Source organism: Peromyscus californicus, unplaced genomic scaffold, assembly GCF_007827085.1.
Source record: "Peromyscus californicus insignis strain IS unplaced genomic scaffold, ASM782708v3 Scaffold_14__1_contigs__length_90479793_seg_2, whole genome shotgun sequence".
NCBI classification, from domain to species: Eukaryota; Metazoa; Chordata; class Mammalia; order Rodentia; family Cricetidae; genus Peromyscus; species Peromyscus californicus.
Genome location: NW_026294436.1, coordinates 58,628,722 through 58,772,900, shown reverse-complemented (window position 1 = coordinate 58,772,900; position 144,179 = coordinate 58,628,722). Strand labels below are relative to the sequence as shown.

The following is a 144,179-nucleotide window of genomic DNA, read 5'->3' as shown; positions in this document are numbered from 1 at the left end:
AACTGCTCTGACCTCATCTTTTTTTCTTTAAGGTTATCAGTGCCAAAGGAGAGGCACTCAATCCTGATTCAGTTATGAAAACCTCTCTAGAACAATACTTCTGACAATCTGGATGCCAAGGATACTGTTTACGGAGATAAGATCCAAGTCCAGAAGTTAAATGTATATATGACCTGTTGAAATACCGTACCTATGAAAGCCAGCTTTTGTTTGTTTGTTTGGTTGGTTGGTTGGTTGCTTGCTTTTTCAAGAGGGGATTTCTCTGTTTAGTCCTTGCTATCCTGGAAATCACTTTGTAGACCAAGCTGTCCTGGAACTTAGAGATCTGCTTGCCTCTGCCTTCCAAGCGCTGGGATGAAAGGTGTGTGCCACCACCGCCCTGCCTGCTATTATATCTAGGAAATGGTGCTTTCTTATATTCTTTATACATTTTTGTATTATCTAAATTCCATATTTTGTATCTAAACTTCTATAACTCTTAATCTATAAGTTTTATATATAAAACTTAAAAATTGTTTTTGATAAAGCAGTGATTCCTTGGGAATATCTTTAAACCATTTGAAGTTGCTCTAAAATAAACTATTAGTGATCTGCAGATAAAACTATGGAATACAGGCTTCAAGTGTGATGTTTAAGGACAAAGTTTGTTCAAGAACAAACAGACTGTGTCCTGCCCAGAAAAACCAAACATTAATAATACACAGGAGAAGGTTGAATTCAGCCTTGAGTGCAGTTTCCAAAAGTAGTGTGCTGAGGACCTGGCAAGTCTTCAGACGTTTTTCACTGAGTAATTATGACTGTATTATAGAGTTTAATATTTGAGCAAAGAATTAACAAATTATGGGTGTTAAGAGTGAGGAATTCGGAGACAGAGCCTGCCAGTGCCCAACTGGATTAAGATGTGAGTCTTTGTCTAGGTGGGGCCCAGGGGCACAACCCTGCACCACCACACCACCACCCATTGCAGTCACAGGCTCAAGCCAATAGGCAGGCCACCTGCAGACTGGTCAGACTACCACCGTCCCCCACCAAACCTTGTAACTCAAAAACCCCACCTCCCCCAAATCCTACCCACCCTCTGAGACTGCAACTGTTCCCTGAGACAGAGCCTGGCAGTGCCTGATTGAACTAAGAAGTGAGTCTTTATCCTCCTACCCCAACACACCAGCCCCTAGGCTTTGGGCCCAGGGGCACAGCCTTGCACCCCTACACCACCACCCATTGCAGTCCCAGTTTCAGGCCAGTTGGCAGGCAGACCTCCTGCAGACAGGTCACACTACCACCATCCCCCACCAGACCCTATAATCCATAAGCCCAACCCCTCCCAACCCACCCATCTGCTGAGATTGCCCTACTCCCTGAGACAGAGCTCACAAGTGCCAATTGGACTAAGAGCTGCTCCCTGAGACAATGAGTCAATCAGCACCTATTAGACCAAGAGGTCTCACTAACCAAGACTATCCATCAGACCAAGAGAGGCTCCCTCAGACACAGACACTGCTTGCACCAAGTGGAGAAAGAGATGGGTAGATACCAGTGCAAAAATAGTCAACAACATAAAAACCAGTATGGCTCCATCAAAACCTACATCAGCAAGACCTGAACATCCCAACACAGAAGAAACAGAAGAAATCCACCTTAAAAATGACCTTAAGAAGATGATAGAGATCTTTAAAGAGGAAATGAAAAATTATCTTAAAGAAATCGAGGAAAAGTCAAACAAAAATTGGGAAAAAAATCAGTAAATCCCTTAAAGAAAGCCAAGAGAAAGCAATTAAACAAGTGAGGGAAACAATTCAAGATTTGAAAACTGAAAGCGAGACAATAAAGAAGATACAAACTGAAGGAATGCTGGAAGTGGAAAATCTGAGTAAATGAACAGGAACTATAGATGCAAGCATAACCAACAGAATGCAAGAAATGAAAGACCAGATCTCCGGCGTTGAAGATACAATAGAGGAAATAGATTCATCAGTCAAAGAAAACACTAAACCCAACAAAGTTATGACCCAAAATGTCCAGGAAATTTGGGACACCATGAAAAGACCAAATCTAAGAATAATAGAGATAGAAGAAGGAGAAGAATACCAACTCAAAGGCATAGAAAATATATTCAACAAAATCATAGAAGAAAGCATTCTCAACCTAAAGAAGGAAATGCCTACAAAGATACAAGGTTACATAACACCAAATAGAGTGGGTCCAAAGATTAAGTCCCCTCACCACATAATAATCAAACCACTAAATATACAGAATAAAGAAGAAATATTAAGAGCTGTAAAGGAGAAAGGCCAAGGAACATATAAAGGCAGACCCATAAGAATAACACCTGATTTCTCAATGGAGACTCTAAAAGCCAGAAGGTCCTGGACAGACGTTAAGCAGACACTAAGAGATCATGGATGTCAACCCACTATTATGCCCAGCAAAACTATCATTCAACATAGACGGAGTAAACAAAGTATTCCATGATAAAACCAGATTTAAACAATATCTTTCAACAAATCTAGCCCTACAGAAAGCACTAGAGGGAAAATTCCAACCTAAGGAAGCTAGATACGCCCATTAAAACACAGGCAATAGATAGTCCCATACCAACAAATACCAAAGAAGGGAAACATACAATACTACCACCAAAAAAAAAAAAACAGGAACTAACAATCACTGGTCATTAATATCCATTAATATCAATGGTCTCAATTCACCTATAAAAAGACACAGGCTAACAGAACGGATACAAAAACAAGATCCATCCTGCTGCATACAAGAAACACACCTCAAGTTCAAAGACAGACACTACCTCAGAATAAAAAACTGGGAAAAGACTTTCCAATAAAATAGAATAAAGAAGCAAGCTTGTGTAGCTATCCTAATATCTAATAAAAATAGACTTCAAACTAAAATCAATTAAAAGAGATTGGGAAGGACATTTCATATTTATCACAGGGAAAATCTGACAAGATGAAGTCTCAATTCTGAATATTTATGCCTCAAATACAATGGCACTCACATTTGTAAAAGAAACATTACTAAAGCTTAAATCGCACATCAAACCCCATATACTAGTAGTGGACAGCTTCAACACCCCACTCTCACCAATGGACAGGTCTGCCAGACAGAAACTTAATAGAGAAATAAGGGACCTAACAGACATTATGACTCAAATGGACTTAATATATATCTACAGAACATTCCACCCTAATAAAAGAGAATATACCTTCTTCTCAGCACCCCATGGAACCTTCTCTAAAATCGACCACATACTATCTCACACCTGTCAGAATGGCTAAGATCAAAAACACTGAAGACAGCTTATGTTGGAGAGGATGTGGAGCAAGGGGAACACTCCTCCACTTTTGGTAGGAGTACAAAATTGTGGTAGTGTATGTGTACTTCTCTTCTTTGAGGTTTACTGCTGTGGTGTTATCTATTGCCTGTGTTTTAGTGGGTGTATCTAACTTCCTTAGGTTGGAATTTTCCTTCTAGTGCTTTCTGTAGGGCTGGGTTTGTGGATAAGTATTGTTTAAATCTGGTTTTGTCTTGGAATGTCTTGTTCACTCCGTCTATGATGATTGAAAGTTTTGCTGGGTATATTAGTCTAGGCTGGCATCCATGGTCTCTTAGCGTCTGCATTACATCTGTCCAGGTCCTTCTGGCTTTCAAAGTCTCCAATGAGAAATCAGGTATTATTCTGATGGGTTTACCTTTATAAGTCACTTGGCTTTTTTACTTTGCTGCTCTTAATATTTTTTCTTTATTCTGTACATTTAGCTGTTTAATTATTATGTGGTGAGGGGATTTTGGGGGGTCTAGTCTGTTTGGTGTTCTATAGGCTTCTTGTATCTTCATAGGCATTTCCTTCTTTAAGTTGGGAAAGTTTTCTTCTATGATCTTCTTGAATATATTTTCTGTGCTTTTGAGTTGGTATTCTTCTCCTTCCTCTATCCCTATTATTCGTAGGTTTGGTCTTTTCATGGTGTCCCAGATTTCTTGGACATTTTGTGTTATGACTTTTTTGGCATTGTTATTTTCTTTGACTGACAAATCCATTTCCTCTATTGTATCCTCTACACTAGAGATCCTCTCTTCCATCTCTTGTATTCTGTTGGTTATGCTTGCATCTGTGTTTCCTGTTCATTTACTCAGGTTTTCTATTTCCAGCATTCCCTCCATTTGTGTCTTCTTCATTGTTTCTATTTCCCTTTTCAGGTCTTGAACTGTTTCCCTCACCTGTTTCATTGCTTTTTCATGGTTTTCTTTAAGAGTTTTATTGTTTTCTTCTGCTTTTTTATTTGTCTTTTCCTCTAGTTCTTTATACATTTCTTCCCATTTTTTTTGACTTTTTCCTCATTTTCTTTATTGATTTCCTCCACTTCTTTGTTTATCTTTTCCTCAATTTCATTTTTTATTTTTTTCTTGAAAGGCCTCTAGCATCTTCTTGATGCTATTCTTAAGGTTGCTTTCTTCTGCTTCTTCCACCTTGTGATGTTCAGGTCTTGCTGTTGGGGGAGGGCTAGGTTCTGGTGATGCTGTATTGCTTTTTATGTTGTTATGTACTTCTGCCTTGACGTCTGCCCATCTCCTCGTCTAATAGGTATAAGAGGTGCCTGTGTCTGAGTGAGTTGCTGTTGGTCCACTGTGTGTTTGCTGTGTCTGTGTCTCAGGTGGCCATCTTAGCTCTTGATCTGATTGGAGCAGGCAGCTTCTGTGTCTCAGCGAGCTGCTCTTGGGTCAACTCAAGCTAGTTGATTCTGTGACTCGCAGATTTGTTCTTGGTCTTATCAGGGCTCTTGGTCCAGTCAGAGCAGACAGATTCAGCGTTTCAGGAAGCCTCTTTTGGTCCAATGAGAGGTGGCAGATTCTACTTCTCAGAAAACCACTCTTGGTCTAATCAGGGCTGGCAGATTCCCTGTCTCCTGAGTTTACTCTTGGTCCAATGATGGCTCTTTGTCCAATGAGAGCTCTCTCTTTCTCTGGGCCGTATGAGAGCTCTCTGAGCCAGATCGGAGCACTCTGGTTCAGATGGGAACTCTCTGGGCTGAATGGGAGCGCTCTGGGCTGGATGGGAGCTCTCTGGGCCAGATGGGAGCTCTGGGCCGGATGGGAGCTGGGGGCTGGTCTTCAAGTTTCAGGAAGTGGTTGACGTCTCGGGTAGATAAAACATTATTTTTAAAAGCCAATAAGTACCAAAAAGGGAAAAGAAAAAGGAATCAGGGAAGTAGCAGCATGACAGCAAAGGCACATGTGGCAGAGCAGCAGTGACATGTAGACATCAGAGGGCAAGATGAACCTGGCCAGGCTGCAGGCTTCCTGAGGGGCAGCTGAACAGTATAAGGACAGTGGTCTCAACCAGAAACAGCAGGATGGCAGAAGTGGAGAAGATGATTAAGTATCAAAGGCATAGGGAGCTAGAGGAGAGAAACCACAGGTTCTGGGCATAGAAAGACTTCCTGAAGGCTGCTGAGCTTTTGGAACCAAGGTTCTCAGTTATCCTAAACCTAGAATTGTTAACACTGGCTGCTATCAAAGACTGAAAACTCCCAAAATCTAATCTCTCCATGAAGCTATAATTCTAGGCCAAGTGAATGCTGAGTTCCTAAGCCTTCAAGAGTTGTAACAGTTGGAAGGCAAAGGGTATGAATGGCATAGATCTGTCTACACCAGAGCTATAGAGCCCTGATGGCCAAGACTTGTAAGCAAACTGCAGCATTAGAGGAAAAGATTTGTAGCTGCACCTGCCTGCCTGCTACATTCTCTCTGTCAAAATCAGAGGGCACAAGAGCTGCCAATGACCAGCTTTTTAAAACCTTCTTGAATGCCTATGTGCCCATTCAGATAAAGTGCTGAATAATAACACCCCAAGAACATGATCCTGCTTGCCGATCAGCTAGGGCAAGCTCACCACCATCCACTGTCTGGCACCATTTGTTCTGTGTCTCAAATTACATGAGATACTAGAGATTCCTCACTCTCCTTGATCCAAAAATACTATGATATAATGGTCATTTCAGGTCCCTGATGTTACTAACACCTTAGAGCTTTGCCACAGTTGTCAAGGCGTCCATGATGTTATTACATAGGCCCACTATACCTGCTGGGTTTATGCATAAATACCATATATAGTGCAAAAGTGCTAAGGAATCATTAACTTAATCACTAAAGGAAAGAAGTTTAGCTCTTGTCTAGAGGGCAGCTAATTCCTTCCCATTTACCCATCATGAAATTTGCAAGTGTGTGATGAAATCCTTCTCAGTTTCTTTTTTGGGGGGTGTGTGGCTGGGAGAACTATTAATAAATGAGAGAACACTTTAGTAAGTTCTTAAACCAAAAGTAACTGCACTACATATCTTCTTTTACCCAGGATTCACACATTCAGTTCTTGGTGGCAATAGACACCTGCTGAATTCTCCTCCTGCCACCTCTAATCTGAGTAGAGAAGAGGAGAATTGTCTGAGTGGCTCATACTTGACCTTTCAAATGATACCTTTATTCAGAGGAATGTGATTCTCAGTGATCCATGGATAAGGCTGTTGGACATGAAGGGCTAAGGTTGGAACATCCACCTATGAAGACATGTAAGAGAAATAACTGAGTACAGCAGACCTTTGACTTTCATGGTGAGTAAATTGTATACAGTTAGGACACAACCCAATCTTGCTAAATGGGGGAAATCGAAAGCTAAGAATAATGGGAGGAGGCCTCACTTTTGCAACCCTCCTCTCCAAGGAATAGGAGAGTGCAAGGCATCCAAGGTCGCTCAACTTCAAGAGACGTGAAATGACTCTAACTAAAGTCATTCTTCCCATCTTTAAAAATACTTCATGTTCCTTGCATTTCCTTTCAACATCCCTGTCCAATCGCTGAGAGATTTATCTTCTTACTCAAATAAAACTTCCCTGTTCCTAGCCTTGCAGATGAACTAGGATCTGGATACTGTTGAAGAAATCTCTAAGAAGATGAGTCCTGCCCCCTATGTGGAGTTGAGAGCTCTGTGGAATCCACCAGGGCACAGGGGAAACCAGTGCTGCTTCCTTCAGAGGAGAGTGGAGGGAGCAGGGCTGGTGCCAGCTGCTCTCAAGGCGGTGAGGCCCCAGCAGCTAGGTTCTGATGCTTCACTAGGGAAGATGGCAGACATCTTTATTTCACCCTTACTGGGGCAGGATGATCACTGCAGAAAGTAGAATACCTTTTTTGAGATTTATTTATTTTTATAGAAGTCTACTCTATTTGCATATAGACCTGTGTGCCAGAAGAGGGCCTCAGATCCCATTACAGATGATTGTGAGCCACCATGTGTTGCTGGCAATTGAACCAGGACCTCTGGAAGAACATCCCATGCTTTTCATCACTGAGCCATCTTCTCCAGGCTATAAAATAACTTTCTAAGCATAAATATTAGTAAATGGAAAGTGAGAAGAAGGCTTTTGTTTTCTTGGCTGGAGAGTGAGAAGGAACTCGTTGACTGTGGTGATTGATAGGGTAAATGATAGGATAGTGACATGAAAGAATTACCATGAAATAGTATTTAATGAAATATATATATCTAGACCTAGATTGCACTCTCTAGTATCCCAATATTACACAGCATGAGAGGTGATGTGTATGTGCAATATAAAATATCTCAGATCAGCAAATACATCTACTCAAACAAATAGTGTTTTAATGATTTTATAAGCACATTTAACAACCTGCTCTGCTCCCTTTTACTCCTGGTATAAAGCAGCATTTTGATCACTGCAAGAGAATTTTGTCAACTGGAAAGTTCACTGTTTTGGTTAGTTGTTAGTGTGTTTATTTTCTTACAGTAAGATATGGGGAAGAGTTGGCGTTAATTTCAAATAGATTTCTACTACCTACTTGTGAAATATTTTACAGGCTGCCTGTGTCCTCTGGTATAGCCCTCTGGTATAGCCTGTATACTTGAACAGAACATTTTAAATCCTGATTTGAGGGCTGTTACCATATTAAAGGAATCTTCCCAAGTTTATTAGTTAAATTGCAAAACTTCCTAAATCTTTGCAGCTGTTTTCACTTTGACCATTGAGAGGCACAATGCTAAATCAATCATGAATCAGTGTGTTTTTTCTTGTGTTTCTTTCGGAGTGCAGTTTGTATGTGCTCCCTCACACACAAATGGAATGTCCACAGTGCATATTTGTGAGTGGGTGTGTGTACATGCATGCACATATGTGAAAAATACAATCCAGGACACTATTTTTCAGTGGTGAATGAACATGAGCAGTAGGAAACACAATGCACTATTTTATTGAATAAATCTATAGGCCAAAATAGTGTCTTTTTTATATAAAGTGCAACTCTCATTTAATTTTGTGATAGGTTTATAAAAACTTTCCCTGAGTTCTATTTAACCACAACTGGCCTGGCTTTTCTTTAGTTACTGTGTAAAGTAATTTATTTTTAAATTATTCCAACATTAAGGAATGTTTTGCAAACAACACTTAAGTGCATGTCTTTGAAAGGTAATAAAAACTAAATTTTAAATTTTAGTGGCTGGCTAGTTCTTTCATGCATAGACTGAGAATACTGATTTGGGAGGTTTTGTTTAGTTTTCATTATGTCCCCTTCACCTTATGGTATTTCCTCGTTACATTTTAAGATAAATAAGTCAGTACATTCTATGTCCTCTCTCCTCTGTCTGTCAGCCACGTTGACATTCTTCCTGTTTCCCCTGCCTTTGACCAGGGCTGCACTTTTGAAGCAGAGGCACAGCTAACAAGGCTTGATTTTCAGTCTGCTCAACCTTCGGTTTGAAGTCCTTCTCAGCTTTACTCACTGCTTTCTTTCCTGTAGTTCCAGTGGCTGTTTCTATGTGGTTCTCACCATTAAAAACTACTGGGGATCTGAGTATCAGAATATTATGGAGGATTTCCTATGCAGTGCCACTTTTTCCCTAGGTGAAATAAACTAGATTTGAATCATGTTTAGCTCAGACACCTCTTTATATCAGTGGAGCTGAATAATCCAAAATTTGACAGCTCCACTCCTGTATATTCTGAATGCAATTATTATGCCAGGACCTAAAGCAATAGTATTTCTACAACAAAACATGGATGCTGAGGTGTAGGTCAGATTCATAAAATGTATATACAGTCTCTTGTCATCTCACATCCAATTATATTTTGGGTATTCTTGTGTTGTCAGAAGTCACAAAATAGGTCAAATCGTTCAAATTTTAAACCTGCTGTATTTTGCAATCGATATAGGACTTTAGCAGGGTTTAAGCATGACTTGTAGATAGAAAACTGTCTCTATGAACAAATAAAATCATCCAAGGAAATCAAGCCTGAAAGGAGGAAAAACAAATAACTATTGACATAATTCCACCTGGTAAATGTTGTGACTTGACGCTAGAAAATACACAGATGTTCAGCAAAGTGACAGCCATAGGGGCACAGAAGACACAGAGAACAGGGTGCAAATACTATGGCATGCAAGATTATAATGAGAACTGTTTAAGAACTAGGAAGAGAGCAAGGGCCATAGGGCTGCAGTCAACCATCGTTCCTATATGTGATGAGAAAATGCAGGCTCTTTGCACACAAGGCACTTCAGCCTTGGTACAGGAAGAGTCAAGCATACATGCAGCAGCAGGTGTCAGTACCAATAAGGAATAAAAGGAGGACCCAGGATTTTAACATCACAAGTCTGACGGCTGCAGTGAGTGCTGATTTCCACACTATTTTCCACCACAAACCATGACAGACTTAAGTCAGACATTAACAGGGAAGACTTTCTAGATTTGTTAATTAATTGATCAGTTCCACTTATTTTTCACAGCGCCGCATTTTGTACTTAACTCTCTTTTTCACTCTCTCTCTCTCTCTCTCTCTCTCTCTCTCTCTCTCTCTCTCTCTCTCTCTCTCTCACACACACACACACACACACACACACACACACACACACACACACAAACACACACTATGGAATGGGTCATTCACTCACACAGGAATATTCTATTTTTGGAGTTGTCTGTATATGTGTGTAATCCTGTATCCATTTTTTGTCTTTTAGGCCCATCCACAATTTGAGAGATAATGAGTGAATACAAGAAAATTGTTCTTCTAAAAGGACTAGAGGATGTGGATGACACAAGTTTAGGACAATCAAGGTCTTATTAAGAAAAGAGTTAAAACTAACTAAAACAATGCAAGACGATTATGACAGAATTCAGATGGCTGACCTGATGGAGGACATATTCCCAAAAGATGCTGGACTAAACAAACTGATAGAAGTGTGCCAATTCATTAAAAAACTTGAAGACCTTGCTAAAAACCTTAAAACAGAGAAGACAAAAGGTAACAGAAGAATATCCTGGGTGCCACCCCTTCTCAACCCTCCCCAGCAAGTTCATCCTCAAGAACTTCTTTCTTACAATAATTCTAATGGATTTAACATTGGTGTCTTCAGGAGGGTTGAAATTTTTTAAAGCAGAATCTGTTGAATGAGATTATAGATCCCAACGCAATAGACACATTGGAAAATGATAAAGTAAAATTAAAAACTTAATTGATCCAGAATGAATTACATACACATGTGAAGTTATCAAATAAGAAATTAATGTTGTGGGCTGAGGAGTTGGTTTAGTTATTAAGAGCACTTGTTCTTTCAAAGGACCCAGGTTTGATTCCCAGCACCCACATTGTGTTTCACCACCTCCTTAGGCCTCAGGCATGCATGTGATATACAGATATACATGCAGGCAAAACACTTATACACAGAAAATCATAAAAAGAAAATCTAAAAAAATTAAAGGTGGAAAATGAGAGGGAAAAGCAAATTAAAATAAATTAATGTTATATTAAATACTTAAAAATAAAAATTAATTTAGAGGCTGGGCGATGGTGGCGCATGCCTTTAATCCCAGCACCGGGAGGCAGAGGCAGGCGGATCTCTGTGAATTCGAGGCCAGCCTGGGCTACCAAGTGAGTTCCAGGAAAGGCACAAAACTACACAGAGAAACCCTGTCTCAAAAAACAAACAAAAAAAATTAATTTAGAGAACATTTCACTGAAAATTAAAGAAGTAATACTCATGCTTAATTAATATATTTGCTCCAATATTAATACTAACCCTGCTAATAAATGTGTGACAATATTTATTAATAAGAAGTAAACTTGTACCTCAGAGATATGACCAAGCTCCTTTTATAAAGTCAGTGAATATAAGAAACATGATAAAATTAAGCACAGTGGTACACACCTGTGGTACCTGCACTCGGGAGGCTAGAGCAGGGAGAGCTGCATTTTGAGACCAGCCTGGGCTACACAGACCCTGTACCAAAAAGCAAAAATGACAATAACAAAAAAGGTAAGAAGTCAAAGTCAAATATCACCACTTTGCCACATCACAAATTAAATCATAATTTCTTTCTCTGTTGCTGTAATTTGGAATGATCTTCTGCAGAAGAGGACATACCATTATCATCATAGAAACCTTAGAATCTTAAATGCAGAATGTACAATAAGAGGGTTGGAGCAAGGCTTGATGGATGTCCACAGAAATCCCCATGACAGGAAGGCTGTCCACGGTGCCTGGGAAAAGCAAAGACACTCCTGAGGCACTGCTTGTCCCTGGATTGGTACTTTTAGCCACCTTGTGGCTGTGTTGGGCTTCTGCAGCAGAGGTAGGCAAGTACACTGAGACACAAGGAGGAGTTGAGAGGAAACAGTAGAATCAACTTCCACTCTTCTAGTAACAGCTTCCTGGTTCACTGTGCTCTCTTTACTGTATCAGTTCAAAGGACAAAGAAAGGAAAACGAAATACTGCATGGGCCCAACAAAAGCCAGCTAAAGTCAGTACTTCCCAACCTATGACCTTCATGAATGAAGACCTGAAACCAGGATCAACCTCAGAGACCTGGTCATCACAGGTGAAATGGTCCAGCTTTCAAGGGAAAAGCTTCTTCTACTCTGGTTCTTCCTTTCCCTTTTGTCCTTTTTGAGAATAATTAGTGTTTTACCTAGTCCAAGGAACTAGTGGAAATGTGGTTTAGCATCAGCAAATTGATGATTTCTGGTTATCTGTTTTGTTTTAGAACTACTTCAGAGCAATGTAATTCCCAGTGGTGGAAACACAAAATGGTTGCATGTCTTTAAAAAGTACTTACTATGGTGATAATCAGTTCAATAACATGGCTTTCTAAAGTTGGTTAAAAGATTTAAACTTAAACTGAGCCTGGTCTACATAGCAAGTTCCAGGCCACCCAAGGCTACAGAGTAAGACCCTGTCTTAAAAATAAATAAATAAAAATAAAATTCTCCAAACTAGGACTTTCTAAATGTAGGCCTTTTGCTCTTCTGTCACCAAAGAGATGAACAGAGAGACATAAATGAAATGGCTCTGCTCCTGTATAAGGTGACCCTGAGCTCACCTCTGGCCGTCTTTTAAGAGGATTGAGTCCCAATGACATAAATATAACTTTAATATAATAAGAACAAGTGAGCTCTCTTGGTATTAAAAATATTGTGTTATCGAATATTTAAAAACTATACTAATGGTTGGGGGTGAAGCACGAAAGCACAGGGCCCTGAGTTCACCTCCAACAAACAAAAATGAAAATCAGCATTACTCAGAGAAAACAACAAACAAGTCTTTCAGAAATGGAGAAATGAGCTCGCAACACCTGGACGCTCCAAGAAAATGAAGCTTACCCAGGAGAAGCAGCTTACTATGAAACCTTCAGCCATCAAAAAGAAAGAGGAGGACTGTCCCCGGACTCCTTGTGAGATCCCACCACTCCCCAGTGGATCCTCTAAGGCACCATCCTCTTCCCAATGCTAGTGTTGCCCCAAAGCATATCGCCAGAATAACCATCACCTTGGAAGAGCTTTTTACTAATCCCTTGTTCCACCTTCTTCATCATAAGATTAAATCAATCATTAAGTTATTAAGTGCATGTACCAAGATCTTAGTGTATAGTACAGAGCGTTTGCTCTTAGGAGAGTATGCATTTAGGAGGTTGGTTTCTGACCTCACCAGTATTCTTTCTTGTTTTGACCCAGAGTAGGGTATGGCTGGAGTAGACAGGCAGAGATGAACAAGAGTGTGTCCATCCCTACTATCCGATTTCTTCTAAGCCCTTTTTCTGTTGCTTGTGATGAAGCTTATAAGGCTAGTTCCACTGTTTTATCGTCCTCTCAGCGCTGTCTTGGCACATGTTCTTCCCCTGTTTTCAAACTCATCACCCCTGCCACTTCACCAACCAACATATATACTCAACAGTGAGGCACCAGGCCGGCAGATCCTCAGGCTGATCCGCACTGAAACACCCTCCTGAGAAGAGCAGACAAGAGTCTAGTCTTTCATCACAGCATTTACCTTATTGTAATTAATTCAGGATTAGCTTTCTCCCTGCTAGACAGTAAGATCATATGAAAAGTGGGCTGCCCCAGGTGAGAAGAGAGGTAAATGAGCCAAGTCACACCTATAACCATCAACTCCTATCATAACCGCCCCCCTTTTTTATTCCTTTTCATCTCACCCTGTTTACTGTGTCCTGATATGATAATAGCTGTGGTTACCTGTAACCTGCAGCTTTGAAGCCGTTAACTGGGGTGATGAGCAAGAGAAAGCTTGTACAACTCTACAGAAGAGGATGTAGGAGTAGAGATTAAATCACTGCTGTCTGTGACTTCTAACTCAAGATCTGAGCTACACTCTTACCCAGAGTGTCCTCACCATCAGTGGGATAACAGGAGATGAAGTCTGAAGACAGAGTTCCTACAGAAAAGCACTGCCCGTTTTTAATTTTCCCATGGATGCTGTTGTTGATGTTAGTTCTAAGATTCTGTGTTTCTTCTAACCATCTCTCATAAAAGGTCAAAGAAACAGTTCTATCATTGCTGCGGATTTATGAGGCTAGAGAACACTTATCTGTAAACAAGTTGTACATTATCTTGATTAGAAAGAAACAATTTTAGTAAACTATAACCACAATATCCTAGAAGTTGTACATGATAGAGTTATCTGAAGTCAGTGTGCAACACCCATAGACCCCATTCTTTATCCCTAGACATGGAAGTGTTCTCTAGATTTTAACTGGTGATAGAGAAGTATGTGTGTGTGTGTGTGTGTGTGTGTGTGTGTGTGTGTGTGTGTGTGTGTTCATAAAACTAGAAAAGAGATCATGAAAGAGGAGGAAGAAATTTTAAGGAAGGGGATAACTAGAGATGTAATATATGTGTTAAGAAAGCAGAAGTGAGGGTAAGTTTGAGCAATGAAGGGAACCAGCCAGAGAAATACAGGAACAAGGAGAAGTCACTGGGGAAAGGACCAGGTGAGAGCACAATGTAATGACATAAGTATTTGAAAATGCCAAATGATGCCCATGGATGTGAAGTATGAAAACATAATTCTAATAAGTAGGTACATACTAAGGCTAGGGTAGCTGGAGGGTAAATGGTATGAGCATCTGAGACTATGCTGCCATCCAGAGAAAAAAGTAAAGATTCTCTACAAAAAGATAGAAAGGAAAAAGACATATTGTTCTGTGTGACTAAAAACCATAATCCAGACATAAGGTATTTAAGTCTTTTTTCATTCAGAAAAGAAAGAACTCAACCAAAAATTCTAGTGATAGTACTACAAACAGACAATTTGAGGTCATGAATGAGTTTTTAACCATATCAGATACCAGTACAGACCCCCCTGAAGCTCCAGCAAACCCTCCCAGCTATTCCCTCATCAAAAGCAACAACTTCCAGTTCCCACTCAGATGCCTTCTTAATAAACACGCAATAATCATAATCTTGAACAAAAGTCTTCTCATCTAAATTCTCATTTGTTAATTTAATTAATATGATGATTCATCAGGTATATATTTTGAGACACAGGCCACAGTTTGCAAAGTCTGGTTCTTTTATTGCATAATAACAATGTATCAGGACTCTCTAAGTGACCAACATGTAATGATTTTTAACAATTACAGTGGCATTATTTGGAATATGCAGCTCTTGGGCATATCTAACTACTTGTGTTCCTGAATAGTACTCCTAATATAATTATAAACATGCATAATCCTTGAAGAAAAGGATTATTATTATTAATAATAATGTTGCTTTGAATGACAGCAGTCTCGTAAGGCTATTTTCTAAGCTTTGTATTTTATCAGACTTGAACCACAAGGGATCATCAATATACAAAGAAGCCAGGAATTTGCAAGTGTTTTTTGAGTAACTTACCTGTTACTTTTGAAGCAAAATTTAGAATCTCAAATTTTTAACCTCTTGAACATTTAGAAAAGTATGTTTAGAAACCCTAAATATATTTGTCACTTTATATACAAATGTTTCTTGTTTGTGTGATAGTTTTATTTAGCCAGAATTATAACATGACAATTTAAAAGACTTGAACCTAGCTAGATGCATAAATGAGTCTTGATTGTTTTTTTTTTTAATATTACTCAAGCATTCTACCAATTGATCTAGATCCCTATTCCATGACACTCAGACTGTGCAGTCCATTCTTTCAGGGCACATTTAACTTACCCTCCTACCATACATTCCAGTGCCTCTAGCATCTTTCTGTTGTCTCCAGGATCTGCAAGTACTTCCAGCAACACCATACAAGTGACGATTTACTGGATGATATATATTCCTTTATTTAACTAAATCACTGATTTTGATTAAATGTATACTTTGAGATCATGCCCTCAGTTCATTTTAATTCTCGTGTACTAGAATCTGTGATTTCTTGAGCACCTAACCAACTCTGCTTTTCCAGGACTACAATTAGCCATTCATTTATCTCTCTTTTATTTTGGCTGTCATTTCTGTTTTTCCCTCCATGCACAAAGAAAGTGTTATCTTCAGGTAAAAGGGATGTAAAAAACACATGGCCAATCAGAATCAACCACCAATTATTTTTTCATTTATTTTGAATTGAGCTGATAACACCATCTTTTAAAATGTAAGGAAGTAGCCACATACAAAAAAAAAAAAAACTAAAATAAAACCTTTAAGGATATGAAATCTGTCTCAAATGCAGTATCTCTTCCTTTGAATTTTGTCTTTTGTTGCACATATACAGCATTTTCCTACAAGATTGAATCACATGATACATATCTATATGCTTTAAAAGTCATATAATGTATCTTGAATGGCCATTCAATCCACCAATATTCATTTAAATTATTTTATTATCTATGAAGCTTCGTGATTAGTTCATTCATTGTGAAGATAATCATATGCGATCTGGCTCTAAGCTCTTTTGAGTCTGTACTATACCAGCAGTGAATAGCAAGAATATCTGCTCCTAACAACTTCTTTCATTTCTCAAAAAAGTTCCGTCTCCCTAGTTCTAAGCACCATCATTCAGACATTCCCCACACAGGTACGCTTTCTGTACCTTCTTCCCACGCCCCAGCCCAATGAGAGCCTCCCACGCAACACTTGCCTTAGGAACTGTCCTATGGCTCAGTGGCACGCCCTGCTGCTCTAGCTGTACTCAAGCTGTGGAAGGGTGAATAGTTTCATAGTCCAAAGCAAGGGAAGAAAGCTGATCCCATGGGTAAAATCCAAGGAGATAGGCAAGAACAAGAAAAGAGACATAAATGAGTCCTGGTGACATCATGAATAAAGATGGACATTTATGGCCAACTACTTCACAACTTATCTAACTTTATCCTTTGTGTTTTTCTTCAGGATCATCAGGGCTGGTACTAGACACCTCAGCTATGATTCAGTTATGGAAACTTCACAAGAGTCCTCCTTCTGAAAACCTGGACACCACTGAAAGGATGTTCATAAAGACTTAAGTACAGGAAAAAGAAATCATATACATCATGTAGAAATAAAAGGCACATAAACCAGCTCTTAATTACAGGAAATGGCATCTTTACCTATGCTTTTTTATTGTTTTATTGTTTTGTGAATTCTATATGACTACTGTATTTTCATCACTTCCACCTAACACTTTCCTGCCTCTAACTCTTATGGTATCACCCCCCCAACACATGCGCACACACATACACATTCTCTGTTAATTTCATGGCATCTTTTTCTTTATTATTCTTTAAAATACTTTAAAGTCACTTAAAATTACTTTTAATTGAAAATACTTAAAATTACTTTTAAGTAATTCCCAAACAAAAATTGGGACATTTGAATATCTTCACAAATACAGCCCATTATTCCTCCTGACAGCACATTGCTTTCCCATCGGTCCTGTTGCTTGGCTTTGACTAAGGTTTTCCTGCTATTTGCAATCCATGTGAGCTTTTGCTTCATTTAATAAAGATGTCAACAACTTGAAAAACACTCTACCCAGCTCCCAACCATTGTTAACACATGTATACAGCAACAAAGCATCATCAAATGGTTTCCCAACCTCCAGAACTTTAAGAATAAATTTCTGTTTCTTGTCAACTATGCTGTCTGAGAATTTGTGGTATAAAAAACCAAAATAGACTAAGATACCAGAGATCTACGTCTTGTCCATAATGGTTAGGTACAGAGACCAGTAAGTGCAATAAACATGAATTTTCGTTTACTCACATATTCCCTGCATGCTATGCCATGAAGATTGAATAACAGTGCCAAATCTACCTGTATGTAGCAGGTAAGATCTGGTTTGTGTCACCCTAATGTTTACATAAAGTTATACTTTGCTCTCCAGTCCCAACCTATGCTTTATCATTATTCCACTCAAAGGCCGGTAGAATTCCTGTACAGTTTTTCCATTATTCATGCACTAAAACAACCAGTATAATAGTAACACAAATGTTATAGGGCTAATCAATGGCTTTTTGAAAGTATTTGAGTTCTGGTACACAGGAAGGAATCCATGCCTGGTACTATACACCGGTTCAAAACCCTTCTGTGGCTGGAGAGGGGATAGGCCCTGAAAGGGCACGACCTACTGCTGTAGTTTCTGCTGTTGTTGTTGTAAACAACCTGTTGTCAAGCTGCCTTCTGAATATTTGTGTTTTTATTCCTCAATATGTATTGCTGTTACCGTGGAAATCAGGGTTCTCTTTTGAGTTCTTAATCATGTCAGTGAAAGAATTTTGAAATGAACACTGAAGGAGGTTCAAGGACAATTTTATTACACTTTCAAAGAAAAATCATCAGGCATACAAGCTGTAAATCTCAATTTAAAAAAATCACAGTTTAAAAAAAGTGGGAAGATGAAGAGGGAGAGTCTTGTCTTTCTAAGTTAAGCTCCATGAAAGCAGGCATGTTTGCTAAGCACACTTAGGTATTGGACCAGCATCAGAAAGAAAATGACAGAAAGCAAGAAAAGGGGGAATGTGTGATTTTTAACATTAGAACTTGATCAGTCAGCCAGCTTAGCAGTGGTATGTGGGAGAAGCCCTGAAAGTGGCTTCCTGAGTGGAGGAACTTCTAGGATGAGTACGTTTGTTATTTCATTGAGGGATTATTATTCCTCCTTAGTCTGTCTTCAGCTGGAAGAATGGTCTTTAGGCCAGGAGATTGTAGTCTGAGATGAATTTTAAGGGAGGCAACAACAGTATGTAGTGCTCTGAACTGATTAGAATGTCAGTCTCCACCAAGGACCAGAGGTTGAAATCAGATTCCATTCTCTTGACCAGAAGAAAGTCATTTTTCCCTTAGTGATTACCTTTATCATTGGAAGGGGGCAACTTAATTACAGACAAGAGGAAGGCTGATTCCAAAGTGCTTTCTGCTTACTTGAGGTCGGAGTTGTAGGTTTGTAACAACATTATACTCTGGAAAGTTCAGGGTTTGAGAACTAATAAGTGAGTGAATGCTGCCTGAAGCGCATAAGCCCCAAGTGATTTCATCTCAGATTTTCTTTGAAACCCATTCAAGCACCACTGGCAACTAACACAGCCAAGTTCCCCTCCTGCTGTGGCCTTCATCCTGAGCAGGAAAGCAAGAAGTGGCCTGTGACTCAGCTTTTCCTTCTGAGGTCTCATCTCATGCAAAGGAATGTAGACTCCTAGCAAATCACTTGTGAGTTGGTTGGATATGGAGATTTTTTTTTTTTTTTTTTTTTTTTTTTTTTGGTTTTTTCGAGACAGGGTTTCTCTGTGTAGCTTTGCGCCTTTCCTGGGACTCACTTGGTAGCCCAGGCTGGCCTCGAACTCACAGAGATCCGCCTGGCTCTGCCTCCCGAGTGCTGGGATTAAAGGCGGATATGGAGCTTTTAAATTTGAATCTTGTACCTATAAGACTTGTAAGAAAAATAAAAAAAACAACCAAGAAGTGTAACTGTCTCTGACTTTTCACCATAATGAAAAGATACAGGAAAGAAACTGCTAAGTTTCAGTATCTGAGGAAATCGAAAGCTATGAAAGCTGCTGCTGGGAGGAGAGCTCGCTGTTTCTTCTCCTCTACCCACAAAACAACACAGGCTGAGGCACCCAGGAAGTCTCAGTCTATGAAGTAGTCTATCCTTTGAACTTCTATAGATTACATTCTCCAATACCAAGAGATTTATTAGCTTATATTCTTACACACACACACACACACACACACACACACACACGCACACACACACACACACCAACTGCCCCCTCAACACGCTCTACAAAGAGGAAGAAAAAGGAGAGGAGGAGGAGGAGGAGGAGGAGGAGGAGGGGAGAAGCCTTGCGTCCCACTCTGTAGAAGATCTCAGCATCCTGACACCTCTGAAGTAACTTCCAACAACGTGAGTTCTACCTGCTTTCTGTAGATACCTACCTCTGTGAAAACCACAAGAACAGAGGGAAAAACCTTGCTGGTTCTTCTGGGGGAGCGGAGGTAGAACTGGAGGCTGCTGCAGTCCGCAATGAACCCACAGTAGCTGGATTCGGATGGTTCACTCAGGAAGATGGCAGACATCTTTCTTCCTCCACCACAGTAGAATGAGCCAAGAAAAATACATTTTGCATATTTCAGAATGTTTAATAAACTTTCCAAGTGTAGCCCGAGTAAATGGGTAAGAGGGAGGCTGTAGTTATCTTGGATGGGGAGTCCACGGTTACCTGGTGGCTGTGGTGAGTGACTGGGGGAAAGTCAAGATAGTGACAGGAAAAATGACCATGAGTGAAAAATGCCTCTAGACATGGAATAGAATTTTTCAGTATCTCAGCACTATGCAGCATGACAACCAATGGGCATATGCAGTAGAAAGGTTGTCAGATTCATAATATGTAAACACATGCTGTTTTAACAATTTCGCAAGCCCATTCTATGTTCTCTTCACACTTTTCTGTCAGGTGGTAAAGGTGTTATTTCAGTTATTGTTAGTTTGCACCATCTTGAAGGTTAATTGTTTCAGCTGTTTTGTTTTTCTGATGGTAAGATGTAAGGGAATGATGGAAATTTAAGCAGCAATACATGTATATTGCATACTAATAGAATCTTTTGAAGAACCTATGTGCTATGGCAGAGTACTTCAGGTGTACTTGAATGGAAGCTCTTTTTTGTTTGTTTGTTTAATAAGTGCTTTATTTCAGCTACATATAAACATGAATTCATACATATAGATACATATACTAAGCCTGTGGACATTTCCTACAAAAATTTTAACATTAAATCCATTAAAATGTTTTATTAAACCATAGAGGGAAAACAACAAAACTTAGAAGCAAAACTTAACCATATATCATTTTTATGTGCAGCAATGAAATTTACATATTACAATGCAAACATTCTCAGTCACATGTTTTTTCCTCAGGAATCTCTCACAACTAAATAACTTAAGTAAGGATGGAGCCATGCAGGCACCCCGACTGATCTTAGCAATGCCAAGTTGGAGAGCAAGCTCTTCCAATCAGTTGTATTATCTGGACCTATTGTTATACTTAATCAAATTTCCACCCTAGCCTATCTACCTTCCCCTCCTCCACTCCCAGATGACCATCTTCTTTGCTGGTGTGCAGACATGATTCCCACTTTTCTCCCAATGAACTGAAATCTCTCTGGAGGCCTGAGCTCAACCCAGCTCATTACTGGAATCACAGCAAGAATTATTTTTTCTTTCATATCATATTTTTATTATTTAAAACAATTTAAAATTTAAATATATTTTGATCATTCTCCCCTTCCCCAAATCCTATCAGATGCTCTCCCTGTCCCTACCCACCTAACTTTAAGTTCTTTCTCAAAAAAAAAGCTCAACAAAACCCCAAAAACCAAGAAAACAAAATAAAATACCTAAAAATAAAGCAAACCATCAAACTGTAACCAAATAAAAGCACATACACACACACCAAAAAAAAAAAGCAAAACCAACCAAACAAACAAAAAACTGTAGAGTCCTTTATGTGTTAGTCAACTATTCCTGAATATGAGGCCTTCCCTGGAGAGACTGATATACCCGGTGTCGCTCCATTGATTTTCCATCTCCCAGCAGATATAAATGACAGTTCAGTTGCTAACTTTTACCTTACTGGCTAGGTTTTCATTCTTTTAAAAAAAAAATACAATAAAATAAAGTATAGTAAGGTAAAACAAAAACTATCACATCCAATTTGGACAAGACAAAGAAACAGAAGGAAAAGTCCAAGAGAAGGCACAAGAATCAGAGATCCATTCCTTTGCACACTTAAGAATCCCATAAAAACACTAAACAGGAATCCATAATGTAAACAAAGGACCTAATGTAGGCCTGTAGAGGCCCTGTGCATGTTGCTTCAGTCTCCGTGAGTTCATATGAGCTTTGCTTGGGTTGGTTTAGAGGATCTTGTTTTCTTGAAGGCCTCCATCCCCCATGGCTCTTAAAACTCTTTCTGAATCCTCCTCTTCCACAGGGTTCCCTGAGCTCTGAGGGGAGGGATCTGATGGAAACATCACATGGAGGACTGAGTGTTGTAATGTCTCGTATTCTCTGCATAATGTCTGGCTGTGGAGTGTCTATATGTGTTCCCATCTGCTACAGGAGGATGTTTCTCTGATGATGAGTATAGCAGATCTATGAGTATAGCAGAAAATCTTCAGGAGACAGTTCATCACTGCATTTCTTTTCTTTCTTTTCTTTTTTTTCTTTTTAGACATCTATTATTTGGCTTTCCTTTAGGTCCCTGTGCCATCTAGTCTTTGGTTCTTGGTCACCCAAGCAGTGTCAGGTATTGGTTTCATCTCATGGTGTGGACCTTATGTCAAATCAGTTATTGATTGGTTTCTCTCACAAGTTTTGTGCCACCATTGCCCTAGCAAATCTTTCACAAAGTACACCATTGTGGATCAAAGGGTTTGTAGCTGGGTTGATGTTTATATTTCTCTTTTGGTGGTGTGCAGACTACCTTTCTGTACCAAAGCTATTAGCAAGTAGGGTTAATGAGGGCACTAACTTGACATCTACATGTTCAACGAGTTGTGTAGGTGTTGTCTTCAGCAATGGAGCCCTGCTGTCAGTTTGTGGAGAGCAACAAACTGACAACAGTCTAGGTTGTTTGGGGATTTCTGTGGGGCCCCTTTGGACGACAACTCAATTGAATGTAAGCCAATCCCAATAGTGGAAGCTTCATTTGGTAACAGGCAATGGCTAGATGGGACTCTCTCTCCCCCATTATTTTGCAATTTCATTTAGATTGCCTTCATATATATGTATATATTTTAGATTTCTACTGCATTAGGTTTCCATACTACCCCTCAAATGGCTCTTAATTTTAGATGTCGCTCACCATATTCCCTTGCACAACTCCTTTCTCCCCTCCCCATTCTACCCTCCTATTTCAGCCTCCCATCCATCAATAATTATTCTATTACCCTTTCTTAAGGAGATCTGTCTCTTCACTCTAGTCCAGAGTTTCTCAATCTGTGGATAGGTCCTCTTGGGGGGTTTGAAAGATCCTTTCACAGATATCCTGCTTATCAGATATTTACATTATGATTCATAACAGTAGCAAAATTACAGTCATGAAGTAGCAATTAAAATAACTTTATGGTTGGGGTCACCACATAAAGAGCTATTAAAGGGTCACAGCATTACGAAGGTTGAGAACCAAAGCTCTAGTCCTTTACTCAACACCTACCCTTTGTGGTTCTACAGATTGTAGCTTGATTATCATTAATTTAACAATAGCTACATATCTTAAGTAAAAGTCAGCAAAAACTTTTACTTAACTGACTATGGCGTTTACATTCAGACCGATAATTAATACCTTCTTTTATTCCCTTGCTCTTGCTATAGTTATTTCATTTGTAATACTTCTATATTCTCCTACTTATCTTTTCTTTATAAGTTATGTCTTACAGTTTAAGATGAAACCATTAGTGAACCTTTGCGTCCTTTGCCTCCCTCCTGCAGCCGCACATCCTTCCTGTTTCTCCTCTCTTTGATCAGAGATTCCCTCGTAATGCAGAGGCAAGGCCAGCAAAGCTTGTGTTTCTGCTTAGTTTTCACTCTGTGGTAGTCTCGACTTTACTTACTGCTTTCTCACAGTTAATCATAATATCTTTTTCTATGTTTTTGGCTTTTGAAACCAGTAAGGTTTGTAGCGTCAGACAGTATATTTTGGTTATTATCATTTTATCTAGGTTAAGATACTAGCAGCAAGTTTTGTTTCTTTTTTGTTTTTAATTCATAGTAAGTTGAAGGCATCTCTTTAGACCAGTGAAAATAGATTTTCCTATCCAGAATATGGTATCTGCAGATGGAAATTAATGAATGCCTATTTCTTAAATACTATATTACTGGAAACTTCATTGAGATAGGGATCATTACCACCAGATCAAGACAGTACTTTAACAACAAAATATGATGATTCACATGTAAGTGGGTTGCACACAATGTACTCATATCTCCTGTCATCACACATCTTTTGGAGATATGTGTTTTGTCACAAATCATTAAACAAATCAAAACATATTTTTAAAGCTTTTTGGTTTATGACATCATGAAACAGTATATATAAATCCATACACTTTTGCTTAAGGCAACTTGCTGTTGATAATGAGTTCTAATTTTGTCCTTGAATCTTTGCAGGTGATCTGGCTGTGATAGCTAGTTTCATGTCAGCTTGACACAAACTAGAGTCATTTTGTAAAACAGAACTTTGATTGAGAAAATCAGACTGGCCCTTGGACATGCCTGTGGAGTATCTTCCTGATTGATGATTGCTGTGGAAGGCCCAGCTCACTGTGGGCAGTGCCATCCCTGGGCTGGTGGTCCTTGGGTGCTAAAGCAAAGCAGGCTGAACAAGCCACGGGGAACAAGCCAGTAAGCAGCACTCCTCTGTGACCTGAGGAAGGAAGAGTTTATGTTGGCTTAACTTCTACACCACAGTCTATCATTAAGTGAAATCGAGGCAGGATTTTAAGGCAAGACCTTGCAGGTTATAACCCTTTCTTCACCAGGTTGTTTTTGGTCATTGTTTTATCACAGCAATAGAAACCCTAAGATAATAGTCTCCATGTCTGAAGGTTTATAGAGCATTCTCTTTCTTTAATGTCTTTAATCATCTAAACTGTGATGTGTCAATAGATGAATTTTCCTTTCACTATCTGGGCCTTTTCAACCATGCTTAACTTTTCACAAAAGGAAAGTAGTGAACAGACCCAGAAAATGTAATATATAATTCCCATTATACAAAAGATATACAAAATATAACACAGATAACTTATAGATTTATGTTAACTTGGACTCCATCCATATGCTGAGTCATCAAGGAAGTACACAAAGGGCTTATCAGATCCAAACTCACAAGACTATGTTCTTTCAGGCATTCTGGAAGTTTGCAGAAGACAAGTCTCATTTCCCTTTCTTCTTAAAAGTCACCATGGGAAGGCAGACAACAAGAACTGCAAGGATGATAATGAAACCCTAATTAGCTACATCACAAAGCAGGACAAGTAAGGGAAGACTGTAACCCTAAAGCTTCTCACACTAGGTATAAAGAAACAAATGCAAAGGCACAGATCATTCAAGGCCTCCCAAGATGTTTTAAGGAGCAAGATTTTTTTTTAACAAATCGAGGAATGATTGGAGGATTAAAACTGAATTTAATCAAGACTTATATACAGAAAATAGACTCTATGAAGAAATAAAACTGACTCATGATATCAAAGCATAAAGGAGAAAAAACAAACAAGTATTGATATAATCCTATCCAATAAATTCTATGACCTGACTCTTGAAAGTATGTAGATGCTCAGCACAGTAACAGTCATATAGGCACAGAGGACCCTGAGACCAGGATTTAACACCATGGGAAGCAGAATGCCAGTGAGAGATGTTTCAAGCCAAGTGGGCAAGTGTCAGTGGCCCCAGAATGGGCCATTGTGTTGTAGCCAACCAATAGTTATGTATGCAGCTCCTTTGTACATAAGACACGTCAGTCAAGAGTGTGAGAAGAGTCAGGAACCCATGGGCAGACATCCAGCAATAGGCTCCAACATCAATGAATATTAGAAAGAAGATCCAGAATTTCAACACTTCTGGTGGTGTGAATGAGAATGGTCCCCATAGGCTCACAGATTTGAATGCCTGGTCACCATATAGTGGTGCTATTTGTAAGGATGAGAAGGTGTAACCTTGTTGGAATAGTTGTGGCCTTGTAGACAGTATGTCACTGGGGGTGGACTTTGAGGTTTCCAAAGCCCAAGCCAAGCCTGGTGGCTTTCTCTTCCTGATGCCTGTGAATGTAGAATGCTCAGCTGTTTCTCTGGTGCCATGTCTTTCTGCATGCTACCATGCTCTCCATCATGATGATGATGGACTAAGCCTCTGAAACTGTAAGACGGCCCCAATTAAATGTTTTCTTTATAAGAGTTGCCATAGTCATGTTGTCTCTTCACAGTAGTCGTAACACTAAGACAACACTCATAACCCATACTCTAAACAATTATTTATTTCCACTTTCTTCCACTACAAACCATGACAGACCTAAGTCAGATACTGTTGTTAACAGGGAAGAATTTTCTGGACTTGTTTATTAACAGATTAGGTCTATATTCCTTTTGCAAAGTGACACATCTGGGAATTAACTCTATCTCTCATAAATACAACTATGAGCACTGTGGAATGGGTCATTCGCTCACCTAGGTTTATCATGTTTTTGAAATTGTCTGTGAATGTGTGTAATTCTGTATGCTATTATTCTCATTTAGGTTCACCCATAATTTAAGAAATGGTGAATGAATACAAGAAAATTGTTCTTCTGGTAGGACTAATGGGTATCAGTGACGATGATTTTAGAATGGTTAAATCCTTGTTGAGCAAAGAACTAAAACTAAATAGAAAAATGCAAGATGATTATGACAGAATTAAGATTGCTGACATGATGGAGGACAAGTTCCCAAAAGATGCTGGAATGGACCAACTGATAGACCTGTATAAAGAGATGCCAGGACTTGGAGACCTTGCTGATAAACTCAAAAAAGAGAAGGCAAAAGGTAATAGGGGGGTATCCTGGATTCCCACCCTTTCTTTAATTTCTCCAACTGCATGCTAGCTCCATGCAGTGATCATAACTGACATGGCTTTCACAGTGTGTGCCTCAGGAGCTATAGAATGGCAGTATTTCAGATGTCAAAAATTGACAGCTTACAAAACTTACTTCTTACAAAGAATTCTACACTTGGGGATTGGATATCTTTGAGGGCATTGGGGCAAATAAAAATGCAGAAGCTGTTGAAAGAGATGAGACCTTCTATTACTGTATAAAGATGAGAAAATTATAAAATAAATATTAGAATAATTCTTATTTTAAGATATTTAAATCAATTAGTGTTAATGCTCCATTAAGACACTCAACATTATCTATTCTACAAAAGAAATAAAGTAGTCAATAATTAAGTAAAAGCCTACCTCCCAGAGATAGGAAGTAGTTCTATTTTATATAGTCACTGGGAAAAGAAAATATGACTAATTTGGAAATAGAGACTCCCATCTATGATCCTAGGAATAAAGAAGCTGGAACAAGGAAATATTCAGTTTAAAACCATCCTGGTCTTTGTAGCTAGACTTTGCATTAAAAGAAGCACACAAACAAGCAATTAACAAATTAAAAGATAAAACCAAACAGAAACAAAAGGTAAGAAGACAAAGTAAATGGCATAGTTTTGTCATATCACAAATCAGATCATTTCTTTCAATGATTCTCTAATCTGGAGTGATCATCTACAGAAGATGGTTTGTCAATGATTGTCATTATACAAGCATTTAGGGGTCAGAGGCCAACACTGTGTGTCTTCCTCCATTGCTCCTTGTGTTGTTTTTTGAGGAAAGTTCTCTTAATGAACATGAGGCTCTCATTTTCAGCTCAACAGGCAAGCTAGATGACTACATCTGCCTGCTCAGCCTGGGAGTTCTAGATGGGCACTTTTAAGTTGTCACCAGATATCTGAATTCAGGTCTTCATGCTTCAGAGCAAGGGCTTTACCCACTGAAACATCTCCCCAGACCTAAACTTTAAATTCTTAAAAAACAGACTGTATGATAAGAGGACTGGGGCAGGGCTTGACTGATGGACACAGAAGTCCCCAGGATGGGAAGACTGTGTCCACTGCAACTAGAGAGAACAAGGAAACCCTGAGACAGTCCTGTGCCTGACTTGGTAGCATATGACACCTCGTGGCCTCATCAAGTTTCTGAGACAGAGGTAGGCAAACACCATGAGACAAGCAGAACCTGAGAGCAAATAATACTAACTAAACTCGAGCTGTCTAAGAGTGATGTCCTTGAGTTTACTGTGTTTTCTCTCCTGCATCAGCTAAAAGGAAACAGATAGAAAGATGCAGAATTCCAACAAGAGGATGCAAGCGAGATGAAGCCAGTACTTCCCAACCTATGTCCACCACAAATGAAGATTCAGAACCAGAATTTGGCAGGAGTACATCCAACACACAGGTATGGTGGCTAAGCTCCCAATGGAAACTCTACTAAAGTTCCTCCCCTTTTTACCATTGAGTGAAGATTTAGCTGTCTGTCTAGTCATAGGATCTAGCAAAAATGGAGATTTGGAGTAACCAATTTCATACATACTGGTCATTCATGTGTCAGGACTACTGCATACTTTAACTTGTATCATGTAATTCTATACAATAGGAATAAAAAATCACTACTCAGGCAAGTGAGATGTCTCAACAGGTAAAGGTACTTCTTACTGCCTTCTAATGACCTGTGCTCAGTTACCAGATCCCACATGTCAGAATGAGAGAACTAACACCCATAAGATGTCTTATGGCCTTAGTGGCACATTCACTGAAACATGCACAATAAAGGTATATAAAATAGATTAAATCATTGTTCTTCTTTCAGACATTGATACAATAGCAGTCAGTTTAAGCACATAGCTTTCCAAAGCCTTTTAAAAGACATCAAACCTCAACTTGGGCTTTCTAAATATAGACTTGCTTACAGAGATGCATAGAAGAGTGATGGAAATGAAATGTTTGTTCCAATATGAGACAATCCTACCTCTGATTCTCTGTTCAGAGGATACTTTTCTCAGGGATGAAAGGTTGATTCTCTTGGTGTTAAAGTTATTGTGCTTCTTTTAACATTGAAAACCATGACTAGGGGTTCAGAATAAAGTACAATAGGAGAGGAGAGAATAGCTTGTCATGCATAATGCTTGGGGTTTAGTTTCCAACAGAAAAAGGAAAAGGGAAAATCAGCCATTATCAAGAGAAAAAAAGGTTGATCACTGAGAGAAGAGGAAACAAACCCACAAAACCTGAAGACTTTACAACTCTGTCATAAGATTAAACATTCATCATATTACCAAATGCTTATATCTAAACCTCAATTAAAATAAATCTTCTTCTTGGGGGAGGTTTACCATTATGAAATCATTTTGATCTCAACAGACTATGCAGTAGTTTAATTTAACTAGAGTAATTAGTGTTAGGGTCCTGGAGAAGTCCCACAAAAGGCCACCATCCATGTATGCAATTAACAAGAGCATTTATTGTCTTGAGAAAAGATCCCAGCATGCTGGGGCTGATCATCCCACACAAAGGCAAAATGGTGACAACCCCAAGAGGAACATGTGGGCTCCTTTTAAGCACAGCCAAGAGGAGTTTCTAGGGAAATTAGGTCATCTTAGATATGATTGGATTAAACAAGTGACAGTCATATTAGTACATTCTAATTGGCTAGGGCTAGTCAGGGCAAGGTTAAGGCTACAGCTTTTCCATTTTAGGGCAGGCCTGGACAAGTCCCAGTCTTTGTCCTTATTTGATTATCACCTTGAGTTGTTGTGGAGGCTGGATTGCCTAGTATGGGCTGATTGTGGGGGCTGGCTCAGTGACCCAGGCTGGGTACATCCTATCTCCCTCATCCCTGTTGTTCAGGGCACCAGTGATTAATTGCCCTTTGTTCATGGCTTCTCCCTCAGAAACTGCTTGCTCAGTCTCAGGAAACTGAAATTGAAGCCTGATCTCTGACAGAAGACTGAGCAGTCTGTTATGGTATCTGCTCAATCCTCTCTGTTAGATGGTCAGTTAAAAGACTTTAACCTAAATAGATACCTCCAGAAGTAAAGAACTGTTGTTGCAAGTGCCTCGGGTGTAGCTGGAAGCTTTCTCCAGTCCCACCAGGCCCCCACAGTCCTGTGGCCCACTTATAAAATTCAGAAGTTTATATTAATTATAATTGCTTGGCCATTAGCTCAGACTTATTACTGTCTAGCTCTTACATTTAAATTAACCCATAATTCTTACTTAGGTTTAGTCACGTGGCTTGATACCTTCTCTTAGTTCTGTTTTGTCATCTTGCTTCTTCCTTGTCTGGCTGGTGACTCCTGACTCAGCCCTTCCTATTCCCAGAATTCTCCTTGTCTGCTTGTGTTTTGATTAGACAGAAAAGGGGAAGTGCTGTGGGATGCCTTTCTGTATGCTGTGAATATGTGTTGTTCTGGTTGGTTGATAAATAAAGCTGTATTGGCCTATGGCAAGGCAGCTTAGAGGGAGGTGGGAAATGCAAGCAGATAGAGAAGAAGTAGAAAGGCAGAAGGAAGGAGACCACGAGCCAGCCGCCCAAGGAGCAACACGTAATGAAACACAGGTAAAGCCATGAAACATGTGGTAGTACATAGATTAATAGTTGTGGGTTAATTTGAGATATAAGAGCTAGCCAGCAAGAGGTCTGCCGTAGACTATACAGATTGTGAATAATGTAAGTCTCTGTGTTTACTTGGGTCTGAGAGGTTGCAAGACTGGGCAGGACACAGGAAATCTTCTGACTACACTCAGGAGCCTACTGCACCATCTTACATGTTTGCCAGACTCCTCAGGTATCTATAGCAATAGCCCCCAAGAGCCTTCTGACCTTTAAGGTGCTGCCTATTCCTTCCCATATTGTCCAGGCTCCTTGGTTATCTCTAGCAACTGCTTCTAACAGGGACCAAGCCACTCAAGTATCTCCAGTAACAGCATCCAGCAGTGTCCAGGTCCCTGAATTATCTCCAGAAACAGCATCCAGCAGTGCTCAGGCTGCTGGAGTGTCCCCAGCAATACCAGTCAAGGTAATTTTCTGTTTTCACAACATAATGGTGGTGGTTACTACAACCTTGGACTAGCTCATTAAACCCTGTCGTAGCTTTCTTTCTGTTGCCATGATGAAACATTCTAAACAAAAGCAACTTTGGAAGGAAAGAGTTTATTTCAGCTTAAGCTTCCATTATTGAGGGAAGCCGAGGCAGGAACCTGAAGGTAGGAACTGAAACAGAGACCATGAAGGAACACTGCTTACTGGCTTGACCCCCCCTAACTTGCTCAGCTTGTTTCTCATATAATACAGGAACACCTGTCCGAGGTGGCACCACCCACAGAGCTCTGGGCCTTCCCACATCAATCATTGATAACAAAAAAAAATGTCCTACAAACAGGGCCACAAGCCAATCTAATGGAGGAAATTTTTCAGTCTAGATTCCCTCTTTCTGGTAATTCTAGTTTGTGTCAAGTTGACAAAAACTAACAGCACACAAAGTAAACTCCAGACAGTGTAGCAATCATGTCTATAATCACAGTGTGCTCCTATGGGGGAGATCAGACACACAAGATTCCCCAGCAGCTCACGGGCCAACTCACCTGGCATACAACTGTGAACAGGAAAAGTCCTGTCTCAGACAGGCGAAAAGCAAAGACTATCACCATAGGAGGTCCTCCACTCTCCTTCGCTCACACACATGCCAACATTCTTAGACTCATACACATGGGGAAAAAACAATTTTTAAAATATTTAAAATAATGTAAGTTAATATATGTTGAACTGACAATCAAGTAACCAATTGTCAATGTAACTGATTTTATTATCTGAAACAATCCATGAGTAGTTTATAAAGATAATCCTGTGTGGCTCAGTTTTAGGTGGTTTCTAGTCTTTTCTGAAAACACTTGTAGCTAAACTTCCTTTATTTCTAAAGGAAGTGTGTGATAGCTGCTCCTCAAGTCCTGTGCACTTTTTGTCAAGTGTTGTCATACTGTGAGTTACTATTCAGGTTACCTTTGCTTCATTTGCCGACACTAGAGAAATGCACATATAATCCTCTTATCTACTAGGTATGATTGGCACCAACTGACATTATTACCTGTATCTCCATTTCTTCCACGAACTGTTATACCATGCAAGCTATTGCTCAGATTTTTCTTTCACTCTTCCTAATTAGCTGTCTTAATTGTGCCATTTTTGTTGTGTACATTCTATGCAGAAACCAAGAAGGAAGACTGTACCTAAGCAACCATCTAAGGAAGAGGGTCACCATCAAGGTCCCAAAAAAGTAATGGTGTTAAAAGCAACAGAACCATTCACATATGACATGTCACGGGAGAAAAGGATGTTCCATGCCACAGTGGCCACTAAGACTGAATTCTTCAGAGTGAAGGTGTTTGATATTGACCTGAAGGAGAAGTTCATTCCAAACAAGGTCATTACCATCTCAGATTATGTTGGCCGAAATGGGTTCATAAATATATTTAGTGCCTCTAGTGTGTCAGAGGTAAATGATAACCAATTAATGGATATCCCAACCACACTGAGGCAAAGAGCCAATGCAACACCTAAAATCAATGATCTTTACTCAAAAAGAAGAGGAATATTTGTGAATGGAGTGTTTATGGTGTCAAAGGTAAGCCACTGCATTATTTTGTAAAATTTCTTCTGCAATCTCAGATTTTCAGTCTTATCTTGACAGATTATCTTGGTTAACTTATTGCATGCCAAAATTCAAGGCCTCCTTGATCAGCGTCGGGAACTAGGGTTTCTTGTTTTTACATGTGAAAAACAGTCTCAATATACTTCTCAAGGTACCATGATGAAAACTGCTTTAGAAAGAAATTCGCCAAGAGACTCTGGCATTTTTTAAGCAACACCATCTATTTGTGCCATTCGTAGACATTTACATTAATACTCGTATCATTAAGATTTTGTTTCTTTGAGTCCTCCACCTCCTACATTATTAAGAACTTGATGGTGAATGAGACTTGACCTCCTAAAATGGGGTACAGGTTATAACAACCAGAATACAAACCAAAGCAAACTTTTCTGCCCCAAAATGCACTGAGTCAGGAATGCACTGGGTTCTATCTTTCTACAGTAAAGAAATATCTTAGGAGCAGAGTTGATGAAGTGGCCTGTGGTAGTGAGGACTAGCAGGTAAAAAGCAAAACTTGCTTCTTCCAGGTCCTTTTCTGTATGCTGCCATCAGGTGTGGCCTGGATTTATAATGGGTCTCCTGACCTCAAATGATCTGGAATTAGGATTAGTCTTCACACCTCAAATGATCCAGTCAAGAACAATCCCTCACCTATGTGTCCAGATGCTTGGGTTTTAATTGGTTCCAGATATGGTCAAACTGACAACCAAGATTAGCCACCCCAGTCTATACTAAAGTTTGAAAAAGGTTTATAAATCAGGATTTGCAACGCAGAATATCTGATGATGTTTTGCTCCCCCCAGGTCCCAACTTTTAGCTCTGTTTGTCCTGTCAAAGTCAAGATTCTGTGGGCACCCTTTACTTCTCATAGATGTGACAGTGTCTGGCCATTTCTCAGAAGATGAGTATTATTTTCTTTTTCAGAAAAATCAAAGGAAGGACTTCATTTACTATGAAATTCAAGATAATACAGGGGTGATGGAAGTGGTAGTCTATGGACGACTGACCAGTGTTGACTGTAATCCAGGAGATAAACTTAGACTCTTGTGCTTTGAATTGACATCAAACGAGGATAAAGTGCAGCTGAGATCTACAAGGCACAGTAACATGAAGGTGTGTGCTCTAGGGGAACATCCTCCTTCCTAAGAACTATGTTTTTAATATTATACTAAAATGACTGCTGATATTGCAAAGAAAATTCAACAGGTGGAAGGAAACAAGTTTTCCAGTTAATATATGTAAACTTTTCTTTCTGTCCTTTAAAATATGATCATTTTAATCATAGAGAAGAACAGAAATTCAGAAAGATTCTCAAAAGCTGTTATGTTATGGGCAGGGCATGGTGGCTCATACCTTTAATTCTACCACTCAGGAGACTGAGGCAGGTGGATCTCTGTGAGTTGGAGGCTAGCCTGGTCTACGTAGTGAGTTGTAAGCCAGCCCAGTTTCAAAACAGCCAGATATTTCATCCTAAATTAAGTAATGAAAGTATTGAATTTATTAAAGCATAGAGATTACCCAATATAAATGTTGCTTTGATTAAGAGATGTCTTTCAAATTCTGGCTCTGTAGTTTTTCAAGCTGACTAATGACATGAAGTAACTAAAGGTCCTCATCTACAACATAGGAATAATTTCCAGTGCTAAGGTTCATGAGCAGAACTCACAGCACATATATAAGGATACCTGGAGCAAATTAGACCACAAAAATACCAGAATCCCCCCTCTTGTCACACTGACACACGCATCCCTGCAGGATTCATTGCATATTAAAGCAAGTCTAAGATTGTAGTAGAAACAAATGAAATGTAGGGGCTGAGCTCCTGAGTCATACAGTAATGTTATAGAGACCCCCAGTTCTCAGGACCATTGTCAACATTCTAAACCCTCCTCATTGCAGCTGTACCAGGCATGCATTTTGCACATTCTTCCTGACCTTCTGTCCACTGAAAACCCTCCACTCAACCCTTGCCCTTAGGTATTGCACCTCCTTCTCTCCCACTGTTCCGTGACACCTCATGCTCTTTCACCTCCGGTCATGCTGGGTAGGAGTAAATAGCTCATTTTGTAGTCTCAAGTAAAGAGAAAAATCTGACTGCAGGGACAGAAAATCATTCAAAGAAGCAGGCAATGATGAAAAGCTAGGGGTGGCTCATAGAGACAAGGCAATGTGAGTAAAGGAGGAAGTGTGTGACCAGATCCATCAAAACTAATCTGATGTCATCACTTCCTTCTTCAAGGTCATCAAGGCTGGGAAAGGAGAAACAACCACTCAGTCCCGTTTCCTTTATGGAACTTCATGAATTCTCATTATGGAGACTTGGACACTTCTGATGTTTATAGAGATAAGATCCAGTTCCAACTACAGAAAATGATGATACTTATAACAGATAAAAGTCAATTCTTTGCTCCAAGAAATGGTGATTTTAATCTTATTCTTTTTACATTTTTTAATTACATAATTTGATTTTATAATGCTTATACTTTAAAAGGAAAAAAAAAACTTTTAATCTGAATCAAGTACTTCTACAAACTATTCCATTTGTTATTTGCTTTAAAATTGGGTCTGCACCTGATCCCTCCTGTTCCCATTCCCACCTCCCATTGAGACCCCCTCCCCCATCCACTAGCTCCACCAGAGATTTCTATTCTATTTTTCCCTTCACAATGAGATTCATGTGTTCCCCCCTTGAGCTTTCCTTGATACTTGGCTTCTCTGGGTCTGTGGATTATAAAATGGTTATCCTGTGCTTTATAGCTGGTAGGGTAATATCCACTTGTAAGTGAGAACATACTGTGTTTGTCTTTCTGAGTCTGGGTTATCTCACTCAGGTTGATCTTTTCTAATTCCACTCATTTGCTAAAAAATTTCATGATGTCATTGTTTTTAACAGCTGGGTAATACTCTATTATGTAAATGTACCATTCTTGTTTGGTTGAGGGACATCTAGGTTATTTCCAGTATCTGGCTATTATAAATAAAGGTGCAACGAACATAGTTGAGCAAGTGTCCTTGTGGTATAGTGGAGTGTCTTTTGGGTATATGTCCAAGTTGGGGGGAGGATGGAGGGAGAGACAACTAGAATTGGGGGACATATCTGGGAAGAGCTAGAAACCTAGCGTGATGGTTTGAAAGAAAATGGGCCCCAGAAGTGGTGACACCATTAGGAGGTGTGGCTTTGTTAGAGTAGGAGTGGCCTTGAAGGAGGAAGTGTGTCACCATGGGGTGGGCCTTGAGGTCCCCTTTGCTCAAGCTATGCTCAGTGTAACACACAATTCATTTCCTGTTGCCTTCTGATCAAGATGTAGAACACTCAGCTCCTTCTCCAGCACCATGTCTGCCTGCATACTGCCATGTATCACTATGATGATAATGGACTAAACCTCTGAAACTGTAAGCCACCCCAATTAAATGTTTTCCTTTATAAGAGTTTCCATGGCCATGATGTCTCTTCACAGCAATAGACACCCTAAGTAAGACACCTAGTGCAATGGAAACTCTCAGAAATCTATGAGGGTGACCCAGCTAAGACTTCTAGCAATGGGAGATATGAAGACTGAACTGGACATTTATAACCAAGCAAGACTTCCAGTGGATGGATTAGAACACCAACCCAGGCAAAAATTTTCAACCTACAATTTTTCCTGCCTACAAGATATGCTAAGGTAAGGGTGAAGCAGAAATTGTGGGAGTGGCAAACCAGTAACTAGTCCAGCTTGAGACCCATACCATGAGAGGGAGCTCACCCATTACACCGGCTGGAGGGCCAGAACCCAGGGGCAGGATAGCCCAAAGAACTAGGATAGAACCAAACATGACTGGAAAAGAAGTCAATGAGATGATTCCTAATGACATTCTGCTATACTCATAGATTTGGGCCAAACCCAATGATCGTAAGAGAGGCTTTACCCAGCAACTGATGAAAACAGATGCAGAGACCCACAGCCAAACATTAGGCAGAGCTCAGGGAATCCTGTGGAAGAAGGGGAAGAAGGATTGTAGGAACCAGAGGGGTCAAGGACACCTCAAGAAAACCCACAGAATCAACCAATCTTGGCTCATAGGAGCTCATAGAGACTGAACCAACAACCAGGGGTTCTCCATGGAACTGACTTAGGCCCTCTGCAAATATGTTACAGTTATGTAGCTTGGTCTTCTTTTGGGGCTCCTAACAGTGGAATCAGGGGCTGTCTCTGACTCTGTTGCCTGCTTTTGGGATCTTTTCCTTCTACCAGGTTGCCTCACCCAGCCTTAATAGAAGGGGAGATGCCTAGTATCACTGCAACTTGATATACCCTGGCTGGCTGATAACCATGGAATGCCTTCCCTTTTCTGAAGGAAAATGGAGGAGGAGTGGGTGGAAGGAAAGGTGAGGGAAGGGACTGGAAGAAGAGGAGGGAAGGGAAACTGCAGTCAGGATGTCAAAGCAAAAATAAACAAACAAATAAATAAATACAAAAAAACTGGGTCTGCAGATCAGGGTGGGGTAAATATGTTTCATAAAATACTTATGTTTTGGGTATAATATTTAAGGACAAAGCCTTGTTCATAAATGAACAGACTGTGTCATCCTCAGAGAGATTAAAGTATCAATAAAAAGTTACTGTGGGGTGTCTTTCTGTATGCTGTAAATATGTGTTGCTCCCATTGGCTAATAAATAAGCTGCTTTGACCTATGGCAAGGCAGCTTAGAGGCAGATGGGAAATCCAAGCAGAGATACAGGGAGGAGAAAGGTGGAGTCGGGGAGATGCCAGCCTGCTGCCCAAGGAACAAGATGCCAAGAGACTAGTAATAGCACAGCCATGTGGCAACATATAGATTATTAGAAATGGGTTAATTTAAGATGGAAGAGCTAGCTAATATAAGGCTGAGCCATAGGCCATACAGTTGGTAATTAATATAAGCCTCTATATGTTTACTTGGGACTGAGCGGGTATGGGACCTGGTGGGACACAGGAAAACTTCCAATTACAAAATACAAGTAGAGGCTGAAATCCAGCCCAGAATGCAATTGTCAAGACCAATGTCCTCAGGTAAGGTGCAGTCTTTTCTACGCTTTTTCCTGAGTCAATGTGAGTATATTATAGAGTTTAGTCATTTGAAATAAGAATTTCCAAAAGTGCCCCAGGTTTCAAACAGCCAACTCATGCAATGAGCACAGGACCCGGTCCCACTGCCTGGATGCCTCCCAAACAGATCAAGCCAATCTCGGCCTGGGAGGAGGGGACTGGACCTGCCTGGACTGAGTCTACCAGGTTGATCTCAGTCCGTGGGGGAGGCTTTGCCCTGGAGGAGGTGGGAATGGGGGGTGGGCTGGGGGTAAGGTGAGGGGGGTAGGAGGGGGGAGAATAAGGGAATCTGTGGCTGATATGTAGAACTGAATTGTATTGCAAAATAAAAAAAAAAAAAAAAAGAATTTCCAAAAGTGGATGATAAAGAGCACATAGTGCTGTTGGCAACAGTAAAGAAATGTCACCTCCAATTACAGGGTGACATAAGGTCAGGGAAATCTTGAGACCACAAGGGACATGTCCTAGAACAAAGGAAAGAAAATTAATTCAGAGACTAGGCCTTAGCCTCAGGGAAGGCTCCCTGCGGTGTTGGTTCTCTTTCTCATCCCTGTGACGTCATACTTAGCAGAATCAAGGGAAGGAAAGAAAGGCTGGCTTTCGCTTATAGTTTAACTGTAGAGGAGGGTGAGCTGGCTGATCACAATGAAAATAAGTTACTCTCTTAGCAATTCTTTAGTGATACATGTCCCAGAACATGCCCTGATACTAAAAGATATGGCCTAATCCAGCCTAGACTGGTTTTGGTTCATGTACAATGACACAAATTATGTCCTATTTAACATCTTATGCCTATATATAATTGAGTACACATGCAATTTTTATGAGATTTATCATGAGAAGGGACCTTTGCAGTGAACAAAATCTTATTGAACCAAGCCTGTCAATTAAAATAGTCACCTCTGCTGTGACCCTTGGACAACCAACCTCCTACTTCTCTTGAAGTCCATAACAGTAATTCCCAGACAATTGTTATGTTTGAGTATCTTCATTTATGTGGGCTGCTATTCCTCTTGACTTCATATTCCTTCCTAACCTTCAATATCTCTTATCTTTACATAAAGCTTCCCACCTAATTTGAAATCTGGATGAGCCTTCATTTCAATTCCTTGAATAAGAGGTCAAGAATCTGAACACACTAAGCTCTGATGACTTAGGGTTTCTATTGCTGTGATTAAACACCATGACCAAAGGCAAGTTGTGAGGAAAGGGTTTGTTTGGCTTACACTCCCATATCATTGTTAATCACTGAAGGAAGTAAGAACAATAACTCATACAGGACAGGAACCCGGAAGCAGAAGCTGATGCAGAAGCTATGGAGGGGTGCTGTTTACTGGCTTGCTCTTCATGGCTTTCTCAGTCTGTTTTCTTATAGAACCCAAGACCAATAGCCCAGGGATTGCACCACCCACAATGGGCTGGGACCTCCCCCATCAATCACTAATTAAGAAAATGCCTTACAGCTGGATCTTATGGAGGCATTTTCTCAATTGAAGGTCCCTTCTTTCAGATAACTCTAGCTTGTATCAAGTTGGCATAAAACTAACTATCCAGCACATCTGGTAACAAGGACTCAGCCAGAAATCTCAGTAAATTCCGAAGTCTTTATCTTTGGTTTCCCAGCTTCCAGAATATGAGAAATAAATATTTGCTTCTCACAATGCCATCTGTGACATTCTCTTATAAAAATACAAAGCAAAGAGAGTAGGAAAGAACATATTTTCCATAATAGGTATGGACAGATTACAACAGATTACAGTTTCTGATATTACAGTTCCTCAAGCCTTTAGAGCAACGGTTCCCAATCTTCCTGATGCTGTGACCATTTAATAGGGTTCCTCATGTTGTGGTGACCCCCAACCACAGCATTATTTTCTTGCTACTTCATAACTGTAATTTTGCTACTGTTATAAATCTTTATGTAAATATCTGATATACAACCTCTGTGAAAGCGCAGTTCGATTCCCAAGGACTCGTTACTCACAGGTTGAGAACAACTGCTTTAGAGTTAAAGGTGTCAGACCCCTCAGATCCAGGAACTTCAACACTAGACCCTATCAGGACTGAGGAATCCCAACACCTAGATTGCCTGAGGCTGTGATGCTAGGCTGTCTTCCCATCACTTCAAGAGTTTAACACTTGAAGAGCTAAGGTTACTAATGTCCTAGGTCTACACAGGAACTCTACCTTACACAGCTAAGTGCCCTGATACTGAAGATCACCAGGAACCAATACTTGCTACTGCTCCTCTGACCTGCTGCATGATTATTACTATCAAAGGCAAAAAGATCCAGAAGTGCCCAGGACTAGCACTTGGAAGGCAACTTGATGCCCATAATTTCTATCGAGGTGAATCAGCTGACCCCAAAGAGTAGACTGGTCACCCAGCCATGGCATCATCCTGTTTGCAGACCAGCTGGTAGGCTCCCATACCATCATCTACTGCTTGATGACATTTGTTCCATGTCTCAGGATCACAACAGTTCTGAATCCTTAAACTCTCCAAAGAAAAGCACAGCAGAACAAGCATTATTTCAATCCATGATCTTAACCAAAGCTCAAAGCTTTGCCACTGTTCTCAAGGCCCCAAGGCACCCTGTGCTTACCAATGAATAATAAAGAAACAGTGAGGAAGCATTAACTTTGTCATTGAAGGAGGGCAGCTTAACTTTACAATCAAGAGGGAGGATTGTAGCTGGAAGTTTCTTGGATCCTGCCTAGCCATGAGGTCCCTCGTTCCTCAGGTTCCACCAGGCCCCACAGTCCCTCCGCTGCTTATAAAATAATCATTCAGAGACTTATATTAATTATCAATTGTATGGCCTATGGCATGCTTCTTGCTAGCTAGCTCTTATAACTCAAACCATTCCTATTAATCTATAAGCTGCCACGTGGCCATGGCATTACTGGTCTGCTGGCATCTTGCTACTTGGGCAGCAGGCTGGCATCTCTCCTGCCTCAGCCTTTCTTCTCTCTGTCTCTGCTTGGATTTCCCACCTGCCTCTAAGCTGCCTTGCCATAGGCCAAATCAGTTTTATTTATTAGCCAATGGGAGCAACATGTATTCACAGCATCCAGAAAGACATTCCACAACAGAGGATAATGCCAATTCCTTTCTATTTATTCGAGGTTGGATGTGATGATATTGTGTTCCCCAAAGTATTGTGCACCCTAATAAACTTATCTGGAGTCAGAGAACAGAACAGCCTCTAGATATAGAGGCTAGAAAATGGTGGCACACACACCTTTAATTCTATCACTTGGGAGGCAGAGGTCCATCCCATCCGGATCTCTGTGAGTTTAAAGCCACACTGGAAACAGCCAGGCATGGTGACTCATGCCTTTAATCCCAGGAAGTGATGGTAGGAAGCAGAAAGGTATATCAGGCGTGAGGACCAGGAACTAGGCTGGTTAAGCTTTTAGGCTTTTGAGCAACAGTTCAGCTGAGATCCATTTGGATGAGGACTCAGAGGCTTCAAGTTTGAGGAAATGAGATCAGCTGAGGAACTGGCAAGGTGAGGTTAGCTGTGGTTTGTTCTGCTTCTCTGATCTTCCAGCATTCACCCCAATACCCGGCTTCAGGTTTGTTTTTATTAATAAGAACTTTTAAGATTCGTGCTACAGTTGGAGCTTGGAGTTGGAGGTTTGCAACATTAGGCTCTGCAAGTCCAGGCCTTGGGAACTAATGAATGAGTGAATGCTACAAGAACAACTTAATCCAAAAGCTATTTCGTCTCAGATCTTCTCTGAAACCCATTCAAGTGCAGCTGGTAACTGCCACAGCCAAGTTCTCCTGCTGCTGTCTGCATCCTGAGCAGTAAAGAAGTGGCTGGGTGACTTGGCCTTTCTGGTCTGTTTCACTTTCATTCAGAGGAGTGTAGATTCCTAGGGACTCACTTGTGAGTTTGTGGGACATGAAGACTTTAAATTTGAATCTTGTGCCTACGAGGATTTGAAAGGAAAATCCCTAGTGTAACTAACTCTCTTGACTTTTTTTTTTTAAGTAAGTGTTTACAGGAAGAAAACTCTTGAGTTTCACTATCTGAGGAAATGAAAAGCTGTGAACATGGTTAAGAGGCGATCTCACTGTTTTATCACTTCTCTTGCTGCAAAAAGCACAGGATAAGACACCCAGTACTGTTCTGTCTGTGCACTGACTCTGATCAATATCAGTTTTCTCATGCTCTCTGTGAATACTTCATTTCCTAAGAATTTCAGATTACAAACCCTCTAGTTCACTTTCCAAGAGATTTACTATTTTAACTTCTCTCTCTCTCTCTCTCTCTCTCTCTCTGTCTCTCTCTCTCTCTCTCTCTCTCTCTCTCTCTCACACACACACACACACACACACACACACACACACACACACACAGACACACACACACACACACACACACACACACACACACACACACACACACACAAGAATTGCTTCCTACCCTGCAAAACTGGACACCACTGAAGAAATGTCTAAAGAGGTGAGTCCTGCCCTACTTTCTATAGGGATTAGATAGTCCGTGAAATGAACAAGATTACACGTAAAATCCTTGTGGATCTTTTGGTTTTGAGATAAGGAAGCAGAGCTGGTGCCAGCTACTCTTAGCAATGAACCCACAGTAGCTGGATTTGGACCCTCCTCTCAGGAAGATGGCAGACATCTTCATTCCTCCACCAGAGACGACTGAGCCAAGAAAAACACATTTCACACATTTCAGATTATAAAATAAACTTTTTTTAAAAAGATTTATTTATTATGTATACAGCATGTGTGCCTGCAGGCCAGAAGAGGGCACCAGATTTCGTTACAGATGGTTGTGAGCCACCATGTGGTTGCTGGGAATTGAACTCAGGACCTCTGGAAGAGCAGTCAGTGCTCTTAACCTCTGAGCCATCTCTCCAGCCCCCTATAAAATAAACTTTTTAGAGGTGAGTCTGAACATGGTGGCTGTCCTGAGTGACAGGGGGGATGGCAAATTAGTGACATGAAAAATTACCATGAAATTATATTCAGGGAAAACTGCATCAGGCCATTAAGCTGCATTATCTAGTATTCCAATAGTAGACAGCATGAGGACCAGTGGGCACCTATGGTCGAAAAGGTCTCAGATTCATAGTTATTGCAAACACAGTGTTTTAATGATTTCATGGGCACATTTAATGTTCTTACTTCACTTCTACATCAGATAGAAATGGTAGGATTTCAGACATTGTTGGTTTGTGTCATTCTGATATTTAATTGTTTTGTTTGTTCTTTGGTTGTTTCTTCTTAGTTTTCTTTGTTTTTATTTTCTGATGGTGAGTCATAGGAAAGGGGTGGATAGTTAATTAGAAATACATGTATTCCACATACTTTTACAATATTCTGAAGACTGTCTACTGTGGTATGCCCATTGTGTATACTTGTAGAGAAGTTTTTAAATGTTTCAGAATTGTATGTATGTTAAATCAATATTGCTAAGTTTATCAATTATGTTGCTCAGACTTTCTAAGTCTTTACAAAGCTACAAACTTTTTCATTTAGTACTTGAGTACTCCTAAATCAATCATAAAAATTTAACTTTTACAGCAATTATTAGACAACCCTGTTATTAAAACTGTTATCTATTTCTAGGAGGTAAACTATAATCATTTTGTTGGTTTGTTATAAGAATTTTTATCTTTAGTTCTAATTAAGACAATGCTAATATAGAAAAATTGGCTTTTATTGCTTAATATGCAGAAGATTTATTTTAAAAATTCCACCTTTAATGAATGTCTTATTAACACACATTTAACTACATATGTTAAATAAAATTTGACAAAAAAATGTTAATTAACCACTTATGTTAGGCCCTTGTGGGTAGGCTGATAACACATTTTTCTGGCTTCTATTATGGCCATTTCTTTTATGGTATGTCTATACTGCCCTTCTTGCCTTCTCTTTATGACTTGTAACTAACAATTGAAGACAAAAACACTAGTGAGCTTAAATTCTTGCCTCCCTCAGTGACCCTGTTGATATATCTCCCCCACCCCAACCTCTTCTCTCTGCAAGGAGGATTTCACACCTGAAGCAGAGGCACACCCAGGCAACTTTGGTTTTCACTCAGCTTAGGTTTTACTCCAAGGCATTCTCAACTTTACATACCATTTTATCATCATACGTTCAATAATTGGTCCCCGGGCACTTTCTCATTTGAAACTACTGAACATCAGAGAACACTTTTGAGTCTTTCTTCTTTGAGTGTAAATTTGTCTAAGTTAAAATACTCATTCTCATTTTCTGTTTTACTCAGAGTAAGTTGAGGGCATCTGTTTGTGCCACTGGGGCTGGATATATTTTGATATCCAAGATTTGCTGGCTAAAGATGTGTTTTAATGCAAATATCCCAAATACTGTATTCTTGGACACTTTGTTGAGATTGTAATCACTACTCCAAAATCAAAAGAAATCACATTTCAACAGCAAAGCATGAGTGTTCACATGTAAGCATATGCATAAAATGTATCAAGATCTCCTGTCAGATCACATCAGCTTATATTTTGGAATAAGCTTGTTGTCAAAAATCACAAAATCGCCAGGTGGTGGTGGCACACACCTTTAATCCCAGCACTCGGGAGGCAGAGCCAGGCGGATCTCTGTGAGTTCGAGGCCAGCCTGGTCTCCAAAGTGAGTTCCAGGAAAGGCGCAAAGCTACACAGAGAAACCCTGTCTCGAAAACCCCCCAAAATAAATCACAAAATCAATCAAACCTTCATATTTTTAAAAACTCTTTGGTTTGTGACATGTTGGGCCATTAGTATGACATAAAGCCCATTCCACTAATTTGCCAAAAGCAGATTTCTCTTGAGAGTTAGTTTTAATCTGCTCCTTGAATCTTTGCAGATGATCTGATCTTTAGGTATAAAAGTTGGCATTAACTCACCCTCTTTAGTATTCTCTTCATAGTCACTGTCTTGTGTCTCTTTGTAGAACTGCCTGTCATATTCTGGGCTTTTTCAACAGCCTGAACATGAGTGGGGGTAGTGAAGGGCGAGGGTCGAGGGAAAGAGAGCTTGGGGGAGCGGGAGATCCCAGCTGGATCAACAACAGAGAGGGAGAACAAGGAATAGGAGACCATGGTAAATGAAGACCACATGAGAATAGGAAGAAGCAAAGTGCTAGAGAGGCCCACAGAAATCCACAAAGATACCCCCACAACAGACTGCTGGCAATGGTCGAGAGACAGCCAGAACTGACCTACTCTGGTGATGGGATGGCCAAACACCCTAATGGTCTTGCTAGAAACCTTATCCAACTACTGAGGGATCTGGATGCAGAGATCCATGACTAGGCCCCGGGTGGATCTCTGGGAGTCCAATTAGCGAGAATGAGGAGGGTTTATATGAGCAAGAATTGTTGAGACCAAGGTTGGATAAAGCACAGGGACAAATAGCCAAACGAATGGAAACACATGAACTATGAACCAATGGCTGAGGGGTCACCAACTAGATCAGGCCCTCTGAGTGGGTGAGACAGTTGATTGGCCTGATCTGTTTGGGAGGCATCCAGGCAGTGGGACCGGGTCCTGTGCTCATTGCATGAGTCGGCTGTTTGAAACCTGGGGCCTATGCAGGATTGTTTGGCTCGGCCTGGGAGGAGGGGACTGGACCTACCTGGACTGAGTCTACCAGGTTGATCTCAGTCCTCGGGGGAGGCTTTGCCCTGGAGGAGATGGGAATGGGGTGGGGAGCTGGGGGAAAGGTGAGGGGGGCGGGAGGGGGGAGAACAAGGGAATCCGTGGCTGATATGTAGAACTGAATTGTATTGCAAAATAATAATAATAATAATAAAAAAGTTGGCATTAACTCACCCTCTTTAGTATTCCCTTCATAGTCACTGTCTTGTGTCTCTTTGTAGAACTTCCTGTCATATTCTGGGCTTTTTCAACCTGACAATGCTGTTCAAAACAGAAGTTAATAGTCCTAGAATATTTAGCACTCTGATTAGAATATTTCACACACACACACACACACACACACACACACACACACACACACACACAAACCCATAAGTAAAATTATTTACAAATTTAAGCAGATATTGGAATCCATTCTCTAGAGTTATCAAGGATGTATAGAAATTCCTAACCATATCTACAAGAGGATATTTTGTCCATTGGGAGAATTTTAGGAGTTTCTAGAAGGCACGATCTCAGTTGATTCTTAAAGGTTATCATAGAAGGCATACAAAGAAGACAATGTGAGAGTGATATTGAAAAAGACAGCAGCTACTTCACAAAGCATGGCAAGGAAAGGGGTGCAGCGTATTCTGAAGTCTGTGGTGTCATGAATATAAAAGAAAAATACGTGAAAATGCAGATTACCCAAGGCTCTCCAAAATGTTTTAAGAAGCAAGGAATTTTTTTTAAGAAACTGATGAGCTATAAACTTATTTTAGCAGGGGTTATACATGGCTTATACAGAGAAAACTTGTACTATGAGCAGAGAAAACAAACTAAGAAAATCAAGCCTATAAGGAGGAAAACTAAGTAGCTACTGAAATAATTTCACCCAGTTAAATGCTGTCATCAGATAGTACTGTAAGCACCAAGACCCAGAGAGCAAGGTCTAACATCAGGCAAAACAGGATGCCAGTGGAAGCTGTTTAATGAAGAGCCAAGTGGACTAGGGCCAATGTCTCAGCAAAGGTCACCCTATTGCACTCAACACTCATTCCTGTACATGGAGAGAGGATGCAGCCCATCTACAAAAGGGTCGCTTAAGCATGGGCAAGTCAGGAGTTCACAATGGGACAGCCAGGAACAATTTCCAGCCCAATAAAGAGTGAAAACAGGAACAAAGGTCCAACATCAGTTATACATAATGGAAAAAGAACCCAGTTTTCAACCCCACAGCCCCTACTCTAAATGCTGATTTTCATGCTTTCGTCTATCACAGCCATCACCCATCTAAATCAGCTATCATCATCAACAGGGAAGAATTTCTTAGACTTAGTTATTAACTGAGAGATTCTATGCTCATTTCTCACAGTGGCACAATTAGTAATCAGTTCTCCTTTTCTCACATCCACAGCTCTGGGCAACACCATGGCATGGGTTGTTCACTCACCTAGGCACACCCTGTTTTTGAAATTACCTATTTATGTACGTGATTCTGTATACTGTTATTCTCTTGTAATCTGAGAGATGGTGAATGAAAACAAGAGAAATATTCTTCTGTCCAGATCAGAGTCTATCAGCGACTACAACTTTAGAGTAGTTAAGTCCTCAGTCCTCACTGATCCATTCCCATAACTAAGAAAATGCAAGACGATTATAACAGAATTAAGATTGCTGACTTAATGGAAGAAAAGTTCCAAAGGATGCTGGATTGAGTGAACTGATAGGACTGTGCCAAGATATTCCCGAACTTGGAGACCTTGTTGATACACTTAGGAAAAAAAATGGCGAAAGATAATAATAGGAGAGCATCCTGGATGTCCCTTCCCCAGTGTGTGTGTCGGGGCCTATAGAATGGCAGCACTTCAGATGTTAATAAGCTGTTAGAAACTTGGGCAACTCCTTTCCTACAGAGAATTCCAATGCATTTAGAGGTCTGCCTTTGGGGTGGGTGAAGGAAAGAAAAACAAAACAGAAGTTGCTCAGAGAAACAAGAGCTTCTAATACAGTGGAGTGGATAGAAAATTATAAAACAGGATTTTAATATCACACTTAAGAATACTTCAGTCAATCAACACAATTCCAAATTAAGATATACCATCATTAGCATATTTTCTGGCAAACAAGTGTGAGTCAATATTTAAGTAGAATCTTGACTCTAAGAGATTTGAAGAAGTTCCCATTTATAAAGTTACTGGGTTCAAAACACATGAAAAAACAAAGTGGGCGTATTGTCTCATGCCTGTGATCTTAGAACTCAATTGGTTGGAGCAGAAACATCTCCTGTTTAAGACTATCCTGGAGTTCATGCTGAGATCTTATCTCCAGAAAATAAAAGGAACCCAAAAGGTAAGCCATCCAAGTCTACTACTAATCCATTGTCAGCACTCAGACCAGGTCACAGTTTCCTCCTCTGTTCCTCTAATTTAGGCAACCTACAGAAGACAATCTGTCATATCATGATGCAAACTTTAGATTTTTTTCAAAATAAATTTATTTATTTATTTATTGTTTGTTTGTTTATTTTTACATCCCAGCCACAGTTTCTCCTCCCAGTTCCTATCCCCATCCCCTCTCTATTCCTATTCCTCAATTCACTCCTCCATTTCTGTCTAAGAAAGGGCAGGTCTCCCTTGAGTATCAAGAAAACATGGCAGCCGGGCGGTGGTGGCGCACGCCTTTAATCCCAGCACTCGGGAGGCAGAGCCAGGCGGATCTCTGTGAGTTCGAGGCCAGCCTGGGCTACCAAGTGAGTTCCAGGAGAGGCGCAAAGCTACACAGAGAAACCCTGTCTCGAAAAACCAAAAAAAAAAAAAAAAAAAAAAAAAAGAAAAGAAAACATGGCATGTCAAGTTTCAGTAAGTACCTCTGCATATAGTAAGGCTGGTCAAGGTGACCCAGTATGAGGAGTAAGGTCCCACATTTCAGTATAAGAGTCTGAGACAGCCTCTGTTCCCACTGTTAGGAGTCCCTCAAGAGGACCAAGCTACATACCACAACTTGTATGCAGAATGCCTAGGTCAGTCCCATGCAGACTCCCTGGTTGTCAGTTCAGTCTCTGTGAGCCCCTATGAGCCCTGTGAGTTAGTTGATTCTGTGAGTTTTCATATGGTGCCCTTGAACCCTCTGGCTCCTACAATCCTTTGTCTCCCTCTTCTGTAAGATTACCCAAACGCCACCTAATGTTTTGCTGTGGGTCTGCATCTGTTCTCATCAGTTGCTGGATGATGCCTCTCAGATGACAACTGGGCTAGGTTAGGCACCAATCTGGTCACAGGAGATGGCCAGTTCAGGCTACATATCTACTATTGCTAGGAGTCTTAGATAGGGTCGTCCTTGTAGATTCCTGGAAGATTCCCTTGTGCCAGGTTTCTACCTGACCCCTCAATGCCCCCCCCTTTCCAGTAGTCTCTTTCAGTACCCTCCCCCCCCTCCCCCCCAACCAAATCCTTCATGTTCCCATTCCCACCTGCCCTCAGTCCACTCACAAAATCTCTTCTATTTCCCTTTGTTAAGGAGATCTGGGTGTCCTTCCATGAGCCCTCATTGTTACCTAGTCTCTCTGGGTCTGTGGAATGTAGCATATTTAACCTTTTTTTTTTTTTTTACAGCAAATATCCACTTACGAATGAGTACACGCCATGTTTGTCTTTCTATTCTTAAAAGCAAACTATAGGAAAAGGGGCTGGGATGGGGCTTGACTGGCATGCATAAATATACCCACGGGGGAAGACTATGTCTTCCATTGCACCTGAGAAGAGCAGGGAAGCCCTGATGCAGTTGCTGTGTCTGTATTGTCTGTTGGTGGCAGAGGTAAACAGGAAGTATACTGAGACACAAGCAGGAGGCAAAATAGCTAAATGGACTTCAGCTGTCTTACAACAGTTTACTGTCTTTTCTCTATTTCATTATTAAAAACAACATCAAAAGCAAAGCCAAACGTGCTGCAAAAAGACCCAGACAGGATGAATCCAGCACTTCCCACCTTATCTCCAACACAAAGGAAGGTTTGGAACTAGAACCAACTATAAAGACACCTTCATCAGAGGTATGCTGTCTAAGATCTCGCTGAAAAAGCACCCACTCAGCTTGTTCTCCTCAGTATCTTTCTTTGAGTAGTTCCTCTAAGCCTTTTATCTGTGCTATGGACTTAGCAAAAATGAAGTGAAGGGTCAAATTCACGATTTCTGGTCACTCATTTTGTTAGGACTGCTGGACTGTGTACTTTAGTACGATGTAATTTCCTGTAACAAAAAAAAATAAAATAAAATCATTACTTACTTTGTACGTGTATTTATGGATTGCATACATGTGTGTGCATGCATTTGTTGATACCAAAGGAGGACTTCGAATACTCTGCTTAATCACTTTCTGCCTTTTTCCTTTGAGATAGAGTCTCTCTCTGAACCTGGGGCTATGCTGGTAGACAGCAAGTCTCAGAGACCATTTGGAAAAATAGCAGATATGACTTTCCAAAGCCTGTTAAAGGGCATTAAACATCAACTTGTACTTTCTAAATCTAAGCGTAGTGTTCTCCCATCATCAAATGTGAAGAGAGGATTGACATAAATGAAATGTTTCTATTCCTGCATGAGATGATCCTATGCTCTTCTCTGGCCATTTGTTCAGAATATTCAGTTCCCAGTGAATCAATAGAATCAGAATCCAATAATATGAAGTAAATTATCTCACACAAAACCCCAAGTTCAATCTCTAACACACAAAAGGGACAATCAGCCGTTATCAGTATAAGATGCATGCATTTTTTTTCCTTTGAGAAAAAATGGAAATAAAGCCATAAAAATTAAAGGCTATACAATTCTATCATAGGATTAAATCAGTCAGTGCTTCTATGAAGACCTCAGTGAGAAGCTTCTGTTCTTGACAAGGTATATGTTGTTATGAAATAATTTATGATCTCAATAGACTATATATAGTATTTTCATTTAACCAGAGTTATCACATGATTGATCATTTAAAACATTTTATCTTTACAGATATTTAAATGAATCCTGATTGGGCTTCCTGTATACTAAGCAAGCATTCTACCAATTGAGCCACGACATGATTACCAAAAATATTAACTCTATGGTCCATTCTTTCAAGATACTCCACACTTCTCCACAATGATAAAAATCTTGAAGAAACTTATCATCTAATCTTCTGCTAACTCATTTATTTACTGTAACCATTCATCCCTCTAGTGCACATTTTAAAACCTGACAGCCATTTACAAATGCTTAATTATTTTATTTCATTCTACCATTACACCAGGTTGTGTTACTTGGAGTGTTAAATAAATGTGCACATCTAATTATCTGTTTTCATCAATGATGATAATAAGATAATTAAAAACATACATGTTTGGAGAAAAGACCATTAATAATCATGTTTGTTTGTATGATATCAGCTTGAATAACATCATCTATTTTCTTTTTCTTTTTCTTTTTTTCATTCTCTTTTTTTGGGGGGAGCAAAGACTTTTTAATGAATATATTTTACAAATACACCAGAGTCATGTAGTGTTGCCTTCATTGGATGTGATTCTGGGCAGAAAGTCTGCACACTTCTTTGTAACTAGAACTGCAATAGCAGCACCTTTCATTTTGCCTTTACTGTTCATTATGACTCCTACATTATCTTCAAATTGGAGAAAGCCCCCATCTTTTCTCTGGTATGGCTTTCATTTTGAATTACCACTGCTGGATGGATCTTTTCTCTTTCTTCTGGTCTCAGAAGATTTACATCCCAAGGGATCAGAGACACAAAGAAAACAGTAATAATTGACATGACAGTTACATGAAAGTTTTTACATACTTTCACGTTTTTACTTTTTACCTTTGAAGCTAAATTTAAGATCTTTTAAGGCTTATGTCTCGTATAAGTTTAGTTAAATGTTTTAAAGGCGCTAAAATCTGTATAGCCTTATGTACAAATGTTTTATATGTACATGTATATGTTCATATATACAGCACTTTTGTTTAACCAATTATAAAAATAGTATTCAAAAAACCTTAACCTAAGCAGATATTTAAATGAGTTCTATCTGGTGCATCCTAGGCTAACACTACATTACCTGAGCTACATCCCATCTCCCAAAGTTTTAACTTTGTGGTCCATTATTTCAGGGTACTTGTTGCTCATTTATAATCAGATTACCTGAAAGGGTGGTGGCAGGGATTCCTGCGTGCCAAAAAAAGCAGACAATCTGGAGTGGTTTCATTGGAAAACTGAGGAAAGAAAACCCATAAGTGGAAGCCAATCTTGCTGTTAGCCCCATTGCCCAAACAACAAACCTGAGTTAAATTGAACCAAGTTATCTTTGGCCAGTTTTATAAGACATGCAGAGTCGGGATTCCAAGCAAAGCCAGTGAAATTTAGTGCCCAAGTTTCTAAGAGACATTATAATTAGGAAGGGAAGAGGCTAGATGTTAGGGGTCCCAATATGTGATCTATAATACCTCCCACAGCCTGGAAGGAAAACATACAGAACAGAAGTATTTTTAAAGGGGGAAAATGTGAAGATTATTTGACCTGATTTCTGAAAACCATTTATCAGAATACAAAGAATTTAAAAAATCAGTTTCCCCTCAGAAACATGAAGACACAATTACCAAATCACCTGACATCATGACAGCACAGTCATTCCAGGGAGAACATAAACTTCCAGAACTTTCAACAACCAACAGATGCCCAGCTGTAAGTGAACCACAGATGCCTCAGGGGCCTCCAACAACAATCTCCAGCAGCCTCCAAATTCCCCTGGAGCCCCCAGAAATATCATGCACCATATTGACAATATCTCAGGGTCCTTCAGCTCCATTTTCCACAAGTGACCAGACTTCTCAGGTGTCTCCAGTAACAGCCCCCAGCAGCATCCACACCGCTCAGGTCACTTCAATCCTTTCTTGTAGTCACCAAGATCCTCTGAAGTCTCCAAAAACAGTGCCCAGCAGTGCCCCAGCCTTTCAAGCAAGCCCAGCAACAGTGATCAGCAACGTCCAGGCGTTTTTAAATGCCTCAAGCAACAGTGCTCAGCAGCAACCAGGCCTTTCTGGTGACTCAAGCAACAATGGCCAGTGGTTCTAAGAGTCCTCAGGTATCTGCAGCAACCATAACCAGCAGTTACAATGCCTCTCAGGTCACTCCAGCAACAGTGCCCAGAAGTGTCCAGGCCTTTCAGGTGATTCCAGCAACAGTGCCCAGCAGTGTCCAGGCCTCTAGGCTGACTCCAGCAACAGTGACCCGTGGTTATAAGAGTCCTTAATTGTCTGCAGCAACCATATTCAGCAGTTACAGTACCCCTCAGGTCACCTCAGCAACAGTGCCCAGCAGTATCCAGGTCTTTCTGGTGATTCTAGCAACAAAGAGCAGTGGTTATAAGAGTCCTCGGGTGTCTGTAGCAACCATAAGCAACAGTTACAATACCCCTCAGGTCACCCCAGCAACAGTGCCTAACAGGTTCAATCCTCCTCCACTGTCTCCAGCAACACAGCCCAGCAATTTCAGTACTCAACAGTTGTCATTGGCAACAGTACCCAGCAGTTCCTCTGCTACTTCGGTGTCTCCAGCAATATCACTCAAGGTAATGATTGGCTGTTCTCATACTATAACGACAACAGGAACTAGCACAAAGAATTTCCCATGAACCCCCTATGATGTACAATGTTTTGTTTTAATTACTTTTATTGTTGTTTTGGCTTTCATCTTTACTTTTCACTCAGTGGATCATAAATGTGATATTTTATTGGAAAATGTGATGTAGAAATATAAAGTTAAGCAGAACATATCACCAGTGATTTCTTCTTCATGTTTTAATTATACCAATATCATTTTAGAAAACTTAGGTAAGTAGATAGTGTAGATGTAACCAACCGTCTTATTAAATAAGAAACACAGAGCCGATTCAGAGCTAAGAGCCTCACCCTTCCTGCTTCAGCGATCCTCTTCAGCCAAGAGAGCTCTCCGAAAGGGGCTACTTCCTGTCTGTTCGTCTTTATATAGACTGTCTGTTCTGCCTTCTTGTTGGTTGTAAACCCAAACATATGACTGCTTTGTCACTGCCTGTATGTACAGCCCTCTAGGTCCTCTATGGTATTGAGATTAAAAGATCTAGCTAGCTCTGTCTACCAAGTGCTGGGATTAAAGGCGTGTGCCGCCGCTGCCGCCGCCGCCGCCGCCGCCACCACCACCACCACCACCACCACCACCACCACCACCACCACCACGCTCTTGCTATGGCTCTAATAGCTCTGACCCCCCGGGCAACTTTATTTATTAACATACAATTAAAATCACATTTCAGTACAAATAAAATACCACCATAAGATAGCACACACAAAAAAATAAGTAAGTTGTAAGTGATCTATAATCTCTTTATAAAAATGTCACATTTCACTATCCAGTATTGTTTATTTAACCTTTGGTTACATATACGAAGAATATCCTTTATCTACCAGATTTGCATCACAATACACATATTTTTCTATAGCCTACAGTTTAAAAAATCTATTTAAGCAGGCCTGAGAGATGGCTCAGTGGATAAAAGTACTTGCCACATAAGCCTGACAACCTGAACTTGAATCACCAGAACCCATATGAAATCTGGACACAGTAACATCCATGTGTATAAACCCCATGTGTCCCAAAGCAGAGACTGAAGACAGCTACAAGAGAGTCTACAGAAACAGCCGGGCAGCGGTGGCGCATGGCTTTAATCCCAGCACTCGGGAGGCAGAGCCAGGCAGATCTCTGTGAGATCGAGGCCAGCCTGGACTACAGAGCGAGATCTGGGACAGGAACCAAAACTACACAAAGAAACCCTGTCTCAAAAAACAAACAAACAAAAAAAGAGACTCTACAGAAACTCACAGGCCAGCTTGTTAGGTATGTCCAGTAGTGAACTAGAGAATCTGCCTCAGACAAAGTAGAAGGTGAGAACCAACATCCAGTGTTGGCGTGTGAGCACAGACACATACACACACAGGGACACACACATACACACACACACACACACACACACACACACACACACACACACACACACACTTCTACCCCCAACACACACAGTCACAAAATATTTTTTAAAATAGTTAATGTGTCTTAAACTGCCATTCGATCAACCAATGTAGATTTAAATGATTTTATTATCTGAAATATTGCAAAGTTCATATATTATAAAGATAAACCTGTGTGGTTTGACTTTAGGCTGTTTCCAGTATTCTCTATTCCTGCAAACACTGAAAACATCTAAAAACTTTTTTCATTCTAAAGAAGTATATAACTTCTGCTCCTTAAGTCCTGTGCACCGTCCATCAGGTGTTCTTTACACCATTCTGAGGTACTGCTTAAGCCACATTGGGAGTGCACTTCCCTAAGGTTAGAAAACATTGGAGCACATTGATGAGTAGTCGGAGTTAAACCTCACTATCCACACATTTCCAAATCAGATCACAGCAAGTGCTGTTGGTTCATAACTACTTCCCTACACCGGTCTCTAGAATCACTGTGATTGCTACCATACTTCTCCATTTCAAAGTGTGTTCCTGAACTCAGAAATAGTACATAATGGCTAGGTATAGTGGCATGCACCTATAATTCTAGAAAAGACTGGTGGACCTCTGTCAGTTCAAGGCCAGCCAGTAATACACATTCAGACCTTAACTCAAAGAAAAAAAAAAAAGAAAGGGTGGAGGGAGAAGGAAAGAATGAAAGGGAGGAAGGGATGGAGAGAGGGGGAGGGAGGAAGGGGGAGAGGGAGAGGGAGAGGGAGAGGGAGAGGGAGAGGGAGAGGGAGAGGGAGAGGGAGAGGGAGAGGGAGAGGGAGAGGGAGAGAGAGAGAGAGAGAGAGAGAGAGAGAGAGAGAGAGAGAGAGAGAGAGAGAGAGATTATGCAGACTGTCAAGTACTGTGGAGACAGACAAGTGGTCAAATAACTGTTAATTCCTTCCTTTTCCAAATCCAGGATTCTCCTCCAGGGCTGCTCTTACACAGATGGAAGAGCTTCTAGTCTGAATTATTCAGATTAGCAGAGCCCTGGGATGCTTCCAGTGGCTGACTATTTAAGCCTTTTTTACAAGACAGTACTGGGGTGTGTGTGTGTGTGTGTGTGTGTGTGTGTGTGTGTGTGTGTGTGTGTGTGTGCCTGTGTGTGTCTGTATGAAAAGATTTGGAATTTAAGGTTTTAAAATGTACTGTTAGACTCGTGATGTAGCTCACAGGAAGAGAATTTGTCTGGCATTCAGGAGGCCTTGAGTATATTCCCAAACACCACAAAAATACTAATACAATTTATTTACCTACTGTGAGTAATTAGTACTTGCTAGAGTTACTGCCCAGATCTCCATTACTTATGTCGTAGCATATCAGGCATTGGTTAGATTTTTCCACTCTACCTAGTAAAGCTATTCTTTAGTGTCAGTCTCCACTGTGCCTGGTTTTCCTGTGTTCATTCTATGCAGAAACCAAGAGTGAAGACTGTACCTAAGCAACCTTCTGATGAAGATGGTCACCACCAAGGTCCCAAACAAGTGATGGTATTAAAAGCAACAGAACCATTTATATACGACAGGTGAGAAGACAAAAGATGTTCCATGCCACGGTGGCCACTGAGACTGAATTCTTCAGAGTGAAGGTTTTTAACATAGTCCTAAAGAAGAAGTTCATTGTTACTGGACTGGACATTGTTAATATATATAATGGAGTTTTTATCTGAATCTGTCAAATGTTAATGGACTAGACATTGTTAATGTAATCTTGACTGTATATATTGTATATACTTATTGGATAGTTTTTCTTGTATTAGTTATAAGCTTTTTTAAAATTTTAGACAAAAAGAGAGGAAATGTGGTGGTATTGTGTTCCCCAAAATATTGTGTACCTTAATAAACTTATCTGGGGTCAGAGAACAGACAGCCACTAGATACAGAGGCTAGAAAATGGTGGCACTCACGCCTTTAATCCTAGCATTCCAGAGACAGAAATCCCTCTGGATCTCTGTGAGTTCAAGGCTGCATTGGAAACAGTCAGGCATGGTGACTCACGCCTTTAATCCCAGAAAGCAGCCTTTAATCCCAGGGAGTGGTGGTAGAAAGCAGAAAGGTTTATAAGGCGTGAGGATCAGAAACTAGAAGCATTTGCCTGGTTAAGCATTTGCCTGGTTAAGCATTCAGGCTTCTAGCAGCAGTTCAGCTGAGAGCCATTGGGATGAGGACACAGAAGCTTCCAGTCTGAGGAAACAGGACCAACTGAGGAATTGGCAAGGTGAGATAGCTGTGGCTTGTTCTGTCTCTCTGATCATCCAGTGTTCACCCCAATAACTGGCTTCAGGTTTGATTTTATTAATAAGAACTTTTAAGATTCATGCTGCAGTTCATCCTCAACAAAGTCATTGTCATCTCAGATTATACTGGCCACAATAGTTTTCTAGAAATATACAGAGCCTCCAGCGTATCTGAGGTGAGCGGCACCAATATGATTAATATCCCACTTTCACTGAGACAAAGAGGCAATGCAACTCCTAAAATCAATATTGTTTGTACACAAAGAGGAGGAACATTTTTGAATGGAGTATTTGCAGCATATATGATAAGCCATTGCATTATTTTGTGTTTCATTTGCACCCTCAGATTTTAAGTCTAACTTGGCAGTTTGAATGTGGTCAATTTTCTGCATAGAGGAAATCAAGACCTCCCTGGTCAGGGAGAGAAAGGTGGAGTTTCCCACTTTAAGGTGTGGGATAGTTCCTTCACATTCTTATCATGGTATCACCATGAAAATATTTTAGAAAGAGACTCGACACAAAATCTAGAATTTTATTAACTATGTGATCCATTTATAGTACTTTATATCAGTACACATATTCTTAAGATTCTGTTTGTTTGCATTCTTCCCTACCCATATCAGTAGTAACTTAATTATAAATAATGGTTGCAGCCCTTGCCTGAATAATTGTTGTGACAAATAGAATAAGAAAGCAAGTTGCTAACATACTGGTCATCTTATCTTTAAACTGTTCTCACTTCCATTCAGTTTACTTATACCATCTTTATTAATTCTTAGAGAATTTTACCACAAAGTGTCTTGACAATATTCACCCTTCATTCTTCTCCAAACTCCTTCCAAAACCATTTTCCCCACACTGCTTCACATCCTCTTTATTTTATTTTTGAGAACAGCCTGTCCTGAATCAATAGCCTGGCTCTCTGGTTCTTACAGTCTTCCTGCCCCCACTTCTGTGACATTTCCTGAGCCTTAGGTGTGTGGATTATGTTAAGAATATATTAATTGGGGGGGCACCCCATGGGCAGTTGATCTCTGTATTTCGGCCAGAAATATATGTGTATGTGTGTGTGTATATATATATATATATATATATATATATATATATATATATATATATATATGCAGAGGGCATAAGGTCCTTGTACTCACAGATGAATACTGGGGAAACCAGGAATGTTAAACACACAGGGTTATTTATTCAAAGGAAGAGATATATAACCTGTTTTCCACCCAGAAGGCTGGAAATGGAGGTGGTTAATAGCCTGGTGACTATCTGTGCTATCTATAGGGCTCCCCTAGACTCTTAGGTTTATCTCAGCCATTCTCCCTAGACCCATTTCTTGAGCATTGTTTCTCAGTCAACAGAATCTATCATTATGGAAGGGGTCATATGTACTTTGTAAAAAGTTTCAATGTAAACATGCCTTAAGCTTTCTTTTACACACAGGATTGAGTTAATTGTCAGGAAACTTTTCTCCAAAATTGTACAGTGCTTAAATATGCCTAAAATAAACTGCCCAGTGTCAGACTTCAGGAGTTTGAAACAATTCCTGCTATTGAGTAGGGGTTGAACAAGTTTCTTTCCTGCCTCACGTGGATCAATACTCTGTTGACCCTGGTGTTTGCAGAGACCCTCTACATATTTGTCTTTCTAGTTCCATGCATTTACCTGTGTATTTCATTTTTTATAGCTAAATAGTATTCCATTTTATATATGCATCACATTTTTATTATCCACTTATCAGCTGAAGGACATTTAGATTGTCATCATCTCCTAGCTATTGTGAATAAATCATCAATGAACATAGCTGAACAGGTTTTTATGGAGTAGGGTGTCAATTCCTTTTGGGCATGCACAAAGCAATGGTATAGTTGGTCATATGAAAGATACATTTTAGCTTTTAGAGAAATCTCCACACTGATTTTCAGAGTGCCTGCACCAGTTCGCAATCTCGCCAACAGTGAACTGGGGTTCCCCTTTCCCCACAGTCACATCAGCATTTGCTCACCAATGTTTTCTTGATCTTAGCCATTCTGACTAGATTTAGATTCATCAAGAGATTGTTAAGCAAGTGACCTCTATGTTAAATCTTAAGAGAAGCAAATATAACAGACTAAAGAAACACAGTTTCATCTCTCAAGTTATGACAGTGGACAAGAAATAAAGAGGAGATTGAAGAATTCTTGGACTTAAGGTGCATCTTTCAGTCCCAGTTTCGCTGCAAATAGCATATGTAGGTGACCTAACTACTTGTTCAAAGTGTGGTCTCCTATTCTGATGTACATATTCAGCGGTGGCATCTTGCTTTCATCCGTAGTGTTCTCTGCAGCATGTCTAAGTGACTATGCACATACATCTGGCTGTAGCCTTAACAAAGGAAACAAAAGACAAGTGAGGAAAGCAGAACGAGATGTTGCATACTTAATGTGTGAAGTATTTGGAATAGAGTGGATACATGTGTGCATTGAGAAAATGGCATCCTTTTAATGGGGACTTAGATAGTCTCAGACTCAACAATGAGCCACCAGTCACCCTTCTGAGTTCTTAAGAACCTAAGACACCCACAATGGCAATCAACTTTATTCTGACTTTTTTCTACTTGGGCTCCTAAACTCTCATCTTTACCAATGTTGTAGAAGGAAAAGTGTTCTATAATAACCCATCAGATAAAGACCTTAAATAAGAAAAACTTGAGAGACATTTCCAAATCAGGGTTTGTGAACCAGATCCCCTGAAGCTGTGCTGTACCCACAACTCTAAACTTAGGCCTGTATTTGCCTTATCAGAGACAAGCTAACACAATTTACATCTCATAGATGGGACAACACTTTACACATTTCTCAGAAGATGAATATTAATTATTTCTTTTTCAGAAAACAGTGAGGAATGAATTCATTTACTATGGAACAGAAGATAAACAGGGAAGATGGAGGAGGTGGTGCATGGACAACTTACCAATACGTAATGGGAAGCAGGAGAAAAACTCAGACTCTTCTGCTCTGAATTGAGCTCAAGTGTGGCTAAGCGGCAGCTGAGATCTGGGAGGCACAGTCACTTGCAGGTGTGTGCTCTAAAGCATTCTTCCTAGCCAACACTTTTAATATCCTGCTAAGACTTGGCTGCAACAGAAAGGAACTTGAGTTTTAAACATTAATGTATGGAAACATTTTCTTACCATCACTTCTAAATGGGGTTATTTTTGTTTGGCTTCCTTTTGTTTTTGTTTTCTTGAAAATTTTTTTTTGTAGAATATATTCTTATCACAGTTTCCCCTCCATCAGATCCTCCCAGATCCTCCCCCACCTTCCCATCCATCCAACTCCAACCCTCTTTTCTCTTTCTCTTTAGGAAATAAACAGACAAATAAAAATAATCAGAATTTTTTTTTAAAAAAAAGCAGGAGCACCACATTCACATGCACAAACATGTGCATGCGTGCACGCGTGGACACACACACACACACACACACACACACACACACACACACACACACACCATAGAAACAAGAAGTCAGAAACGATAATATACAAGCAAAAGACCAGTATGGTTAAAAAAATGTCCAAATCATTATGTAACAACAACAACAAAATATCCAAAACTACCCTTGAATTCATTTTGAGTTAGCCACCTACTTTTAAGTATGGTTTGTAAAGTGAGATTCCATCAGAGAGAACTAATTTTTCCTTTGCAAGCAGTTGTCTATTAGAAATAGTTTCTTGGTTAGGGATGGAAACTTGGATCCACTTGCCTCCCACAGCGTTGGGATGCCATCTGGGTTGGACTTGTGCATGTCCTGTGCATGCTGCCTCAGTCTCTGTGAGCTCATATGTGTCAGTCCTGCTGTGTTTAGAAGGTCTTGTTGACATGATGTCATCCTCATTATCTGCTCTTACAGTCTTTCTGCCTCCTCTTCCACATAGTTTCCTGAGCTCTAGGGCAACGGGGGATTGATGAAAGCATCCCATTTAGGACTGAATGTTCCAAAGACTCTCACAATTTGCATATTGTCTGGATTTGAATCTCTGGGTTAGTTTCCACCTACTACAAGAGGGAGCATCTCTGAGTCAGACACCGATCTATAGGTATAGCAGAATGTCATTAGGAGTCATTTTATTGCTATTCCTTTAGCTGACCAGTAGAACTTGGTTTCCCCCTAGGTCCCTGGCCTATCCAGTAAATGTAGTAAATTATAGTAAAAAGAGGATATTCAGAAAGGCTTTCAAACTATTATTCCCTAAGTTAAATAATAAAAGTGTTATATTTATAAAAACAGAGAAATTATTGGATAGGGGCCTCAAATATAACATGGAAAAAAATGTTCATCACAGACGATCATGAACAGAACTTACAACAAATACCATATGTTTAACAAGGATGCCTTAAGCAAACTAGAGCACAAGGAACCAAAGTTCACGATCTTGTCACACAATAGGATTCACTATACACCACCAAAAACTAATAATAATGCATAGATGAAATGTAAGAGCTGACCTATTCAGTCACATGGGAATGTTTTCAGATATCCTTTATTTTGATGGTCATAAGTCAAACATTTCAAACTCCCCCCAAGCATGCCAGACTCCCCTGTAACTGTATCAGGCATGCCTTCTGGACTGCCCTCTTAACCAACTGTGCAATGATGTCTTCCACTCAACTCCTGCCTTTGGTACTGTGGTTTCTCCCTCCCTACTATTGCTCCACCCTATCTCCTGTTCTATCTGTGCTCATGCCTGGTAGGGTGTGACTAGCTCATTTTATGCTCTCAAACAGGAGGAGCAAAGCTGATTGCAAGGATGCAGCTTCAGCAAAGGAGTTAGGTAAGGAAAGAGAAGTGGTCCACAGAGACAGCATGAGTAAAGAAGAGTGTGGCCAGCCGCATCGCATTTCCAACTGACGTATGGAAAGGAGTCATTAAAGTTCTACCATTATGTCCTGTGTCCACAGATCCAAGACTCACGATGTATTGCTTCACTTTCAATTGTTCACTCTCTGGTATGTGCCTTATTATAGTACTGTTAGATATAAGTTAGATATTACATATCCTTGCCTAGTATTATGCTAAAAGCATAAGCACATGTGTATACATTTATATTTATACAGATACAGTTATTTAGATATGTGCAAATAGTTATATGAATGATTAGGTATATGTCTGTTCACATATTTACTTATTTGTAAAAAATAGTTTCGTCACCATATCCCTCAATCATAGGATCTCAATTTCTTTACTACCATAGAAGATCCAATGAAGTGGTCAAAATGATAAGATTACTCTGCTGGCTAAGAACAAACATCAGGAGACATAAAGAAGGGCAGCACATTCTAGTCAAGGAAACAACTAACCAGCAAGATACTGCAGTACTGCACCAAACTCCGGCTCACCCAGTTTCATAAAAAGCATGCACTAGACTTCAAGACACAGATTAACTCCACCTCAGTAAGAGCAAGTTGCTTCATCTCACTACTTTCTGCAGTAGACATGGCACTGGGACAAAAGAGTAGAGAAACTTCAGAATTAAATGGCATTATGCATCCAATAGACAGACCTAACAGATTCCTACAGAACATTCCACCTGTACTGAAGAACACACATTCTACTCCACAGCCCATGGAAGCTTGTCTGAAAACGACCACATCCTGGGATACAAAACAAATCCTAACACATTTAGAAAAACTGGAATCACTCCATACAGCCTATCTGACCACAGTGCAATAAAGCTTAAACTCAACGGCAATTAGTTTGTGTATCTGAATTTTAGAGTCACAGAGATGAAATTTTGCCTAAATACAAGTTACAGAGAATTCAGTAGAATATTTTAAAGCCTGAGATTTGTACAGCTAGCCAATGATATCACTTTTTAGTTAATTTTGTGAGTTATGGATTGGGCCCATTATTTTTAACATGGATAGCTAATTGTTCCAGTAGTATTTGTAGAAAAAATCCTTTTTATGTTTTGTTTTGTGTTTATAGTTTTATGGAAAAATCAGTATATTGTAGACATGTGAGGGATGTTACCTTCCTATACTCTACAGGCTTATCTTGACCTTAACATCACAATGTCATTGTATTATTTATATATCTTTAAAACTATTTTAGTGTTCACAATATGTCTTTAATCACACAGAATATACTTCAAAAATATTATACTGCTTTACATACTGTATTAAGACCTTGCAACAAGTATTATACTCTAATTTTTACCTCTCATATTTTGTATTTATCCCCATATATTTAACTTTCAAATATTTTATAAACATTCCTAGTATCTTTACTTAAGATCAGGAATTGGCAAAGTATGGTCTTACCTGTTTTTATATAGCATAACTATTTTTTAATAGCCAATATGCTAAAAGTATCTTTTACATTTTTTATATGTTCAGGAAAAAATCCAAAGAATAATATTGGGTAACATAGGAAAATTATATGAATTTCAAGTTTCTATATCTATAAATAAGATTGTATTAGAATAAAGACAAATTCATTTATTTTTATTTTTGTGACTATTGCCAGTGAGGAGCTAACTATGTATCTGTGTTCAGTCTATGTGTATGCCTAGAAAGTCAAGCTCTGGCTCTTAGAACCTACAGAGGGATCAACCTTCTGCAGGTCAGAGAGACTGGGAATGAGATACAGAGTCAGCAAGAAAAACACACAGACTTCTTTTGTGAGGGATAAAAGCTTCTACTTCTTTATTTTTTCAGAAATCCTTTTTATATTCCCCTGCATCAAATCGATACAAAGAGGTGAATGTTTCCCATAACCAGAAGTTATTACATAATCATCATAAAAATATTTTTTTCTGGAACAGGTCAACTCCATTATATTTCTCAATCACATCCTTGCTCATTTTCTTAGAAACTCACACTCAGTTAATCATTTTTCTTTTAGGCTTCTCACAGATCAGGAGCACTTCAGCCATAACTGTTTACACAGGCAGTAGTTTTTATAGTTAACAGAAAAACAGATCACTTGTTTCACTACTCATATTTTAGAGTCCTGTCCAATTATCTTAACTAATCATCCGATTCTTTGTTTTTTAGTTACATGAAGTCATTATTTAAAGCTTTGTATTAGCTATGTTGCACACCGAAACTCATGAACACATTTCCTAACATCAAGATTAAAAAAACTTGAGCTAGCCTTGGAGGAGGTGGAAGGCTGGGCGGGGGTGGGGGTGGGGGGGGGGTGGGAGGAGGGAGGACAGGGGAATCCGTGACTGATATGTAAAATGACTAGAAAATCTCTTATATAAAATAATAATAAAAAAAAAACTTGGGCTAGCTTAACTCCTGGGACTCTATTGTTTTCCTTAATCTTTAACCGAAACCATAGTCTATAGGACTCCTCAAGTGAAACTCATGAGTCCTAAGTTGTGTGACACTTCCCATTTTCTGTTCTCTGCAGCCCCTGCTTTATCAGGGACAGGGGCAACACTATGTCTTACTTCTACCTATATTAGGTTTCACACTAAACTAACCTCTATCTATATAAACTATGTAACTATATAGTTATGTAACTACATATATACTATATACTATGTAACTACATATATAAACTATGTAACTATAACCCTTACTACATTGGTTAGAAACCCGTAATCATCAAAATTCTATTTAAACTATTATTGTATAAAACCATCACTTCAGTTAATTACTACATTACTTCAATAAAGCTTAAGAGGAGATCATGTTCATAATAATCCAAGGGGAAAAAATGCCCAGTAGGACAGGATATTTCCAGGAGATAATCACACTACATTAAAGACAGTGAGGATCCCCTCATGCCCATTCACACCATGCCAGATACCAAAGAAAAATGGCAGAAGCAAACACGTAAAGGCACAGCAACAGTAAGAGACATTCTAGAGCCAAAGCCCTTGGGGCCTTGCTTATCCAAGATTCACCCATCAGTGCCTTGTATTGCGGTGGGCCAAACTCCTGAAGCTCAATTGCCACCTGCTACTCCTCTGACATTGGCCACCAGCAACAACCTTTCTGTCCCCTCTTCTACAGTGTTCCTTGAATCTCAAGTTCAAGAGTTCTACTGTAGATATATCCACTGGGACTGGGATCCACAACTCTACATTTTGACGGTTGTGGGTTTTTTTTTTTTAGAATGGTCTCCATCTATTGCAAGGAGAAATTTTCTTCATGGGAGATGAGGACTACACTTATCTATGTGCATAAGGACAAATATTTAGAGTATAATTAGGAATTATGTGGGTTTAGTAAAGTGGTGGTGGTAGGTTCTTCTCTAAAATTCATGACTTCACTAGCCCAGGGTAGTTGGCTTGGTTTCTGGTACCAGGAATGATTTCTTTCTTGTTGACTCAGTCTTAAGTCCAATTAAAGAACTGTTGGTTACCACTAAGGTATTCATGACATTAATTTGCCCTTAGGGTTATTGTGCCATGCTGGTCATGTTTATGGTTCTTAGGCATCACAGCTGGGTGTTCCTCATGGTTGCGCCCCTCTTTTGGAAGCTTGTATGGCACCTTCTGGTATCATGAAAGATAGTCCCTGGGTAGAAGACTGAAGTGCATGGTGTTTCCAGCACTAGGGACTTATCCTCACCTCTGGGGTCAACCAAGGGCAATAGTAATAGCCTGTAATGTTTTGGGAGTCTCTTAGACAACCCTGACCAACTATTCCAAAGAGGGTTTCTCATGCCTGGTGTTGGGATTTTTTATTAGATTTTTGTTTGTGTTTTGTTTTGCTATACAACTGACAGAGGATTTGTTGAGTATTTATCCTTTTTGAACTAATAGGATAGGATGATGAGTCTGTAAACTGCTGGCTTCATGCAGCTCAATCTGGTTCAACAGGCAGAACTAGAATTCTTCAGCAAAATGCTGTTTAGATGAGTTGACTTCAACATGCACTTTTCGTCTCAGTTTTTGGCTTTGTGGCCTTAATAACCTGGGTGGAGAAGAAAGATGTAGCTTGAGATGTCATTGACCAATTAACTCTCTTCTACTTCCAGTTATTGTGTACTCATCACAGCTCCTCCCCCTTCCACATGTGCCCCCTTAATTCCTTCACCCTTGGATGACTCTCTTGAAGTATATCTGCTCTGAACACATACATTCCTACCTAATCAGGGCACATATAAAGATTTCTCAGGTCTCTATTTAAAACTTCCAGAGAGACAACAGTCCATACAAACACTGTTGAAAGTGAGAGGGGGGAGCAAAGCTGTGTCAGTAGGCTAAGCATCAGGGTGTGATGACTTACTTAACTTCTCTGGACTGATGTATATACATGAATGGTTGGACTGGCTCAGAAATTTGTTCTCCAGGTGTTTATAGTCTGACTTGACTTTTAACTGAGTTTCTCAGAATGATTTGCACAGCTTCAGGCAAACTGCCTTCACTACACTTAGACTGTAATCAAGAAACTCATTGTGGAGTTCTGAGAGAGAGGAGAGAGGAGAAAGAGAGAGAGAGAGAGAGAGAGAGAGAGAGAGAGAGAGAGAGAGAGAGAGAGAGACAGAGAGACAGAGACAGAGACAGAGAGAGAGAGAGAGAGAGAGAGAGAGAGAGAGAGAGAGAGTCCGTGGGATAACCTTGGGTTTGTAATTGGGCATCTATGATACGAATTTTCTAAAGACAGGTTCCTTGGTTCTGTGAGATTCAAATGCACTACATATTGGGCTCTTTTCTGTCATACCCTGTTCATTAGCCTTTTCTCAGCTTACTGACAGAAAACACAAAATAATGTCATCTTTTGAGAACTGATGTTCTTCCATACCTTAAAGAAGCTGTAGGGTCCAGATTTCAACTGTTTTTCCTCTCTATTTTCTGACACCTCAAAGAATGAGAGTCTAAGCTTATCTCCTTCCTCGAATTTTGTTTTGCTTTGATTTCCAAGCACCACCACGTCCATCTCCCCTGTGTTGTCATATACACCATATATTACTCTATCCTTGCGCTGCTGTATTATCTGTGAAAGGAAAACAACAACTAAGCTCTGCTGAGATAACCAAGGAAGAGCAGCATGTAAATTAATTATCAGCCAGGACAGGAGCAACGTTCCCAAAGAAATATAGAATAATTCTAACTTCCAAACTAGAAGGCTTCTACCTAACAGATATTAGCAAACCTCAGTGGAGGAGGTAGGTGAATCTTATTAAAAGCATGTTACTTCTTGTTTCCACAGCTTTTTCCTTTGAAGAGCCAGGATGGCTCATAGAAACAACTAGTAGACAGGGAAGATGGGTCTTCTCCAAGGCCAGTATATAGTAGACAGTCAGGGGAAGAAAGGAAGACCTTGTGGTTAGGAGGGTCACTTAATGAAACAAGTCCAGAGACACACAAACTAATAATAAAAGACCTAGTGAAGAAATCTAAAATTTGTAAAGCCAAGTACAAGAAATCACTCACAATCAAGTACAGATTAGAAGGGGATGAGATGCTGGTCAGATATGTAAAATATGGACAGCACTTAAGAGTTAGTTTTAATTGACTAAGTGAATAGACATTAATGGGTAGTTGACCAAATAGAAGGTTTAAAACTGAGGGGTTAAATTTGGTATTTTTATGTTTAATTTTCCAAGGAAGACAATTTCCTCCCGGTACTTTTTCAGACAGGACTAGAAAGGTCATCTGGCTACTAGATGCAGAAATCAACAAGTTCCCTGTGGTCCTTCAGGATCTGTCTTAGGCTAGAAAATCGGTCACACAAGGTTAGTTTTCCATGATTCCTGTGGTAGTTTGAATGAAAAAGGCCACCACAGGCTCATAGGGAGTGGCATTATTTGAAAGGATTAGGACATGTGGCCTTGTTGGAGTAGGTGTGGCCTTGCTGGAGGAAATGTGTCCCTGGGGGTGGGTTTTGAGGTTTCAGAAACTCAAGCCAGGTCCAGTGGCTCACTCTCTCTTTCTGCTGCCTGTGGATACAGATGTAGAACTCTTGGCTACTCCTCCTGCACCATGTCTGCCTGCATGTCACCATGCTTCCTGCCATGAGAATAATGGACTAAACCTCTGAACTTGTAAGCCAGCCCGAGTTAAATGTTTTCCTTTATAAGAGTTGCTGAGGTCATGTTGTCTATTCATAGAAATGGAAACCCAGACAAAGACAGCCAGCATCTAGCAAGGATTCCCTGCTAACTCTTCCATTCTCTTCATTTGATACTAGGTCTTCCAAACCCTGCTCATCAATCCTCTAGCTCATCCATGAGCACACATCAAAGCAAAAGTGACTGAACAATGTGGATGGTAATAAGTATTTAAAAGCAACACAGAAAGGGAGATAACTGTGTCTGTGTTTCAGAGGCTACAAGGATAAAATCATAAAGAAAAGTGGCTTCAAAATAAAACCTTTGCTGGGTGTGGTGGCATGCATGTGGATCCTAACACTCAGGAGGCAGAGGCAGGGGAATCTCCATGAGTGTCAGACCAGCTAAAGCTACATGGTAAGACCCTGTCTCAAAAGAAAAACAAACAAAAATACACACAAAATAAATCTTTTGTGAGCTTTGTGCACAAGTTTTGGCAATTTACCATCTTATAAATTCTGAACTTTTAAAAATTGTTTTTTGGTTGTTAAAATTGTTTAAAATCAATTATTTAATTGATTTTAACTGTTTCGTATTTTATATATAGAAAAAACATTGAAACATAATTTCTAGAGTTCTATTAAAGCTTAGAATAGCTGTTATATTCTTTTTACTAATCAATATAAAATTGCATACAGGACTCACCTTCTGGACTTTAAACATCCCATTCACAATTGTTCCACAAGGCTGAGTTTTCAGCTTACTAATCTTGGGAGTTCTCCCAGCTTTGTCTCTAATGTTATTTGGGACACAGACTTTGTGGTCAGAATCCACTTCAACCACAATTGAGGAGCTGGTCACCTCCAAGAAGTTACTGTGCCAAAGATAGTTCGATATTTTAATTGTTACGTTTGGGATAAACTTATCTTTAAACTGTGCATTTAAAACTTTTACAAAAAAATATGTTGTCTCCGTGGCTACTGTCGCATGGAATATCTCTTGCTTTCCTTCCTGAGTCTCACACTCAAAAGGATCTATAGCTTTCAGCACCAAGACTGCCAGTGGATCTTTCTGTAAACCTTCTCTGATGGCTTCCTGTTCTGCCACGATCTGCTTCTTCTGAGGCTGTGACAACAGAGAAGAGATGGTAACTATGAGTCAACACTGTAATTGAGGTGGCCTTCATTTCCATAAACCCCAGGAAGTCAAAGGAGGCTGCTGAATTGAAGGGAAGATGGAGAAGCTGGGAAAGGATTGAGACTTGGAATTATCTAGATTAAAAGAACACAAAAGGAATACTTCATGGCCTATATTCAGGTGGATCTGTGGAACTGACTCTGGAGACAGAATTCCTGAATCAGAATCCTTCTTTGCCATGTAATTTATGAAGTGAGTGTGTCAGAAACCTGAATCATTGCTAGGGCCTTAATCTGATCCTGTCTTCTTGTGATTCTATTACAGAGTATTTCTCCCTCCAACACTGTTCTGAGTATTTATGTGACTCTTGTATAAGGATGAAGAAGTTCAGTGATGTGCACAGAATACCCCACATCCCCAGGAATATCCATGTGCATCATAAATTACAGCTCATTAAATGTGAGTAAAGGAAAAGGTCTTGGGATAAGAGCCTACAGATGAGTTAAAGGGAGAATGAAAATGAGAATCAACTCTACCTTTGTGAGTTTACTCTTAGAAGCAATGAATTACATAATAAGGCTTACATAAAAGTTACATCTTACTATTTGTAGTTATAAATCATTAAAATCATTTAAATACCAAAAAAGGATTTTGTCAAATAAAATCTTGTAACACAACATATAACATATTAAATGTGTTTTATGGGAATAATATAATAAACTATTTTAATTGATTTAAAAAAGATAGAGTACAGTGCATTCTTTATTTTATAAATGCACAAATAACCACAAACACACTACAGGAATATTGTGAACAATAAATGGGTTTTTCTCTCCACAATCAGATTATGGCAATTTTATTCTCATCTTGTTTTTTGTTCTTGCAAATTACGAAATTAAGAGGGATAGGAGACAGTATGTATGTGCAAGTGCACGTGCGGGTCTTTGTGTCTGTTCCTGTATGTGTATGTTTTAGAAGCAATACTATTTTCTTAAAAGTAATTAATGATCTATAAGCAAAGGGAGACACTGAGAAAAAGAGGCCCAGAAGAATAGGTTTTGAACTGGATCTCTGGAAGACCTTGGGATGAGACCCACAAGTACATCTGATAAACAGCATCTCACACTAAATTTGGTCCAAAGCAGGAAAATGCCAAGTTTACTGGGGATTATTACAGAAATTTTTGTCTTCAGACCCAGACATTTTATTTAAATCTGCCAGACTATACAATATGTATTTTCATGACTGTTGGCTAAAATGCAACTTAACCCTGAGTATTGTTTTCTTGACAATTCTAGAAATTTCTGAGCCAAGCACAGAGGAATTGGTGGGTGCTCTAAACAAAATGGTGAACACACCCTAAACTCATTCCTCTATAAAATGACATGACACTTTCTTCATGGGAAATGAAATTGCATGTTCTTGGTGAACTTTGTGGTGGATCCCTGCGTGCTGCTCTGTCGGGGCTAAGGGATGAGGACTCTCTTCCAAAGTTTATTCCCTTTACTGCAAAAAGTCATTTCCCCACAAAAAGAGCAGGCACAGAGTGAGCAAAGGGATTGTCATTTCCATCCACATGTGACAACCCTGAAGGGCATCCTTAGCCCGTAATTCTCCCATTGGACAGGCTGAACTCTTTGCTGCCATCCCACTGAACTTGAAATTCTCCCCATCCCCTCACTTCCTAAACCTCCTCACATGAACTAATGCTGAGAGCACCATAAAATATACTCGCTGAAAACGGTCCCTGTCTGAATTTTCTTCCAACAGAGGCTAAGATGGCAACCACGTTAGTATATCCAGAGCATGGCAGAAATTAGAAGCTTTCGGGTATGCAAACTGATGAATTTGAGCGACTATTCTTTTTGTAATGCAGACATATCTCCCCTAGCCTAGCCTTGCTTTCCTGCTTTGTAGGCTCTGAGGCAAAGAGCCGAAGGCTTCATGCGATGGATGACAGGGATAGTCATGGGAGGGTGCCCACATGAGGACTAAGGACCCGCCCTAGCCTACCTTGGCTTGAGGACAGACATCTGCCGCAGAGTGTTTCTTGATGGCCTTGTCTCTGCTAGCAGCAGAGGCACCAGAACAGTTTTCAGCTTGACTTTTTTTTTCTACTTGCTGTGATCCTTTCTTCTTGGATCGAATATCAGCTGAAGAAAAAGAAAGAAGGAAGAGGTGGAGGAAGAGGAGAAGAAACCAGAAAAAGGTGTGTTAACCTAAAATGCATGAGCAAGCATGGCTGGTACGTTAGAATACCATTATCTCTCAAGAAGAAAACTTAGAAAGGAGACAGCAGCAGGGTGATGGATTAGGAGTTTCCCATCTTCAGCCCCTCATAAGAATACAACTCACAACTATCCACAGACAAGGCACATTAGGGAACATCTCAGAATGCAACCACAGGACTGATAAAAGTTCCTCTAGAGGTTGAGAGAACTGTTTTCACTTTTAACAATGTTATCTCCCTCCCAAGATGGCACAGTACTATGCAGAGAATCCCATGGCCCCACACCTCCTGTGGTGAAGATGGAGGGCAGGGGGTAGGCTTGTGGCTTTCTCAGCATTATGGGATCATTGTAGAAGGCTCATTTTCACCTCATCCCATGAGGAACACTGGGGACATTGGCAAGACTGGAACTATAAGAGTCAATTAGAAATAAGCAAAATGAAGTGGGTCTCACCGTGACCAGTACATGCTCTGCCTCATGGAGTTGCCCAGTCAAAGAAAATATCCTATAGTACTTTTAAGAGGCATGCACAGCAGATCTGTTATTTTTGAATCAACTTCCCATTCAGCCTTATCACTCTATGTAAGGCTTCTCCAGACTTGCTAGGTGAGGGGATACACATATGCACATGTATGGAGTGCATCATCCAAATCTGCCCAGGGTACTGGTGACTCTAGCCAACCCCAGAGCAATGCATCAGGCTTTCTGAAGATCATAGGCAATCTCATGCACACAAATAACCTTGAAAGGAAACATCTGATCCTGCTGGCCACAGCCTATTGTGAAACTCACCCCACCCAGCCCGGAGTTTCAAAAAAGGCCTCTTGTTAAAGGCAAGTTTGTGCCCCAGTATTTTTTCAGAATGGAGCATCTGGTCTTCCCAACCCTAGTGGCCAAGAAGTGATGCGACTGGGAGGAATTTGGGGTCCAGCCTGAGGTTCAGTGTGGGTCCAAACTGGTAGGAAAGCCTGAGATTATACATAGCTGCCTAGCATGGTCTCTGGCCTTGCCCATTCCAAGTGGCCCAACAGCACCACCCACAGCCTTTCCCAGCCTCAGAATCCAATCTACAGCCATCCACAAATAGAGATTCTAAGTATCAATGCCACTCATTTAGGATCTATATCCTGTAAACTTACTTAATTAAAGACAATCACAGATGCTAGCCAGCAGTTCTACATGACTGCAAAGTCCAGTTAGTGATCTAACTGGACCATGCAATGTAGCTGGTATCCTTATTTGACCACAGGACCCAGGCAATAGCCAGGTCCAGAGAACCTGAGAGTAAGGTGTCTCACTGTAGCTGATACCAGCTGCCATATGCAAAAGCATGGCTGGGTGAAAGAATAAGGAAGATGAAGAGGAGGGGGAGGAAATGAAGAAGTAGAAGAGCAAAGACAAAAAATAATATATGTTACTGCTTTCTCTTCCTCAAATGTGCAAACATCAATCACAAAAAGAATGGACCCAAAGTACAGGCCATCCAGAACCTCAAATGTTAGGACAACAGAGTTCATCTGAACCAGTGCAGAAACCATGTAAGCCAGGTAAAAGTGTGGTGATGGATTTAAGGCAATGGAGAAGAAAATAAATAACTGCTAAGGCAGAATATTTTCCCTAGGAAACTGTCCTTCCACAAGAGGGAGACGTGGACTAACAAGATGACTCCCGAGGTAAGGGCACTGGCCACCAAACCCGGCAACCTGAGTTCAGCCCCAGCTCTCCCTTGCTGGTAGGAGAGAACTAAGTCCTGCAAGCTGTCTTCTCACCATCATATGCTTACTCTGACACACAGATGCTCCCCACCCCCCAAATTAAATAGATAAATGATGAAAGGGGTTTTGAAGAGGAAGAGGTGAAAACCAAAAGGCTAGAGCTCAGCTTCACCTTTCAGAACTTGCCAGAGGAGGTAAGTCTTTAAGATTAAAAGTGGAGCTAAGTGATTGATAAATAAGTAAATACAAATATACGGAATTCAATGGCATAAGTCATAGGTAATCATGCTTAGAATACTATAATAGCAAAGTGTAAGGAAAAGTTACCTCTAATATAAGGTTTTAAAGAAAAATGTATTTTTAAAAAACTATACCTACAATTATTTATTGTAGTAAATGTTACAAAAAATGCACACTGGATTTAACTCCAATTTCCTAAGCCTAAAGGAGTTGCAGATAACCATTAAGAATTCAATTATTATTTGTGAATGGATAAGTGGCTAAGTGGATTGTTAAGTGAATGATATAACCTGCATGATATAGCCTGGGTACCCAGGTCAGGTTTTTATTTTATTCTGAAAAGGCAATCTCTTGTCCTGATTTTGATGTGACCATCTATCAAGATGGTCAGTGTGCAATTACTTAAGGAACTCATGGGCAAAGCAGGTCATAAGAAATTATTAGATGTGGTTTCTCACAGAATCTGAACCATTCAGGGATGTTCATTGATTTGATTTTGTTGGAAATCAAATGATTTAATGAATATAGCTAGCAGTACAGTGAGCTCTCTAGTCATATAACAAGTATGTGCTCTGTCACTATATTTCAGACAACAGAAAGTAGTTGAGTCTTGGTCAGGGATATTACTGAGACCTTTGCTCTTGTAGGCATTGTTTAAATTGGAAGCTCTGCTCCAACCTCATTCTCCCCCATTCCAAAACCCGCCCCCTCTCAGAAAGCCCACCAAGTGGTGGCTTCTCCCCCAGAACTACTAAAGAGCCCGCCTGCAGAGTAATTAATCTCTGGTCCGTAGCCTTGCCACGTGACCTCTCCTCTTCCTTACCCCAAGATCAAGAGGGAATACTTTGCTCAGATTAAACCTGGTCTTATTAATTTTGCTCGATCTGGCTTATTGCGTCAGCCAAGAAACCCATTACCAGGGATTCAAAATGTTTATCAGGCATGTCTAACCCATGGTCTGTGGGTCAGATGAACTCAGGAAAGCTCCGAATGCAGCCCAACACAAACTTACTTAAAACCATAAACTTACTTAAAACATTACTCAGTATTTTTTGTCACATTTCCACTCCATTTTGCTGTAAATGATGCTGACATGAGACTAATGTCAAAATGGCTAGAAATGCTTGAAAGAAGTTAAACAGATCTCCCAGAGGTTAGTTCTATGAAATAGTTTTTGGTTTGTTTGTTTGATTGTTTGTTTTTTGAGAAACATGCACATGAAAACATCCAATCTATAGGAGAGTCCCGGGGTCCCAAGGGAATAACCATGTCATTCTATCCCACCACATCAACCACACTGATCTTGTTTTAAATGTCATTCATAGTGTTATTTGGGAGACATCTGGCAGGGTATCATCTCCCTACTAGATAGTTCTCGTTTTCTTTAATAATTTGACATGCACTTTTTATCTATCTAACTTATCATTATATTCAAAGAAATTGGTTGCTGTATCATGCTTATGTGCCCTTGTATTTTTTTCATTTGTTTTCCTGTTCAAGCCTTATCTAATAGCCTGGACCCTGTTGTAATGCTTTAATGACATTCTTTAATTTATTCAGATATCTCCATTTACTCTTCATGACACAAGGTCATGACTAGACACAATGGACATTTATCAGAATAAATGCTAGGTGAGACTTCAAGAAAAGAACCCAGAAATCGACGCTGCCATAACAGCCAGAGGCATCATTGACACAGCAGTGCTGTGCTTCAAGCAGGCTTGAAGATGCCTTCAGATTGAGCTTTTAAGCTTTATCAGAACAAAACTGACTTCTAGGTCAGCAAGCGGAGATGCCAGTCACTCCTGGGTTTTCAACCAGGTCCCAAAGTCATCAATCATTTTGAGCTAACCAAACTGATATAACGCCACCATCATTAAAACAGTAAAATGAAAAAAAAAATTGGAGTATGGGGTTTTATATCACCCTAGCCAGAAAAAAAAATCAGGAATAAGAATTGATGGGGGAGAGTAAAAGATATATTATCAAACTCATTCAGTTGGCTTGTCAGTAATTAAAGTAGCTACTTGGAGCAATTACGTGTTCTTACTGCCATCCTGTGGTCATGTGGAAGAACTACATAGTGCTTCTAATTTCAGTCACCCTTTGAAAATAAAGTGCTTGACATGATCAGGCTTGCTCTAAGTTCCTCACAATCACATAACAACTTATATCTGAATGGAATTGTATCCTTACTTCATCACGTAAACTGGATATCAATGACACTTGAGAAGCCAGGTCACTTGTGTGGCAACACACAAGTCGCCTCTGCAAGGTGTTAAAATTTTGCAGCTTCTGTATTACTTAGTGTCCCCAAATTACTGCTCTTGGGATCTCTCATTTTAGGGATTCTCTTGATGAGGCATTCTTTTATCGGTTCTTATCAGTCATTCGAACACAAAGGATTCACCGATTGTTCTTAGGGAGAAATCGGAACTTAGCAAAATGCATATAACTGGTGGAGATTGAGTAGTGGTTTATTGAATACAAACATATCCTGTGTGTCCTGGGAATTCATAGTGTCATCTATTCTGGAGCTATAGAAAAGAGTAGAAACTCCATGGACTACAAGCACACAGGCTTTCTAAAAAAAGACTGACTGGGACCATGGCAGGCTGGCCCAGCACGGAAGTGAATAGTCTGTGGCAAAATTAGATGATTCTCTGGTTTGTCTATTCAAGGCTGTGCTTTCCTGATGTTATTGTCAGACTTTGGCAAAGTGTGAAAGCCTTATGTACTGTGTAATGGGACCTTGAACATTACCACTGCCATCCTGTGTGTACAGTTTCTGCAAGTAGATTGGAAACAGTGGGTAGCAGCCCTGACTGCTGACATCAGAAGATGGCTGAGGAATTTGTAACACACTTCTTAGTGACTCTCGGGCAGGGGTGAAGGGACTGGTGATTAAGTAAATTAGTTCCCTACATCAGTCATGACAGCTTTATCGTTCTCATGCCATTAAAGGAGGGGCCCTTCCACATACCTGTTTTCTTTGCCTCCTGAAGAGAATTTGCAGCATTCCTGTAATTCAACTCCAGGAAAAGACCAATAGTCTTTTTCAGCGCAGATGATGGGTTTGTTGTACTCTGAATCAGCTGGTCAGCTAACTCGGTCCTGTTTGTAGCTTCCTCCAGCTTGCTCCTCGGGATGCCGAACTTGTCTGTGACAAGGAACTTGAACCGCTTCAGCTCCTCCTCCGTGATTTGGTCCAGGCCGTTCAACAACAGTATTTTCCTATATTCACTCTCCATCTTACAGCCTCAAGATCAGCCTGCAACAAAACCTCAGCCATAAGATTACAGCACTCTAAGCAAGTCTACATTCAGGATATGTAGGGTGAGTGGTCCAAGAAAATATCCAAGATGGTCACTGTGCAGCAAGAGAGAACTGGGTGAAATATGAAAAAATAAATCCCTAACCAAGATGGTCACCAGTGTTGAAAAAGAATGCCTTCAAAGGACATGTGATTCCTCAGGAATTCTTAGAAGATGGTTTTGTGTTTCTGTCCCCTCTAAGGCATATTTGTTGAGGCATGTGACATGTGATACAGTGTGTATACTTCAGGCAGACAATTTCAAACTTTGACATACATAAACATGAAATACTATTTATAAGTTTTTTCACTAGTGGACCACATATTGGTGTTCCGTCTTTTCAAAATTCAAGATCAAAATTTTTTCTCCTGTGCTCTTCTCTAGAGATTTTAAATGTCATCTATTAACTTCTGTATCTATGACCTATTTTGAATTCTTTTGTATGTGCCATGAAATGCTGCAAAGATCCTTTTGTCCATATGGCATGAATTTTCCCATAATCATATCAAAAAAGACCATGTCTTCTTCATTTGCTTCCTGCCAAAAATCACTGTCCTATATATGATTTGGTCTATTTAAGGATTCTTTCCCCTGTTCATTAGTTTATCTTTCTATTAATTTAGGATGCGTGTGATATTTTGAATGGGAACATTCCACAAAATGAAGATGTCAGCCTTGTCAATTCACATCCAAACTACATGTAAAACCTCAAAGAGAACTTCTAAGGATGAATCTAAAATCCTCCGTGAAAAGGTAAGGACAACAATAAACAAAATAAGTTAAAATAGTCACCAAGAAGCATGATGCTTGCTACATACACTTTTATAAAGATGTAATAATTAAGAAAATCAGATCATAAGTAGAGACAAATCAGCATTAAAATCATAATCACTTATACAAAGAGACATGGTGTGCAAACAGTGTGTACTGTTGTGGGATATCTGTACACTGTGTGAAGATGTGTTGCTGTGATTGGTGCAATAAAAAGCTAAATGGTTAATGGCTAGACAGAAGAGGCTAGATGAGATTTCTGGGGAAAGATAGGAAGAGAAGGAGGAATCTAGGCATGAAGAACTCACCAACAAACTTGGAGCAAGTCTGACATGCTGTACTGAGAAAAGGTAAAAGCCATGTGGCAGAATGTAGATTAATAAATGCAGGTTAATTAAGTTATAAGAGTTAGTTGGGGACAAATCTAAGCTAAAGGCCAAATTTTCATAATGAATAAGAAGTCTCCATGTTGTTAATTGGGGGCTGGAGATCCAAAGAGAGTCTGACAGGAAAGCTTGATGTACCATGTCCACAAAGAGACCTGGCCTGGAACCAATGTGCATACATCTCAAATAAAGAATGTCCAGCAATAAGAAGTGTTCAGAAAAAATATGTGGGGAATGATAATATTTGACATTTATCTCACATCACAGAGAAAAGACACACTCACCTGGATTAAATACCTAAATAGGAATAGTAATACAGTTGAGAAAAACTTTTTTTTTCTTCACTTTACGTTGAAGAAAACTTTAATAAACAATGTACATAAAGGACAAGTTAGAGGAAAAACTGAATTAAATTTCATTGAATGCATATTCTAAACACTTTTTATTCTTCTCATATCTTACATCCTGACTGTATCTTCCTCTCCTTTCCCTCCCCCCAAGTCTCTTCCTGCTAAATTTCCTCATAAGAAATACAAACAAGCAAAGATAAAAAAAAAAAAAAGCCCCAAACTGGGAAGATACTACCTTGAGTGTCCATAATTAATCAGTCTTGTTTTCAGAAAATATGAAAAACTGCCTATCTGTAAGAAAATTATTCACAGCCTAGGTGAAAAGCGGTCAAAAGTTACGAATAAGCAATGTGCTTCAACAGTTGATGAAGATGTATTAGAATATGTTTGACATTACTAATAATTAGTTACTGGAGAGAGAACCAGGTAGAAGAATTATGACCAAAGAGGGTGTCATGAGAGGAAAGCTACTGGTCAAAAACCTTGAGGGTCCCCACCAATGCAGCCAATGTCACCGAGCTCTGAAGAGTACAGTTAACGTGGCCTTACTCTTGTTCCTGGTAAAGGTTGGGTAGTAAGGAAGGGGTAGAGTGACTCTGCTTACGTGGGTGGTCCTCTTACTTGAAGTCCGAAACTACCATCAGCATCCTTTCCAACATAAGAAACACACCCAAAAGAGCCACAGTGCTGACTCTGTACCAGTGTACCAGCGCTTTGGCTGACAGGGAGGAAGGAAATCTCCTTTGGCTTAGTATGTGGAGTATACTAATCACATCAGCACGGTTCCTGCTGGTCTGTGTGAAACTTTCATCTCCCTATACTCCTCTTCGATTAAAAAACATAATCACATTTAATCACATTTTATATGAGAAATTAAGACACCAATCTCTCTGAAGGTTGTTTATCTTATTTGCATACAGTTTGCACTTTACTACATAATACGTCTACTTGAAAAGTTTTAGAGTATTTGTTGGAACCAAGATGAAACTCAGTAGTGGAGCCCTTGATCACTATGCAGGAGGCTCTAGGTTCAACCACAGGCACCCCCAAAAAACAAGCAGTCGGGTGGTGTTCGAGGGTGGATCGTATGCAAAGGAAATGCATTCAAGTCTGATCGGCAGCCTCATGGCCGGCACTAGTTGCAGCTGTAAATTGACAGCACTAGGCACAATTCGTAATCAAAGTGCTTGCACAGAGAGCCTAGAAGATGGGAAGAAAAAAAATAAACATATAAGCAGGACAGACATATCTCTAAATTGAGAGGATTCTTGCCAACACACCGAAGTGGCCAGTATGGCATACTTGGAAAATATCAGATCCACAGCAATCGTAGGTTAAATTTGGTATTCAAGGTAGAATGACTTACCTGATGCCACACAGCTTGCAAAAGATGAGTAGATGGCCCAAGCGCAAGTCTTCTAAATCCAAGACCTCTGCTCTTTCTTTTGTTAACTGCCTTCGTATTATTTGGAGAATGTGCAATGACACCTTTAAATTTAAAAAAAATGTATATATGTATGTGTATATATATATGTATATATTGTATATATATTATGTATATATATACTCTCTGGAAATTTTAATAATAATATAATAATTGCCATGTTTTTCCCTGGCCAAAACCATTTATCTCTCTTCACAAGGTATCTGCATAGCTGAAACCCACCCTCCGTAGATTTCTCCTCAACCTTCCCTGGGTGCATTTCATGAAACAGGAACTGGCCCTGCTCTTCTCTGTTACCACATTCTGTTTCCTTTCCTTCTCTACTTGTTTACTTAGCAATTCAGTATTTTTTGTTTGTGTGTTTTAGTTCACATTCTGTGCTGGAATGAAAGTGGCTTGTGGGCAAGGACTCTGCTCTGTTGTTCATTTCTGCAGTCCCAGCTCCTAAAACAGCATCAGGGATACAAGTAGTCACTAAACACTTGTTGAGTGAGTAGGCTAGGCTTCTCTAACTAAAACCACAGCTCTAAGCATCTCCATGTTCTGGGCCATATTCAAGATGAGTGTGGTTTGACTAAAAAGCCCAGTTGAAAGATAGCAGAACAAGATGGCAGCTAAATAAGGACCCCTAGCAACCATCTTCCCACGGGCACACAGATTTTGACCAGCTGTTACAGTCCAAACTACCCTCCTAATGCCTGAAGAATCCATTTGAGAGACCATTGTGTCTAGATTTCATTTGATAACAAGAAAAGACACATTGAAAAGACAGGAAGGAAAGATTTGTCCATGCTGATGCTCTTTCAAGTCCACGAAGTATGGAGTTCAGAGGGAAAAGGAATTAAGTCCAGGCCCTAGACTTTAAACTCAGTTCCAGGCCATCGCTGTGAAGCATAGTACCTGCAAGAATTCTGTAACCTCTGCTCCAGGCTAGACTGAGCAACTGGAACTATGTTAGTCAGACTCCTGAATTCCCCAGCTCTCCTCCTTGGATCTGGGTGGGGCAGAAAGACGGGTGGAGAGGACTCCACCCACAGGCAACTGGGCACAAAAACCAGCCCAGGATTCTGCTTACTGTAATGGGAACTAGCAGCAATCAGAAAATAAAGGCCTTTCGAGCCAGCCCACAGCTCACAGATGAAGCCTCCCAATTGCCACTTTGAATTAATCATGCCAGTGAGGCAGACTCAAGTTTGGCCGGACTGTTACCAGCCTTGAAGCAGGCAAAGGACACAACCCTACTCAGACTACATAGTTTTCTCTGACCCAGTTTAGTGGCACCCTTGGTGGACCCTAGGCTCGGTCATCAGCTATCTCCAAGTTAGTATTAACAGACAGATCATCAAGATGTGGCCGTCACCAAGACTTGTGCCCCACTGGGATAGAGTCATATTGTGGCCTGTGCTTCTTCTACTGGTGTAACATAGACCTGGGTGTACTCAGAATGGGTGAATTCAGAAGAAGTGCAGAGAGAGAGAGAAAAACAAGTCATAGTTAACAGTCTGACCACCGCTAGTCACAGATCTAGCAGCCCTTTCAGGAAGTGGCTGTTGAGGGAGGTAGCAAACAAGAATATGTTTGTGTTCCAGAAGCCAAGAAAAGATCATTCTTAACGTACACAAAGAACCAACCCTGTCTCTTTTGCTTGTTTGTGTTGTTGTCATGCTGGTTAAGGTGGGGACGACAGATGGGCAACGGAATTAGCCACGTGACATGTAGAGGGACAGGGACGGGAGGAGGGAAGGCAAACTCAACTCTTGCTGTAAAAGGGCCAAGGACATTCGATAGAAGAGTGGGGCAGGGCAGGAAATGGAGAAAGCTGTTTGTGCTTGCTTGCTTTTCTGCCATGGTAGAAATTAGACTGGTTTCATGCTGATGAGAATGATCTAGAAGGGAGTGGCGCATTGCGGTATAGAAGAACAAAAGGGAAGTTGCCTGTATGAGTGAGCCTGCGGATGACTCCTCCGGAGCACACCTCCTGAAACAAAGGAAGCCCACTCTCCATTTCCTGTACCTGGCATCAGCTGTGCAGGACAGACCCCCCCTCCGCCTTCCTTGTGCCAAGAGTTCCGAATTCTTCAAGGATTTCCAACTGTGTTCATTTGCTGCCTACAGCTGACAGCTAGACAGCAAGACAGACACAGACTCAAATCCTGGCTCTGCCATTTACTGATGCGGTGACATCTGGTAAATTACAACCTTCTAAAGTGTCCACATCCTCGAGTGTAAAATGGGGGAAAAGGTGATCAGAACCGTTAAGTGACTACGGTTACAATGCCATGCAACCGAATCAAGAACTTGTAACAGAACTACGTGTGAGAGTAATCGCTCAGTCAAAGCCAGCTGTGAATACAAAAACTGATGGACAGGATTCAGAGGACTGATGTTTTAAAATGAGTGGCAATTTAACCTGGGAGGGGCGGTGATGGCTAGTGTTAGAAACTGGAAAAAGAAGGTGGACAGGTGTTTTTCTAAAACTGTGTTTTGAAAAGACAGAGGGGGAAGAATGGAAGGAAATGTGGAGGTGGGAGCTTGAGATCTTACAAGCTAAAGTGAAATCACTGGCTCATTGTCTGGGCTAAAACAGAGGGCTCAGGGGCAGATGTGGCAAGTCTTGCACTGTGGGAGGAAAGGCATTTATTACTTAGAGACTCCCAGTGCTGCATGAGGGGTAAATCACTAAGCTACTCCGCTACTGCCCTAGAAGGTACCTCAGGGACCCTGCAAGAGGAACTGCAGAAAATGTCAGTCTCCTAAAAAGGCTGGCAGGAAATCTTTAAGATAGACTGAAGCTCAAGAGAAATGAGTCCAGTCAAAGAGACTCCAGGGGGCAGAGCTGAAGTAAATGTAAAGGAAATGTCTGCTTTCCAAGCTTATGTGGTTTGTTCAGGTTCAAATCCTCAGAGGATGAGCAGCATGGCTGGTCTCCTCAGACTTCTTTTCCTGTGGAAAAACCACAAAATCACCCTGATCCAACACTCTGCTTCACTTCTGATCCCTGGGTGCCCAACAAGCATGTGCTGGCCTCCATCTGGCACATGAAGCAGTTTTTTACAGTACTTCTGGTAAGCCTCACCCTTTGCCCTGAGGCACCATAAAGACTCCCCGTCCATGGCGGGTAGGATCCGGCTAAGTCAGCTGAGCTAGTCTTCCTTTCATAGCTACAGAAAATAATTCTTGTAGACACTTCCTGTTGATTCACCCCACAATGACTCAAAGAAATGCCCAAGAGGCTGTAAAAAATGATAACAAAGGACAAACAGACGTAAGGTACCGCTTGATCTCTGATCACTAACAAACATTCTCACAGTGGGTGAGTCAAGGATGAGAACTTCAGGCCACCCTGGTGTACACAAAAATTTGACTCTAAAGTCTATGATTCATGCTCATATGACCAAAAACCAAATCCCAACTTGTAGGAGCCAAAAGCAGACTCAGTTTCCCAGTTTGAATCTGAAGTCTATTCTGAGTCAATAGAGTTCAAGCTTCCTTGCTCCAGGGCTATGAGAAAGTCCTGATTATCCCACAGTCTCCTTGAAGGGCTGTGAGAAAGTCCTACAAAGGAACACACTATCCAGCTAGACACAGGCTGCTGATGCCAGCCGGAGGAATACCAAGGTAGAAAATGAAACTGCCTGCTCCTTGACGCAAGGCAGGATAGACAGTGGTTGAATGCCTGTGCTGTGCATTGTTCTACCTCTGTCCTTCAAAACTGTGTTTATATACAATTTTATATTTTATTTTATACTTTTATTTTATATTTTATAATTGCTGGCTATGAAATAAACTCGGGGCTGTCCGGCATTGACTGGCAGCCCTCTCCATTCTTTCCTGTCTTCTTCATTGTCTCTCCAATCCGCACATCTCTACCCAGCTACCCAACTGACTGTCGGCAGGTTCCGACACCAACTAAAACAAAACCAAAAATAAAAATTAAAAAAAATATATTTGCTGATCTCAGAGGACAAGTAAAAATGCATATAAAAATCCTCCATCATAACTGAGACTCCTGATCCCAAGTTTGAAGCTGTCAATGTGAGCATCTCATTTCTAATTCAATGCATCAACAGTGATGATATAAATGCTTACAGTGATGGATCAGATGTGAGAGCATAAAAGTAAATGAGAAGGTTCTGGGTGTTGAGTAGCTACAGTTCTAACAGAAGCATATTCCAGAAGCCATGAGGGCGGATGAAGAACATTTAACCATGCCCGGTGATCACACAATCATCCAGGCAAGGTAGGACCCCTTTTATCTCTCACTGCATGACTCACCCACATATATCCACAGATGTACCCCTCAAACACGACCTTATCAATGAGCCATCACTGTGTAGCACATTCTGTACCCTTCCCTGCATTACTTTTTTCCACATGTAGCATTAACCACCATCTGAAATAGTATCCATTTCCCTTTTGTGTTCTAACTGCTAAAATTCAAGGCCTAGCTGTTGCCCTCTTTGTTGACTGAACCCACATCGCTGAACATGATGCATAGTACACTGAAAGCGCCTAAAATACATGTATTCAACGAGTGAGTAAAACACATAATACTAGAGAGTACTCTGACGCTCTGGTGGTTAACCTCAGTTTTCAACTTGATAAGATAGGGGCTTCAGGGCATGCCCTGCGGGAGGCTATTTTGATTAAGTTAACTGAATGGGGAGATCTGACCACTCTGGGTGGCACCATTCCTTGGGCTGGGATCCTGGTCTGTATGAAACAGAGAAAATGAGCTAAGCACAGGCATTCATTTCTCTCTGCTTGAATGTGGATGCAATGTGAACAGCTGCCCCTCCTGTTATTGTGACTTTCCTGACAGGATAGATTGTAACTTCAAACTGTGAGCCCAAATTAACCCTCTGTCCCCTAAATTGATTTCATGGGAAAATTTCCTTACAGCCATGGGAAACAGAAAGGTAATTAAAAGAGAGACAAAGCAAAGGGTAAAAGAAAAAAAAAAAAAAAACATAGGCAGTCATCAAGAGATTGAAACAGACATTGCAACAATGAAGCAATGGTGACAATGTGGTAATGAAAGGGTTAGCAAAAACATTGTAGACATACTTTGTGAATGCAGTAGCAGAAAACCTTTCAGAGTGAATGGAGTGGTAAAGAATACAGTGAAGAACACTTTGTAAAAGTGTAAATGGAAGACAATGGGATGGAGAGAAGAAAAAATAAGAAATACAGGCTGTGTGCTAGCATTTAAAAAATGACTACCTAGAATGTACTCACACAAGAGTGAGCAGGGAGAGTCGGGGAAATAGAAATACTGTCTAGGGTCAGAGAAACAGCTCAACAGAAGAGCTCCACCCAGCAGAACAATGCCCTGGGCACAGTCTCCAGGCCTTCCCAACAAATAAAACATGGTCTAGTTGGGTGAATGAGGGGATAACAGAGGCACAGTGTTTTGTTTTGCTTTTTAGACTTTTTAAAATAGACTTTACTTTTAAAAGAAGTTTTAGGTTCACAACATCGGAGCTGAAGGTGCAGACGAGCCATGTGTCCCCTTCCACCTCACACACACAGCACTGCTGACGGAACATTTGCTAGGACTCAGAAAAACACACGGCCGGAAGTTCACTGCCCAAAGTCTACAGTTCCTATCAGGAATCCACCAGGACAGACTAGTTTCACTGCGCTTAAGCCTGCACCAGACTGCCTAATCATGCTTCCCTTCCCCTAACCACTGGTGACTACCTGTAGCTAGAGTTTTCCTGCCTGGCCCGCAGTCAGGACAAATCTCTCTCACCTGCGAGTCCCACAGCCACTCAGACCCAACCAAATAAACACAGAGACTTATATTGGTTACAAACTGTATGGCCGTGGCAGGCTTCTTGCTAACTGTTCTTACAGCTTAAATTAATCCATTTCCATTAATCTATACCTTGCCACATGGCTCGTGGCTTACCGGCATCTTCACATGCTGTTTCTCATCGTGGTGGCTGGCAGTGTCTCTCTGACTCAGCCTTCCACTTCCCAGCTTTATTCTCCTCCTTGTCCCGCCTACACTTCCTGCCTAGCCAATGGCCAATCAGTGATTTATTTATTGACTAATCAGCAACACATTTGCAATACAGAACATCCCACAGCAACTACCCCCCATCATTTTACCATCTCCACGTTCTTTTGCCTTGGTCAGAAGTTGTATATACAGAATCATACACTACTCAGCCTTTTCAGATTGCTGTCTCTTACTTAGTATGTATTTAAGTTTTCTTTGTGGGTTTTTTTGTTTTGTTTTGTTTTACAGTTGAAACAATTTATTTTAGTACTGAATAATATTCTATTGTCTGAATAAACATGTACCAGGCTTTTTCTTTTGGGCCACCCAAACCATGACTTGGAGACTTTTTTTTTTTTTTTTTTTTTTTTTTTTGGTTTTTCGAGATAGGGTTTCTCTGTATAGCTTTGCATCTTTCCTGGAACTCATGCTGTAGACCAGGGTGGCCTTGAACTCACAGAGATCTGCCTGGCTCTGCCTCCTGAGTGCTGGGATTAAAGGTGTGCACCACCACCACCTAGCGAGACTTCTTATTAGTAGTGAATGCTTAGGCTCCTATCTGGCTAGCTCTTTTAACTTAAATTAACCTGTTTATCTACCTTTTGCCTTGGAGCTTTTTCTTTTTCTTTCCTTCTGTATATCTTACTTTCACTGCTTCTCATGTCTGGGTGGCCTGCAGCTGCTGGCTTCTCACACCAGGTCCTCCAGGTATATGTTAGGCTTCTAGTTTAGTGTTTTTATGGGATTTCTGAGTGTGTGAATGAGTGGTTCTCTGATTCTTGTGCCTGCTCTCAGGCTCTTTTCCATCTGCTTCTTTTGTCTATTTCTGGTGTGTGGGTTTTTGTTTATTATATTATATTATATTATATTATATTATATTATATTATATTATATTATATTATATTATATTATTGTATTGTATTGTATTATATTGTATTATATTATATTACATATTATTGTCCTATTTGTTTTCTAATGAGAGACAGAAAGGGAGTAGATCATAATGGGAGAGGAGGTGGGGGAGGAACTGGGAAGAGCAGAGGGAGGGGAAATTGTAATCAGGATACATTGTGTGAGAAAAAAAAATCTATTTTTGCCAAAAGGGGAAATAAAGGAACACTTTTCATCATTGTATTACTTTTTCTCCTTTGTCAAAGATCATTCCTAACCAAGCTTATTTAGGTCTACTTTTAGGTGTTGTGCTCTGAATAATTAATTGTATTTTTTATTTTTAATTCTTTATATGTATGTGTGGGGGCCTGTGTGCATTTATGTGTACTTCATGTATGCAGGAAAGCGTGGAGTCTAGAGAGGGCATAAGATACCCTGGATCTGGAGTAACAAGTGAGTGTGCGCTGTCCCACGGGGGTGCTGGGAACCCACCCTGGGTCCTCTGCAAGAGCAGTCAGCACTCTTAGCTCTCTCCAGACTCCCATTTGTGTGTCATTTCTCCACTGTCACACTGTCTTGGTTTGCGCAGTCCAACTGCTAGTCTCAAAACTGGGTAGCATCAGTCTTCCAAACCTCTTATCCTTCAAGATTCCTTGAACTTTTCTAGATGTTTAACTTTTCCAAATAAGATTTAAAATCAACTTTTGAGTATTCATGAAGTTATTCATTGGAATTTTGATTACATTGAATTCATAGATCAAATTGGGAAATGACTTATGGACAATATTAATCTTCCTCTCCATGAACATGAGATATGTCTCCATTTTGTTCTTCAATTTATGTTCCCCATTTTCTGGTTTTCTCTATACATATATTGTACACATTTAGCTATATTTATGCCTAGGTGCATCATTTCCCAGGAGATATAATTGGGTTCTTACTTTCAACTTCTGTATATATATATATATATATATATATATATGTAAATGACTTTTGTTGTTTGGTCTGGTTTTGGTTATGGCTTTTTAAAAATCTCTTTTGGGATGGAGAGATGGTTCAGTGGTTAAAAGCATGGGCTGCTCTTCCAGAGGACCACTGTTTAATTCCCAGCACCCACATGACAGCTCACAACTGTCTATAACTCCAGTTCCAAGGGATTTGACACCCTCATGCCAATGTACATAAAATAAAATTAAATCAATTATATAAAAAATCTCATCAAAGCTTTCAAATTATTAGACACAAATTTATTCATTAGGCTTTTAATACCCTTGGGATCTGTGGAGACATCATACCTGCCACTTTCACATTAGTTATCTGTCTTTGTTCTGTTAACTGCAAGTTTTGCTTGTTTGTTCAGTAGTACAAAATACTAAGTGTCCATGGATTAAACCAAAAATTCCGAAATGACTGCACTTGGATATTGGAATCATCTGTTCTTGGGAGATGTGGTAATTCTCAAAATCGTAAGAGAAGGGAGGCATGAGAAAACCACATTTTCAGCTTCATTTGCAGGAAACTGAAGACAGATAACAATGTAGTTAAAACTGGGAAATTAAAAGTGTATTATCATTAGAAAAGGCTGAACGTGGCCAGGCACAGTAGTGCACACCTGACATCCAGCACTTGAGAAGTAGAGGGAAGACAATCGCCTCAAGTTGGTCCACATGTCAAGTTCTATGCCAGTCATGGCTTCAGAGAGAGATCCTAGCTCCAAACAGAAAAACAAACAAACAAAAGGCTAAAATAGCTGCTGTGTGTAAGTGGGATTGGAAGTAGGAACATATGAGGCAGAGTTACTCTTTTTTATTTTTATTTTTATTTTTTTTGCCCAGTGCGAGGGGACTAAACTGAGGACATTGTGCAAGCTGGGCCACACTCTACCACTGAGCAACATCCCCATCCCCAAAGGAGCTACTCTTCCCATGCTTACAATACTGTTTGAATTTTAAGCCAGAGCAATATATTAATTTGATAAAAAATAAGGATTAAATCTAAAACATAAGGGGCCCTGCTAATTTTCACTAAAGTATTTTGCTATGCCATCAGTTCCAGGATTCATACATAATAACATTAATACCAATTATGATCTGCAATAAAGTAAATATTTTAGAAACAGAATTAATTACATCCAGATAAATGAATTTATAAATGGTTCATTAGGGGGAAAAGGCATTTGGACTCATCTTGCTCAGAGTTAATTTTTTAAATTTTTTGGAGACACAGTTTCCCCTCTGTATCCCAGACTTCCCTTGAACTGGTGATTCACCCAGCTCACACATTCAGGTGCTGGACTTAAAGGCATGAACTACCTGTACTACAGTGCCTGACTCAGGGTCAGCTTCTCAGTAAGTAGTAATTCCATAAGGTGGATGCCTACTCCAGTGGAATGGAAATTATTTCATATTTTATATGTGCATGTTATATATAGGTAATATTATACACACACACACACACACACACACACACACACACACATACACAAGTACATAATTGCTTCAGACACAAAGCTAAACTTTATTGGTCAGTCACTGTGAGCTAACCTTTCCCTATGTTGCCTCACATGACACCACTACAATAACTCTGCCTCATAACTTAAGTTACTGGAACTGGAATGAAGACATGCAGTTACTTGCTCAGGAACATTCCACTAGCCTGTGCTTTAGTCTATTGTTTTCTGCTAAATTGTCCATTTTCTTCCCCTTGGTATGCCTTGTCTTTTAAAAACATGATGGAATAACTCCATACTCAATATACAAAACCACTTCCAGGAATGCAGACAGATTAGGCAGACCCTAGAAGGGTAGGTCCTACAATCCCCCAACTCTACCCATTCCTATTTCTTGCTCATCGCGGCCTTCCCTGAACCTGTCACAGAGCTCAAAATACAGCTACATTTCCTTCCACACAAGAATCAATAACCTCAAATTGTTCAAGATTCTTACTGCAAACAACAGAATTGACTCCAGCTAGTTTAATAAAATCTGTTTTCTTAAAGATAATAACCCCTCGGAGATCACTAAAGGCTAAAGGAACAAAGTCTGGTGTAAACTCACCGAAGAGGGGCCCCCGCCTCCTCCCCCACCCACACCTCAAACCACACTGTGAAACTGTTCTGAAGGAGGAAGCTCACTGCTGCTGACACCTGCAGAATCTCAAGATCTGGCTCCACGGCAACCACTACAACCTCAGTGCTAATGCTGCCTCTGTGCCAGCCCGACTGCAATTTCAGTTGGTACCTAAAAGCTAGATACCCCTAAAGCAGCCATGTTGGCAAGATGCGTGCCCCACGTGTTCCCGGTTTTTAGGCCAAAGGTGTCAGACTGAAACCTCACCTGGAAAGTACCGGTTAGGCAAGCCCTGGTCTGCTGCAGCCATCTGCTCTGCAAAGGAAGCTGAAAATGGGACTGACTTCTAGGTTGGGCAGGGGGCATTGACTAATACATGTGGAGTATTTGTAAGATGCTGGAAAGCCCCAAATGTGACATGTGCCCAGTTTAAAAAAAAAAAAAAAAAACTGTTCAAAGGAGACATCTTGAAGGCTAAACCCAAGATGCTGGGTCAGGAAAGCATGAGACCAGTGGCATCGTTACAAAAACAGGAAGAGGAGGAGGTGGTCAGGGCAGGTGAGAGAATGTGTGCAGGAAGTGTTGAATTTGAGGTTCTCGTGAGATATGTAAATAGAGAGGTGTAATTGAATATATGAGCCTGGAGCTTAGATGAAAGGTCAGAACTCTGGATAATGCAGACAGCATCAGCATACAGATGGCAGCGGATGCTGTGGAGAGGATGTGGCTGTGAGGAGCAGAGTGAGATGGAAGTATCCCATAGGGAACCACAGAACTCAGGCAGTACAACACCGGGCAGAGGAAGAGTGAGAAAGGTCAGGGCACTCGAGAGAGGAAGCAGAAGCGTGTGGACCTCAGAAGGCAGGGCACAGGAGCATGGAGATCAACAGTGTAGTGTACATTTGAACTGCTAAGAGGATAGATCTAGAATGTTCTCACCATACCCACAGTGAGAAGATACCTATGTGAGGACACACACACACACACACACACACACACACACACACACACACACACACACACACACGTATATACATATCTACATGGATTAGCTTGGTTCTACGATAGTCATTTCGCAAGGTTTATACACATGAAGACACCCCATTATGTCCTGCAAACACATACCTGTTATCTGTGTCAATGATAGCTCAGTGAAGCCAGACAGTTTTAGATCTTCTAAATAGTATTCAGATTTAGGAATAAAGCAGTTGCTATTTCCTACAGGTTGTAGCCCTCATTTCCTGACTTCTGCTCTAGCTGTCTTTGTTTATCCTGGGCCACACTGTCCTGAAACAAAGACGAACAGACAACAGGAACAAAGCAAATGGCCTGTGAGGAAGCTCTATGCTTCCTTTGCTGCCCTGTGGAGAGTTCTCCTTAGCTACTGCACACACAAGGGCCTCTGTTTCTCACGTGTGTTGTCCCTGCTCTCAATCTGGCACACTCACCTAGGAGTCTGCGGTAAGGCCTTCTCCATATCCTTCACTCCTCTATGCTGAGCTCCTGCTGCCTTGAAAAGATCTTGCCATTCTTTTCATCCCCCTTCATTTGATTAATTACTTATCCCAGCCAAGTCTGTCTTTACAGTTCACTTCTTCTAAAACTACTCTCAAATCCCCCAAGCCCAAACCCAGGATTCTCAGATCTTCCCATCACAGTAATATAATACACAGAGGCTCATGATATATGCCACCACAGCATACAAATGAAAATAACATCAGCTTGTGTGATCCTGAGTTAAGTCCCTTGGCCTTCTGAAGTACCTAGTCCATGAGAGTACCTGAGTGTACCTATAGGGGCATTATGAAAATTAAGAGCTTAGACACTTAAACTGTGAAGAAATGTTAACTGGAAAATATAAAACATTCAGTAAACACCGTATATTATTATTAGTATTATAGCATTCTTTTGTATTATTTCTGCTATTTTAATCAAAATTCAAACTATTGGAGCAGACACCATATCCAAATATTATTTATAAATCACTGTAAGCATCAGGCCAGCTATGGTGGTGCATTTAAGAGGTGGAGGTAGGAAGATCATTTCGAAGTCATCTTTGGCTACAAAGTAAGTTCAAGGACAACCTGGGTCATGTAAGTTCATGTTTCAAAATAACAATGACCAAAGAGAATGAAATATATGGAGATCTCAATCCACAATAGTTAAGTGCTTGATTTTTACTAATACACATAAAACCATTCCAAACCCCACTTACCAAGAGTCATCTTTAACCTACACACTAAAATTCAAGATGTATAAGGGCCCTGCTAATGTCCTCAACGCAAACTTGAAGAGTCTTTGATTCCTCTCGCTTTCTCGTCCCTCTCTCTCTGTTCAGTGCAGCTCAGACTAAAGACACTAGGGGCAAGGATGAGTCACAGGTGAGGGCAGGGACACGGAAGACAGTGAGGGGGCTTCGTCGACCTCTGGTTCTGCAAGAGAAGTGAAGCCAGTATGAGAGGACCATGCCTGTGCTGAACATCAGGATACCCGGGGATAAGAACAGGTTTTCTTTTCTAGTTTGCAGCCCAACATTTATAATAATCATTTGCTAATGAGATTTTAATGATAATAATCTATCATACCATTTCTACATATAAAAGACAGGTTCTTCTGTTGCATTTTCCTCCATAATTAGAAAGTTTCTACTTAACGCTTACCTTTCCCTTGTCGCTCACTCACTGTGTCAGGTGGGACAAACATTACAAAGTTATGGGAAGAGTCAATGCAGCTGGTGATAAGGCAGAGTAGTGACACTCACTGGGGCTTCGGATGGGCAGAGGGGCAGGAAAGGGACAGGCAAAGACAGACACAGAGTCATTTGGATATACTCAGGCTAACCGAAGATCCAGATGACTGAACTAGCCCTGACAAACACAGCAATGTGAGGTAGCGGTGTGTGTGTGTGTGTGTGTGTGTGTGTGTATCTGTGTGCCTGTGTGTCTGTGTTTGTGCATGTGTCTGTGGTGTCTGTGTGCATGTAACATAAAATCTCTGTCTCTGGCATCTGATTCCTATATCTTCCGGAGAACTGGTCAAGATGTTTTATAAATCAAATGACATACCTAACAACCACAAATGTGAAGGTTTGTGACATTCTAGGATTCCCATGAGCCAATCAGGCCTGTCATCTATTGATTTGTGATGTCAAGGACTTCAGCCTGATTCTCTAATTAAATTCTCAAAAGTTTGCTTCTGCAGATAGGGATCTAACAGCTCACCACAATGTCAATGAAGCTGTGATGTCCAAATACCAACTGCCTCTTTTCTCTATATGTTGATGGCTAAAACACATATGCATACATGAATACATACATACATACATAGATATCCATGCCTCATATTTTTTTCTCAATCTATGATCTAATTATCTTCTTTTGTTTGTCTTTTATTCAAAAATGATACAAAATTCTTCCTTAAAAAAAAAAAACCTTGCTAAGAGTTGTCATACACATGACATGATTTCCGTAGTCTGGTTGGCTTTTTTTTTAGCTTGGGAGACCACCATCCCTGAGCCTCTAACTTCAGTGGTTACCATCTTTGTTCCAAGTTATTAATGATACTCCTAACAACCCTGCAAAGCAATGTCATATCTATTTTGAAGATGAGTACATAGTGGCTTAGGTTTGTTATGAGCATGGCCTAAGGTCATGTGAGTAATGAATTACAGAAAAAAAAAATGCTGAACTTGAGTGAGGAGAAACCACAGCACAAACTCTCCTGCCCTACTCCATTGCCCCACACTGCTTCCTGGTAGGAAAGTGAAAGGGTTCAGCTCTAACGAAGGATGAACACGGAAGCACTGAAACACCCAAGCCTTGAGGTGGAAAGTAGCTGTCTACTAAAAGACTTCCCTCAGCTAGCTTACTTTTGCAGCCTCTCAGTCTCTGTCTGCCATTTCCTAACCTCTTCATTCTTTCCCTGGTTTTATTATTTTCTTCTCTAGATAACACACAAAACAAAGACCAGGGCCTCTCTGCTCAGCTCTTGAAAGTGCATACCAGCCCCCACAAAAATGGCCACTCCAGGACATGGTCCCTGAATCCATAAAGCGCATGATCACAAAAGGGTGAAAATAGTTTGCCACCATGAACTTACTCTTCTGGGGCTTCCACAGACTGCCTTCTGTTCACCCCCGCCTTACTTACTTTAATCATCTGTGGTTCAGTGACTGTCTACTTTAGAGTAACTCTGCTGGAAATTGTCACCACCCAGATCCTCCAATCCCATAACCCAGGGCTCATCCTCCCGGCTAAGAGTACATCCTGCTGACAGCTGAGTTACGGACCAGAATCAACTTCTACAAAGGGAGCCACCTTGCCCAAGGTCACGTCACTGCCTGTAGTCAGCTTACGGAAAGGTTGCCCCAGCTAGGGACGACTGGAAGCCATCCAAGCCTGGAGGACCAGAGCGTGCTTCGACAGCTGCCATTTTAAATGTGTGTGAGTTCTGCTTCTCCCTCTGTCCAATGCAGTGGAAATTCTCTCATTTACAAATGCTCCTGTGGATCCCACAGGCAAATCTCAGCATCTGCGTCTTGGAAACTCAACCTAATCCAATACTCTGCACTCCTAACTTCAGTCATAACCACAAATATTGTCACTTTAACGAACGGACAAGACTGAGATCTACCAGAAGGCACATGGATATAATGTCCAGACGCATATGAGGTGGTAAATGGTGTAGAAACTAAAATCTATGAAACATTCCTCTTTGTATGCTATTTGAAGTGTTTAATATTTCATAGCTTTGACATTGTAATATTTTCATGCACACTGACACTTAGATATCCTGCCCATTTCTATTTCCTTGTTTTTGGTGTCTATATAGAGAGTTAGATACTTTCTAGGCTTTACCTGATGAAAACTCTTAGTATCTTTGTGAATGTTCTTGTGTGTATTGGTTCATGCATGTGTGTAGATTGTGTGTACATATAATGGTGTGTATATGCATATGTAAGAATGTGTGTGTCCACATGGATATGTCTGTGCATGTATGCTGCTATGTGTGGGTTTTTGTTTTGTTTTGTTTTGTTTTGTTGGTTTTTCGAGACAGGGTTTCTCTGTGTAGCTTTGGAGCCTTTCCTAGAACTCACTCTGTAGCCCAGGCTGGCCTCGAACTCACAGAGATCCACCTGGCTCTGCCTCCCGAGTACTGGGATTAAAGGCATGTGCCACCACTACCCAGCTATGTGTGGGTTTTTATGTGTGGGTATGCATGTGGATATATGAAGGGGTTCGTGTCTATGTGTGCACATGTATGTGTACAGATGTATCAGTGTGGGGTGTGCATGTGTACATGCAGACATGTGCTGTGTATATGTGCATATGCATGCAAGTGAAAGTAGAATGCACATACATATCTCTGTGCATTATTGTGCATTTATGTGTAGGTGTGTATATGCTTTGTACTTGAAAGTGTATGTGTATGCATATTTGTGTGTGAGTGTATGGGTGAGTCTATACATGTGCATGTATGTCTATGTGTATATGTGCATGTGAATATTGGTACATGTATGTGTCCATGTACTTGCGTGTCTGTGCACATATATATATAATGTGCATGTTCATGTGCCTGCACACAATTTTACATCATGGTATTTATCATGGACAAAGAGATATAGGCACAGATTTAAATAAATGTCTATATATCTTGATACAATGTTAAGGTGAAGTATGTCAGTACAATCTGAACATGTAAAACTAAGAAACTAATCATGAAAATGACACACAAAACCAGTTCACTATATTGTAGAGACTGAAAGTAACCAGAAAATGTACTAGACAACCTGACTCCATGACTATACAAGCATCAAGAGCTTATGGGGACAGATATAAATGAAGCCCTAAATAGGCATATGCTGAACTTCTCAAAACATACCCCATAACTACACAGAAGAGAGATTTTCATAAGTTATCTGTCCAACCCCTGCCAGGCTGAGGTTCTCATCTTTGGAAAGGGCATGGACTGAAGGATAAGGAGGGTGAAGAACTACAGATGGCACCGTATCGGCAGGCTGAGAGAGGAAGGGATTTTCACTCCAGATCCCAGGAATGGGAGGAGCTGTTGGACCCCACTCTGTGCAGCTGCAGCTGCGGAGGGGACAGAGTCCCTGCCTGAGACAGAAGAGAAACAGATGAAAACTGGAGACAGAGTATGAAATACTGACCATATTCCCAATTTGTTTTTAAAGCAGTGAAATTCCAAACAGGCATTAATGCACTCACAATTTCATAACACTTACTAATGGAACAATGTTAGTAATGGCGTACAGAAGTCTACAAAATCAAGCATTCTACTCCTGCCCCACTGTATAGTATTAAAAATATCTAAATTTCCTGATGTTCAGTGGAGTGAGCGCTCTCTCTCTCTCTCTCCCTCTCTCTCTCCTTCCCTCCCTCCCTCCCTCTCATGTTTATGTGGTTTTTATATATGTATACACACACACACACATACACACACACATATGTATGTGTGTGTGTATGTGTGTGTGTGCAGGTGAGTTCCTCCATGCCCAGACATCCATGTTAGGTGTCTTCCCAATCTTGTATTTGAGACAGACGTGTCTATTTATCCTGGAACTCGCTGTTTCAGCTGCAAAGGGTAGCCAACTAGCCCCAGGGATCCAATTGTGTCTGCTCTCCCAGCAGCGAGGTCACAGGTGTGGATTATCCTTAGCTTTTCTGTGGGTTCTAGAGTTCTAATCACAGGTCCTCATACTGCGCAGTGAGCAGTTTACCTGAGACACTTCTTTATAACCGTGATTATGATTTACATACCTTCTAAATCAAACTGTTGACAGCAGAAGTGGCCGCAAACTGTTTGAAACGTATGTAAAATTATCTACTGATTTTGAAAATATACCTCTTCCAACACAAGTGTCCCATTTCCGGTGGACGCTTTCAACCACACTGACTGGTAGAACCCAGGGAGGAGGGAGAAAGACAGGTGCAAGGGAGGAGAGGAGGAGCAGTGAGGGAAAGAGGAGGAAGAGAGAGAGAGAGAAAGGGGAGATCAGAACATCTTCAGCGAGTGCTACATGATACAGGTGAAAGTGAACTACAAACATCATGAAGTGACTAGCAATATCCGTAAACTAAAAAAAAGATATTGTCATATAGAAGAATATATATCTTATATGTAAGAATTATATGTGATATCTCTTTTTAAAATGTATAAAAATAGCGTATTATTTAGTGATACCAACTCACAGCACTCAGTAGGCAGCAAAGAGACAATGGGAGTGGGAGCCAAGATGGAGGCCTTGGGAGTCCCAGCACAGTTCTGCTCCTGGACCAGGTGGTGGGTAGACCCAGGCCCACTTGCATCTTTACATCTTAAACAAGTGCTTATCGCTATTATGTGTGTGTCAACTATTATGAGTCAACTACTTTTAGGAACAATATACTCAGTGAGGAGATTCTTTTAAAATCGTTGGTGACTTGCCAGCTAAATAGCCCCCACCTTTTTTTTTTTTTAGCTATTTGTGAAAGTTTACATTTTCAAATCAATTTTCCAAAGTTAAGGATTGTTTTTAACTGCCTGCTTTGTACCTATAATTTATTTTCAGCAGATTATTCTGTGTTGTTTATGCTAGAAAAAAAGAGAGAGACGTATAAATTCTCAAAAAAAAACCATACAATTTTCTTGTGTTTTACCATTTATTTTATTAAGCTCACTTGTTCTTACCTTTGTTATTGTTACAAAAGCAATTTAAATCATTGCTTTAAAAATGAGAAAATTCAGACAAACAAAAGTAGGATAAAAACCACTTGCACTGTTGAGAATATGAAACTCTCGCCAAGTGATTTTCATTGCTGTCTATGAATTAATATAATTATGGAAAGATGGGCTATTTTGGTACAAATGTCCTACAATTTACCATGATTCATTTAGCTAATCTAACTCAAGAGAAGAAAATTTTTGGAAAAGGCCCGTTTTCCTCTTTATCCTAAAGAATTTGTAGACTACTCTCAATGTAGGGTATATATGGAGCCTGGATGAAAAGTGCTTTTCAAGGGTCAATCGCAGTCCACCAAGTTGGGTCTGTGAGCCAACCAACCCCCATAGTCTGATTTCTGGTGTAGAAGGAATGATGTCCTACATCTGCCATTGGGGCCTCGGGACCTCTGTGCACAAACAAGTTCCTATTTTTCTAGTTTCACAGCTGTGCATCAGATAAGACACACTCTAACCTGCTTTTTTTTTTTTTTTTTTTTTGGACTTTCTTCTTTGCAGCCTATACTGAAAAGTACCTAGATCACCCTGTACCTAGACCATCATGCCCAACAGAGTCTGTGTGACCTGTTTAAGACCCTGTGTTTGCTTTGCAATCGAAAAACCTAGTCTTAAAATAGCATGATGAATATTAGGCAATCTGTGATGGCAAGAAACATTTGAAACTTTAATCACCTAATTAGAAATAGTCTACTTTGTATATTATTAAGAATTCCCTAAAGAAGTAGGACCATGGAAAAGAAAACCACATAAATCTCGGTTTAACACTTCAGCGGGTAGCTGTGAATGTTAACTGTGTGTCACAGTTATTACCATGATGAGAGAAGGGTCCAAGCTGGGAAGAAACTGTAGAGTATAGAATTAGGTCTGGATTATATTAAGTCATGATAAACTTTGAAACAACTCTTCGCACATGTTCATTTTTAAGACTATTGTCAAGTGTTCCAGTCAAGTGTGGGTCTGGTCTCTGGGAAGACTGCTACCAAGAGAAAGGGCGATGTACCCTGAAGTAGCATCAACTTTGTTTAGATCCTCATGCATGACTAGTGTTATCCATCCATAATGCTACCAAACGCTAAAAAGATCCTTCGTGAATCAGCTATCCAAACTCTCCCATCTGTGATTCAGAGGAAGCAATGCCATAAAAGGAAGAGCAGGAATTTGAGTGTGTGTGTATGTCTTCAAGTCCTGGTCCTTACATTCACTGGCCTCAGGCATGTTGCTTGCCTGCCTGACTCTTGAATATAAAATAAATACATAAAGACTGTTTGGCAGGAATATTTTAAAGAGAAACAGGAAGTTGTCAAAATGCCACTTCCCACAATGACCAGTCATTTAGTAAGCTTAGGAAACGCCTGATGGTAACGTATGCCAGGGGAATAACAATCCAGGATTTAAATGAAATGCTGTTCGTTTCTACCTCAGGTTTTTGTGGGTTTTGCTGCTGTTTTATTTTTGCAGTCTTGTTTTCTAGCTATGACACACATTTTAAAAGTTTCTTGACTAGATTGCTTCTCTAAACATTTCCTAACTCCTCTGGCCTACTAATGCTTCCACAGCATATGATCATACACAGAGGTGTCAGCAGCACTTTCCAGCCAGTCCAGCACAGGCACCCAGTTCCCAGGGAGAGCCAGAGCTGGCAGGACTGAAGCTTGCCAGTGCTCAGTAGCTGCTCCTGGCAATGCACATGTATGACCAGGGGTGTTTCCAGCCATGAGGAAAAGAGTTGTTTCCATGGGTTGGGTACAAGGAAGCTACTCAAAGATTCAATAGACCATTTGTAACAAAATAAAACAATCACACAAAAGCCAATAATAGTAATAATAATAATAATAATAATAATAATAATAATAATAATTGTCTCACTGGAAATATAAACCACACCCCAAACCAGAATTCCCTTCATCCTTAAACCTCCTGCCTGCTGGTGATCTCAGTGAGTTCCTGGACATTGGGTCTGTCTGGCTGAAACAACTCCAAAGCTCAGAAAATATAAAAAGAATTAAATTAAAGGAAGTAGGGAGTCCTCAAGCTTCTCTTTCAGAATACAAGAAAACAAATCTTTGAACTACAGGAAACAGAAGGTTAAATTTTCTCCCAACCTCAGGGAAACCACTATACTGTGTAGTTGCATAGTCTCTGAGACCTGCTATCCCCCAATGGCCACTTGCCCATGCTATCCTTCCAGGCAGTACCCAACCCTGCTTGGAAGGAAATCCTTTATGTTTTGCAAGTTTCTTGACCATACACATTGTGTGTGTGTGTGTGTGTGTGTGTGTGTGTGTGTGTGTGTGTGTGTGCACATGTTTAAACAAATGAGTGAGGTAGAAGGCTCTAATTGCACAGCTCCTTCACCCTGCTCTTTATTCATCCCAGTCTCTTCCTCTTCCAGGCTGTTCCTCAAAGCATCATCTTCAGGACAGCCTCCCCACACACAGACCCACAATTTCACAGCCACAGCAAACTACTATAGAGTCCGAAGGGGCGTGGGAAGCTGGTGTGAGGCAAAGAACACAAAGCAATGCAAGTGAGGATGGACTTTAGAATCAGTGCTCAGGATTCAGTGTCGTTTCTCCACTTGGCAGAGTTAGCAGGACAGCCACCCCAGCTCACTTGTCCTACGTTTAAGTCTGTAACTGTCAGATGAAGAATTATATCAGTACTAACCTCATCGAGATGTTGGGAAATTCAGACTTGTTAACATGTATGAAACACTTAGAAGTGTTTTGCTACCTGGTACAAATGATAGTTGTGAGCTCACATCACAAACTTGGCACCTTGGTTTTCTAACTCAAGAATCATGGAGACTGTAACTACTCAGACACAAGGAAAAATAAAGAGACCCACTTCATAATGAAGTATGTTTTATCCCAGGAAGGAGGCTCCTTCGTCTTTCCCACTTTATAGATAATCCATTTATGAATACACAGTTGTTGCTTATTAATCTGTATGGTATCATTCAGAGTTGAACAGATTCAACTGCCTTGAGTGGATCAGCTATTGCTAGCTCACACTTAAGATCTTTCATACCCAATAACAATAATTTAAATCTCTTAAACTTATCAACACAGATATCCAAATCCTTCTGAAACAGAATTTCCTTACAGGCAATCTTCATTTCACCATAGAAAAATGTTAAGAGACATAGAATTCACAGATCTATGCAGATCTTTTTAATCATATACCAGGCACAATGCTGGCCCTGAAAAATATCAGAGAGTTTAAAATCTAGAATTAGGTCCCCACCCCATTCAGTTCCCACATTGCATGTGTTAAATATAAAATTTATTAGAAAAAAATAAAAATTTTCCTTAGTCACACTAGCCACATTTCAAGTGTGTTTGCTGGTCATGTGTACGTAGGAGCTACCATATCTAGATAGTGCACATAAGGAGGAAAAAAATCAACATAATTAAATAGACAAAGAGAAGATGTTATTTGTGTTAGGTAGTATCCTGCTGTTATAACAAAATTCATGATGTAATCTAGCTACAAAGAAGAAATTTTATTTGTCCTCACCGTTTTAAATGTTTCAGTTCATGACAAACTGGCCCCATCATTTTGAGACGGTGGTGGCACAGTCTGTCGTAGTAGGGACATATGACAAAAGCCATCTTTTACTTCATGTTGATAGGAAGTGAAAGAGAGGGATGGGAGGAGAGATCATGTCCCTAACGTCTGATTTTGGGAAATGACCTCATTGATCTTACTCCCACTTGGTCCCCTCTCTTAAAGGCTCTACCACCTGTAAGAGAGTGACAAGCCTCTGACCCAGGGACCTTTGTAGAGCACTTAGCCAAACCACAGCAGAATGGAGATGCTGTGATGGAGAAACAGAATGCTGCACGGAAAACCTTGAACCTGACAACAGACCTAGAGATAGGAAACTGTCCTATCATCAAACACTAGGCAAGGTGCTTTCCCCGTACACTTGGAGAATTCTAGAACCTGATTTTTGAATGACCTTGGAAAGATGATAACAAGTCCTCCAGAAGGGGGCGCTAAAAAACAGAGCAAGGGTTTCAGGACACAGATTTTTAAAAGGAGTGATGTTGATAACTACAGACCAAACTAGAATTCAGCATAAGTTTTGTTTATACCACCACACTTGGTGGAGACTATCCAAACACGACTTTTGCTTACAATCAACCAGCTCTGTTTCTTCTTCATCTGGCCACATAAATTCCTTTATTGTCAACTGAGAGGGGAGTTAGACATAAGTATATCTCCTGTCTCCTTTCCATTAGAATTACAATAAGGTTTTAAAAAAATAATGTATTAGAGGCTTCTATGTGCATTAGGCAGTGAGCCCTTGCTCACTTCAGTAGTCTAGGCTGAGACTTAGTTGCTAAATCAACATCTGAGCACTTATCAAGTACCACCCATGTGCCGTGTGCTAAACAGATTATAATGCGAACACAGATTTTTCCTTTATAAGGCCTCAGTCGAGGCACATGATAAGCAAGTGTGTTCTTAAGCTAACTGCAGTTGTAATGAGTGCTACGGAGGGAACAGATAGGTGACAAGGATAGGCTGCCTTAGTTTGCTCAAAGTCCAGACCCAGCGGAGTTTGGGAGTTGCAGACATACAATGACATGAGCTGCATTGCTCAGTGACTTTTTCTGTCTGTATTCAGTCACTCTGGAGACGGTTTCAAGCAGGAAGATCATCGGAGTCTTGCAACAGAAAGTTGGTTAAACTCAAGAGTAACAGATATGGAGGATGGGCTGTTTAACATCCGCAACCGTCGATACAACAATAGTAGAAAAAGCAACGAAGGCAGATGAGGCTAAAACACACTGAGAATATATCATTCTAAAACTGTAAGGTAGTGAGAAGGGAGTGAAGGGAAGAAAGCAAGGGCCCTAATTAGTATGAAAGTCGAAGGGAGAACTATTTGGGGGAGGAAAAGGGACCGGAAGTAGTGAAGAGGGTGAGAGTCCTAGAATGAGACCCAGTGTTTCATATGCTAACCAAAGCGGGGGAGGGGGGGGAGGAGTGGGGGTGGGGGTGGGAGTGGGAACCTGCAGACACGGATGAGGCCAAAGGGGACAGGTAACGACAACTCGGTAACAGAATTAAAAGAAAATGCAAAGTCAGGAAGGATGCCAGTCAGAGAATATGTTGAAATTTTATTGTTTCCAGAAGAACAGGTTTCTGGGAATGGTCACAGGACCAGGTGGCTAACATGTTGTAGCTGTGAAACATAAGGTGGTGACATCTGAGACGTGAGGCTGGGACGCCCCCCGCAACGCACAGCTCAGGACTCATCTCACAGTCTGTCACAGGTCTGCACTGCCGTTCTTCTCAGCGTTACCAGACCCTGGCTCTGCAAACGCTCAGCAAGTCACCTAGCAACTTAACCCTAGTCAGTGCCTGTGGCAGCAAGGAACCGACCAGGTAGCGGCTGCCCTTGATCTTCCTCACAGGGGCTGCCAAAGAGCCACACTCAGCACCACAGGCTCCAGCCGAACAGAGCCATTCTAAATCTTCTGCCACCTTCCTTCCTAACACCCTCCCCTCTGGGACACCAACGCTGTTCCCTCTTGAAACTTTTCCTTTTCAAAATCGACTTGGCACCCTAAAGAGATCGTTTTTGGATTCATTTTTGATTTAAAAAAAATAACATTTTATTCACCTTTCTTTTCCTGATATTGATCATAATCTTAATATATACAACACTTAGTGAATGTCCAAGGGGGGCGGGAATAGGAAAGGCAGTGGTGGGGAGAACAGAGGGAAAGGAGAAAAGAAGAAATTTGTGGAACCGGAGAGGGAGGTGACAGCAGCCAGCAGGGCAAAACTCGATGGATTCAGAGTGTCACTATGATGAAGGGAAGAGGCTGAATTAAGTAAAACCTGACCATGATATCCATCTGAATGTGAGTTTGTATTGTCTTAGGCCTGGAGAGTCTAGAATCTTAGGCGGCTTCCTCTACAACTAACTGTGAATCAGGGTGCATGCCTTCCTTTCCATGCACATTAACCTGTAGAAGAAAACTTGGGCCTGGGGAGATGCCTCACCTAAGTACGCACCATGTGAAGGTGGAAGGAAAGATCTGACTCCACAATAATAGCACATAAAATAAATTCAAGATTTCTGAAAAGGAAGTGTGACTTGTGTAGAAGGTGCTGAGATCAAAGACAAGATGTACTTACTCAAGGCTCTATGCCTGGCTGACCCTGTGCCCGAGTGTGCTACCTGGTCCCCCTGAATCTCAATGCCCTCATATAGAAAATCAAGCTAATCACATCCACTTCAGGAGCTCTGAGATAGTGAGATAACTAAAGTGAAAATCTTTGCTAATCCCAAGGGCACAGCACCTGGATGTGATTACTGTCATTGGATTTAATCTCCGCTTGGCTTCGCCCGGCCTATAGATGATTCAGCCACTATGGGCTGTCTCATTTGCATACAGAGCAAGGACTAGGTCTTGCTTTGGGTACTAAGAAGTTAGATGAGTTTACACAGACTCATGATTTCCACAGTTTCCTTGGTTTCCCCCCTGGTCTGCTCTGTCAATCAGTGTGTGTTCATAGTAACCACCAGCCAAGTCTTCATCTCACAGAGTATACAACAGAAAGACCAGTTCTTGGGATCCAGGTCAGTCTGCAGAGAGCCAACTCCTCCCTCCACCCACTAAGGTAGGATATAGAGCAGGAGAAGAGAGAAGCTGTCCGTTACTTTTAGTTCCAGACATGGCATGCATACAGGAATAAAATGACCAAAATAATCTTTGTCTCTATTTTTAAATTAGTGCTCAGCTCCGACCAGAATACAAGAGAAGAAAGGCTCACAACTGACTCCTTTTCTTTACATTGTCCAGCAAGTTTTGCCTGTATTCTCATTTTTTTTTCTTCAGCAGCCTCCCCAAAGGACAAATCCAAGCATCGAGAGACATTTTAACTGGTTTTCTCTCTCTCCAATTTCTTATGTATCACTTCTCTTTTCTCAAATCACTCATACCAACCAAAAAAAAAAAAAAGGATGTGAGAGGATTTCAAAAATAATTTCAGAAGCTAGTTTGGAACCGCATTAATCCCAGAGGTCTGGTAGAAAAATCTGTTCTGGCTACTGTTTTCCCCTGGGATTTCTTGTATCTAGCTCTCTCGCTCTCTCATCTTGACTTTTCTTATTTGTAGTTTGTTTTTGTTTCCTTCTACAAAGCTTTTTGCCTTTCTCCAAGCAGACATTAGGATGTGTGCAGGCTCAGGTAACTGCATGTTAAAGAATATGAAGAAACAGTGCTGATATTATGGGGTGGGAAGAGACTATTCCAGGATTGGGCAGTAGAGGCAGGACCATGGAGATGACAGTTCTTCTCTCCTGCAACTGAAGCAGATTGTGAATTATAGGGGCTGGGGATATGGTTTAGTCAGTAAACTGCCTGGCATTCAAGTCTGAGGACATGAGTTTGGATCCCCAACACTCATGTAAAAAGCTGGGCATGGATAACACACTGCAATTCCAAAACTGGGAAGGCAGAGATGGGTAGATCTCTGGAGTTCTCTGGCCAGCCAGCATAACCAACTCATTGAGCTCCAGGTTCAGAAGAGACCCTGCCTTAAAAAATAAGATGAAGAGCAATCAAGGAAAATACCCAACCTTGACCTCTGGCATACACACACACACACATACACACACACATACACATACACACACACACACACATACACACACACACATATACACACACACATATACACACACACACTCCACAAGTATATACACATATCATACACATGTACACCAGAAGTCTATCAATCAATCAATTTAATAAACAAATAGAAAACAAGCTTGAATTCCAGAGCACCTTCTTACAGCAGCTACTCATGGTTCTCAAACATTTTAAGTGTGCAGCTGAGGGGACTGAATTTTATATTGCATTTAATTTTAATTAAAAACATAAACTAAATTCAGTTTCTAGAAAATCAGTATGATTAAAATTACTTGAATATATAAGCCTACTTTTTCAACTGTAAATTTTGTGAATTTTAAGTATATATAAATATAAATTTAAATATAGATGAAAATTTATCATTGGAATTGATGAACTCTGAGAACAAAATATACACTAGAGTTTTAAAGACTTAGTACACATTTTGGATACTTTTGACTTTAATCAAATATTGGGCTGATGTTATTTGTTTTTGTTTTTAATGTAGCTACTAGAAAATTTAAATGTATGTACTTGTTTATATTTCTATTAGTCTCTACTTTCCTGATAACAGAGACTGTGTGGGTTAGAATTCCATGTTCTTTTCCTTCCAGCTTCTAAAATGGGATCAAAGATGTTCTCTAGTCCTTTGATAAAGAACTGCCCGATAGTCCCTACTGCACAGACTGCATGTGAGATGCGACTGACTTACGTAAGCATGCAATCCATGAGGCATCCCTGACGCCTGGCATGCTCAACATATGCTATTATTATAGTTGGAAGTTTATATTTATCATGCTATGGGGAGAGCAAGAAACGGCAAGGGACTTTGAAATGTCAGAGAGAATATTTCACCTTCTTAGGAAAGCCTTACAGCAAATGTCCATTTCATTCCATTAGACACTGGACCACAGATGCCTAAGGCCTTGTTCTCAGGAGATGCCTAAGGTCTTGTTCTCATGGAGAGCTGCTCCATATTAGGTCACTGCTTGCTGTTGCTTGAACACCTTCTTACAAATCTCCAAAAGCCACATCTAACAGGTGGGTGTCCAGATTTAATTTAGAAAAGCACTCCAGGAAAAAAAAAATGTGGTACCAAGCCAGGAGTGTAGTGTGCTCTGCTACTGCCTGACTTTACTTATCTGATGGGGTTAATTCCCCATCAGTTAAATACAGATAATAGGAGATGGTATTGTGAGGATTTAATAAATAGCTTGACAGAGAGAGCTCTATAAACCACACAGAACCGTGCCAGTGCCAACATGCCCTCCCCTGAGAACCACTGCAGCAGGATGCCCCCCCCAACACCCTGTGCAGAACATACAATTACTTCATGGGAGTATCCCTTAAGGACCTTCACTCTGCTCTACGTTCCCTGCAAACTTGTCTGTGATTAAACAGCCAACCCCTATAGTGTAAAAACTTCTAAAACTCCTTTAGAAAAAAAAAAAAAAAAAAAAAAAGCCCAAGATAGGCACTTAAAGGATAAACTAGTAAATCAATAGCAGATGTTCACATGTCAGCTCAGTCAGCTCATTCTGTCCAGCAGGCATCTGGCAAGTCTTTGAGGAAATGAGTCACCAATCAGGAAAGATTTTTTTTTCATTATTATTCCCACAAGTATAAATATAAATATAGTACGTGGTACACAGTAAGAATGTGGGCTAGGGGTATGTGGTGTGACTGAAATTAGGTGATCAGACTATGTCTCTTTGAGAAGGTAACATTTAAGTCACATAAATTATGGAGAAAAATAGAAGGAGTATTTCTAGATTCAGGGGAAGGTACACAATATTGTCCCCGTATTAAATAGCACTGGATTGTTCACTTAAGCTAACTGCATGCAAGTTCACTTCACTGAAGCAGTAAACTTGATCTTACATGATTTGACCAAAAACTACAACAACAAGCATTATTCTTGGCTAATAAAAAATGACTTGTTCCCACAAAATTCATAACATGGGACTTATGAAAACATGACTAACGTAGTATACATCATTCTGCATAAGGAATAATCTTAAGAGGGCTGGAGAGATGGCTCAGAGGCTAAGAGCACTGGCTGCTCTTCCAGAGGACCCGGGTTCAATTCCCAGCACCCACATGGCAGCTCACAACTGTCTGTAACTCTAGTTCCCTAGGATCTGACATCTTCATGCCAATGCACATAAAATAAAAGTTAAATAAATTATTTTTAAAAGAAGAAATAATCTGAAGCATATTTTTAAAAAGAGGAAAACAAACATGGGCAGGAAATATCATATGGAGAGATATAAGATGGTTCCACAAAATTCAAATATTTCAACTGACAGAATACACGTTAACTAGACTCTTGGCTTTAGAAAGGATGTTAAACTGGATTTAAACCCACTGTAGTCCTTACAGTGTTTACAAAAGACACACTGAGGGTATGACAATACTGAATAACTGAAAAGCAAGGGATGTGAACGTATGTATCAGTCAGACACTAAGCACAAAAAACCCAGTTAGAACAGTTATATTAATACTTGTCAGAGAAGACTATAAGACAAATAGTGCCATTAAGGACAGAGTTGCTCTACAATGATTAAACGTTAAAGTCACCAAGGCGATATAAAAATTCTAAGCATAAATGCACCTCGTTGAATAAAGTCAACAGCTCTTGGACAGTTCTCCATGAACAAATGATAAACGTACCATGATAGTCAGAAATTACAAAACCCTTCCTTCAATAACTAAACTTTCAAACAGCCAAAAAAAGTAGAAAAGTTGAGCAACATAATTAACTATTACAAAACACTTCCTTCAATAATTAAAGTTTCAAATAGCCAAAAAAAAAAGCAAAAAAAGTAGAAAAGTTGAGCAACATAATTAACTACATCCCGATAGATACTTAGAAATACTTGTCACGTTTTCAAGAAGTCCACAAAGGTTACCAGTGAATTGTTTCTTTTCAGTTGTAATGAAAATGTAATAAACAAGCCGGGCAGTGGTGGCGCACGCCTTTAATCCCAGCACTCGGGAGGCAGAGCCAGGCGGATCGCCGTGAGTTCGAGGCCAGCCTGGGCTACCAAGTGAGTCCCAGGAAAGGCGCAAAGCTACACAGAGAAACCCTGTCTTGAAAAACCAAAAAAAAAAAAAAAATGTAATAAACAAAAGCAACTCAGGGGAGAAGAGGTTTTTATTTTGACTTACAGTTCCAGAAGAGTAGATTTCATCACCACAGGGAAAACACAGCAGCGAGCAGGGAAGGTGGGGTGGCGGCAAAGCCAACCGGAAGCTGGCCAATTTCAATTCTTGCTCATACAGAAAACAAAGGAAGAAGTGAGACACCTCTCACAGCCTGCCCCAGTGACACACTTCCTCCAATAAGTACATTTTTTTCCCAGTACGTTCCACCTCCTAAAAGACCCAGAACCTTCCCAAACCACCAGCTGGTATATAATCAAACCACAACAGTTATAGGAATCATCTCTCCCCTAAATTCTAGGAATTGAACTATGGAAAGGGAAAAGTGGGATCCAATTTTAAGCGGACTGAGATAATTTTTCTAGTACCTAATAAACTAAAAGAAATAGAGATTAAAAAGCATACACAATTAAAAAAATAATAATAAATGCCATGTCACTTGAGCATCTGAGGTTATGAAATAATATATGATCTGCTTGGCATTTCTTAAATGCTAAGGTTACTTACAATAGAGAGTGGTGCCCTGACGCTTTCAAGCTAATGTTACATCATAGGCATTCTGTCATATCATTGTTCTTATCTTTTATCTAGGAATAGCTCTCCAGCTCCTATGTTTCTTTCTCCTTCAGCTAGAAATCAAAAGACCTCTTCTAAATATAAATTCATGTCAATAGGACACCTACAGACCAACACACCCAGAAAATCAGAATTCCTTTTAGGCTCAGTCTGGGTCAACCCTCTGAACAATATATTCTAATTCCTGCCACTGCCAAATGCATTTTCTTTTGTTAAGATCTCAGCTGTGGTGAAATAAAAGATAACTTCCATTCCTCAGTCAAGTGAAGGTTTAGAACCAGGCTTCCTGTGGCTTTATTCTTTTCTGGAATATAGTCAATACTAATCCTTCTTTCCAACCCCAGAAACCTACAACTCCCGCTTCCTCTTAATTTGCTGATTAGCAAATACAGTCCTAAAGCTTTTCTAGAAAACTTCTGACAAGGCTTACCTCACTGGATTCTCTCTCTACAAGCAGCCTAAATCCTCAATTCAGGGATTAGTGTTATGTCCTGATAGTTTAAAACTTCTGCCTCACGAAGTTTTTCACTATTAGTGGTAGGACATGAAAGTCAGGTCTTGAGAGGTGGAAAGTGGAAAGCATGGCTGGTTCCTTTCACTTAGAAACTTGGCTAGCCTTGGCTGTGCAGCTGAGTCCCGAGCACTGTTGATAGGGAGCATAATAATTATGACATTTTGAGGCTCCACCCAACCAACACTTGCTTTCGGTTTCCATTCTCCAACAAGCCTCAGCAGCGTTTCTCTGACTACTTTAGGTCTCAGCCAGAGATATTTTAGATACAGGGAAGTTCATGAGAGTCAAATCCTCTTCTTTCATTTCCTGTATTGCTAAGCAGTTTACAGTCTAAGGGACAAAACCAGGCCAGTGCACACACGCCCTGTTGCTACTGGTGGTTGACTTTCTGTGAGTTCAACGGCAACCCAGGAAGGGTGGGTTCCGCACAATCCGGTGTCTCAATAGAGAGGCTGCTCTCACATCAACTTTTATTACCCAACACTGTCTTAGCAGCTGTAGTGTACATTACGTTTGTAAACTGGCATGCATTGTTTGAACTCCCTGAGAGGCTGGCTCTGGAAGTGGGGGTTTTCTCTGGCCCCTTTAGACCCCAGCATGCTTGTCTCAAAACATCCTCTTGGGGTTTCTCATCTGAGAAGATCTAGTCTTGCCACCCAACTCAGTGGCAAAACAGCCCAAGAATAAAAATATTGTGCTCTTAAAAACAACTAGGTCAAATATTTCCAACAGATTTTTTTATCCATGACATGTAAGGGCCTCCAGTATGGAAGGGAAGCAGGACATCCAACCACGGAGAGAAAGTTTGCTGCTTTAACTTCCTGGGTTGGTTTCTGCTGGGTGTTGGAAGCATCCATTTTGTTTTCTCTAACTGTTGCTGTGTGTTCTTCCATTTGGAAACCTCACCCAAGGTCTGCTGCGCCCAGGACTCTCTCTATTGGAAGCTTCAAATGACTGTCCCAAAGGGGCTTCCCCAGCCTATCTCTGCTGTGTCTTGACCTCCCATTTGAGGATGCTTTGCCCCCTCACTGTTGTCTTTTGTTTTGTTTTATTTTGACTTGCTATGTACTTCATAAACTCACTCAATCAAAACTGAAAATGTATTTATCACAGCTCATTCTTTGGACCACACAGTTGTCGTTTTCATTATTCTATTTTATCATTGGTGGTTGTTGGTAATCTCTTATTATACTAAGTTTATAAATTAAACTTCACCTCGCTGGTTGTAGAAACAGGACAAAATATAATTATTTGTTGTGTGTGATATCGAACATTTACTGAGGGTCTTGGAATGCACGGTTATATAAGATTATATAAGAGAAACGAAGGAATTCAAGTCAAAGCTGAGGAAATACCCCAAATGTAAGGAACTTGGTTGATAATGTCATCAGACAACAAAATTGAGAAGACAGAAAATCATACCACACAAAGGGTTGAAAATGAAGGAGGGAAACTGAGGCTGCCAGACAAAAGCAAGAGCCTACATTAACAGAACTACTGCAGCCTCAAGACTGGCAGTAAAAGGTCCGGCAAAGCCAAGAAACTGACTAGTTCTGCCTTAAGAGACCTGCACTTCTAGATCGTCTATAGTCACAAATAGTAGTAAGACTGAAATTATGTCTCTGGACGCTACCAGGAGAAAATAGTAAAAAATGGGGGCTGGGAGTGTCTTCATCAGTGTTCTATTGTTGTAAGAGACACCATGACCATGACAACTCATGCAGAAGAACACATTTAATTGGAGCTGGTTTACAGTTTCAGGGGTTTAATCCATTATCACCATGGCTGAGAGCATGATGGCATGCAGGCAGACACGGTGCTGGAGAAGTAGCTGAGAGTTCTGTATCCAGATCTGCAAGCAACAGGAAGAGAGAGCCACAGGGCCTGGATCATGCTTTTGAAACCTCAGACCCCACCCCCAGTGACATACTTCTTCCAACAAGCCCTCCTAATCCTTCTCAAGTAGTGCCACTCCCTGATGACTGAGCATTTGAATATATGAGCCTACAGGGGCCATTCTTATGCTTTCCCCCACAGTGTGTCCAGGATACGTCTTTTAAAAGTTGCAGAAGAGAGAAAGATAGATGAACAAAACAAATGGAAAACTGGATTTTACTATTGCTTTTTTCTGACCTTAATGAGAGCTACTTCGCAGAGGAATGGGAACAATGAATGCGTGCCAGGGAAATGGTCCTGGCTTATGGAGACTGTAGTTAATAGAAATCTAGCTATCAGAGGAGGAATAGAGGAGGCCAGCACATATTGGGAGCTGGGTGGGTATTAAAAATAGTTAGTTTTTATACTGTGGTGGCAGGTATGTGTGAGACAGTGTGTGTGTGTGTGTGTGTGTGTGTGTGTGTGTGTGTGTGTGTGTGTGTGTGTACATCTTAGACAGACAGTATGTGTACTAATATGAAGGCTGAACTAAAGCAAAACTAAAGCCCAGAGATCAGAGTAAGGTCTCAGAGGCATTAAGAAGAGATAAAAGTAAAGATAGAGCAAGGATGAAAATCACCTTAGGGAAAAGGAGAAATCCATTTACCTCTTAAGACAGAAGATGTAGGTGTATAGGAAAAATAATACCACACCAAGTTCAACAAATATATTTATTATAGATGCTTGTCTCTACAATTGAGAAGTGACTTTATCCAATAAGGAACATTTTCTCTAGGTGGGCAACAAGTCAAGTAAAGAGTGAGTATTGATCTTTCTCTAAATCAATGGGTGGTTCTTGGTACAATGAAGGTGGCGGAAGGTCAGAAGCACCATTCAGACTCAGAAGAGGGGAAAGCCAGCAAATTGTAACCATGTTCACCTCACTGGGCTTCTGGATTAGGATGGCAATTGAACACAGGTTTGAGTTTTATAGACACACTGTCCCGTACCCTACACAATGTCTTCATTTTCTTTCCAAAGTTTTATTCTTCTATGAAAAACTTTAAGCTTAAATGTGAAATAAAATAATGGACATTCATATACCTATCACATAGGAAACAAAAAGAAATGTTAATGCTTTCCTTATTTGCAAATATTATGTACATGCTTAGGTCTCTGTATAAATTTATTGCTATATGATAGAAATTGGGTTAGATCTCATAAAATCTAGCAATAATCTGTCAGCATATTTCTTCAACTAAGAATAATTTCTGATACTGATTTAGTACCTTATCACATCTAGAAATATTAAAACAATAAAAAACAACCTGAGATCACCTAAAAGAGAGGACATACTCTCGTTTCCCGGGTTGAGCATCCAGTGCTTTTGTGGTTCACTTTTTAACTACAATCCAATCAAGGCTCAATCTTTTTTTATTTATTTAGGTGTGTATATGTGCACACATGTAATTCAAGAAATCCACAAAGTCTATTTAATGAGCAAAGGAATTTATTTGGGGGTTAACTCAGTACCATGGGAGATTTATCGTAAGGTCCGGAAAAGCTGAGCTATATGTCCCACACTGATTTGCCTGCTCCAAGATCTCAGCATCCAATACCACAAGAAGGCAAAGAGAGAGCTGTTTGCATGCATCCCAGGACTTAGGGAATCCTGAATGGCTACACCCCAGGGGCATGTACTTCAAGGTCATAGGCAGGTGTAACAGTTAGCTATTACCTCACTAGGGGTGGTGCTTCAAGGTCATAGCTAAAACAACTACCCACTACACACGTGTTTGTGTACGTATACATATATGCATATGTGTGTGTGTATGTGTGTGTGTGTGTGTGTGTGTACATGTGTGTAGAAGTCAAAGATCAGTGATGAGCATCTCTGTTAGTTATTCTCCATCTTATTCTTTGAAACAGGAATTCAACTCTCATTGAATCTGGAGTTCCCTGATTCAGCTAGACTAGTTAGCCAGAGAGCTTCTGGGATCTACTCATCTCAGAACAATGCTCAAGTGCTAGGGCTATAGACATGTGCTGCCATGCACAGCATTTTATGTGTGTGCTGGAGATCTGAGTACAGTTCCTTATGCTTGCACAGCTAGCACTGAGCCGTCTCCCCAACCTTGACATGCAATGCAGTTTTGCATCCTTTGTTAATTTTAAACTAGAACAGTACAAACCACATACTCCTTTTTCAGCTCCACAACAGGGGCATTGTAAACTCTTGAGCAGCAACCTTATAAAATTAGCACATTCCCCATTTGCTTTCTTGTACTTCATACTTATATATTCATGTAATGGTCTGGATTAAACACAGATGAAACATTTCAAATAAAGTATTCTCAAGGCATGTATCAAAGGATTGGATTGTACTCTATAAAAATGTACAAATAGTGTATCAATTAAAAATCTTAAAGGAGTAAAAACAAACAATGAATTAGTCATTTGAGCTATCCATCATTATTCTGTTTTGTTTTCTTTCCTTTTGAGTGTCTGATGCTGTATTAGTCAGCTTATGGTTGCTTTTGTAACAATCCCAACCAAACCTTATTGTCTTTGAACAGCAAACATTCCTTGCTCACAGGTTTGTGATTTTGCTGGCTCTGCTGGGCTTTGGGTCAAGCATCTTCTATTTCCCCAGTCAGAACTCTGAATACAGAAGGAACAGCTTTTAAAGGTTTTGCCTTTCCTTTACTAGTGATAGGTGAGCAAAAGGAAAAGTAAATGCCTGAGATGCCTCAACTTGGGGGCAGCAATCTTCACTTCCATCCATTCTGCGTCAGCCAAAGGAAATCACAGAACTGGTAGAGGGAGGAAGCAGACTGTGCCCTTGGGGAAGAGCAGAGGAGAAATTGTGTCTTAAATTTGGGCATGGCCATATAACTCGTGTGGGCCCATGAAACACGAACCATTATATGAATGTTCCCTAGTCCTTCCCTTTCCAGTGCCAGAGGGAGCAGCAGCATTCTACATTCATCTCTGTCACTTTGCATCCCTAAATGAAGATGTACCAACCTGCCAGAGGCACAGAGTGCAAGCAAGAAATAAACACTTAAGCTTTCAGCCTCTACAGTGTTGAGGTTGTTACTGCAACATAGCCTATCCAGCAACAAACAAGGAAGATGTTATTGTTTCCATTAGATCACTAATTTTCAGTGTGGGCACGCCCATAACCACCATTGTGCCCAACTTGGCCTCCCGCCATGTTCTTTAGTCCCAACTAACCTGTCCTCTCCTACCACAGAATAGAGGTGACTGTGAAAAAGGCCAATTATGTTAGTGTCTCTATACCAACCAACCAATATTCTCTCCATTCTAATTCCTGAGCCAAATTAAAAGACTAGATCACTGTGTGGAGTACCACTATAGTTGGGGAGGGGCATGATTTCCAGAGTAGTAGAAAAATCCAGAGAGAGAAGATGAAAGGAAAGAGCAACAGTTCCTGACTGGATCCTGGCTGTGACTGTGGTTAGGGAAATGCTGGCAATGTGCATCCCAGTGTTGTGAAGATGCACAGAGAAGTCAGGGACCCGTATCAGGACCATAAATAAGTGCCTGATGGCGTGATCACCTAAGTTCCTTAACCCAACATCAGGAAACAACACTGGTGACAATAGATTCCTACTTGGCTGCCACTGGCTAATGATTTGCTTCTTTATTTTTATTAGTTATTCAAGTTAGCCTACAAAGTACAGCTTGGGTCATGACCATTTTATGCATACTTTCTTATTGGTTCTCTCTCTTCACTCTTCTCCCCTGCTGCCCACTTCCTTTTTTCCAGTATCTCCTCATACCACATGCATTATATTATCCTTTTTTTTCACTACCATCCCTTAATAACATCACTTCTTCCCCTCATATGGTCCCCCTTGTAGTTCCATGATCTCCCCAGCACTCCCATAATACTTATATACAAATTGAAAATCAGAGTCTGGGGGTTGGAGAGATGGCTCAGAGGTTAAGGAGCACTGGCTGTTCTTCCAGAGGTCTTAAATTCCCAGCAACCACATGATGGCCCACAACCATCTATAATGAGATCTGGTGCTCTCTTCTGGCATGTAGGCATACATGCTGGCAGAACACTGTATGTATAATAAACAGATCAAAAAAAAAAAGAAAGAAAATCAGAAAAAAATCTGTAGTGTTTGTATTTCTGAGTCTAGCTCATTTACCTTAAGGTAATGCTTCCCAGTTCAATCCATCTTTCTGCAAATGCCATGATTTTAGTCTTTCTTTAGAGTTGAATATAGTCTCCTGTGTGTATACATTACATTTTTTTAATCATTTTATCCAGTAATGGACATCTAGGCTGATTCTATTTCTTAGCTGTTGTAAATAACACAGCAATAAATAAGGATGTGAAACTTAGCCACTAAGAAAATGCAAACTTAAACTATTTTGAGATTTCATCTCACTCCAGTGAGAAAGAGTGACGTCAACAAAACAACAAAGATGCCGAGAAAGAGGAACCTTTCTTGTTGCTCCTGGACATGGCAAATTAGTATGGTGGAGACTCACAAAACTAAAAACAGAACTAGTGTTAGAAACAGCTCTCTCACTCCTGAACGTTTAACTGTGGGTTTACTTCTACCAGCTCATTTATATGGCAACCATAATGATGGGTCCCATGATTACCAATGATGAGGCAGAGAGATCCCGTACTCAAAGTCTTAGAAACAGTAAGTCACCGAGACTCAAGCTCAAAGATTTTTCAGTCTGAACTGGGCTCATCATAGACATCACATCCTTCCAAAGACAGGTGATTTGGCCCTGGAGAGTTAAAGGATTATTCTAGGCCTGTGAGATTCTGGGCTGCCTCTCTCCAAAGGCGCTGGTGAACAACAATGCAGAGGGAGTTACTGGGTCTTCCATTTCCAGTGGAGTCACATAACCCCTACACAATGGTGGAGTACTTTCTTATTTAGAAACTGTAGTCTTATCCAATACTATATTCAGATAGCATCCAGTGGCAACTGACCTAAGTGCAAACACCACATGATCGCATGTCGAATGAACTGGGAAAATTCTAAAGAAATGGGAAAATGAGAGAACTCGGGTCAGTTTGGTGCAATTTTGTAATCACTCTTTTTTTCTTATTGTTTTCACTTGTTTGTTTGCTTACATTTTACATGTGATTTTACAGATACCCCATCCCCCACTCCCACAACACCAAGGCTCTCAGTTTTCCTCCTAGCTGAACATCTAAAGCCGGAATCTAGGCACACAGCTTGGACTCAGGCAGAAACGACTCTCTGGGCCCTCCTGTGCCAAGTTTACAAACCAGGTAATGACCGCGGGGTGTTCCACTAACAACTCCCACATTCCACTGGCACTCTGCCAATGGCAAAGCAAGAAATGAAAAGGAAACCAATTTCGCGGAAGTAAAGTAGTGGGAACGCTCTCTTCTTCTTGGCTCTCAATTTAAAACCATGTCATTAAAACTTAGGGCCTCTACGATTATACCTTTTCCACATCCAGCCCAGGAACTGCAGCCAAGTGCCGGCAAACACCTGTGTTGGACTCCCACCAGAAATGCGCTACTCGCACGCAGCCAAATTAAACAGGAAGAATGAATTAATAAAGTGCCCACCTTTTCTCTGTTCTCTTTGCTCTCTATTCCTTTTATGATCCACTTGAAGATGTGAAGTGAAGGAGAATAGAAAGAATGCAAGGAGAGAAAGTAAAGATCAGGGATATAACTCAAAGAAAAGCACTAGATCACAGATGCCTGGAACAATCACTCAGGAGAAATTTTGCTAACACCAGACACTTAATACTATTCCAGAAAACACACAGATCCCAACCCCACCCTCCTACACCACACGCTGAGCTTTTGATCACATCCTTATTGGACATAAGTGCTTTTGATCTGTTGGCTCAGATTTAAGCGGTGACTCAGTTTCCTACACTACTGTGCCTGTTCTGTCTTCAAAACTCCTTTGGGGGAATTGTCCCTGACACCAGTAGCCAGGGAGCTAACAAGAAAACAGGTAAGGGAGAAATCACATCTTATGTTTGCCTTTTAAGGCCCTTGCCCTGTAAAAGCCACACATCTCATTCACCCATACTGGTAGCATCCAGTCCCAAATGCTGCCAAGGGGAATAGACTAAGTCATTCCTGGAAGCAGGGTGTGACTTGTTGGTGCATCATTAGCTGTCTACCCCAGGAGAGCTCTAAGAAATTTGGTCAGAACACGATCCCAAAAGCCACTTGTTTAGGGGGAAGGGGAGATAGATACTGGGGAGACATTTAAAAACTTTGAAGTCCAACAGGCCATCATCTCTCAGAACCCTTAGACCTGTATAACATATCCCAGCCTGAGTCAGAAATTGTGAAGCTATGTGCAGAAATTTAGTGTTTTCCTGGTGACCTCTGGGTCCATGGGCCCCTGCATTTAATGGTAGTTTTGCTACATTCTCTCAGGGATTCCTAGGTGGCCAGCAAGACAACAGCTGAGATGTCCACTGTGAACTGAGCCTTGTTTTCAATGACATCTGCACCTTCTAAGTCTTTAATTAATGTGAAGACTCTAGGAATTTTAAGCCTCATGAAAGTGATTTAATCACATTGTTAGAGTCCAATTTCAGCAGGCAACACACACTTTGAAAACCTCTCAAATCCCAGTCCACAGGTGGGAAGTGTGTGCGCAGGCAAAGTCAGCCCACCAAGGAAATAGAGCCTGTCACGGCTTAATCGTTTATAGCCCTTTAAAATCTCCTTACAAATAAAACTGCAATCGTGAAACAGAAAAAAAAAAGCACATTGTTCTCATTCTTCTGATGAGAAAACCATGACTTGAACAAACTAGACATTTTCCTGGTGCCAGAAGGCTGGAGGTTGAAGCCAAGACACTGATTGCTAACTCAGTGTCCTCACACTTACAGAAAAATTTAGCCCTTCTTTGTGATATCTACCATTTTCAAAGATATTTTTTAAAGCTGCTGGTTTTCAAATATCTTCAAGGAAAAAAATAATCTGTCATCTGTTCTCCAACCTGGTCTTAGACCATGAGATTTTTTCTTTTCTTTCTGAGATGTCTATGTTTGGGTTTCATCCTTTTTTGACCTCATGTTTTCTGGTGGCCATTTATTTTAGAAAAAAACACCTGATTTTGACTAAAGCTACATGTCTTATGTGATTGTGTGTGTTTCCAGTCACCAGGGACACTTCCTAGAGCTCATTTGTTGCTCTTGCCTCCCATCCTTGACAATTTGCAAAGCTGGTACCTCACCATCACCAGCCCCCGCGCGCGCGCGCGTGCCCCCTTTCTTTAACTATGAAAACAGAGCAAGCATTCTGCTGCTGCATCTGAAGGTGGAGGAGATGCAGATGAGGGTCTGTGACATGCATGTCCTATGCTTATGAGGTGACTCCTTATAAGCCACAGGTTGAGAACAACTTCCTCAAATTTGCAGGCTGGGACCAGTGTGTAAAAGCCACTAACTCTGCTTAGGGGATAACTCAACTTCTTTATTCCATTTTACCACGTTCTATACTTTGTTCAGAACCTTTCCTTTTCCTGCTTCTCAATATGAAGGTTCCTCTCAACTTTTTTTTAAAATTATTTCTGGCCTTTTGTCCTTTTATTAGCTCATGTTGCCTTCTAGAAATTTCCTAAACATTGAAGTCTTCATAATACTTCCTCTCAAAACTTACCAAATTAAATACTTTAAAGTTCTTCTCTATGATATTTTGTTATTTTAAAAGTGAGAATGAGATTATGGAAATAGAGTTGGCAAACCATAAACCAAATCCAGCCTGTGGCCCAGTTCTCTGAGGATCCAGCCCGTGGCCCAGCTCTTCAAGGATCCAAGCTGAAAATGGTTTTTACATCTTTAAAAGAACTGAGAAATCAAATCAAAGAATGTCAGTACGCAGAGGCAGAAGAGAGCAGAATGCCTTTATGGGGAGAATTTGTCAGAACCTCTCCTAGAATGTATAGAGCCCTCCCGTTCGTCCCTCCCAAGTTTGCTAAAGTAGACAATCTAGGATTCCTGGGCGATGAGTCACAAACCGAAACTGGACCCTAAGGCTTGTAATGTTTCATGTGAAGTGATGTGACCAGAGCATCTGAGCACTTCCTTGCGTCCTGCTTTGCTCTCCACCCCCTCTCCCCTCTCTGTCTCTGTCTGTGTGTGTGTGTGTGTGTGTGTGTGTGTGTGTGTGTGTGTGTGTGTGTGTGTGTGTGCCTGTGTGTGTGCATGTGCATGTATGTGGAGTATCTGAGGTCACAGAGAGCAGGTTCTCAAACCACAGCCTTTACACGCCCACTGTATTTTTCTGCTGGAAATCCAGCACATCTCTCTTCCCAGTGCTCATGAAGAGAGGAAGGCACGACACACAGGTAGGGTAAGTGGGAGACAACAGGAAGGGCAGGCAGGAAAAGAGGTCTGAAAAATGTCTGCCCCAGAGGCTGTCCCAGGTGGAGAAAATGGTTGCTCCTGGTGTACTTGTCCTGACAGGAGAGAAGCTATTCTATTTGTTTGTTATTAGTTTTGTTTTCTTCAAGACAGGACTTCTCTATGTAGCCCTGGCTGTCCCGGATCTCGCTCTGTAGACCAGGCTGTCCTTGAACTCACAGAGATCCACCTGGCTCTGCCTCAGGAGTGCTGGGATTAAAGGCGTGCGCCACCACCTCGGAGTTGAGTGAAGCTATTCCAAAAGAAAACACCTGTGACCCCTCTTGGCTATCAGATTATTAAAACAATAGATCCCAAGGAATTAAAATTTTTTCTATGAATCTCAGGCTGAGGGAAAGGAAAGGCTGAATCCCTGTTGTTAGCCAGAGGAAGGACTAGCTAGGAAGGACCACACATCTGACAGCTATATGAACCACCATGCAGGACAGATTAGGGTTTAGACAATGATGGGCAAGTGATGGACAGGACCACACTTTGACTAGAACCTCTTAGCTTTCTATACCTCTTGCTCTCTCTATTTAAACCTAAACCTCACGTCAGGATCTCAAAGAGAGACTTGGGAGTTACGGGACTCCCATTGTTTACTTTCCTATGGTAGTCTTGCTGAATAAATCTCCTTTCTCTAGGGCAAAGCCTTCCCCACAGACTGAGGTCAACCTGGTAGACTCAGTCCAGGTAGGTCTAGTCCCCTCCTCCCAGGCCGAGCCAAACAATCCTGCATAGGCCCCAGGTTTCAAACAGCCAACTCATGCAATGAGCACAAGATCTGGTCCCACTGCCTGGATGCCTCCCAAACAGATCAAGCCAATCAACTGTCTCACCCATTCGGGGGGCCTGATCCAGTGTGGACCCCTCAGCCATTGGTTCATAGTTCATGTGTTTCCATTCATTTGGCTATTTGTCCCTGTGCTTTATCCAACCTTGGTCTCAACAATTCTCGCTCCTATAAACCCTCCTCATTCTCGTTAATTGGACTCCCAGAGATCCACCCAGGGCCTAGTCATGGATCTCTGCATCCAGATCCCTCAGTAGTTGGATGAGGTTTCTAGCACAACAATTAGGGTGTTTGGCCATCCCATTTGCCCTGGAGGAGATGGGAATGGGGGGGGGGCATTGGGGGGAAGGTGAGGGGGACGGGAGGGGGGAGAACAAGGGAATCCGTGACCGATATGTAGAACTGAATTGTATTGCAAAATAAATTAAAATAAATTAAAAAAAAAAAAAAGATAGAGAAAAAAATCTCCTTTCTCTAGTTTCCATTATTACTTGTGTGTTTGAGTGATGTATTAGGAAAGATGGCTGAGCCTAGCTTGTTGGTCTTGCCAGAGGCCAGACTTTGACTCTCAAATACGCAGTGACACGAGTCCACATTGTATTAGAAACAGTTCATTGTTCCTCTGTGTATACACACACACACAAATATATTATAATTGAAACAAGGTCTTCCTATATAACCCAGGTTCACCTTGAAATCATGTTGCTCCTCCTTTTGTGGATTCCCGAGTGCTGGAATCACAGACATGAGGTGCCATGCCAGGGCTGATCCTCTTGCATTTGAACAATGTCTCCTTTCTTTTTATGAATCCCCTGTTAGCAGTGTGAGGTGTGACCGGAGAGGTAAGGAGCCTGGGAGGAAGTGACAGTGGGCCCCCCAGGGAACAGGGCATTGGCATGCTGGTTGTGCAGCCAAGCCTGACTGTTTCTCCCAGAGGAATTGCAGAACCTGACTATGTTGTGAGCTGGTAACAGCACATCTTGTGAAAGATTCCGCTGAAAATCCTGACCATGATGGGAATAAATACGCTGTGTGCCAGCAAAGCAGAATGAAAGGAAAATGACAGACTACACACCTGAGTAAGCTTTATAGCCAATACCTACCCAACTGCAGGCACATACTCCTCATATAGTAAGTGAAACTTGTACTCAACCAGAGAGAGTAGATTTAGGAGACAAATATAAAAACAATAACAATTACAGTGTCAAGGGAAAGATCCTTGCAAGCTCAAAACATTCTTCCTATCAGAATAGAAGAAGTCCACATAGCTATTTTTATTGCTTAATAAATGTTTACTATTGTTTTCTAATGTAAAGCTTAGATAGGATGAAACATTTATTCATGGTCCCATGGTTACAAATGACAAAACAAGAATAGATAGTCTGGGAGAGATAGAAGAACAAACACAGATGGCACCAGATAGAGCTGCATGCTAGAAGCTCTCTAATTTGCAGCAGCTTACTCACTTTCTGAGCCTCGGTTGGTTCATTGTTACCATGGGACAATTTTCTAGGGGTCTTGTGAGAATCAGAGACTCTTTCTACCGAGAATGACTCATAGCTGACCTCTAGAAGGAAGGAGGAGAGACCGAAGACAGAGGTAGTGGGTGTTCTTGCTTTAGGAAATAAGGGAAAGTCTCGCCATATGTCCATATCCGTTTAGAGTCAGGGGGGAAAAGAAAGAAAAGAAAACAGGCGGTCCTCTCAATCAGTCCTACCCAAACTATAGGAATTCCGGGCTACCAAGCATTTGAACTGTGGGGCTAGGAATTCTGAGCAAAAGTTTCACAAATGAATTCCCTCCCCTCCACTGATCCATGAATACTAGAACCCCTCAAATCTTAGAAACATCCCCTACTTTGTTACTTCTGACTTTGAGTCTCTTTAAAAAAATTTTTCGTCTTTCTTGGAGCTTTGTGAACATATTCAAGTGGTAAGAACTATTTCCAGTCATTTCCAGGCTGAAAAACAGGAGTCAGGGAAATCAAAGAAGTGGAAAAGGCATGCCAAAATTACTCCAGCCCGGGAGTCTCCTGCTTTTCCCGCACTGTGGCCATCCCTCCGGGAGGTTACCAGGTGAGCACTCTGCCTGACCTTTGCAGAGTCTCTAGTACTGCCAGTAATGAAGACAGGACCTAAAGTTGGCAAAAATCACTTTGAAAAGCAATGAAGCATCCCCTGAACGAGCCGAGCAGGAATATCACCCATGATTTGTCAATCCTATACTCAGGATTAGGATTATTTGTTATTTGAAATAATTAAATTTAGGAGATAAAAGTGTATTCCAGCAACATTATTTATAACAAAACAACAACAGCAACAACCTGGAAACAAATGGTTTATCTACCCAGAGCAGAATGCATTAATGTTGGGGCTGGAGACATGGTTTCACAGTGAAGAGCACAGACTGCTCTAGCAGAAGACCCAAATTCAGTTCCCAGTACCCGTATGGGTGACTCACAACTGCCTGTAGAATCTGACACCTCTTGGCACACACACATACTCACGCACACATGCACACACACAATTAAAAAATGAAATAAATCTTTAAAAGGAATTCCTTCATAAACTGTGGCATATTCATAATAGAATATTATGCACCAAGGAACTTAAACTGAAGGGCACCCAAAAACACAAATAAATCTCAAAAATGTAATAGGGAACACCACAAGAAAATCCACAGAAATCAACTAACCTGGGCTGATAGGGGCCCACAGAGACTGAACCAACAACCAGGGAGCCTGTGTGGGACTGACCTATGTGGCAAGCCACAAGAATGTATCGTAGATATTCAGCTGTGTATTAAAGCTATACTTTGACTGGCCAAGGGTCTGTCAAAAGGCAAGCCATTTATCGTGAATATTTGGTGCTATCTAGCTTTTAATATTTCAGCTGTCTTCTACTAGGAAATTCTTGTGTGCCCAAATATTTCCAGACCTGCTGAACTTCTAGGTAACTAACTCCCCTGCTGAGCCTAGGAGACAAGCTGGCTGGAGACACTTGTCTTTGCTTCCTGTGCAAATGAAGCTCAGACCATCTCCTCACCTTGAGGCCTAGTGGCTCTCCAGAACAATTGACTGAGAACAAAAAGAGGTCTTTACCTATCAAGGTGGAAGGTAGAGCAATATTCCTGAGGAGGCAGAGAGATGAGTGGCCAGGGAAAGAAAGGGCAGGCATTTTCTGTAGGGCAGACAGAATGGCATGGCCAGAGAGAAGAGAGGAAGACAGAGGTTCTATAGAGGGTAAGCAGATCTCGGGTAGGGGTAGAGTTTTCTGAGAGCCAGGAGTAGAAAGTAGTAGAGATGAAGGATGAGAAAACAAAGGAAGAAGATGAAGCTGGAAGCGTAAGAGCTTAGTCATTAGCAGGACCATGAGAGGGAACCGGATGGAACTGAAGCTATGTAGACAGGATTTCAGACCAGAAAAATAAAGTAGATGGATAAAGAGCTTGGTATGTCTAGAGTTATTCCTGCCCTGAATGCCTGATGGAGCTATAGCTGTATTGATAGAATTTTGTCTTAAAGAAATAAAGTTAACAGACATGAAAGCATAGTGTACATAGATTTTTTTTTTGCCCTCAGATATCCCACGCCAGACATAGCAAAATCCCCCAGACCCTGGCTAATCAGTAGTCCTAGGCCCTCTGCATATATGTTACAAATGTGTAGCTTGGGCTTCTTGTGGGACTCCTAACAGTGGGAGCAGGGGCTGTGTCTGACTCTGTTGTCTGATTTTGGGATCCATTCCTCCTACCGGGTTGCCTAGTCTAACCTTAATAAGAGAGGAAGTGCCTAGTCTCACTGCAACTTGACATACCTCAGCTGGTTGATATCCATGGGAGGGAGGCCTGCCCTTTTCTGAAGAGAAAGAGAGGCGAGGTTAATGGGGCCAGGGAAGAGGGGGAGGTGGCAGGGGTTGGGGGTGTTGGGAGGAGAGGAGGGAGAGGAAATTGTAGTCAGGACATAAAAACAAAAATAAATAAATACCCCCAAAAAATGTAATAGTAAAAGGAACAAAAGAACCTCACAGAAGAATAAATTTCTCTTCGCACAAAATTAACAAGCAAAATGAAGCAATATATAATTTGGGGATAGCTATGTACAAGACAAAACTCTAAAGAAAGCTAATAGAATGACTGGTTACCCTGGCAGGATCGGGAATGTTTATGACTGCGATTACACTCTTAAACTATTCCTATGCCCCACACACTTGAGTCTATGTATATATTAATTATGTTTTATTGTTGTCATGTATGTATGATGTGTACGAGTACGAGCACACATATGCCCTGGTACGTGTGTGGTGGTTCGAGAACAACTTTTAGGAGTCAGGTCGCTCTGTTCACCGCAGGTTTCAAGGTCTGAACACAGATCATCACACTTGAGTGCAAGTCTTTTGACTCACTGAGTGATCTTGTCAGCCCGTCTATGAATGTTTTGTTTCACAATTTAAAAAATATGTAACTTCAATACATGTGTGGTCCATTGGGTAGTCACTGCTCTCTCTCCCCAATAGGAGTCAAGTGATACCACCAGCATCAGCCTCAGCTACTAAAGCCTGAGTGTGTGTGGCTTCCTGAAATTCATATGCTGAAATCCTAACCCTCTGGGAGGGCAAGTTTATGGTATTTTCAGTAATGAAAATTTAAAATTGATGGAATAGCTTTAAAGGAACAAGGCATAATTCTGTGGAGATGAACAGTGTAACCTATGACTCAGCGATTTTGTTCCCTCCAGGATCAGAGTACCCAAGAAAGAGGCACAAGGGACTTGCCCCCTTTCACTATCTGAAGACCCAGCAAGATGCCGGAAAGCTAGACCCCACTAACACTGAATCACTGACTTTGGACTTCCCAGCCTCCAAGATTATGAGAAATAAATTTTGTTTTCCACAAGCCACTCAGCCCACAGTATTATGTTATAGGAGCCTGAATGGACCAAGACAATGAGAAACGTAAATTTTATGAAACAATTTTGGAACATGGAAATGAGCACTATACATCAAAGGGCGCAGAGAAACATAAGCTTTCCCGGCAGTGATTTCCATCTCCGCCACTTTCTATGTTGCTTTCAACCTCCCCTGCCCTCACATGTGTCTGTCTTCCCAAAGCCTCTTAAAAGTCTTTCTATAGGAGTCAGAGACAGGCAGATCTCTGTGAGTTCGAGGCCATCCTGGTCTACAGAGCGAGTTCCAGTACAGCCAAGGCTACACAGAGAAACCCTGTCTTTAAAAAAAATAAAAAAAATAAAAAAAAAATAAAAAAATAAAAAATAAATAAAAAAAATAAGAGAAGGTCATTCTATAAACTCCAAATCAGTTTTTCCTTGCCTTACAGAGTCAACTGTTCTTACCAACTCTTTGCCCTAAAAGCATAATTTGAAGACGTAGGTAGGTAGGTAGGTAGATAGATAGATAGATAGATAGATAGATAGATAGATAGATGTGGTACTTTTTCAAATCTCAGCAAAAGACTATTGACTGCCACAACAAACTACTTTCACACAGGAAAGACACTGCTGAGTAGAAATCTACACATGCCAAACAGGCGGAGAGTTTCCCTCTCCTAGGAAGGAAGGAAATGAGTTTCACTGTCACAGGAAGAACAGATCCAATAACTTGTACACCCCTTCTCAGTTGGTGACCTTACTGTTGTTCAGGAGGGAAACAGCAGCCCTCGAGGGGAGAGTCCACGTAGGTGTCAGTTAATCTACAGGGAGGGTTTCAACCTATGCTTCCTGACTCTGTTCCAAAAGAGAAAGGGAAATCCCTCCCACCAAAAGTGCATCATCCTTCTCAGTTCACAACTCCCCTCTTCTTAAATTACAGAAGACCTGACAACTCACACTGGCCCTCTCTTCTTCCAGGCCTCCAACTACTTGTCCATTGGATGGAGCCCTCTCACTGGGCCCAAACAACTTCCTGCCTTTTCCTCCAGCATCTCCAGCCTGTCTCATATCTCGACATTTATGTGAAACAGTTTTTAAAATGAGGAGTTCCTAGGTCTCCTTCTGAGATAAGTCTTCCTTTCTCATTCCACATTCTTTTGACCACTTCAAAAACATCAGTCTGCTCTCAATAAATTGACTGTTCCTACCAGTATGTCTGACCTAGATTTCTCTTCAGAGTTTCAGGCTCATTTACCCAGTTGATTTCCTGGTATATCTACTTGCACTTCTTAGACACCTCTGATTCAGCATGTCCACAGTGGGAGTAGCCTTCTTCATTGAACACCTGTAGCACAAATCTTAAAAGATCTTATTAAATAAAAAATACAGGTGCCAGATATTGGGGTGAGCACTGAAAGATCAGAGAAACATAACAAGCCACAGCTAACCTCACCTTGCCAATTCCTTAGCTGATCTTGTTTCCTTAAACTGCAAGCTTCTGTGTCCTCATCCAAATGTATCTCAGCTGAAGTGCTGCTGAAAGCCTAAAAGCTTAACCAACCTAGTTCCTAGTCCTCACACCTTATATACCTTTCTGCTTCCTGCCATCACTTCCTGGGTTTAAAGGCATGTGTCACCATGCCTGGCTGTTTCCAGTGTGGCTTTGAACTCACAGAGATCTAGACGGGTCTCTGCCTCTGGAGTGCTAGGATTAAAGGTGTGTGCTACCACTGCCTAAACCTATGTTTAATATAGTGGCTGTTCTGTTCTCTAAACCCCAGATAAGTTTACTGGGGTGCACAATATGTCAACCACAAACACCCTGAAAAGTCCCCACTTTCACAGTATTTCTTACCTCATGTGCTCCAGGCAGGAAGCTAGGAATTGTGCCACACACTTTTCTTCTCCTATAGTCTATTTCAACAAAGTCTTATTCCTTCAACATCTGAAATGCTTTTCAAGTCTATGGCCATACCACCCTGAATGCACCCGATCTCGTCTGAAATGCCTCTCAGACTCATTTCTCTCCCTCTCTCCTGCCCAACCCCATATCAGATAACACCCACCTTTAAATTGGTCCTCAATCTGTTTTCTCTTCAGCCATTCTCCACAATCCATCTTGAACAGTCTTTCTAAACTATAAACCTGAGCATGGTCACCTCCCCCGCAACTGCACGTAAATGTGCATGTCCACACAGACAAAGAAACACAGAGGCAGACAGATCCTTTTCAATTACTGGTATTTGCCCTGAGGTTTAAAACAAACTCATTGAAAAAACTTAGCAGCCCCTGCCCTCAACTCTGTCTCTCAGTTTCAAGTTTCACCTCAGTACCTATCTCGTATGTCTTTGTTCTAACCTTCCTGTCACTTCTTCTAGAAAACTCTGTAGCACTTCCAGAACTCCCCATCACCTGCTCTGATGACTTAGTGGTGCCTGTCCCCCACACTACATTGCTGTTCAGTTAGGTCCAGGATCAGGCTTGTGTCATGACCTCACCCTCGTGCCTCTCAGACTCTCTGATCCAACTCAGCCACCTCACAAACACCTGTTTATTGTAACTGTAACTCTTGCTTGATAACTGTTTGGTTATATATAATTTTACTATGTTAAAGTTAAAACTTTTCTTTTTAATTAAACAGAAAAGGAGAAATGCTGTGGAATAATGCTTTTGTACACTGGTTTAATAAAACACTGATTGGCCAGGAGCCAGGCAGGAAGTATAGGCAGGACAAGCAGAGAGGAGAATTCTGGGAAGAGGAAGGCTGAGTCAGGAGACGCCAGCCCACCGTCCAGGGAGCAGCATGTAATGGCACACAGGTAAAGCCACGGAAAACGTAGCAACATCTAGATTAACAGAAATGGGCTGAGTTTAAGTGTAAGAGCTAGTAAGAGTAAACCTGAGCTAATGGCCAAGCCATTTTAATTAATATAAGCCTCTGTGTGTTTACTTGGGTCTGGGCAGCTATGGACCAGGCGGGACACAGGAAAATCTCCAGCTACACCAGTTAAGTAAATGAATCATTGCTTTTTTTCCCTTATAGGATGATTCAGGATATTTTATACCGGCATTTCTCTAAATCCTGCACCTCTCTGCCTGAATTTGTATATTTAAAGTGATCATAATGAAGAGTTATTGGCTGAACTACAGGGGAGGAAGTAATTAGTTGTCCCTGATCTCTCTCACAGGCTGAAAACAATGAAGTAATGAGTAACCTAATGAAAATCCAAGAACTGAAAACACTCCAGCCACATGACCTGAGGGCGTGAGAGAAAGGTTTTTAACAGTGTCCTCAGGTTAAGGTAGACGGTATTCCAGGGTTGATGCCTCATGAGATTTCTGCCCTCCATGTTAGCTTGTTTATTGGTGCCATTGTTCAGGTCTTGTTGAGGCAGCCAGGTTGATGACAGGAACCATGGATGTGACTTCTTTGACATTTCTAGGAGACACAGCCTCACAGTAAACTTCCCGTTCCTCGGGCTCTTTCAATCTTTCTGCCTCCTCTTCCATAATGAGGCTTCCATCCTAGACAAATTATTACAGGGAACTAAATAATTCTGAGGGTGGGAGAAATAGCACTTCCTAAATTATATACACACAAGTAACAAACATTATGTGGAAGGAGTGGGCTGTATTTTTATATTTATAACATATTTTAAATGACATAATACATCTTTTAATATAACATGTACTAAAAAAAAAAGACCATAAATTTGAAAGAGAGAGCAAAGCGTACTTGAGAAGAGTTAGAGAGAAGAAAGGGAAGGGGGGATGATGTAATTATATTTTAATTTCAAAAATTGAAAAATTTATTAATTAAAAAAGCTGAGATAAAATATTTTTAAAATTATAAGCCAGGCACAGTGGCACATGCCTATGATCCCAGCAATCAGAAGGCTGAGGTAGGAGGATTTCCATGAGTTCAAAGCAAGACATACATAAAAAAGCCTGTCTCAATAAAATGAAATAAAACCGTATATAGCAGGCTAGTTAACTGAAGGATCAACTTGGACAGGAGATGAACAAATATACACTTAATGTGCCTATAGGAGATGGATTTTGGAGTAGAAGCAGGTAGATAAAAACATATAAATTCAAGAAATTGCTAAATTATATTGCTTAATAGTTACAAAGGTAGATTCTGCATTATCTGTGGCTTATAAATGTTTAACCACTGATTTCCTTCTTATATGCTCCATTTCAGATAACTGGGGCATTTTATTCTTTCCTTTTTCTTTTTTTCTCTCTCTTTTTTTTTTTTTTGGAGCTGAGTATTGAACCCAGGGTCGTGCACTTGCCAGGCAAGCGTTCTACCACTGAGCTAAATCCCCAACCCTCTTCCTTTTTCAAAGCACAAATGAATTCTATAGACAACCAATACATTTAAACAAGATACAGCATCTGCTTAAAAGACCAAAATCAAGACAGAAAACATTTAATGTTACTGCTTTGATCCACAAATACAAAACAATAAACGGATATCTGGCAAAACTGTAAGTCAGAATTCATAGAAGAAAATGCTGTAGGCAAAAACATTGATTTTTTTTCCCAAGAATATAGATTTTAGATTTTGCTTGGAAGGGTAAACACTAGCAAGGATTCCAGCAGGTGGCGCTCTGAACCAATTAATGAGAAACTGGTCCTGGGCTCAGACACTCTTAAGAAATAAAATCTTTCCCTTTTGTGATATATGTATTCTGACCACATACTCCAGAAATATGGAATCCACATCCTCTATAACACACACACACACACACACACACACAGAGAGAGAGAGAGAGAGAGAGAGAGAGAGAGAGAGAGAGAGAGAGATCGAGATCTTCAGTAAGAAATGAGACAACACCACTAAGCTATAAAGACAAACAAGCTGGCCATGCAAATATATATGTACAGGTGTGCAAATTGAATGTGTTTCTAATAGCCAATCTATCTTTTCCTAATGGGCCCTTAGCACTGCCTAGTAAATATTCTATTACTTAGCTATATTATTTTCTCATACCAAATAACAGTACAAATTTCTGTGCTTTCTTCAAACATTGAACACCTTCTCCTCTGGGCTCTTCTGTCCCATGACCTGCCTACTTACTATGAGTAGAGGGAACAGGAATAGGCATAGGAAGTGCCACCCCTTCGTGCACATGGTCAGATGTAATTTTCTCATCTCACATGCAAATTCACATGCCCCTTCTTTCCTCCCAACAACAGCCCGATGAGCTGGACCTTCAATTACCCAAAGTCATGCCTTTATTGGTACTCCTCTGATGGATGCTCTTCAGTAACTGAGTGCTCCTCTGTAAATGGGTGCTCCTCCATAAAGGAGTGCTCCTCTGTAAATAGGTGCTCCTCTGTAAATGGGTGCTCCTCTGATGGGTGCTCTTCTGTAAATGGGTGTTCCTCTGATGGGTGCTCCTGTCACCTTCTCAGGAACCTGGGCTGCCACGTGCTATTTAATTTCTCTCTCTTGAACTCTGCTTCTCAAGGATTGTATTTATAATGCTTAAGATATATTCCCATCTCTCCTACTGAAATACAAATAAAGAAAGTGGAGCTGTATATATAACCAGTTTGGCCTTGAACCCATCATTGTTGAAATTCATTAGTGGTGAGCTGGAGTTGGGGCTCAGGGTCAGAGCGCTTGCCTCGCATACTGGGCCTGGGTTCAGTCTCCAGCACAGTAGTGGTAAATAGCTAACTTTGAAATTCAGTGACAGGTATAGTAGGATTTTACAATACTTTTCTAGCTATTTATTTATGTATGTTTTATTTATTTATTAAGGGCAAAGTCCCACAATACACAGTTACAAACAAGCAAGCTTCCTCAGACGCCTCCCCTTCTTCCAGCTCAACCCTTCTAACTTCTAAACAGTCAAACTCTCAGGCACATACTGCATGCCTGCCTGGACTCAATTTCTTCCCCTCCACTTCCTCTGCTGTCCCTTCCAATCTCATTTTTACCTCCTGCTCCACTGCATCTTAATATCTCCCATCAAGGACCTCCAAGTCACTTTGATGGACGTGTTTTCATTATTGTTGAGTTGACATCGCAGTAGCATGGGACACTCAGCCATATCCCATCTTACACATTTCCAGCCGCTGCTGCAGCTGCTGCAATGCCGCTTCCCTGCTGTCTTCTTTCCCTTGCCAACCTTCCTCTCACTCCTCTCTCCTCTGTCATTCCACACTGGGGTTTCTTAGTTCGCTCTTACGTCCTTTCTCCAGAGAGAAGTGTGACATTTTCCCTTAGCTAACTCAAAAGTACCTCAAAAACAAAAGCTCTGAATTAAACTAATCCTTTTCTCCCCCAGATCGCCTTCTCCCTTTATTAGATTAGGAAGTGGTTCACAGATTATAAACCTGGAGCTATTCTTGTCAGCTCCCACCCCTCTACACCATTTCCAAAACATGAACAACTCCTGCAATCTCGCTTCGAAGACACCCCTAGGTCACCTGCATCTCCTCGTAGCCACCATTAGCTGTTAATTTAATCCATCTCAACATGGCTTTTGCAGCTTCTGGTGGGATCGATCCTCTACTGTGTTCCAGGCATGGTTCCTGGTAGTTGTCTGCCCTGTTCTCTCAGCAAGAGCTGGGGAACTAGTTCCAAAACACAAAACTGGTTTTGCTAGTCTCTAATGTCAGTCAGGCTCTGCAGTTTTTCCTTTTTTTTTTTTTATTTTGAGATTAAAGAGCAAAATGTCTTCCAGGGACCACAGGACCCTCCAGGGTCTTTCCTCTCGGTTCTCCACCCAGCTTCCTACCAAATCTCCTTCTCCATTAGGCCTTATAGTCAAATAAAGCTGTTTTTCAGTCCTTTAGACCAGACATTTTCCCTCCTACCACAAGACCTTAGTGTGCTCTATCAAGAAAGCTTTTTCTTAGTTGTTAATCTGGCCATTTCCTGCTTATCACTTCAATTCAGGTCAAGGGACACACACCCCAGAAGCTTTTGCGTGGCCTCTAAAAAAGCCCACTCCCCGCTACACGACTTCTCATTCTCCATAGAGATCTCCTACATTCACAGTTCACAGTTCAAATTCAGGTGATGTACATGGAATAATCTCATTTGGTTCATCACTGTCCTTGGCTTGGTGTTTTGTACCTAGTGCATACTAAATTAATATTTGTCGGATGAATAAATGAATTGATGTTTATTTACATGAACTTGTGTGTTTCTTGCCACCTAACCTGTATCTAGACACTTCCTCTTTCATCTCTAAGTAGGTGCTCAGGGACCCCAAACTCATTTTAATATTAATATAACTGCCTTTATTACTCATGTATTCCAGGAAGTGTTAGGAGGCATGCCAGGTGTCACTTCTGTGCCAAGATTTGAGATCAAATAGTAGCTGTTGGACCTCAAAAGGACAGATAAAATCAAGGAGAACTCAAATCTGTACTAAATGATCACAAAAGTCTAAGACTTCAGAGAAATGTGCTCGACACAGGTCCCTTTAGGACCTGCTGCCTGAAACCTGGGAGTGAGCAATCACTCTCTTCTTCCATTAGACGCACATTTAAGTAAAAAATTAAAAAGCTCTGTTAGAAGTTTGTACATAGCTGGAAAAGAAAAAAAAAAACCTTTCATGTTTGCTCAAAATAAATTTAACTGGTTCTAAATTGTCTGCTATTTTAGGTGGTACATTTCCTGAAAAGTGGTCTGTAGAGGCAGCCAAAGGAAGACAAGATTATTAGGGGTTGTTAGCGACTCCTGGCAGATATGCTACTGAGAGTCAGACAGAGCTGAATCCATGGCAGGGAATTCTCCAGAAAGGTCCCTGGCCAGTAATGCAGCAGCCAATTCCTAATCTCCTGCCAGCTCCCCAGGCATTTGCTTTTAGCCTAATTCCATCTCTCAAGATACCTACTTACCTTTTGTAGACAGACATACCTGCCCTCCTACCTCACTTTGAAGTTCTGCCTGATACCCTAAGACCTTGTATGACCTTCACACAAGGCCTAGGAAACTCAGCTTCTGAAGCCACCACAAGGACTATTGCACTTGAACCCCTGGAGAGAAACTCGGGGAGCAAATGTTCTTGGAATAGAAAGACTATTTAAAATAGGCTGTACATTTCTTTATGTCTACCGGAACTCCACTACTGGAAAAGTGAAAGTATTTTCAGGAGCCAGATTCTTGACCCCAGCTAAATCCCACAAACCCTCAATACACACAGTCTGAAGATTGGTTGAAAGAGCCACCCATAAACAAAAGAAAAATGAATATGTGTGGGCCTTTACAGTGTAACCAAGTGTCTAGACACATTTATATTTTACCTTATTCAATTCTGTCTTCTGCACAGGTCATTTTTTTTTTTTTAAGTGAGCAAATCGAAGCTCTGAGAGGTCTAACATGTGTCCCCAGGGAAAACAGCAAACCTTCAGATTCAGACCAAGGCTAGTGCTACTTTTACTGTACTCAGGGTTTTCAATTTACCTTATCCTAATACTCCATGTCTTGTCATTTATTATCTCAAAGAATTCATCACAGAAAAATGTCTTTATCACGGGAAAAAGTTTTTGTTTTGTTTTGTTTTATGACCCACCCAACCACAAAGGATGGCATAGAGAAGTTAAAGGGACCCTATCCCCTTATAATTTCAAGACTACTGAGGGCATTAACACAGGAATGTTTTAGGAAGAAACATCCCTTTGATATTAATTTCAATTAATACAAGCAAAATAAACATTTTCTCTTGTAGGTGACAACTACTGGATGCCACATTGCCTTACTCTAATGCCTCTGCAAGACTATGGGCCCAGCAGACCTGTAGACCTGCCTGCATCTCAAACGGTGCCTATCCTCTGCCAATAGTCAAAATTAAGCTTTCAGCTTGCCAACCCATTTCTCTTCTGAAACTCACCAATACGGCCCACACATTATCACTAGCCCATAGGCAAGCCAAACCAATAAGCCCTTTGTCCATATTTATCCAAGGCTCTGGAACTGTCCCCCAGAAGTGGTTTGAAAATTTGGTAGAGTACTTTCTCTTGTCATGAGGGATGGGGAACCACTACTAACCGTAGGGACAATGGATACCTGGGAATTTTACTTCTTGCCGTGGTCAGGAGTATCTCACACAAAGCCTTTCCCTTGTCACATACTTCTAATGACCTATTAAAAGCTTTTTGGTTGATATCTGAGCCTGCAGTCTAACTTGTTTTCACACATAAAAACCTTGTTTTCATTACGGTTTCAAGCATGCCCAAACCGCAGTCCATTGGTTTCACGCACCCAGGATAGCTATGAACACAGCCCAACACAACAACATAAACTTACATAAATCACTAAGAATTTTTTTTTTTGCAATTTTATTTCTACTGTGGAACTCAACCATGTAGTTCTAGAGATGAAATTTGTGGTTGACAACATCACATGACATTGATGAAAGGTTGAGTATGCCTAGAAACTTCTTAAAATTTCCAAGAATTCATATTCCTCGTGTGCTATTCACTTTGAGAATAAATAGTACTTCATTTTGGTTTAAAAAAAAAAGCAGTAAGAAAAGGTGTTCATTGCCTTGGGGAATCACCAGTGCTGGGGATTATGTCTCCCATAGCCACGCCAGCTATCAGCATGCCAGCACTGCTTTGCCTGTGTGGCTGCTACGGAGATTCACAGAGATGCTTCACATGGAAAAAGACGACAACTGTGGCCTTCACTTACTAAAACAGTATTACAGGTGCTCTCCTTATTATTTATTTATTTATTTATTTATTTATTTATTTATTTATGGAGGTAGGGTTTCTCTGTGTAGCTTTGAAGCATGTCCTGTAACATGCTCTGTAGACCAGACTGGCCTTGAACTCAGAGATCCGCCAGCCTCTGCCTCCCAAGCGCTGGGATTAAAGGCGTGTGCCACCACCACCCAACCTTCCTTTTTATTTCTTATGCTACAATTTTTAGGACATTCCATAGGTTTGTTTCAGCTACCTAAGTAGCAGGGTTATGTTTACCTCTAAATTATATTTTAATTATGAGAATAGGAAGGCTACATTACCTGTGAATTTCATTTGAGGATAGAAGAGGAAATGTGAGAAAATACTGGATTTAACTAGGTTGAGTAAGTGTGGCATCATTCCGTGACACTGCTACTCTTAATCTCTAAGTTTATCTCACCATCCCACCACACCAACCTTTGGACTTTCCACTCAAACTGGACCCTACCTAAGATGTCTTGTTCTTACCATCTCTTCATGCAAAGTTCCTGACATCTGAATCTCGTGTAATCCCTCTTCATTCAAATACTCAGATATCACCCCCTCCAAGAGGTCCCCCAGAATCACTACTCTTCATTCCATTCTCTACCCCGCTCATCCCTAAAATTCCTTCATAGCACCTATCTAACCTCAAATTCTACGGTAGTATTTATTTACCTATCATTTGTCTTATCATAAGAATATGCATCTATAAGAGATGTGAGGGCTGCTATGTTGGATGCAAGTGCCTGGAATGATGGGAAATGGTGCAAAGTGAGTATGTAATAAATACTGTTAAGAGAATGAATTAATGCATGAAGGTATTCCTGCTCCCTAGGAGCTAAGAGGAATCGCTTTCTTGCTCCTATCTTCATAATTCATAGCCAGTCTAAATCAGCATTAATTCTTTCAAATATATCCATCAAATGCCCAGCATATTTCAGGCACCGAGAATACAGTAATAAATAAGACAGATCTACCCACATACTTGGCAATTAATAATCAGCTTCAGTACCTCTAAAGCATTTGAGCCACACAGTGTAGTGACTTATAAAAAAATCTCTTTCTGTTTTGTATTTTGAGTATCTTTGAAGTGCAATAGTTATAATATTCATAAATTAGTAGTAAGAGGAAATTTGTTATCATATACAGAAGAACTTTTAATCAATATAGAAAAAAATCAATGTCCTTCAAGTTCCCAAAACATCACCCCTCAGGGATGGACACATAGAGCCAAAAAGCTAAGTGAGGCTTAAGTGTGTGGAAACTTCTGGATCCTTTAAATGAAATGACTAGCAAATGTCTCCACATAGCTAGATGAGAAGAAAAGTCCCCTTATTTGAGGCACTGAGGGATCATTGTCTTCAGAAAGACCCTCCCAGCTAGGAACATCCTGTTAGTTCTCTTTCCTAGGTGTCCCAAATTAGCCCCAGTGTCAGATGACAGCATACAGAAGTGATGACCTAAACCTTCACACGCCATTACTCTGTGGCCAGGCATCTTTCCCACATGCAGAGAGAGAGATGGAAAAAAAAGTAAAGAAACAGAGGCTTCATATTCGTACAGAGGTACACAATGGACTTTCTCATTGATTTTCATATTTGTAGGAAAGACCATATTGTCTCTATAAATAAGCAAAATGAAGTTCAGAAGGAAGCTGTGATGTATGCCAAGGCCCTCGGATTCCAAGTCAGAAATCAGCAAGGAAGGCTCAAGGCAGGCTAGGGGCACAGAACTTCACAGAGGAGCTGGCCATATCACATCATGATCAAGCATGAACCAATCCCAGAGCAAAGCCTACTTGGGTACACACACCTTTCCTGATTTCACTCTTATCCTTGGTCCTTATGATTCCATGATAGCCAATTATTAATCTTGTGAATTTTCTAGACATGAGAAGCTTAGGATGACACTGAATGAACCCATGTCCTTGTTCTGACATTTGACAGTACACATGGAAACATTCTCCTTCGCACCCTCTGAACTTTTCCTGTTGCTAACCAGTGATCTGAGGTGGGGAACGAGAAAGACATATGTGATATTGAGATTATGGTTGGAAAATATGACTCATCCATTCCCTAAACTCCTTCTACTTCCTCCTACCCCTTTCTCCACATACACTAATATTTTTCTTTCAGCTTGGAGTTCAAAACAAATGAGAAAGAATGTGTCAATTTAACAACAAATAAAATGCTCCATGAGGGGATTTTGGGGGAATTTCTGGTCTCAACTATGGGCTGCAAAGGACTGATGAGTTATATGTGACTGGCATTCTCTAAGATAACTCAGAAAGGTGGGGTTATGTTGGCTCTGACTACAGGAATCTTCAGTCCCTTCAAAATATGACTGCTTCAAAAGACGGGCAGAAGTTTCAACTTCCTGCAAATATGCCCATTTCAGAGGAGAAAGCTCCCGTCTTTATCCATAATTTGATTCTACATTATCAATTCCTCAACCCTTAACATGGTTTGGTTATGCCCCAATGTGCACCCTCCTTCCTCCTGCCCCAGCTTCCTCAGAGTGCAAGGGAGTGATTGTGTCCTCTGGTCTCCTTCCCAAGAAGTCCCACGTGAGAGAGATGCTGCCTCTCACCAGCAGGCAAAGGAAGGTGTCTTCTCAGGTTTCTCGGGATCACCTGAGGTGGAGGTCAGTTCTTGGCAAGGGCAGCACCATCTAAAAAACCATATATAGCAGCAGCAATGTGCAAGAGAGGGAGCCAGGACAGCTCCAAATAGAAACCCCAGCTACAGCCTAGTCAGACCAGGCTCCCAGTCTGGTTGAATGTAGCCTGTCGGATGAGACCCAGAAAGCTGACAGAAGTTAATGAGGGATGCAAGGGGGTGAGAAAACAGCTGGTTGGAAACTGTAAAAAGGACATTCACATACATGTAGGTAAAGCACAACAAACTTCACATTAAGGAGCACTTAAGGGAGACCTTTAACTTCCTGGGGATAAACTCAGCTAACTTGCCCCTGGCAATTAGTTGGATGTTTTGTAGCTTATTCTACCGGGACAAAGAGCAGAGCATGATTGCATTTCACCTTACAGACGGATATGTGAGTGATGAGCCATAGCATCCAAAGTGCTACGAATGCAAAATCATAGCTGACAAAGAGGGTAAGAAATTACCCTCTGGCCCCAAAAGGAGCACTTTGGTCAAGATGCATATTATCTTAGAGAACAATTGACCTTTTCCTCTTTGCATGGGGGTCAATCTGCCTTCAGCATTCTCAGAGAGAGAAGGTAAGAACCACAGTGGTTATAAAAACCTGTGACCAGGCATCTTAGCTATTTTGTGTCTATTATATCATTGTGAAGCAAAAGATTGTATCAGCTGAGAAGAAAGATGTAGCAGACATCCTAGCCTCCACTAGATAATGAAAACCAGCTAGGGAGGAAGAGAGAAAGAATAAAGATGGAGGGAGGCAAAGGGAAGAGAAGGTCTAGGATTCCCAAGCAAAAGGCTTCTGTTTCTCTCCCCAGAGCCTCTAGGGAGGAATAAATATAATTACCAACCTAGCAAGGCAGCATTCAAAACAAAAGAGGCATATGCCAGGTGATCATCTCTGCCGGGACTCGAACCCGGAACCTCTGGATTAGAAGTCCAGCGCGCTCGTCCATTGCGCCACAGAGACCTCACCACACACACAGCATCAGCACCAGAACTGAAAAAGCACATACCTTCTGCATCACCGAGCCATCTCAGCATCCTGCTCTCTGAGCGGTGGGGGGGACAGGGACAGCTGGAAAATCTGGAGTGGAGATCCACCAGCCGGCTCCATCAAAGCTTTTCTCAATATTGTGGGTATTAGGTTCTTCAGAGGATCGGAGGAATGTGACAGCAGTCATTTCCCAAGTCCCAGGATCCCTAAAAGAGCAGGACAGAGCAGGAGCCTTTGCTCGCTATTGCTCTCCATCCCTAAGGGAGGGTAACGGGAAAGTCTCTCTATTCTCATGCTAATGAAGCAGAGTACACCCAGCCCGGCGGAGAAGGCAGAAGCCATCTCTACTTCCACCCCCATTTCCTCACTGTGGTTTCATCCTGGTCCAGATATTCTCAGGCAAAGGCTGGGGAAAGCTGAGGGAATCAGGAAAACCCCGATTCCAGGGACAAAGCATCTACTGCTATAAAAAAAATCACTGTGAGCAGCGTCAAAGAAAGTCAGGGGAGCCAGGCAGGGAGACTGGTCCCTTCCTTGCCCTCAGCTTTAAGAACTGTGTCTGTCAAGCCCAGAAAAGAGATCCAGGAGTCTGACATGATGTTACTTCAGAACCCTCACTAGAACTGAGTGTGGAGAGGGGAGATGGAGTCAGGAAAGTATATGTGTGTGAGAGTAAGAGTGTACATCCTTATGTAGTGCGCTCGCTCTGTGTGTGTGTGTGTGTGTGTGTGTGTGTGTGTGTGTGCGCGCCAACGAAGGTGTACAAACAGGAAAGGGTGAAAGTGACAGTTCTCTGATGAAATACAGGTGGCCTTCACACAGCCCTCCCTGAATACATTTGTCCCCTTCCCCACACCTTCTCGGGCTCCAAGTCTTTCCAGTCTTTTCTCCCTAATTTAAGCAGTGAAGATTTCTCAGCTGTCTGGGCTTGCTTGAGGCATCCTAGTATAATTAAATTGACCAGCCCTGGGTAACCATATGTAAAGACCCAGCTCGGATCCAAGAAAATGTTTCCTATTTTTAAAAGCCTCCTGGAGAAGACAATTCCATCATCACTGCTGTTTATAATCTCTACTGTGCCAGTTCTTTTGCGTGTCTAATCCAAGTCTTTTCTACATCATTTTCTGCTTATTTCCTTGTATTCAGGAACATTTGGGGTGATTAGTCTCTGTACTCCCAATCACAATGCACTGTCTGGAGACTTGGCTCCATGTTCATCATCCTACTCAACACTAAAAGGGTTACACTTAAATCAGAGCTAACTTATAACCCCCTGTTCTACTGCACTGTGTGTTTCCATAACTGTGGCTCTGGGACTGCAGACTCCAAAGACACTCGAAGATAGCCCCAACCTGTGAGACCAAATAATGATAAGGAAAGTAAAAAGATGCCCAGCTTGAAAGAACTCAAGGGCCCTCTAACTCTAGCCAGCCTTAGTCTCACTGTTCTCAACCCATTCCTATAGCCTAGAGTGATCTGGAAGAGGATCTGTAGCACAAATCTTAAAAGGTCTTATTAATAAAAACAAACCTAAACCCAGTTATTGGGGTGAATGCTGGAAGATCAGAGAAGCAGAACAAGCCACAGCTAACCTCACCTTGCCAGTTCCTCAGCTGATTCTGTTTCCTCAAACTGGAAGCCTCTGTGTCCTCATCCAAATGGATCTCAGCTGAACTGCTGCTAAAAGCCTAACAAAGCCTCTAGTTCCTGGTCCTCACGCCTTATATACTTTTTTTTTTTTTTTTTTTTTTTTTTTTTTTTTTTTTTTTTTTGCTTCCTGCCATCACTTCCTAGGATTAAAGACATGTATCACCATGTCTGGCTGTTTCCAGTGTGGCTTTGAACTCCCAGAGAACCTCTAGAATGCTAGGATTAAAGGTGTGTGTGCCACCATTTTCTGGCCTCTATATCTGTCTAGTGGCTGTTCTGTTTTCTGACCCCAGATAAACTTATTAGGGCGCACAATATGATGGGGGACACAGTATCACCACATTAGAAATTTGTCTACAGCTATCCAGCTGGGTGTCGGTGGTGCAAGCCGATGACCTTCCTCCCCCTTAAAGCAGCAGTTTCTTCAGCCAGGCCTGTCTTCCGTGTAGTACCCGGAGACAGAAGTTCAGAAAGGTGCACCTGGCTGTGTGTCCCAAGCCTGAAACAGAGAGGTGAGCATGGGGCTTGCTTCACAAATGATCCTAGATGGTTTCAAGAATCTGGTCAGAAGAACTGAATAGCGTCAGAGAGTGTTTACTCTGAGTGGCAAGGCCAAGGAGTAGTTCCTGAAACCCATGTGTCTATTAAGGGAAGCCCAAACTACAGGACAGTGCCAGCCACTCTGAAGAAAATGTGAAGCGAGGCAGCTCTCAGGATGCTGCCAGTCTTGGTGTGACACACACACACACACACACACACACACACACACACACACACACACCAACTTCTGCCCTTCACAAATATTATATCCTATACTCACAAAGTCTGTCATCCCCCAATTTTACTCAGTACTTTGCTGATGCCTTAGAGGACGTGTTCTCTAAACCCAAGAGTCCACCTCTCTCTGAGACCTTATCCATCGCCTGCAATGTTCCCACCTGGTTCCCAGGGATACCGTGGGAAAGATTCTGCTGGCAAATCCCAAAGGAGAAACAACTCTGAAAGGTGGATAGGAGGAAAGGAGGAAGCAAGCTATTGCCCACCAAATAGGGCACTGAGTCTCCAAGTCCACACGAAGAACATCCTCCTAGAAGTAGGAAGACCCAGCTTCCTTAGTCGGCTGTGAAAGCCTACATGCTTAGTGAGGTTGAGGAAATCAGTTAACTTCTCACAAGGCAAGAACTCATGCTGTTGGTAAAGAGTAACTGAGGTCTGATGGTGCCGACCCTTCCCCTACTCCGCATGTTACAATTCTCAGGTCTGACACGTGGGTCACTTTGCTCTCTTTGAAGACTTCCCTTCAACTTCCCCATGCTGCCCCATAGAAATATCATTTCAGGAAAAAAAAATACATACCTGCTGCCCATAAGTCTTTGCAGCACTCCTTGTCTGTATCAACAGAAACATTCTGGATTTTATTTCTTGGACATCTCTAATTTTGCCTTATCATCCATAAATCAACCCAGCTTAGTGGTGTGAATAATGTCTCATAACTAGTTTCAATTTAAAAATAAGAAGAGTCAAATAAAGCTGTGACTTTACAGAGAACAGAACGATGGGGTTAAGCCACTCAAAATGATTGACTACAGTATGTATTTTTTTCTTCTCTCAAACAAGATACATATCATCAGTGTTTATATAAACCCTTAAGAAGATAAGTGCATTCCTTTTCCAATTAAAACAAAAGTGCACTGATTTAATTCTCCAAGGATCTATGACTCAAACATTACTCATGCTTCTAATTAGGTGCCTTCCTATGACCCTACAGACAAGCTGGGGATGCTCATACATTATTTCATTCATAAAGTGTTGCTGGGATACGCAGAATAAATGCCAAAAAAAAAATCATTTTTCCTTTGATCCAGAAGTAAATCCCACATCCTACTGTGGTCTTACAGCTTTCATAAAAGTGGCTATCCTAGCCAGTTTGTGTTTCACAGGCCAAAGGATACAAGAAGTATAAGGCAGTGAGATAGCTATCTGGTTAGCAGAGCCCTTAGATGCTATACTTTCTTCTCAGTTGCTATAACAACCCAATGCCTTACTGTTCACGTCTATTGTGGGCGCACCCTATAGAAGTGACTTCTGCCTGCCATCTTCTCATGCTTCCACCCATTATCAGCCCCTTCTTACTATCTTACCCTAAGGAGTCAGTCTACTTCATTTCTTCTGTGAGCATCTCTCTAGAAAGCTAAAAACAGGAGAAATGTTTTCCGGCATTAGGCCAATAGTACGAGACCTGCCCTGTGGAACTCAGAACTCACAGATGTTCAGTTTGTAACTCCCAGCTGCTTACAAAAGGCTAACACAGGTGGATATGTAATACTCCCTCCATTCTTTTCCAGATATTTCACCCTTGTGGAATCGCCCCATACCCACCTGTCTATGCCTCTTATGCATTTCTAACATGTCACAATAAAGTGCATATGCTTCCCTCCTTCCTCTTTTCTTAGCTTGTAAACTTGGCTACCTATCACTTGTGCCTTCTCCAGCTGTCTTGGTTACGGTTTCTATTTCCTATTGCTATGACAAAGCACCATGATCAGAGAGCAAGTTGTGAAGGAAAGGGTGTATTTGGCTTAGACTTCATAATTGCTGTTCATTCCCGAAAGAAGTCAGAACTGGAACTCAAACAGGGAAGAATCCTAGAGGCAGGAGCTGATGCAGAGGTTATGGAGGAGTGCTGCTTACTGGCTTGTTTCCCATGGCTTGCTCAGCCCCACCTTCTTATAGAACCCAGGACCAGGAACCCAAGGATGGCACCACTCATCATGGGCGGAGTCCTCCCCCATTTGATCACTAATTGAGAAAATGCCCTACAGCTGGATTTCACAGAGGCATTTCCTCAACTGAGGCTCCTTCCTCTGATGACTCTAGCTTGTGTCAAGTTGACCCACAAAACAAGCCAGTACACCGGCCTACCTATTCTTATCTTCTGGGATTAAATAGGTAACCCAGGTAAGACTTAAACCTGAAAATCAAACTACAAAAAGACAAATGCAGGGCAAAATACTCCTTTTGTTGCTGTGTCCAACTCTCAGAAGCCATTCAAGCTCTAACTCTGTCCAACTGACTTTCAGAGGAGACATTTTAGACCTTCCTCAACATGGTCCCAGAACCTGCCTGTGTTGAAACTGTACAGGATCTCAAAGGCCACTAAAACTAGAAATTGAATGCATACAGCGTGGCCCGTCCTCCAAACACAGGCTGAAGAGGCTGGAAGGAGAATCTTCCTTCCTTGGGCACCTTTGTTCTACTCTGTCAGCCTTCTCCAGAAAACCATCTGGAGACCACGCACACTATTTCCCTAAGCATCTGAAGTACAAGGAAACTGTCCGTGCTTTAACATTAGAAGGGCTATGGCTGTCAAACCCACCAGACTTTTCTAGGAATTTAGAAGAAAACTTTCTACTTCATCCAATGAACAAAGTAGTTCATTCCAGGTGCCAGTCTCCACTTCAATCTCTTTTATCCTTCTTAGAATCAGGGCTCTGGATGTATTTGTGCCTGACTGGCTCCTCCACCTTCATGTGTGTACAAGGAACACCCTAGCCCTATTACACTGTAGTTTCTCCTTGCTCTCCCTATCAATTTCTCCTTCTTCCTAAGGATGCCTAGCCTTCAGTAATTTCTTTCTTTAGAATATTCCTTTTCTGTATAACCATACCTCTCTGCTTCACGTCCTCATCCCCCCATCCCCATCCCACAGTTGGAATTCCCTAACTCTTCCATCACCCAACCACTATGTACAATGTTCAATTTCTTGTCATGTCTCCCTCTGTTCTCTTGTGCCATAGAACCTGTCTACTTCAAATACTCTTGACAAACTCAGTTTCTGGTCCTCTCAGACTCTGCTCACTGCCCTTTCCTTTCTCTGCCCTTACTCTAAAGCTCTTTGAGCTCCACAAATCCCCAAATCCTTCCCCAACTAAAGCCTGCTGCTTGAACCCAGACATAGTTACAATGGACCCTCTCTCCTCAGACCCTTTTTCTTTCCTCTATATTCACTCTCCAGACTTTACTGACCTCCTTATAGTTTCGCTCAAGTCCTCAGCAGGTACCATCTGCAATTCTGGATGTTTTCCACCGTGTTCATCCAGTGCCATCTCCCCAGGCTCCTCCAGAATGACTAGGTGGTCTGTACCTACTCCCAATGTTTACCTCTTGATACTTTTGCCTCTACTTGGCTTTACAAAACATATGCTCCTGTTTTATTTTTTCTAGGACTCTGGGCCTGCTAATCCCCATGGCATTGAGTTACTACAGAGATGGCCTGGCAAACAACCTCCTTAATATTCAGTTACCATGGACTCAAGTCCTTAAAGGATAAGACACCATGAGACATAAGCCAATGAAATAGAAGATAGATCCTTAGCAAATCAGTAATCTATGGCTATAGGTCATGATATTAAAAACATTGGTTTTAGCCAATACTGTGAGTAAGCCAGGCTTCCCATTATCCCCTGGAAGGGTCCTTGAGGTGAAGAGAGGATAGTGTCCCTTTACACTGCATCACTTCAATTAATCAATATATATATATATATATATATATATATATATATATATATATATATATATATATTGAAGTTCAATCCTAAAGGCAACATGCTTTCACATAAAAGGTTCTGACTGGCAAATCCCAAAAGAATCCATCAGGTGTTATCCTTATCAGTAGCTAGTCATTAAGGCAGGTACTTCATACAGGCACACCACCACCCCTAAAGTCTGTCCCTAAAAATATTTGTTCTTGAATTGAAGATAAGGACACAGGCCAGCATTCAATTGGAGTAATCAACTCATTTCCATAGGCTCAGATTCTCTTTTTAGAAAGTAAAAGCTGAACACACAAGTCCTTTCTTAACACCTGCCTATGACTCCAAGGAATAGTAATGGTAGTAATGGTAATGGTAAAGCCATATAAAATGGTAATATGACGATACTATTCCAAATGCTTTAGCATGTTTCAACATCAC

The 144,179-nt window shown here is 40.8% G+C and overlaps 4 protein-coding genes, 1 non-coding gene and 2 pseudogenes across 10 annotated transcripts in view; 5 read left to right on the top strand and 2 right to left on the bottom strand.

Annotated features, from left to right (window-relative positions):
• LOC128110018 (interferon-activable protein 203-like) overlaps window positions 1-104 on the top strand; it is a 10,424-nt gene extending 10,320 nt beyond the window's left edge. Inside the window, exon 6 of the mRNA XM_052737698.1 lies at window positions 33-104. Within this exon, the coding sequence (XP_052593658.1) occupies window positions 33-104 (72 nt within the window). The remainder of the gene's footprint in view (window positions 1-32) is intronic.
• Window positions 105-10,055: 9,951 nt separating this feature from the next.
• Window positions 10,056-16,775, top strand: LOC128109327 (interferon-activable protein 203-like; annotated as a pseudogene).
• A 9,285-nt stretch (window positions 16,776-26,060) lies between these two features.
• LOC128109326 (pyrin and HIN domain-containing protein 1-like) lies at window positions 26,061-43,974 on the top strand. Its single transcript, XM_052736522.1, has 6 exons — window positions 26,061-26,325; window positions 27,645-27,781; window positions 30,243-30,428; window positions 31,587-32,003; window positions 32,955-33,143; window positions 43,966-43,974. Exons 1-6 carry the CDS (start codon window positions 26,061-26,063, stop codon window positions 43,972-43,974), a joined length of 1,203 nt encoding a protein of 400 aa, XP_052592482.1.
• A 118-nt stretch (window positions 43,975-44,092) lies between these two features.
• Window positions 44,093-49,309, top strand: LOC128109325 (inteferon-activable protein 208-like). Its single transcript, XM_052736521.1, is given in 7 exon segments — window positions 44,093-44,102; window positions 46,266-46,363; window positions 46,366-46,432; window positions 46,435-46,527; window positions 46,995-47,089; window positions 48,744-48,788; window positions 49,130-49,309. Coding segments are annotated over 7 exon segments (588 nt in total).
• A 2,061-nt stretch (window positions 49,310-51,370) lies between these two features.
• Window positions 51,371-59,206, top strand: LOC128109324 (pyrin and HIN domain-containing protein 1-like; annotated as a pseudogene).
• Window positions 59,207-63,209: 4,003 nt separating this feature from the next.
• On the bottom strand, window positions 63,210-138,065 carry Aim2 (absent in melanoma 2). 6 transcript variants are annotated; one of them, XM_052737688.1, is made up of 8 exons: window positions 137,576-138,065; window positions 107,146-107,246; window positions 78,533-78,654; window positions 75,329-75,616; window positions 70,173-70,312; window positions 67,728-68,147; window positions 65,774-65,965; window positions 63,210-64,942 (listed from the first exon to the last, which is right to left on the bottom strand). In XM_052737688.1, exons 4-8 carry the CDS (start codon window positions 75,594-75,596, stop codon window positions 64,895-64,897), a joined length of 1,068 nt encoding a protein of 355 aa, XP_052593648.1. In that variant the 5' UTR covers window positions 75,597-75,616; window positions 78,533-78,654; window positions 107,146-107,246; window positions 137,576-138,065; the 3' UTR covers window positions 63,210-64,894. The 6 variants fall into 6 exon arrangements, with proteins under 6 accessions (XP_052593648.1, XP_052593650.1, XP_052593649.1 ...); XM_052737690.1 differs by lacking the exon at window positions 137,576-138,065 and adding an exon at window positions 112,699-113,999; XM_052737689.1 differs by lacking the exon at window positions 137,576-138,065 and adding an exon at window positions 108,146-110,416.
• Trnar-ucu (transfer RNA arginine (anticodon UCU)) lies at window positions 137,456-137,529 on the bottom strand. Its single transcript has one exon. It is a non-coding gene; the product is annotated as a tRNA-Arg (tRNA).
• Window positions 138,066-144,179: the final 6,114 nt, after the last annotated feature.

Bases quoted from the DNA above. Each gene is read 5' to 3' on its own strand.
- LOC128109326 (XM_052736522.1), top strand. From the start codon at position 26,061: ATGGTGAATGAATACAAGAAAATTGTTCTTCTGGTAGGACTAATGGGT. The intron at 26,326-27,644 runs GTAATAGGGGGG...CTCCTGCATCAG, and splicing joins CAAAAAAGAGAAGGCAAAAG to CTAAAAGGAAACAGATAGAA. The intron at 27,782-30,242 runs GTATGGTGGCTA...CATATTGTCCAG, and splicing joins GGAGTACATCCAACACACAG to GCTCCTTGGTTATCTCTAGC.
- Aim2 (XM_052737688.1), bottom strand. From the start codon at position 75,596: ATGGAGAGTGAATATAGGAAAATACTGTTGTTGAACGGCCTGGACCAA. The intron at 68,148-70,172 runs GTAGGCTAGGGC...CTGTTGTCACAG, and splicing joins ATGTCTGTCCTCAAGCCAAG to CCTCAGAAGAAGCAGATCGT. The intron at 64,943-65,773 runs GTATGGAAGAAC...TTCTCCACCCAG, and splicing joins GACCCTACAGCTTCTTTAAG to GTTATTAAGGCCACAAAGCC.